Source organism: Elgaria multicarinata, chromosome 19 (genome assembly GCF_023053635.1).
Source record: "Elgaria multicarinata webbii isolate HBS135686 ecotype San Diego chromosome 19, rElgMul1.1.pri, whole genome shotgun sequence".
Taxonomy (NCBI): Eukaryota; Metazoa; Chordata; class Lepidosauria; order Squamata; family Anguidae; genus Elgaria; species Elgaria multicarinata.
In genome coordinates this window covers 13,307,264-13,429,159 of record NC_086189.1, presented here as the reverse complement: position 1 = coordinate 13,429,159, position 121,896 = coordinate 13,307,264, and the positions used below count along the sequence as shown (strand labels likewise).

Here is a 121,896-nt window from a genome sequence, read left to right as displayed (position 1 = left end):
TTAATTTTTTATTATTTTAAATGCTTGAAGAACTTTGGGATTGGGTGCAATAAAGAAAAAAATGAACGAAAGTAAAATAAAACACAACTAAAATACAAATGGAAATTAAAAAAACAGTGACCTCAGTTGTTTTAGACTACAACCCCCATCAGCTCCAGCCAGCGTCACTGATGGCAGGGGATCATGGAAGTTTTAGGCCAAAACAACTGCAGCTGTTCCTCCCTGGCCTAAGCTGATAGAAAGCTACTCTGAGCCACGGAGGGAGCCTGTGCCTCTACGGGCAACGACGGATCCATGACCATCCCCAAACTACAAACGTCACCGAATGGGAAGTCTGTAACCCCCCGCCAGAACAGGGTGAATGTCACTAAACTGGAATGATGAACCACCCGCAAACAGTATGTCTGTCTTGGCTGGATTGAATCTCAGTTTATTGGGTCCTCATCCAGTCCATTCTCCTGCCCGCACGCTGGTTCAGAGCTCCAACTGCCCCACCTCTGTTAGCTGAGAAGGAGAGGTGAAGCTGGGTGTCATGGGTGATGCCTCAGCCCACACCCCTAGTAAATGTCTCCCAGCGGTTTCGTGTAGATGTTGAAAAGCTTGGGGGTCAAATCAAGCCCTGAGACACTCCATAGTAAGACTGCCATAGGACAGACCCATCATCCCCGAACACCACCACCTTCAGGATTCTTGGCAGGAGCGGGACCATCGCAATAATGGCTTCACATCCCAACTCAAGGCAGCCTTCCCAGAAGGGTGGCATGAGAGGTCCAAGGGAGCCCATGGGGTTGTAGGTCCTCTGTCCTCCTCCTGGCACAGGTCGACCCAAGTGTGACCCACCCTTCTCTCAGGCATTTTCAAACGCCTGGACCCAGCCGTACATCCCCTTGTTAGATGTACGCTTCCTGGCAAGGGATGTGGGTTATCAGGAAATCCAGTCCTTTAAGGGCTTGTGGGACTTCCAATAGGACGCCAGTAGAGTTACACTAAGAATTTAGGAATCGGGCGCCCCTGAGCACATCCTCAGTAGAGGAATCAAGAGTGATCAAGACCACAACTGTGCTCACATGTAGTTTTACGCAAGAATACCATTCTTAGTATTCTTCACAGTGAGCCATCATTTAAAACCCTCATAATGCATGAAGGAAGAGCTGGCCATGTTTGCTAGGGCACCTCCACTGACCTGAGGCATTCCCATAAAGGGGACGCTGGCTCTGTGTAACACAGCCCTCTAAGTCAGCCATACTCATGAAGAGGGGGAAAAGACGTCCGCTAACTTCCTCCACTTAGAGCGGAACATTCTCCATAAAGGAGGGGCTGGCCGGGCTTGGAAGGGCACCGGGCTGACCTGTGCCACCCCACACAACCCAATAAAGCATGACTAGATATTGAAACAATTACTAGTAAAGAAGCAAGAGAACTAACCATGTCTTACCTGGTCAGGAGTGATGGGAGTGGGCCTGGTCCTCAAAATCTGCAAGCCAGGAAGCTAGGAAGGAATCTTGTTAAGCAGTGGTTAACCCTATCACTGCCAACTGTTGCTCCTCTAAACCACCCTTCCCCAACCTGGTGCCCTTCCATTTCACCGTTAAACACACTGGGATTTACTTCTAATTAAACACACATAGGGTTGTGTGAAAAACCCTAAAAAAGGGCACAAACCAACTCTTTACAGGGAAGCACTTTGGGCAATTCTTAACCGTTAAAACCACAAAATGCATGAAAGCGGAGCTGGCCATGCTTTCTAGGGCAACTTCGATGACCTGAGGCATTCCTATAAAGGGGACGCTGGCTGTGTGAAACACAGACCTCTAAGTCAGACAACCCATTGAATGGGAGGCAAGCAGTCAGCTAAGTCCTTGCACTTGGAAGGGCACCATGGCTAACCTCAGACATCCCATGAAGGGAATCCTGGCTGTGTGTAACACAGTTCTAAGTCCAGGTCTGGCCCGAGGTATTTTGCTGCCAGAAGCAATCCCCAAAATTGTGCCACCTGGCACAACCCAATAAAACATGACTAGGCTATGAAACAATTAGGTTGACCTGTGCCAGGTGAGGGATATGCAAGTCTGCTTGTTGCTTGCGTCCTTTGCTGGGAGAAGGACCTGCAACCCCGTGGACTCTCTTGGACCTCTTAGGCTATCCTTCTGGGAAGGCTGCCTTGGGTTGGGATGTGAAGTTGCGTATTGCAACCGTTCCACTCCGGCCTAGAATGCCCCTTAGAGAAGGTGGTGGCAGGGGATAATGGGTCTGTCCTATGGCGGTCTTGCTACAGGGTGCCTCAGGGCTGTAGTTGACCCCCAAGCTTCTCAACATCTGCATGAAACCGCCGAGAGATGTTAACCAGGAGCGCGGGCTGAGGCATGACCCATGGCACCTAGCTCCACCTCTCCTTCTCAGCTAAACAGAGGTGGGGCAGTGGGAGCTCTGAACCAGTGCAGGGGCAGAGGAGTGGGCTGGATGAGGGCCCAATAAACTGAGATTCAATCGAGACAAGACAGAAGTACTGTTTGTGGGTGGCTCATCTATCCGGTTAAGTGTCAGTCACCCTGTTCTGGAAGGGGGTTACAGACTTCCTAAAGGGTGAGGTCTGCAGGTTGGGGATGATGACAGATCCATCATCGTCCGTAGAGGCGCAGGCTCCCTCAGGAGCTGAGAGCACCTCCTGTTTAAAGGGATGTTTTTAGTTATTTTAAATATTATTAGACAGTAATTTTAGTACTTTTCTATCCCGCTGGTTTTAAGTTTAGTATAATTATTTCTATGGTTTGAATCTCGGCTAGTTTTATTCTGTTTTAATTTTTTTATTATTTTAAATGCTTGAAGAACTTTGGGATTGGGTGCAATAAAGAAAAAAAATGAACGAAAGTAAAATAAAACACAACTAAAATACAAATGGAAATTAAAAAAACAGTGACCTCAGTTGTTTTAGACTACAACCCCCATCAGCTCCAGCCAGCGTCACTGATGGCAGGGGATCATGGAAGTTTTAGGCCAAAACAACTGCAGCTGTTCCTCCCTGGCCTAAGCTGATAGAAAGCTACTCTGAGCCACGGAGGGAGCCTGTGCCTCTACGGGCAACGACGGATCCATGACCATCCCCAAACGTCACCGAATGGGAAGTCTGTAACCCCCCGCCAGAACAGGGTGAATGTCACTAAACTGGAATGATGAACCACTCGCAAACAGTATGTCTGTCTTGGCTGGATTGAATCTCAGTTTATTGGGTCCTCATCCAGTCCATTCTCCTGCCCGCACGCTGGTTCAGAGCTCCAACTGCCCCACCTCTGTTAGCTAAGAAGGAGAGGTGAAGCTGGGTGTCATGGGTGATGCCTCAGCCCACACCCCTAGTAAACGTCTCCCAGCGGTTTCGTGTAGATGTTGAAAAGCTTGGGGGTCAAATCAAGCCCTGAGACACTCCATAGTAAGACTGCCATAGGACAGACCCATCATCCCCGAACACCACCACCTTCAGGATTCTTGGCAGGAGCGGGACCATCGCAATAATGGCTTCACATCCCGACTCAAGGCAGCCTTCCCAGAAGGGTGGCATGAGAGGTCCAAGGGAGCCCATGGGGTTGTAGGTCCTCTGTCCTCCTCCTGGCACAGGTCGACCCAAGTGTGACCCACCCTTCTCTCAGGCATTTTCAAATGCCTGGACCCAGCCGTACATCCCCTTGTTAGATGTACGCTTCCTGGCAAGGGATGTGGGTTATCAGGAAATCCAGTCCTTTAAGGGCTTGTGGGACTTCCAATAGGACGCCAGTAGAGTTACACTAAGAATTTAGGAATCGAGCGCCCCTGAGCACATCCTCAGTAGAGGAATCAAGAGTGATCAAGACCACAACTGTGCTCACATGTAGTTTTACGCAAGAATACCATTCTTAGTATTCTTCACAGTGAGCCATCATTTAAAACCCTCATAATGCATGAAGGAAGAGCTGGCCATGTTTGCTAGGGCACCTCCACTGACCTGAGGCATTCCCATAAAGGGGACGCTGGCTCTGTGTAACACAGCCCTCTAAGTCAGCCATACTCATGAAGAGGGGGAAAAGACGTCCGCTAACTTCCTCCACTTAGAGCGGAACATTCTCCATAAAGGAGGGGCTGGCCGAGCTTGGAAGGGCACCGGGCTGACCTGTGCCACCCCACACAACCCAATAAAGCATGACTAGATATTGAAACAATTACTAGTAAAGAAGCAAGAGAACTAACCATGTCTTACCTGGTCAGGAGTGATGGGAGTGGGCCTGGTCCTCAAAATCTGCAAGCCAGGAAGCTAGGAAGGAATCTTGTTAAGCAGTGGTTAACCCTATCACTGCCAACTGTTGCTCCTCTAAACCACCCTTCCCCAACCTGGTGCCCTTCCATTTCACCGTTAAACACACTGGGATTTACTTCTAATTAAACACACATAGGGTTGTGTGAAAAACCCTAAAAAAGGGCACAAACCAACTCTTTACAGGGAAGCACTTTGGGCAATTCTTAACCGTTAAAACCACAAAATGCATGAAAGCGGAGCTGGCCATGCTTTCTAGGGCAACTTCGATGACCTGAGGCATTCCTATAAAGGGGACGCTGGCTGTGTGAAACACAGACCTCTAAGTCAGACAACCCATTGAATGGGAGGCAAGCAGTCAGCTAAGTCCTTGCACTTGGAAGGGCACCATGGCTAACCTCAGACATCCCATGAAGGGAATCCTGGCTGTGTGTAACACAGTTCTAAGTCCAGGTCTGGCCCGAGGTATTTTGCTGCCAGAAGCAATCCCCAAAATTGTGCCACCTGGCACAACCCAATAAAACATGACTAGGCTATGAAACAATTAGGTTGACCTGTGCCAGGTGAGGGATATGCAAGTCTGCTTGTTGCTTGCGTCCTTTGCTGGGAGAAGGATCTGCAACCCCGTGGACTCTCTTGGACCTCTTAGGCTATCCTTCTGGGAAGGCTGCCTTGGGTTGGGATGTGAAGTTGCGTATTGCAACCGTTCCGCTCCGGCCTAGAATGCCCCTTAGAGAAGGTGGTGGCAGGGGATAATGGGTCTGTCCTATGGTGGTCTTGCTACAGGGTGCCTCAGGGCTGTAGTTGACCCCCAAGCTTCTCAACATCTGCATGAAACCGCCGAGAGATGTTAACCAGGAGCGCGGGCTGAGGCATGACCCATGGCACCTAGCTCCACCTCTCCTTCTCAGCTAAACAGAGGTGGGGCAGTGGGAGCTCTGAACCAGTGCAGGGGCAGAGGAGTGGGCTGGATGAGGGCCCAATAAACTGAGATTCAATCGAGACAAGACAGAAGTACTGTTTGTGGGTGGCTCATCTATCTGGTTAAGTGTCAGTCACCCTGTTCTGGAAGGGGGTTACAGACTTCCTAAAGGGTGAGGTCTGCAGGTTGGGGATGATGACAGATCCATCATCGTCCGTAGAGGCGCAGGCTCCCTCAGGAGCTGAGAGCACCTCCTGTTTAAAGGGATGTTTTTAGTTCTTTTTAGTTATTTTAAATATTATTAGACAGTAATTTTAGTACTTTTCTATCCCGCTGGTTTTAAGTTTAGTATAATTATTTCTATGGTTTGAATCTCGGCTAGTTTTATTCTGTTTTAATTTTTTATTATTTTAAATGCTTGAAGAACTTTGGGATTGGGTGCAATAAAGAAAAAAATGAACGAAAGTAAAGTAAAACACAACTAAAATACAAATGGAAATTAAAAAAACAGTGACCTCAGTTGTTTTGGACTACAACCCCCATCAGCTCCAGCCAGCGTCACTGATGGCAGGGGATCATGGAAGTTTTAGGCCAAAACAACTGCAGCTGTTCCTCCCTGGCCTAAGCTGATGGAAAGCTACTCTGAGCCACGGAGGGAGCCTGTGCCTCTACGGGCAACGACGGATCCATGACCATCCCCAAACTACAAACGTCACCGAATGGGAAGTCTGTAACCCCCCGCCAGAACAGGGTGAATGTCACTAAACTGGAATGATGAACCACCCGCAAACAGTATGTCTGTCTTGGCTGGATTGAATCTCAGTTTATTGGGTCCTCATCCAGTCCATTCTCCTGCCCGCACGCTGGTTCAGAGCTCCAACTGCCCCACCTCTGTTAGCTGAGAAGGAGAGGTGAAGCTGGGTGTCATGGGTGATGCCTCAGCCCACACCCCTAGTAAATGTCTCCCAGCGGTTTCGTGTAGATGTTGAAAAGCTTGGGGGTCAAATCAAGCCCTGAGACACTCCATAGTAAGACTGCCATAGGACAGACCCATCATCCCCGAACACCACCACCTTCAGGATTCTTGGCAGGAGCGGGACCATCGCAATAATGGCTTCACATCCCAACTCAAGGCAGCCTTCCCAGAAGGGTGGCATGAGAGGTCCAAGGGAGCCCATGGGGTTGTAGGTCCTCTGTCCTCCTCCTGGCACAGGTCGACCCAAGTGTGACCCACCCTTCTCTCAGGCATTTTCAAACGCCTGGACCCAGCCGTACATCCCCTTGTTAGATGTACGCTTCCTGGCAAGGGATGTGGGTTATCAGGAAATCCAGTCCTTTAAGGGCTTGTGGGACTTCCAATAGGACGCCAGTAGAGTTACACTAAGAATTTAGGAATCGGGCGCCCCTGAGCACATCCTCAGTAGAGGAATCAAGAGTGATCAAGACCACAACTGTGCTCACATGTAGTTTTACGCAAGAATACCATTCTTAGTATTCTTCACAGTGAGCCATCATTTAAAACCCTCATAATGCATGAAGGAAGAGCTGGCCATGTTTGCTAGGGCACCTCCACTGACCTGAGGCATTCCCATAAAGGGGACGCTGGCTCTGTGTAACACAGCCCTCTAAGTCAGCCATACTCATGAAGAGGGGGAAAAGACGTCCGCTAACTTCCTCCACTTAGAGCGGAACATTCTCCATAAAGGAGGGGCTGGCCGGGCTTGGAAGGGCACCGGGCTGACCTGTGCCACCCCACACAACCCAATAAAGCATGACTAGATATTGAAACAATTACTAGTAAAGAAGCAAGAGAACTAACCATGTCTTACCTGGTCAGGAGTGATGGGAGTGGGCCTGGTCCTCAAAATCTGCAAGCCAGGAAGCTAGGAAGGAATCTTGTTAAGCAGTGGTTAACCCTATCACTGCCAACTGTTGCTCCTCTAAACCACCCTTCCCCAACCTGGTGCCCTTCCATTTCACCGTTAAACACACTGGGATTTACTTCTAATTAAACACACATAGGGTTGTGTGAAAAACCCTAAAAAAGGGCACAAACCAACTCTTTACAGGGAAGCACTTTGGGCAATTCTTAACCGTTAAAACCACAAAATGCATGAAAGCGGAGCTGGCCATGCTTTCTAGGGCAACTTCGATGACCTGAGGCATTCCTATAAAGGGGACGCTGGCTGTGTGAAACACAGACCTCTAAGTCAGACAACCCATTGAATGGGAGGCAAGCAGTCAGCTAAGTCCTTGCACTTGGAAGGGCACCATGGCTAACCTCAGACATCCCATGAAGGGAATCCTGGCTGTGTGTAACACAGTTCTAAGTCCAGGTCTGGCCCGAGGTATTTTGCTGCCAGAAGCAATCCCCAAAATTGTGCCACCTGGCACAACCCAATAAAACATGACTAGGCTATGAAACAATTAGGTTGACCTGTGCCAGGTGAGGGATATGCAAGTCTGCTTGTTGCTTGCGTCCTTTGCTGGGAGAAGGATCTGCAACCCCGTGGACTCTCTTGGACCTCTTAGGCTATCCTTCTGGGAAGGCTGCCTTGGGTTGGGATGTGAAGTTGCGTATTGCAACCGTTCCGCTCCGGCCTAGAATGCCCCTTAGAGAAGGTGGTGGCAGGGGATAATGGGTCTGTCCTATGGTGGTCTTGCTACAGGGTGCCTCAGGGCTGTAGTTGACCCCCAAGCTTCTCAACATCTGCATGAAACCGCCGAGAGATGTTAACCAGGAGCGCGGGCTGAGGCATGACCCATGGCACCTAGCTCCACCTCTCCTTCTCAGCTAAACAGAGGTGGGGCAGTGGGAGCTCTGAACCAGTGCAGGGGCAGAGGAGTGGGCTGGATGAGGGCCCAATAAACTGAGATTCAATCGAGACAAGACAGAAGTACTGTTTGTGGGTGGCTCATCTATCCGGTTAAGTGTCAGTCACCCTGTTCTGGAAGGGGGTTACAGACTTCCTAAAGGGTGAGGTCTGCAGGTTGGGGATGATGACAGATCCATCATCGTCCGTAGAGGCGCAGGCTCCCTCAGGAGCTGAGAGCACCTCCTGTTTAAAGGGATGTTTTTAGTTCTTTTTAGTTATTTTAAATATTATTAGACAGTAATTTTAGTACTTTTCTATCCCGCTGGTTTTAAGTTTAGTATAATTATTTCTATGGTTTGAATCTCGGCTAGTTTTATTCTGTTTTAATTTTTTATTATTTTAAATGCTTGAAGAACTTTGGGATTGGGTGCAATAAAGAAAAAAATGAACGAAAGTAAAATAAAACACAACTAAAATACAAATGGAAATTAAAAAAACAGTGACCTCAGTTGTTTTGGACTACAACCCCCATCAGCTCCAGCCAGCGTCACTGATGGCAGGGGATCATGGAAGTTTTAGGCCAAAACAACTGCAGCTGTTCCTCCCTGGCCTAAGCTGATGGAAAGCTACTCTGAGCCACGGAGGGAGCCTGTGCCTCTACGGGCAACGACGGATCCATGACCATCCCCAAACTACAAACGTCACCGAATGGGAAGTCTGTAACCCCCCGCCAGAACAGGGTGAATGTCACTAAACTGGAATGATGAACCACTCGCAAACAGTATGTCTGTCTTGGCTGGATTGAATCTCAGTTTATTGGGTCCTCATCCAGTCCATTCTCCTGCCCGCACGCTGGTTCAGAGCTCCAACTGCCCCACCTCTGTTAGCTGAGAAGGAGAGGTGAAGCTGGGTGTCATGGGTGATGCCTCAGCCCACACCCCTAGTAAACGTCTCCCAGCGGTTTCGTGTAGATGTTGAAAAGCTTGGGGGTCAAATCAAGCCCTGAGACACTCCATAGTAAGACTGCCATAGGACAGACCCATCATCCCCGAACACCACCACCTTCAGGATTCTTGGCAGGAGCGGGACCATCGCAATAATGGCTTCACATCCCGACTCAAGGCAGCCTTCCCAGAAGGGTGGCATGAGAGGTCCAAGGGAGCCCATGGGGTTGTAGGTCCTCTGTCCTCCTCCTGGCACAGGTCGACCCAAGTGTGACCCACCCTTCTCTCAGGCATTTTCAAACGCCTGGACCCAGCCGTACATCCCCTTGTTAGATGTACGCTTCCTGGCAAGGGATGTGGGTTATCAGGAAATCCAGTCCTTTAAGGGCTTGTGGGACTTCCAATAGGACGCCAGTAGAGTTACACTAAGAATTTAGGAATCGGGCGCCCCTGAGCACATCCTCAGTAGAGGAATCAAGAGTGATCAAGACCACAACTGTGCTCACATGTAGTTTTACGCAAGAATACCATTCTTAGTATTCTTCACAGTGAGCCATCATTTAAAACCCTCATAATGCATGAAGGAAGAGCTGGCCATGTTTGCTAGGGCACCTCCACTGACCTGAGGCATTCCCATAAAGGGGACGCTGGCTCTGTGTAACACAGCCCTCTAAGTCAGCCATACTCATGAAGAGGGGGAAAAGACGTCCGCTAACTTCCTCCACTTAGAGCGGAACATTCTCCATAAAGGAGGGGCTGGCCGGGCTTGGAAGGGCACCGGGCTGACCTGTGCCACCCCACACAACCCAATAAAGCATGACTAGATATTGAAACAATTACTAGTAAAGAAGCAAGAGAACTAACCATGTCTTACCTGGTCAGGAGTGATGGGAGTGGGCCTGGTCCTCAAAATCTGCAAGCCAGGAAGCTAGGAAGGAATCTTGTTAAGCAGTGGTTAACCCTATCACTGCCAACTGTTGCTCCTCTAAACCACCCTTCCCCAACCTGGTGCCCTTCCATTTCACCGTTAAACACACTGGGATTTACTTCTAATTAAACACACATAGGGTTGTGTGAAAAACCCTAAAAAAGGGCACAAACCAACTCTTTACAGGGAAGCACTTTGGGCAATTCTTAACCGTTAAAACCACAAAATGCATGAAAGCGGAGCTGGCCATGCTTTCTAGGGCAACTTCGATGACCTGAGGCATTCCTATAAAGGGGACGCTGGCTGTGTGAAACACAGACCTCTAAGTCAGACAACCCATTGAATGGGAGGCAAGCAGTCAGCTAAGTCCTTGCACTTGGAAGGGCACCATGGCTAACCTCAGACATCCCATGAAGGGAATCCTGGCTGTGTGTAACACAGTTCTAAGTCCAGGTCTGGCCCGAGGTATTTTGCTGCCAGAAGCAATCCCCAAAATTGTGCCACCTGGCACAACCCAATAAAACATGACTAGGCTATGAAACAATTAGGTTGACCTGTGCCAGGTGAGGGATATGCAAGTCTGCTTGTTGCTTGCGTCCTTTGCTGGGAGAAGGATCTGCAACCCCGTGGACTCTCTTGGACCTCTTAGGCTATCCTTCTGGGAAGGCTGCCTTGGGTTGGGATGTGAAGTTGCGTATTGCAACCGTTCCGCTCCGGCCTAGAATGCCCCTTAGAGAAGGTGGTGGCAGGGGATAATGGGTCTGTCCTATGGTGGTCTTGCTACAGGGTGCCTCAGGGCTGTAGTTGACCCCCAAGCTTCTCAACATCTGCATGAAACCGCCGAGAGATGTTAACCAGGAGCGCGGGCTGAGGCATGACCCATGGCACCTAGCTCCACCTCTCCTTCTCAGCTAAACAGAGGTGGGGCAGTGGGAGCTCTGAACCAGTGCAGGGGCAGAGGAGTGGGCTGGATGAGGGCCCAATAAACTGAGATTCAATCGAGACAAGACAGAAGTACTGTTTGTGGGTGGCTCATCTATCCGGTTAAGTGTCAGTCACCCTGTTCTGGAAGGGGGTTACAGACTTCCTAAAGGGTGAGGTCTGCAGGTTGGGGATGATGACAGATCCATCATCGTCCGTAGAGGCGCAGGCTCCCTCAGGAGCTGAGAGCACCTCCTGTTTAAAGGGATGTTTTTAGTTCTTTTTAGTTATTTTAAATATTATTAGACAGTAATTTTAGTACTTTTCTATCCCGCTGGTTTTAAGTTTAGTATAATTATTTCTATGGTTTGAATCTCGGCTAGTTTTATTCTGTTTTAATTTTTTATTATTTTAAATGCTTGAAGAACTTTGGGATTGGGTGCAATAAAGAAAAAAATGAACGAAAGTAAAATAAAACACAACTAAAATACAAATGGAAATTAAAAAAACAGTGACCTCAGTTGTTTTGGACTACAACCCCCATCAGCTCCAGCCAGCGTCACTGATGGCAGGGGATCATGGAAGTTTTAGGCCAAAACAACTGCAGCTGTTCCTCCCTGGCCTAAGCTGATGGAAAGCTACTCTGAGCCACGGAGGGAGCCTGTGCCTCTACGGGCAACGACGGATCCATGACCATCCCCAAACTACAAACGTCACCGAATGGGAAGTCTGTAACCCCCCGCCAGAACAGGGTGAATGTCACTAAACTGGAATGATGAACCACTCGCAAACAGTATGTCTGTCTTGGCTGGATTGAATCTCAGTTTATTGGGTCCTCATCCAGTCCATTCTCCTGCCCGCACGCTGGTTCAGAGCTCCAACTGCCCCACCTCTGTTAGCTGAGAAGGAGAGGTGAAGCTGGGTGTCATGGGTGATGCCTCAGCCCACACCCCTAGTAAACGTCTCCCAGCGGTTTCGTGTAGATGTTGAAAAGCTTGGGGGTCAAATCAAGCCCTGAGACACTCCATAGTAAGACTGCCATAGGACAGACCCATCATCCCCGAACACCACCACCTTCAGGATTCTTGGCAGGAGCGGGACCATCGCAATAATGGCTTCACATCCCGACTCAAGGCAGCCTTCCCAGAAGGGTGGCATGAGAGGTCCAAGGGAGCCCATGGGGTTGTAGGTCCTCTGTCCTCCTCCTGGCACAGGTCGACCCAAGTGTGACCCACCCTTCTCTCAGGCATTTTCAAACGCCTGGACCCAGCCGTACATCCCCTTGTTAGATGTACGCTTCCTGGCAAGGGATGTGGGTTATCAGGAAATCCAGTCCTTTAAGGGCTTGTGGGACTTCCAATAGGACGCCAGTAGAGTTACACTAAGAATTTAGGAATCGGGCGCCCCTGAGCACATCCTCAGTAGAGGAATCAAGAGTGATCAAGACCACAACTGTGCTCACATGTAGTTTTACGCAAGAATACCATTCTTAGTATTCTTCACAGTGAGCCATCATTTAAAACCCTCATAATGCATGAAGGAAGAGCTGGCCATGTTTGCTAGGGCACCTCCACTGACCTGAGGCATTCCCATAAAGGGGACGCTGGCTCTGTGTAACACAGCCCTCTAAGTCAGCCATACTCATGAAGCACATCCTGAGCACATCCTCAGTAGAGGAATCAAGCGTGATCAAGATCACAACTGTGCTCACATGTAGTTTCACGCAATACCACCACTCTTAGTATTCCTCACAGTGAGCCATGATATAAAACACAATACACAACTAAAACCCTCAAAACGCACAAAGGAGGGTCTTGCTCTGCTTCATAGGGCACCTTCACTGACCTGGGATATCCCGTGTAGGGGATGCAGGCTGTGTGTAACACAGTTCTAAGTCCAGGTCTGGCCCAAGGTATTTTGCTGCCTGAAGCAACCCAATTAAACATGACTAGGCAATATAACTATTATGAGTTAAGAAGCAACAAAACAAAGTTGAGTTTTTGTAATTCTGCTCTCACACTTGTCCACATTATACACTTACCTTGTCAGAAGACATGGGAGCGGGAATGGTCCTCAAAGTCTTCAAATGATGTTAATGATACTGTTGGGATGCGTCATTCCTATGCACAATTACCTTGCAGAAAGCCTGATTGTGAACTTAACGCTATTAAAATTTATCACAAAATTGACACAAACAAAATCTTACAACCAAGTTCTGAGACCTCTATGTCTCATAACTTCAAGCATAACTTCCTCCATGGAGGAAGGTCAGCCATGCTTGCAAGTCAGGATTGCTAACCTGAGATATCCCATGTAGGGGAAGCAGGCTGTGTGTAACCCAGTTCTAAATCCAGGTCTGACCCAAGGTATTTTGCTGCCTGAAGCAATCCCAAAAACTGTGCCACCCCACACAACCCAATAAAACATGACTAGGTAATGAAACAATTACCAGTAAAGCAGCAAGAGAACTAACAATGTCTCTGAGAAAAGATATACATAGGACTGAGTTTTTTTAAATAATTCTGTTCTCACACATGTACAAATTATACACTAACCTTGACAGAAGTAATGGGATGTGTCATTCCATTGCATATTTAACTTGCAGAAAACCTGATTGGGAACTGAACACTGTAAGGATTTATCAGAAAGTGGGCACAAACTCTACGATCAAGCTCTTTGGTCTACTGACAACAATTAAAAGCACAAAATGCATTTTGAAATAAAATGCAGATAGCCAAATGTTGGAAGGGTGCAAAAGGTTTAAACTAAGGACGACGGTACAAAACAGTATGAGAAATAGCATTTGCCAACTGTTGGAAGGATGCAAAAGGGTTTAAACCTAAGACGACGGTACAATACAGTATGGGAAATAGCACTTACAGAGAAACATACTCAATATTTTAGACTATTAAGAAAGCAAAAGGAGGAGACGCTTTTGCAACAGAATGCCGGTATTTTATTACATACACACAAACAAAATAAAAGTACCAACACAGGTTTCAGATGCCTTTATTAGGTTATGGTTTCAATAGTTTCTCAGGAGATAAAAATAAAAGTACATAATAATAAAAAACAGTCTTTCCTTTCTATTTGATACCTATGCTCCCAGGAATTCATCTTATTTTAAACCTGCCTAATAACAAATGTTAAATTCCTAGTGTGTATTTATAGTGTCGGACTCTTTCTTTTAAATATATAGCAATTTATTACTTATTCCTTGCTTTTAAGGTTTCTGTATTATGGTGATATTTAAGTTTATAATAAAATAATAAAATTCAATACACAACAATTTAAACTGCGAAATGAAAACATGCAATTAGGAAACAAGAAAGTAATCTTGGTAAGGTATATTTAACCCAATCACTGCCAACAGTTCTTCCTCTAAACCATCTTTCCCAAAGCTATCCATCCCCCCCATTTCACAGTTAAACACATTAAGATTTACTTCTGTTGACTTTGCAATAAACCCTAAAAAAATGACAAACTCTTACAACAATGTTCTTTGGGCAATTCACAACAATTAAAACCCTCAAAATACATTGCAAAATAAAATGCAATACACCAGAATTAAACCCACAAAATGTTTTGCAATATAAAATGTAAAAGCGCAGTTAGGAAGCAAGGAAGAAGTCCTGGTAAGGGGTGTGTAACCCTATCACTGACAACCATTCAAGTTCTAAACCAACCTTCACCAATCTGGAGTCCTCACATTTCACAGTTAAATGCATGGGGTTAAATAAATAAATAGTTAAATAAATACCTCTGAATAAACACAAATAGGACTTCACGATAAACCCTAAAAAAATGAAACAAATCAACTAATCTCTTTGGGCAGTACACAACAATTAAAACCACAAAATACTTTGTAAAATAAAATGCAGATAGCCAAATGCACATAAACAAATTTTGGAAGGATGCAAAACTTTCAAGATAAGATACATTATAGTATGAGAAATGACACTTTTAGAGAAACTTAATAAACTTTTTAGCGAATGACTGCACACAGACAAAATAAATACACCAACTCAAATTTCAGATGCCTTTATTAGGTTATGGTTACATCAATTTCTCAGGAGAAAAAAAAATTCATAATAAACACATTTCTTTTTATTTAATATCCTCTAATTTATTATATTTTAAATCTTCCTAATGACTAACGTTAAATGTGTACAGTAAATGCCATACACAACAATTAAAACCTCCAAAATCCATGAAAACCATTGTTAACCTGAGACATTCCCATGAAGGGAACGCTGCCTGTGTGTAACACAGTCCCTCGTGAAGAGGAGGCAAAGAAGTCTGCTAAGTTACAGCACTTAGACCATAACATTCTCCATAAAGGAGGGACCGCCCGTGCTTGGAAGGACACCATGGCTAACCTGAGGTATCCCATAAAGGGGATGCAGGCTGTGTCTAACACAGTTCTAAGTCCAGGTCTGGCCCAAAGTATTTTGCTGCCTGAAGCAATCCCAAAAACTGTGCCACCCCACACAACCCAATAAAACATGACTAGATATTTAAGCAATTACTAGTAAAGAAGCAACAGGACTAAAAGTGTCTCTGAGAAAAGATGTACATAGGACTAAGCTAAGCTGAGTTTTTATAATTCTGCTCTCACACATGTACAAATCTTGCACTCACCTTGTCAGAAGTCCTCAAAGTCTTCAACTGATGTTAATGATCCTGATGTGATGCATCATTCCTATGCACACTTACCTTGCAGAAAACCTGTGGGCACAAACTCTTACAACCAGGCTCTTTGGGCAATTCATAACAATTAACCCCATGCATAATTATGTCAAATACATCGACACCTCTGGCAATTAAGCCAATTAACACCAGCTGTCTGATTGTATCCTGGTGTCAGGGCCACGGTGTTATCATTTACCTTGTTTACTGATCACTGATAAAAATGCAGTTGCAGCTTTTTGCAGTTAATTTTATTTTGACCTCACTGTTTACAATTATACCACTATCTGTATTGTTGTGTGTTGTTTCCTGCCTCGATCCAGAGGGAGAGGCGGTTAATAAATTTATTATTATTATTATTATTATTATTATTATTATTGAATAGAGCCTCTGAACCGCCCAGAGAGCCCCAGCTATGGGACAGTATAGAAATTTAAGAAATGAAATAAAATACAATGAAATGCAACACACAAAAATTAACCCACCCACCCCAATTTGCATAGTAAAATCAAACAAAATACACAACAATTAAACCCCCAAATTGCATAGTAAAATCAAACACAATACACAACAACCCCTCAAATTGCATAATAAAATCACACAGTACACAACAATTTAACCACCAAAATGCATTAAAAAACGCAATACACAACAATTAAAACCACAAAATATGTAATAAAATGCGCTTTTACATATTATATTGCAATTAGGAAGCAAGGAAGGAATCTTGAGTTTACATTTTATATTGCAATTAGGAACCAATCTTGGTAAGCGGTGTCCAGCCCTGTCACTGCCAAGGAAGCCCTTTGAGGAATTCACAACAATCAAAACCACACAACAATTCAACCTCCAAAATGCATGATCAAATAACACGCAATACACAGTTAAAACCACAAAAGCCATAACAAAAAATGCAACAATACAAACCACAAAATGCTTTAAGAAATAAAATGTGCTTTTACATTTTATATTGTAATTAGGAAGTTAGGAAGGAATCTTGGTAAGGGGTGTTTAACCCTATCACTGCCAACCATTGCTCCTCTAAACCACCCTTCCCCAACCTGGTGCCCTCCCGTGTTAAACACATTGGGATTTACTTCCAATTAAACACATGTAGGATTGTGTGATAAATCCTAAAAATGACACTAACCAACTCTTACAGTTGAGCTCTGTGGACAATTCACAACAATTCAAATCACAAAATGCATCATCAAATAAAATACAATATAAAATGTGAAAGCACATTTAGGAAGCCAGGAAGAAATCTTGGTAAGGGGTTTAAGTTTAACCCTATTACTACCAATCAGTCTTCCTCTAAACCACCCTTCCCCAACCTGGTGCCCTTCATTTCACAGACCTTGGCCCTGTTCAGAAGGCTCCTTAAACCACAGTGGTTCAACCTTTTCCGTTAACAAAAAAGCCTGAACCACCATAGTTTAAGGCGCCTCCTGAACAGGGTCATTGGGGTTTACTTCTGATTAAACACACATAGGATTGTGTGATAAACGCTAAAAAAGTTACACAACCCAACTCTCACAATAATAACCAACCCCAAATGCATCAGAAAATAAAATGCAACCCACAACAATTCCAATCCCAAATGCATCAGAAAAAATAAAATGCAACCCACAACAATGCAAAACACAAGAAACATTATAAAATTAAATCCCAGGCACTTAACTGTCTTTGACGCACGTAGATCAAGCAGACAGACAAGCTGAGAAGAGAAGTGAAAACGTACAATTACACACAAGAACAAATAAAACATTTAAGACTAATACAAACTAAACTTACTAATTGCAATATCCAAAGAGACACCTTTAGTTTTCAGATGTCCCTCAAACAGAAGCTGCATTTCAATAGGGTTTGTTGGCTCATTTGTTGTTCAGTACAACCAAAAGGAGAAGGGAAGCAAAGCCAGTGGCTCAAGTAACTCTTTGACCACCCCGGCCATAACTACAGCAGACTAGCCAAGAGAGCAGAACCCTATTTTATTCATTTATTACATATTTATACTACCCAAACCCCAAGGCTCTCTGGGTAGCTCACAATTAAAATCATAATACACAAAAATCAAGAATAACAATTTAAAAATGTCATATAAAACCAAAGTAAGTCATAGTCCAGGGAAAGCTTGTCTAAAACAGGTATGTCTTCAGGAGGCGTTTGAAGGATGTTACATTTCCCACCTCCCAAACAGCACAAGGGAGAGTTTTCCAGAGGGTGGGTGCTGCTACAGAGAAGGCCCCGCCATCAAGGATCTTTGTGACGACAGTTTGTTCATCTTGGAAGGACAAGCAGGGGCCTCCTCTGATGATCGTAAATGTCGCCTGTGTGTTGAGGCTTGCCCCCAAGTGGCAGCTTGCCCCAAGGCAAGGCTAGTTGTTGTTTTTTTTGAATGAGCCTCTTCCAGGTGAGGCTCCGGCCCAATCCCCCCATCACACAGTCCCCAGAGGCAAACCCTTACCAGCAAAGCTGCAGATCAGCAGGCAGGCCAAGCGAGAAGGCACTCTTGCTAGCAGGTAAAATGCAGCTGAAGAAGAGGGAGTCCCCAACAGCTGCAGGTTGAAACAGTCCTGGTAAGCAGGCAGGCCAAGCGAGAAGGCGCTATGCCCCCATGTGGTGGCTGTGCCCGGCTATGCCCCCCCACAAGGCGGCTATGCCCCCCCACGAGGCGGCTATGCCCCCCCACGAGGCGGCTATGCCCCCCCACGAGGCGGCTATGCCCGGCTGTGGCCCCTCATGGCGGCTATGCCCGGCTGTGGCCCCTCATGGCGGCTGTGCCCAGCTATGCCCCCCCCCACAAGGCAGCTATGCCCAGCTGTGCCCCACAAGGCAGCTCTGCTCACAACACAGGGATAGGTGTGTGTGTGTTTTTAAAAAAGTGCCACTCCCAGGTGAGGCTCTGGCCCAATCCAGCCACCACACAGTCCCTAACAGAAAAACTTTACTTGCAAAGTTGCAGATTGAAACAGTCCAGGTCAACAGGCAGGCTGAGCGAGAAGGCAGGTAAAATGCAGGTGAGGCCCAGGGCTGGGCGTTTCCTGTGGCCCAGTCAGCCCCACAGGGCCAGCTGGGCCTCTACGCTGCTCCTGGGAAGGCAGGCAGGCCACGGCAGGGCTGGTTCTTCGTTTGAGTCTCTCCCCTGCGCAAACTCTCCTCCTAACTGAGGTCCTGGGGAAGACGGAGAGATTATGCCCACTCTGGCTCTGTTGCTGCAGCTGAACGGAGCCTGGCTCGTTCGCATTCACAGCTGGTCCTTCCTTCTCTTGAGTAGACCCCTCCAGTCTCCTCCCGTTCCACGCTTTGCAGCACTGAAAGCAGCTATTAAAAAAAGAAGGGGAAAAGAAACTTTAAAAGGACTGGTACTTTCTCCTCGTGAGCAGGCGTTTGCTCCTGAGTAGAAATTTTCAGCCTTGAGTCTTTGTGTGGTCTGTAATGCTACAAAGTGGCACATATATATATATATATATATATATATATATATATATATTGGAACTGGTTTTTCCAAAGCTGATTTTCTCACACAAACTAGGTGCTTTTACTACTGAAGCAATGCCCCTGGTCCTTAAAACCCCTTTACTTCTGTGTTTGGGAAGGGGGTGGGAATTGGGCCCTTTCTGTAGCTGTAAGCCTATGCGGCAGGGTCTTGCTATTTACTGTGTAATCTGTACAGCACCATGTACATTGATGGTGCTATATTAATAATAATAATAATAATAATAATAGACTGAGGGAACCCAGGACTTGTGCTTCTTTTCTGTTAACTTTATTATTTCATTTCATTTCTATACTGCCCCATAGCCAAAGCTCTCTGGGTGGCTTACAAAAGTTAAGCACAATGAACATTAAAAACAGATATACAAAATTTAAAACCACCAAAAGTTTAAAAACAACAACACCTTTACTCTGGAGTGTGTGGTGATTTGTCTTAAAAGGGGACATGGAAGTTTTGGGGGTCCCTGAGAGAGATTAGGGACTGAAGAGTGGAGTGGGAGGGAGACAGCAAGGCCTCCAGACCTGAGGGGACCCTAACATTTACTTTGGGGTTTTCAAACAGGGTGGATAAAAATCAATGATTTTTTAAAAAAATAATTTAAAATTTGGATTTTTTTTGTGGATAAAATGCTTTTTGAGGAAAAATCTTTCTAAAGATAGTTTTCTATTTAAGATACATTAAAACCCAAAGGTTATTCCCAAAAGTTATTCATCATGAAATAAGGATTAGTTTTTAACTATGTAGCATGAGGCTGTTTAATTTTTTTGGTAAATAAATCCCATTAATCCATTCACAATGTCATGCTCCTCCAGAGGTTTCTGTAAGATTCTTTTTCTCCTTCCAATAAAGTACACCACTGTCCAAATATGAACGATTAACTTACTAAACCGGAGATAGTTCACCTCACAATAATTTCATAATTATCTATGATGTGTTTCTAATAGTATAACCAAATCAATATTATTATTATTTTGATAGAACTAAAACTAATCTGAAAAGTTGCTATTCTAAAACTGAAACTTCATCTGGTTGCAAATATTAAGCTTATTAGCAAGAATGAGTCTTTGGTAACTCTTGAGTTGTGTAAAATTTAGCAAGGAAGAGTGCACTTTTTTGGGGGGGTCACCTCAAAGTCTTTCTGAGTAGTGATTTAAATCATGATTTAAATCAAATCCACCCTACAAGCCTCTTAATAATTGCTTTCTTGCTTTTTTTTACCTCAGGCCATATTCCCTCAACCTTCACCCTCACACATGTCCACCTCGTCTGGCTCCCAGCATTTGTGAGACTGCAGCCAGCTGTTATTAATTGCATTCTGAGCTATTTACAAACTGCTCTGCTGGGAGTTGTTCCTTCTGAGGGGATTTTTCTCTCTCCTCAGCGCTGGGGTTTCTTATTCGTGGCAAATGCCTCTTATTTAGGGTGACCCTATGAAAAGGAGGACAGGGCTCCTGCATCTTTAACAGTTGCATAGAAAAGGGAATTTCAGCAGGTGTCCTTTGTATATATGGAGAACCTGGTGAAATTCCCTCTTCATCACCACAGTGAAAGCTGCAGGAGCTATACCAGAGTGAGCAGATTTAAAAGAGGGCAGGGCACCTGCAGCTTTAACTGGTGTGATGAAGAGGGAATTTCACCAGGTTCCCTATGAAAAGGAGGACAGGGCTTCCGTATCTTTAACAGTTGTATTGAAAAGGGAATTTCTGCAGGTGTCATTTGTATATATGGGGAACCTGGTGAAATTTCCTCTTCATCACAACATTTAAAGCTGCAGGTGCCCTGCCCTCTTCAAATCTGGTCACTCTTGTATAGCTCCTGCAGCTTTAACTGGTGTGATGAAGAGGGAATTTCACCAGGTTCCCTATGAAAAGGAGGACAGGGCTTCTGTATCTTTAACAGTTGTATTGAAAAGGGAATTTCTGCAGGTGTCATTTGTATATATGGGGAACCTGGTGAAATTCCCTCTTCATCACCACAGTGAAAGCTGCAGGAGCTATACTAGAGTGACCAGATTTAAAAGAGGGCAGCTTTAACTGTTGTGACGAAGAGGGAATTTCACCAGGTTCTCCATATATACAAATGACAAGTGCTAAAATTTCCTTTTCAGTGCAACTGTTAAAGCTACAGGAGCCCTGTCCTCCTTTTCCTATGGTCACCCTACTCTTATGTCAGGGCTTAAGGAGCTCTCTTGTTCCAAAGCAGCTCTTTTGCGAGTGAGAAGTAGCGGCTCCATTTTGAGGCAGCCCAAAAGCCAAGGCCTCGCCGTCCCCCCTTGGGAGAAAAGGCCAGGGAACAGGGCTGAGAGGACTCAGCAAAGGCTGGACCAAGCAATTCAGTCCCTAACAGACCTCTTAAAAATGTATTCTCTAAAGGCAAAAGTGTGTTGTTTTATTTAAAACCTGAGCAGAATATGAAATACTGGATATGAAATACTGGATAGCCAGAGTGATCGTTAGTGACACACCTGGTCAGTCTGCACACCTGTCTTTTAAGGCAGCCATTAGCATGTAAAGCCATCTTTTGTTAAAAGCAGGTTTCTGGCAACTACAGCAATTATTATTCCCTTTGGTTAGACAGAATGGAAAGGCAACCCAGTCTTTCTCCCATATCAAGTAGCATCTTTTCCAGAGCTTAGGACCCATGGCACTGCACTTCTCTGAACTGTGTAAGTACCCTCGCATTTGGGAGAGTCCAGATTCCCCTTCTTCCCAGAAGCGTTTTATTTATTTATTAAAACATTTACATCCCACCCTATATCACAAGGATCTCAGGGTGGCGTACAGATAAAACCATACATATCAAATAGAATAAATATACAATCCTAAAACAAATTAAAACATTGACATGTTAAAACCAATATGAAATTTTAAAACAGTAAAATTCAATTAAAACAAGACAGTGTGCCTTACCCCCCCCCCCCACTCCCCAGGGCAAGGTGCAACACCGCTGCTGAAGTCACTGAGACTCTCTTCCCAGAGGAAAGGCTCCTGCTGAAAGCACTAGACTTCTTGCTTTCCAAAGCAAAGTGCCATTAGTGGGTGTCTCGCCTCTTCTAGTCAGGCCACACACAGAGAGACATGTTTTCCTTCCCCTTCACTGGCCTGGCTCAGACCACATGCTAAACCATGCTGCTTAACCACAAAATGCATGCATTCCCTTAACCATTTTGTGATAAAGCAGCATGGTTTAGCGTGACCAGGCCAGAGACACACAGTATCTCACACTTTAACATTTGATTTAGCAGTCCTGTGTTGTTAGCAGTCTTAGTTATAGGGCTGACGGAAGGGACAAGTTATAACCTGGGCCAATGTCCCAGAAGACAAGTTTCAGAAGCTCTGGCAAATGCAGGAGGGATCCAGATAACAGGCTCAGGGTCAAGACACAGGCAAGCAAGCCAAGATAATGGCCCTGTTCAGAAGACACGTTAAACCATGGCTTTAACCACGGTGCTTAAGCCTGTGGTTTAAGGTATCTTCTGCACAGGGCCATAAGAGTCAGGGAAAGCAGAAGTGGTCAAACAGAGTTAGGTAGCCCAATACATACACAATCCAGTAGCAGAGTCAAGCCGTAGTCCAAGTTCATAGCAGATGGGCAAAGAAACCAGGAGAAGTTGGGGAGGGATTATTTCCAGCAGCCAACAAATGCTGACTGCTGGGCTCTTCCTAATAAAGGTTGCTGAGCCGCACCCAGACTCAGCTGCTGCCTATTAGAGCTGTTAGGTAGGGTGACCATATGAAAAGGAGGCCAGGGCTCCTGTACCTTTAACAGTTGCACTGAAAAGCAGGTGTCATTTGTATATATAGAGCAACTGGTGAAATTTCCTCTTCATCACAACAGTTAAAGCTGCAGGTGCCCTGCCCTCTTTTAAATCTGGTCACTCTAGCATAGCTCCTGCAGCTTTAACTGTTGTGATGAAGAGGGAATTTCACCAGGTTCTCCATATATACAAAGGACACCTGCTGAAATTCCCTTTTCAATGCAACTCTTAAAGATACAGGAGCCCTGTCCTCCTTTTCATATGGTCACCCTATTTTAATGGGAATAGTGGATGCATTAATTTTTTAAACCATGCTTTAGACCTCCTTGTAGCAAACCAGGGTGCCCAATAGCACACAGTTTGAAGACCACTGGTCTGGTTTTACTGAAAAGGAGACCACAGGTTCAATATGTAAAGATTTGATTGATTGAAACCCTCTGTTACTACATTACTCAAAGAAGCTTCCACAGTATTAAACACTTAAAAGGGCACAACATCATAGAAGAGGGGTGTTGCTAGACTGAAATATTTTCCAGGGCCCAGGATGTTTTGTTTAGAGCTCTAAGTATCTATCAGTGCCAATGAAAGTTTCCTCCCCACTTATTGTAATTGTCATGCAGGGGTGATTTTCAAGGGGGATTGCAGTGGGGAATGGAAGGCTTAATCTTCCCCTCTCCACATGCTGCTTCCACTACATGGGAATTAGTTTTATTTGTGGGTGAACTTCCACTTGTGCCAATGGAAGCTGTTTATTCTAAACATAATGGTGTAGGTTGGGGGCATCAAAAGGATTCCTTGAGGATCAAAAGGGAGAGAAGCAGGGACAGGCAGTGGATGGGGAAGTGATAGAGAAAGTCTACAAATGAATGAACATTGAAGAGATTCTGGCTGGACATCAGGAAAAACTTCCTGACTGTTGGAGCGGTACGACAGTGGAACCAATGACCTAGGGAGGGTGTGGGCTCTCCCACACCAGTGGACAGTCACTTGTCAGGTATGCTTCAAGGTGGATTCCTGCATTGAGCAGGGGGTTGTACTCGATAGCCTTATAGGCCCCTTCCAACTCAACTATTCTATGATTCTAGGAACTACTGATTTGGAATGATCAAGGAGGAGCATACAAATTAATTGAAAAGATCATCTGATTTGTGGCAATTTGGATGAGCAATTAATTGGCTTGCTTTGCGTTCTGTGAAATTTAAATAAATCCTAGTAAATTATTTCTAAAATTGCATATATAGATATGAATTAGCAATATGCAAATGTTATGCAGATTGGGCCTGGGCATAGAAATCCGTGTGTGTGTGTGTATAAAATAACATTTCAAAATCAGGTTAGTAGAAATCTTGGCAGGTTTTGTTTTTGTTTTTAAAGAGGAAGATCTTGCATTACTTCCCCAAAAGTTTGCATATTCAAGTAGGGGAGGTGCGTCTTTCTTGGCAATATTTTCTATTGTGGACACAGATTAAAGAAACGCGGAAACCGAAACTCTTAAATCGAGTTCAGCCAGGAATAGAGAAAGGGATTTCCTGAAAATCCCCTTCAGAGATTTGATGATCTGATGAATGATTAACATTTAGGTAAATTGGTTACATTCCCTTACTGGACCTGTACAGGGAGCAGAACATCAAAGGCTGGTTTCCCCAGTGACACTGGTCAAACATGAATCTTCTAGGCGTTTTCTTATTTCTGACGTTTTGTGGAAGAGGTTTGACTCAGGAGCAAACGTAAGTAAAGGCTGTAATGTCTGTTGCAGTGCTAAAGGTGCAAATGTAGACGCCACCCAGAGCATCCTGGTTATTAATTGGAACAGGGCCGCAGAAAACTTGATGGGCTGAATCCAGATTTAGAAGTACTTAGCGTAGACTCAATGAAATCAGCAAGACTTAAGCTATGAGTAATATAAACCCCCTTGATTTCAGTAGGTCTACTCTAAGCATGACTAAGCCTGGATTCAACCTGTTATAGCATCCCACCATGAGCTTAGCTAGATCCTAGTTACTTTCCTGGTGCAATTTAAAGTGCTGGTCTTGATTTTTTAAGCCCTAGGTAGCGTGGGCCTGGGTTCTTAACGGAGCCTCTTCACCCACAGGATCCTCATCCTCCCACATGCTGAGGACACCACCTGGGTCCTGATTCACATGGCGCTGCCCAGGGAGGCTAGAAAGGTGGCAACAAGAAGCAGGGCCTGTTAGGTGGTAGCACTTTAATTCTGGGTCCCCTTGACCAAAGATTCCCACCACAAAGCCTCTTGTGTTGTTGTTTTTTATTTCATTTACTTATTATATTTTTTATACTGCCCAATAGCTGAGGTTCTTTAGGCAATTCACAGTTTAAACCATAATTGTGCCATAAAACCATTATAATACCATAAAAGATGGTTGGTTAGATTAATTTTGTGTTAGAAGGCATTTGCATGTGCTGCAAAGTCCTGTGCAATTTCTCTCTGCACAATGTTTTTGTCTTATCAAATTGCAACTTTTGTAGGGGAGGTACTGTGCATGCAAGCTTGTTAACCCTTTCTCCTCTTGGTGTTTTCCGCAATAGCTTTATCATTTCCAGGGTGGCGGGGTGAGAGGGAACACCAGAAAGGTGGCAAAGCTAAAAAAAAAAAAAAATCACTGTAGAGAAAAGTTTAAGACACCCTCCCTCTCTTAAGCATTTTCTGTTTCAGATTACGGCCTCCATAACTATATATATATTTTTAAAAAAAAACAACACCTTGGTGAAAACACAAATTCTGGGTCACAAGGATTTTCAATGCAGCTTGAATGCTCTTTTAATCCCTGGGTAATATTATTTGTTCAACTGGTTTGGTCTATCTTATTTGTTTAAATGGTTCTATGCTAACTTTGTTTATGCAATTTGTAATTCGCCTTGAGGACTCCTTTATTTATTTTTATTTATTTATTACATTTTTATACTGCCCAATAGCCGAAGCTCTCTGGGCGGTTCACCCAGTTCTCTGGGCGGTTCACTCCTTTCATACCAAGAGCCTGGTAAGACATGAATAGGTAAATATTAAAAAGGATAAGATGAGTTATAGGGTGGCAAGCAGATTAATCTGCTATTCAGGCACAAGCAGTGGAAGTAGGTCGCTCTGACGTCAGTGGGGTTCTGAATCTACTCCAGGGGTTCAGTCAGAACCAGACAGAACTCTAATGGCCCTATCCAAGGTTGGATAGCGCCTTTAGAGTTCGAACTGAAACCCAGAGCAGATTCACCACCCCACTGATGTTGGAGTTACCAGCCTCCACTGGACACATGCAAGCTGCTGGCTGATTAGACAACTCTCATGGAAGCAAAGGTCTTGCTGATTTTGGCAGGACTTCGGCCCTGTTGTGGCTACAGTTATGAAGCTATTTTCTCTGCAAATTTCTCTCCACCCCCCATTTACTTTATTTAACGCAAGGTATATCTTTAACAGTGGGCAACATCAGTGAGTGCATTCCATGAATTAATATCAATATTAAAAAAAGATTAGCTGTAAATGGAGTCCATGTTTTTCAAAGGTGCACAGGCTTTGAGCGGACAGAGGATTGGAATTGACCAATTCTTGGCAATTAAACTCTTTGTGTTGGACTACAATTCTGATTATCCCCTCCTATGGTTGAGGATGATGGGGTTGTAATCCAACCCTTCTGGAGGGCATTGGGTTGGGAAAGGCTGACACAAATGGTTGTACCTGTGTTTCAAATACTTGTACAGTTTATTTATTTATTTATTATTTATTTATTTTGAATATTTATATATTAAATATTAAATTAATTGCACATAATATGTGTAATCCAATGCAGCTGAACATACATAAGTAAGGCCTCCATGACTGTGCCTTTAATAGCATCCGATAGGTAGGAATTAGTGGATGAATCGTTCCAAAGGATAAAAGATGAATGATCAAGCGTCTGTTAAGTCACAGCTATAGAGCCTGGTGGAAAAACAGCCATCTCTGAAGGATTATGCCTAAACTGTAGTTCCTCTGTTGGCAGGTCATTGTGTTTTTGCGATGTGATTTATTCCATGTTATTTCTCTGTACTGTGGTTGTACATATGTGCTTCTTCTGCTTGCCATTATGGATGAGGCCTTTCCCCCCTTTTAAATATGTGCAGGCAACACCTGTGAATCTTTGCACACATCATTGACTTTTCATGCAGTTTGGAAAAGAAGGAGGAACTTGCAGTGAAAAAGTCAGAATTTCACAAGATTAAGAAAACACTTCCTGCACTTGAATGCTTTGCACCCACACCTAATGTAGGGGGAAAGTGTGTGTGTGGGGGGACACACAGCTCTAAGGCTTTTTTTAGAACAAGATCTGCAGCGCCATGTTAATGGATGGAACCTTCTTGCTCTGGCAAGTGATTGAGGTGATAATAAGGCTTTCAAGTTTTGCTGTTGGTTGAGACAGATTAGCATAGAGGCAGTCAGACAATGAGGAAAAAGCAGACAATGAGGAAAAAGGCTGCATATTTCTTTCCATTTCTTTTGATGGAGTTCCTACTTCACACTAGCCGTTTAAACGGTAATACTTCTTTGCAAAATTGTTTCAGTTTCATATTGAAAGCCCAAAGGTTCCATTTTAATGGCTGAATCTTTGACTAAAGCTCAGTGTGTGTGTGTTTGCAAGTTGAACCTATGCAGTCAGAAGTTAGTACCACTGAGTTTGATGCATAGGATTGCAGTCATGCCCTGCAAACATGGTGGTTTATACAAAAGATATCAGCAGGCATGGAAGAGACCTGTGATGATCCTCGCAAGGCCTGCCATGAGGGAGACAGGGCAGCCCTGTAACGAAAACATGAACAAAAGCGATTATCACCTGGCTGTATAAGTGGTAGTGCCAAAGCCTCCACAAATAAACCACATTGCCCGGAGAGCTCCTTAATAAGGGATAAAAGAGCATTTGTTGTGCTTTTCCATTACAGATACGTCATTTCAGCACCCAAACTTCTCCGTGTTGCGTCATCTGAGAAGGTGGTGATCCAAGCCTTTGGATATGAACAGGAGTTTCCGGTGACGATATCTGTTAAAAGCTTCCCGGATAAACAGATTATTTACGCCCAGGGTCTCACTCAGCTAACTCCTGCCAATCAGTTCCAAGGTTCTGTAACTGTAACGGTATGTAGTTAAAACTCGTTTCTGGTCTCTTTACTTGGGCAGTTCTACTGAAGTTGAAGCGTGTTCAGAGGAGGGCAACCAGGATGATCAGGGGTCTGGAAACAAAGCCCTATGAAGAGAGACTGAAAGAACTGGGCATGTTTAGCCTGGAGAAGAGAAGATTGAGGGGATGCATGATAGCACTTTTCAAATACTTGAAAGGTTGTCGCACAGAGGAGGGCCAGGATCTCTTCTCGATCCTCCCAGAGTGCAGGACACGGAATAACGGGCTCAAGTTACAGGAAGCCAAAAACTTCCTGACTGTTAGAGCAGTACGACAATGGAACCAGTGACGTAGGGAGGTTGTGGGCTCTCCCACACTAGAGGCCTTCAAGAGGCAGCTGGACAACCATCTGTCAGGGATGCTTTAAGGTGGATTCCTGCATTGAGCAGGGGGATGGACTTGATGGCCTTATAGGCCCCTTCCAACTCTACTATTCTATGATTCTATGATAACTCAGTGGGACTCACTTCCTAATAAACATGACTGAGGATCAGGCCACACAGTCATGCACCCTGTACTGATGTGGGCTGGCAGTTGCCCCCAAGACCTCTTCTTGTGTTTAGGTCTATGCTGCAGTGGTCTCCTTTGCAATTTGTAATCACTGATTTCCTTCAGGACTGATGCCTGGCTTGGGAAGGCCTAGGCAAGGTGCTTCCCAGCAGGCCCCTACTCAGCACCTCTCTGGTGTCCTCCTAAGTTTCCTAGTGGGTGTAGGTGAGGCACCACGTCAAGCAGGCTGATGGCAGCACTAAACCGAGCCCGGCTCCTCCTGCCTGCTACTCCCTGAACCTGGTGCTGTGAGACTGCGGCAGCCACCGCCATCTTATAGGCTCTTCTTCATACTTAGTCCCACTACGCAGAAGTTTTTTTTTATCGTAAGGCAAGCTTCTCCAACCATGGCTAGCTGGGGGATGCTGAGAGTTACAGTCCAACAGGTCTGGAGGACACCAGCTTGTGGAAGGATGCAGTAATAAGAAGCTAGTGAGGGCCAGTGAGTATTCATCACTGATATGCATTTTGAAAGATTTTTTTTAAGCAATCAGTAATACGGATCTTGGCATGATTCCTCCCAAACCCCAAATCATGGTATCAGATTTGTTATTCAGCAATTTTTGGGGTCACTCTTACTTAACAAGGGGAAATTATTCTGTTCTATTATTAGTTCGCTGCTGATTTGTTAAAATATTTCCCTCCATTTCCAGATTCAACCTAAAGATTTATCAAGCAGAGATCCCAAGAATCCAGTACAATATGTGTATCTGGAAGCAACTTGTCCACACTTTACAAAAGAGAAGAAAATGCCCATTACTTATGAGAATGGATTTCTCTTTATTCAGACCGACAAACCTATTTATACTCCCGATCAGTCAGGTAAAGTCACTCTTTCTGTTACTAAAGATTGGGTCATAATTCTGCATTATACTGATTTTTAAGGCAGTTTTTCATATTTTTAAAAGGGCTGTAAAGTTTAATTAGCTAAATTGGTTGGAGTGATTGATCAAAAACGTTTTGGCTAAGAAGACTGCTGCTAAGTTTTATTTCCTCTGTTTCTTGTTTTAACATGGTGTGTGATTTTTGTCATGGTGTTGTTTCGGCTGTATTGTTGTTGTTTCATTATCGCTGCAGTGAAGATTCGGGTCTATTCCTTGAACGAAGAACTGAGGCCAGCACGAAGATCCGTCACCTTAACTATTGTGGTGAGTGTTGCTTAAATGTGTACATAAACTATTTTTAAAAATGTAAACTTAAGAAATATAGAAACAAGAACAAGACAAAACAAGAACAAACTGGGTTTCAGTACTTAACTTTAAAATAGTTGTGTGGAAATCTACCATTACAATTCTGAAAGTCAGGACTTTTCTACATGAGGCTTTTAATCCACTGTAACTACTTTCAGTTTTGTCGCAGAATTGAGATCCAAACATTACATCCAGAGTGTTTCCTTTCTTGCTTTCCCACTATTCAGCTCTTAGTGGCACTGCGCTATACCAGAATAGTACAATTGCACAAGTGGAAAAAAATGTTTTCTTTTGCATTTTTTCCACTCTAAAAAAACTCACCAAAGTCTTTTTTAAAATCAGAAGTAAAACTGGAGGGTCAGACATCATCTAAAGAACCCATAAATGCTGACTTTATTCCGGTGCCAAGTAAAAACATGGCTTTTTATCAAAGCCTTTGATGGTTAAATTCACCAAGCTCATACACTGTTTTAATTGTTATTATTATTATTATTATTATTATTATTATTATTATTTATATAGCACCATCAATGTACATGGTGCTGTACAGATTGTTTTTACTGCTTTTAATTATATACTGGTTTTAACTTGATTAATGGTTTAATTTGTTTTTAGCTGTGTGTATTTATTGTTTTATATTGTATAATTTTATCTGTACGCTGCCCTGAGATCCTAGTGATATAGGGCGGGATACAAATGTTTTAAATAAATAATAAACAATTCAAACGTCAAGGAGGTGATTTAGGCAAAAGTTATTATGAAAAACACGCAATGTAATTACCCCATGGAGGCTCCAGATGTTTTTTGGACTCTAAAACTCCTAGCAGCCCTCACCAGCATGGCCAAGGGTCAGGGATGGTCAAGGATGATGGGATTTCTCATCCAGCAACATCTGGGCATGGCGGATTTCCCATCCGTGCACTAAATGGAGTTTGGCGTAATGGATATTGGACTGGCTTTCCCCCTCCAGGCTCACACACTGCTGCATCCCCTCTCCTCATCCGGCACAGCTATCAGGGAGAGTTCAGAAGCATTCACTTCCATTTTAATTTCTTCTAGGCCTTACAAACTGTGGTTAAGCTTAACTGTGGTTTGTTTGAAACGAGCAAACTGCTGGGAACAGTTGCTCAAGCTTTTAATGAAATATATATATATATATAGTGCGTTGCTGAATTATGCTGTTTTGGTGCTGATTTCAAGATCCTGCAGTTGGTTTGTATTTCATTCTAGTGCTGGTTTAAATCTGTTGTAAGCTGCCTTGGAAATAATTTTATCAAAAGCCTGATATAAATCTTTCTAGCAAACATCTCTGTTGCATTTAGTCAACTCTGATTATCCAGAGACTTACACACACACACACACAATGTAATTTGGACTATTTATTCATTTTTTAATTATGCATTTATTTCAAAGAATTAAAAGCCAGCTTTCAGGGACAAACACTCCCAAGGCAGCTTCCATCAAAACAATATGCAAGTTGATAAAAACAATAGAAGTTTGTATCATCTCCGTAAAAATTTGTAAGTTTATCTTTATTTCTTATAAAGGATCCCGATGAAGTAGAAGTGGATATTATAAATGAAGACGATGTCACCGGAATTGTATCTTTCCCTGACTTCAAAATTCCTCCGCACCCTAAGTAGATCAATTAATATTTTAAATATTACCAACTAAAACCTTGTCTTTGTTTGCAACTGAAATGTGTCAACACTGGTATTTTCCAATCAGAGTGTCATCAGACGAGTGTTTATTGCACGCTCGCTACTGCCTACTTACAGTTTTTCGCTTGTCCTTTAGACAACACTGTCCACCTCCTGCACAGGGACCCCTTTTAATCGGACTTTTTTTAAAAATGGAATGTGCAGCCATTTCCTGCTCTGTGCAGGAAAGCAGTGCAATAAAAACAGCCCTTGAATGGGCCACGTGGTCTTTGTTTACTTCCTCTTTCTTCTCCGGGCAGAAAGAGGAAGTATCATGGGACAGAAGTGGGGACAGAGAAGTGACGATAGGGAACCACAACTTTTCCCCCGTCTGATGACTCTCTCAGTCAGAATCCGAATGAGTAGGTTCAAACCAGCCTTCCCTAACCTACATGCGATATAGTACAGCTTCCATCTTCTATAGGCAACAGACAATTCAATGCATCAGGAGAGAGCCAAGTTGGGGAAAGAATGATTTAAGCATTGGCCCCATAATTGCAATTCATATTTGTGGGTGCAATCAAGCCAATTGTTTTAGAGTCCTGAAAATGAAGACAGTATTTGGCACATCATCATCATCATCATCATTATTATTATTATTACATTGGTTGGATAAATATTCTTGGATTTAGAAACTGAAATCTGATCTCAATGGGATTAGATTTTTCTGTGGGGAGATGGAGAAGGAATTCTGTAGTCCTAGTTGAATTACCTATTTATTTTTATTTATTTATTTATTACATTTTTATACCGCCCAATAGCCGAAGCTCTCTGGGCGGTTCACAAAAATTAAAACCACAATAAAACAACCAACAGGTTAAAAGCACAATTACAAAATACAGTATAAAAAGCACAACCAGGATAAAACCACGCAGCAAAATTGATATAAGATTAAAACACAGCACTGTTCTTTGAAGAGCCAAACTAAATGAGCCACCGTTCAAGAAAGTAATGGCTTTTTAACAGCAAATAGCAGGTGTGATCCAGTTTGGGATGGGGTGTGTGTGTGTGTGTGAATCCTTCTTCCCTGATCTGTATCCCCTGTTCTCCTTTTCATATGGTCACCCTAGTTTGCCCTTAAAAATGCCCTAAGGCTGCATTAAAGATGACTTGCAGCAGCCTGGATATATTTGATCAAAGACGGTGCCAAACATTTTCCCATTTAGCCCCCTAGGGGATGCTGGAAGTCCACTTGGTCTTTGAAAGCAGGGAGAGTTTAGTACCTTAATGAGTTTCTAGCTGAAGGAAACGAGAGAGAGAGAGAGAGAGAGAGAGAGAGAGAGAGAGAGAGAGAGAGAGAGAGATCTGTTTTTGGAAGCTGGATTCTCCAAGGTCCCACCCATCCAATGCACACTATTTCAGTCAGATGCTTCAGACTTGACTGAATACAGTCAACACATTTTTACGCATATCATTTCTGAAAGAGCGATGTTTAAACCTGCATGATGGTGCAAACAAACAAAGGGAAAATAGGAGCATAGGAAGCCGCTTTATATAAGTCGGATCCTTGGTTCATCTAGCCAGCTATTGTCGGCACTGACTGGCAGCTTCTCTCCAGCACGGTTTCAACCAGGAGTTTTTCCAGTCTTACCTGGAGATATCAGGGATCGAACTTGGGGCCATCTGCATGGAAAGCATGTGCTCTACCATCACAACAGTTAAAGCTACAGGAGCTATGCTAGAGTGACCAGATACAAAAGAGGGCAAGGCTTCTGCAGCTTTAACTGTTGTGATGAAGAGGGACTTTCACCAGGTGCTGCATGCATACAAATGACACCTGCTGTAGTTCCCTTTTCTATACAACTGTTAAAGATACAGGAGCCCTGTCCACCCTGTCACGCTACCCTGCAATGGTGCCATCAAGGTAGGACTTTGGGACAGAGGTGCAGGGTCCCACTCAGCAGGAGGGTCCCCAAATTCACCACGTCCTATCATTAAGTCCAGAGTCTAAAGGTACCGCGCTCAACAATGAAATTCTCTATGTGGCTTTGGGAATCCCCTTTCTCCCACTTCTAAAAATAATGCTATCATCAACTTTTTTCTTAGGTATGGTATTTGGAAAATTAAAGCCAAGTATCAAGTGGATTTTGCAACCTCTGCTGATGCATTTTTTCAAGTTAAAGAATACGGTAATGTGGAAAGCTTCCTGAAATGTTAATACTTATGAATATGGTTAAAACAATACACCAGTTCTTTCGGGGGTGGGATAACACATTTTACGAACCAGCAATGAATTAGAATAATGAATCACTGCACCTTTAACAGAAGCTAGAGCACCAAACTGCGTGGTAGCATGCAAACAACTTTCGTTTAAACTAGTGCTGAGCTGAAGGTGCTTTGGAGTCATTTTTCTTCAAATTCGTGGGAGGAGTGGGTAAAAGAGGCATGTGAAAACTGCAGCCTGGTTTTTTGGGGGAAGGGACAATAAAAAAAAAATAAAAAAAATTTGGAGCAATAGGGGACAGGTCTGGGTGGGTCCTTTCCCCTCGCTTTTTCTTGAACTAATGCTGTGCGCTGTGGCATATGTTCCCCCTTATTGCCTGTGCAGATTAGCACTAGTGAAAGGCTGCCATTTCCCCTCCTGCCGCAATGCCTTTGGGGGAATAGTGAACACAAATTGCAGCTCTAGTACTGCTTGCAGTGGTGGAGTAATTAGTTTAAGAAAGAGACGGGGGCGGGAGAGGTGGGCCGTGATTACTTTAAAAGTTTCCCCATATCCCCTGAAAAATAGCTAAAGGTACCTCCCCAATTCTGTGGCCTGTGAAAGGGGCCTTAACTGAGAAGGCATTTTTTCCTTAACACTCATTTAAATCCCATTCTACCAGCAAAATATAGGAGATCTGATCAAGGTCCTCCCACAGATGAACGGTGCCAGAAAGTCTGATGGGTTATGGCAGGAAGGACATTTTATGGCAGCTTTTAAATTGGCTAACCAATGGGGAAAATTGAAATTCATGACTTTCTGGAATGACAAAACGCTCAGGAAAAGTAAGCATAGGGTGTTTCCAGATGAGACTTTTGTCATGCAATCATCCTGCCTCATTCACGGGACTTTATGGAGGGTCCAGATATCAACATCTAAGCTTTCCAAACACTTCTTCCATCCTTTTTCTTTCCACAAAAAATATGTTAAGCAAGAAAAGACAGAACAGCTACACAATCTGTCTTTGGAGGAGTAGCACTAAGGCTTTGTCAGGCTGCTATTAAATGTGGTCCAGGAGCAGAACTAATCAAAATGGATGCCAACCGCTAACGGTGCATTTTCTGGAGAAATCCATTTATATTTTGTATTGATAATTAAAGGTTTCAAATGAACTTCCTTCTTCTTAACATTTCAGCAATGCCAAGCTTTTCTGTCACTATAGAACCGGAAAGCAACTTCATCAGCTCTCAAAAATTTGAAATGTTCAGGATTACTATCAAAGCCAGGTAAGACAGGCTTGTCAACTTTACCTCTTGTCTTTTGTGGTCTTCTTTATTTTTGCAGGGATGGCTCTAGTAGCAATCTGAGAGCTCTGTCTCAGCTAGCATCCTCTGCAAGGTTGCCGTGTATTCTGGGATGTACTTCTTAGGTTGTACAGTGTAGTTTCTTGGATTGGCAGCATGTCTTGGGTCAGATCTACACCAAGCAGGATATAACACTTTGTAAACGTTTTGAAAACTGTACCTGGGGGGATTCCACACGTCGTACTGAGGGCGCTTCCATGTGCCCCCAGTGCGCCCCCAAAGCGATCGTGTAGCTTGCCTGGAAGAGACGAGGAAGAGGCGTCCTTGCCACCGCCCACCCACCTACCTCCTCGCCGGCCGGGTCGGAGAGCTCGGCGGAAGAAGGCGGGGTGGAGAGCCTTCTTCCGCTGAGCTCTCCGACCCGGCCGGCGAGGAGGTAGGTGGGCGGCGGCAGCGGCGGCAAGGATGCCTCTTCCTCGTCTCTTCGAACAGGCAAGCTACACGATCGCTTTGGCGGCGCACTGGGGGCGCATGGAAGCACCCTCAGTACGACGTGTGGAATCCCCCATGGAGTGTGTCCTGAGCCTCAACTGTTGTCACTAGTGTTATAAAGTGTTTTAAAGCAGTTGTGTAGATCCTGCTTTAGAGTGACCCATCTTACTGCTGCTGCTTTATCCGTCTCTCATAACCGTTCCCTCTATTAATGAACTTCAGAAGTGAGTGTGGGTCTTAGGTAACCAAAATAACACCACCCGTGCACGAGGGCGGTACCAGCAGGCTGGGGGCGAGGGAGGGAGGAAGTACCAAAGAATCTTGAGGTAACAAAAATAAGCAGTAGGGGGGGGGTGGAGTGAGAGACCCAATAACAGCCCAAAGGGGAACAAGCATGTCCTGTGACCAAAGAATACTGACTGATCATTGTGGGGCAGGGATCAGAAATCTAGGTGGGAGGGAAGGAGAATGGATGATTTCTTGGAGAAGGTTATGGCTGACTGACAGGAATAGTTGATGGGAGCACTCCAGACTGCATCCAGTTGCCCTCCAGATGTTTTGGACTACGGAAGCATTCCTGACCATTGGTCATGATGGTTGGGGCTGATGGGAATTGAAATATAAAACGTCTGAAGGGCATCAGGTTCAGGAAGGTTGCCTTAGAATAGAATCATAGAACAGTAGAGTTGGAAAGGGCCTGTAAGGCTGTCGAGTCCAACCCTCTGCTCAAGAGGCTACACTGTGCAGCCTAAGAACCCCCTGCTCAATGCGGAAATCTGCCTTAAAGCATCTCTAACAGGTGCATCTTGAATGTCTCTAGTGTGGGAGAGCCCACGACCTCCCTAGGTCATCGGTTCCATTGTTGTACTGCTCTAACAATCAGGAAGTTTTTCCTGATGTCCAGCTAGAATCTGGCTTCCTGTAACTTGAACCCATTATTCCCTGTCCTGCTGTCTGGGATGATGGAAAAGAGATCCTGGCCTTCTTCTGTGTGACAACTTTTCAAATCCTTGAAGATTGCTGTTATGTCTCCCCTCAGTCTTCTCTTCCCAAGGCTAAACATGCCCAGTTTCTTCAGTCTCTCCTCTAGGGTCTTAACCCGTTCCTCTTTGCCCTGGCGATGGTTCTCCCCAATCTGAAATAACTTTATTTATTACATTGATATACCGCCCCGTAGCCTAAGCTCTCTGGGTGGTTTACAAATCAATTCTTATTGTATGTCCAGCTTCTCGTTATCAGCATAGCAGTGACCATAACTGAGTTAACTCATGGGATGGTGTGTGATTCCTCCCCTCTCCTCTTTTTGGTCTTATTTTCAAGATATTTTTACAACAAGGCATTGGCAAGTGCACAAGTTTATGTCCGCTTTGGAATACTTCAAGGGAACCAGAAAACCATGATGCCCAAAGCCTTGCAACACCGTGAGGTAAGTTTGGATGAAATAGAATTGGATCAGGCCTGCTCCAGTTCCCAGAGGTTTAGATTTGGCTCTGCGTTTACTGTAACAGTTATTCAACGTCAGCGTTTCCATTTTAAACTAGTATTATCAGGGGCATGAGGGAAAAAGTCTAACTCTTTGGACTGAGATTTAGCAGACGGTACCTCATCCAGAGAGCAGTTTCAGTTTGGCTCGAATGGCCAGGCCACATCAATAGATGCCTTGTTGATTTTCCAACAAGGATTGTAAGCTGTTCTTTAGTAGGACCATACTATACCCCCCCTCCCAAAGCAATTTATTATGGAGTTGTCATTTTTTGGTAAAAGGAGCAAAGCAAGGACCTGGAGAGGTACGCTGGAGAATTCTCATTGGAAGGATTCAGCACGAGTAGATGGTAAATCTTAAAGGGGAAAAAGGGTTTTTTCCTTTAAAAACGTTGAACCAATAAGTCATTTATCTAAATTTAAAGACACAAAAGAAATTGGAGTCTTACCATATGTCAGATATGCTTTAAGGTGGACTCCTGCATTGAGCAGGGGGTTGGACTCAATGGCCTTAGAGGCCCCTTCCAACTCTACTGTTCTATGATTCTGTGAAAAAGATGAGGGGGCTAAGTTAAACATAAGAACCAAAGGTCCATCTGGTCCAGCACTTGGTTCACACAGTGGCCAACCAGCTGTCGGCCAGGGACCAACAAAGCAGGACATGGTGCAATAGAACCCTCTCACCCATGTTCCCCAGCAACTGGTGCATACAGGCTTATTGCCTCAGTTACTGGAGGTAGCACATAGCCATCAGGGCTAGTAGCCATTGATAGCTGTCTCCTTCAGGAATTTATCCAACCCCCTTTTTAAAGCCATCCAAATTGTTGGCCATCACCGCAGCTTGTGGTAGTGAATTCCATAGTTTAACTTTGTACTGTGTGAAGAAATATTCCCTTTTATTTGTCTTCAATCTCCCACCAGTCAGCTCCATGGGATGACTCCAGGTTCTAGTATTTTGAGAGAGGGGAAAAATGTCCCTCTATCCACATTCTCCACACCATGCATAGTTTTGTACACCTCTATCACGCCTCCCCTTAGCCTCCATTTTTCCAAGCTAAATAATCCCAGCTGTTGTAGCCTTCCCTCATAGGGAAGATATGACATTCCCTTGATCATTTTAATTGCCCTTTTCTGCACTTTTTCCAGCTCTATAATATCTTTTTTAGGTGTGCTGACCAGAACTGTACATAGTATTCTAAGTGGGGTCACACCCAGCAATTTTGGCACTCCTTAGACATGGATAATTTCTCTATAAATATTAAGGTTATTAAAGACCAATTAATGCACATTTCCTTTTTTAAACTTGGGTTCAGAAAGTGCCTGTTTAAATCTCAGAGTTGACACCAGCTGCTTTCAGTGTACTGATGGTCACCAAAATGGATGGTGTTAAAAGAGGAGTAGACAAATTCATGGTGGATAAGGCTACGTGTTATTATCATTGAAAACAAATAATGGAGCTGAGCACCAGATGAGGAAAAATTACATAAAGCGCCTAGAATTGTAGACAGGGAGGACTATGTTGGATCCATTCCTTAATCCTAGCCAGGATTCTAGATGATTCTTAAAGTTGCTATCTTCTGCCTACTTATTTATTTTATTTATTTATTAAAGCATTTGTATACCACACTATATCACTGGGATCTTAGGGTGGCATACAGATAAAATTGTCCACTGTAAGATCTAGAATGGAATAGCCTGCAATTAATCAATACCTTCTGGAATCCTTCCTAAGATCATGGAGTCATCATTTCCAAGGATCTTGATCTGTGCTCTTCAAACAAACAAACTGAGAACTTAATCTCATTCATATAAATGGTTCTGCTTGGAAGTTAGTGGTTTTCATATTTTATCCTAACGGCCCATTCCACAAACCACTTAACGGCCGTTTATTTGGATTTAAGCCGGTTTAGTCTCGACTTCCAGCAAATCCCTCCCTTGAGTGGGAGAGAGTACAGCGTCTTTGAAGCGCTCCCAGCTCTTGCTGTTTCAGGGAACTTGGCTTGAAATCTTTGCTATTATTTGGTCAGGTGCCAATATATTTTCCAGAGAAGGAAAATGTTGGTGTTCTTTAGAATTTTTCATTCGTCGAGGCTAAAAGTATACTGCATAATTGCCAGGATTTGTAATATCGTAAATATCTGCCAGCTATTTTGGCCCACTTTCTCAGAATTCAAAAGCATTTCGTCCTCCAAACTAGGTCAACGAATGAAAGGTGTTTTTTGAGTGGCCTGATTCTGAATGATGAATCAAGGAACACTGTAGAACTAGTGACGGGTGTTTCAGCAATGGTGGAAAAAATAGCTTGCGTTGATATATCCCGATGCAGAATCCTGGACAAGTCTTCCAGTGGGTTAAATCCATACTGCTGTGTTGCTTTATACCAGTGGTTCCCAAAGTGGGTACTGCCCCTTGGGGGCGGTGGGATTACATAGGGGGGTGTTAAGAGGCAAGGGGGCAGCAGGGGGGCGCTCAAGGTGGCCTTTTCCGAGAAGCGCCTCTCCAAAAAGTCTTAAAACCCACGGGCGTTTTTATGGGAGAAGGTAGTTTGGTCCCAAGCCAATTGAAAAAGTTGTGTATTGTACTTATAATAATCAATAAGAAATCAGTAAGACACAATATGTATGAGAATTACGCCTGGATTCAGATGACATGACAAGCTATTCCTAGGTGGGTAATTAGGGAAATGGCGCGTGGCACAAGCCGGGAATTAAAATAAACCCCCATGGCTTGTTGTGATTGTGCGAACCGGCCTTGCTTGGTCTGCTGACCACGTGTGAAATGGTCAACATCAAGGACCAGAACTTCCTTCTGACATTTCTTTACCTTTATATGGGACTTCTGGGCAGTCTAGATGCCTTGCAAATGTAATGAATAAAGCTGCCTTTATTCATTATGGGTCTGATGCTTTTATGTGGTATAATTTCTTCGTTTTGGTCTTTGTCATCAGATGGACCAAGGAGTTGTGCAGCTTAATTTTAACAGCAAATTGGCTGCCCGTGAAATAGGCTATAACGGTCTTCAAGAGCTTGACGGTGCAAGACTGTACATTGCTGCTTCAGTGCTGGAAATCAGTGGTAATTCTGTCCCCCTCCCCCACATCCATTTAAAAGGGTTTATGGATTCCCAAAATAATGGTCAGGTTTACTCCTTCCTCAGCCTCGGCAAGACTAAACCCTGGCAGCATAGAGGGAAGTCGAGCAGCAGAGTTGAATTGGGGGGAAAGCGGTTGTGACATCTGGGAGAAGTTCGAATGTAAAAATAAAAAAATCAGGCTGTGAGCCACCTGGGCACAGGTTATAATGCACTACCACTGAAACTGTAAGGAGTGCCTTCTCTCATACGAAGCTGCATGTGCTGCTAGGTCATTTGCCAAGGTCATTCTCTGAATGTCCCCCATGTCCAAAGAGAAGCGGGTGGCATTGTGTGTGTGTGTGTGTGGGTGTGGGTGTGTATGGAACACCCTCCCCAAGGAGGCCTGCCTGGCATCCACATTACTTTCTTCTGGTCACCCAGACTTTTTAACTTGTTGAAATATTCCTATCTGCCCTGCTGGCTGGGAATGGTACGAGTTGTAGTCTAGTAACCAAAAACAAGAGTTAAGGTAAGTAACTATATTTACAAGATTGTAAGCCTATGCGGCAGAGTCTTGCTATTTACTGTTTTACTCTGTACAGCACCATGTACATTGATGGTGCTATATAAATAAATAAATAATAATAATAATAATAATAATAATAATAATAATAATAAGATCATATCACTAACAGTTAACGTCTGGAAAAGACATTAAACTTGCATATAAACTAGTAACCGCCATAGAATATACACATAGAATTTTTTATAAAAACAAAATGATAAAAACAGGTCAAACGCGTTTCGACAGAGGTGTCTTCTTCAGTGACCCCTAAATAAACAGAACTTCTGTATATGTATTAGACCAGGCTGACTTCAAGTTAGAGGCCCAAAAATTAGATAGCCATTGTCACTCCCGTACAACTAATTACATCAGGCTCAGTTTCGCTGTTGCTGGCTACAATTCACTCTTTCTACAGCTATTTAGGGGTCACTGAAGAAGACACCTCTGTCGAAACGTGTTTGATTCATTTTTATTTTGTTTTTATAAAAATGTCTATGTGTATATGGGGGTTATTAGTTTATATGCAAGTTTAATGTCTTTTCTACACGTTAACTGTTAGTGATATGATCTTGTAAATATAGTTACTTACCTTAAGTCTTGTTTTTGGTTACTAGCTTGTTTTGGTTAAGGTTTATATCCTTTTCGTATATAGCAGCGGTTCTCAACCTGTGGGTCAGGACCCCTTTGGGGGTCGAATGACCCTTTCACAGGGGTCGCCTAAGACCATCGGAAAACACATATTTCCGATGGTCTTAGGAAACTGTACTGACTGAATCATGTATCATCTTTTGTATTATTAAAGCTATTGTTATGTATTATTTTCATTAGCAAACCATCCCATGACAATGGATCGTGTAGAGAAGAACGAAAATAATTTTATGGTTGGGGGTCACCACAACATGAGGAACTGTATTAAAGGGAGGAAGGCATTAGGAAGGTTGAGAACCACTGGTATATAGTAATAGTAATTTCGTATATAGTAATCTCGAGGACACAGATTGGGGAAGGCTGGGCCAGAGCATTGATGATGCAGAAGACCGTATCTCAAAGGTTGGCTGCCAGAGGCTGGGTTCAAGATGACTGTCCTCCTGCCCAGTGACCTAGACAGACGCTTTCCATGGGGGCCTTTGGCGTTTCTGAGACATGTGACCATTTTTCGAAAGCTCTTCTCACCGGGAGCCCTCTTATTTTGTCAGGTGGCCATAGCGAAGAGAGCGAATTGTCCAGCACCATGTACGCCCTGTCTCCTTACAAACTGAATTTGGTCGCTACTCCTCTTTTTGTGAAACCTGGACTTCCCTATTTCATTAAGGTTGGTTGACAAAACCAAGGTAAATGTAGACTCGATTCTATTGTTATATAATTATAATCATGCTGCTGCTGCTGCTACATGCTTCTCACTTCTCCAAGCAGTGAGAGTTCGGGCGTGGGGGAAGAACTTACTTGAACTGGGTTTCTTTTGGAAGGAAGAGATGACTGGAGACTTGAAGTATTCCTGTAACGTTGTGTTTATTTATGAATATACCTCTTGAGCACAGGTGGAGACACAGCTTAGCTTCTAGTTCTGCTGCTCCACATATCATTGATTGTCCTGCTTCAACCACTCCTGTACTTTTGCTTCTTTTTCTTTTTTTGGTGACCTGTGATCCAAGCAGGTAGAAGAAATGTCATATGGCACTAATTACCTGGTACGAACCTAGTGTGTTGCCCTCTGCTTCTCACTGATGTTGTCTCAGGTTAGAGTGACATGTGCCTGAACACTTTTTCCATCACGTCTTCCCTGTAAATGGGAGGACCATTCTGCACATTGGCCCTGTTCAGACAACACGCTAAACCAGCATGGTTTAGCGTGTTGTCTGAACGGGGCCACTGTATCCCTTTTTCTTAGCTGTCGCGATTCCAAGCCCTCCCACCGAAATGTGAGACAACAAAAAGATCTGCTGTGTGATTCACAAAGCCCTGTCCAGCTTCTGGGTCTCTCACGGCCAGCTGATTGGCCACTGCCGGAACCGAATGCTGGACTAGATAGACCCTTGGTCTGATCCAGCAGGGCTCTTCTTACGTTCTTAGAAAGTCCTGATGGTGGGGTGAAGTGCCAGGACAGTACCCAGGGGTTTCCCTCTGTTCATTTCACTCCCTCCCTCTTGGGAATGGCCTTGTGCCTGATCTCTTCTCAGCACCGATCCCTATCTTGGAAGCATGAACTTGGCAATATAAAACGAAGAGAAGAAGGGTTTGTGTTGTTGCTGTGAATTGCTGCTACGTGTTGCTGTCTGCCTGGGATTGAAGGCGTGGAGTTGATATTGAAGGCAGATTCCCCACCCCAGAAAAAGCTCAAATTGTGCAAATACTGATCATTCTTCCTCTCCTGCTTTGTGCCAGTGTTTTCCCTGGTTGCCTCTCCTTTGGCAGCCTGCCCCTCCTCCACCGTCTGCTGTTTCTTCCCGAATTAGTCACTAAGGTGGCCACTTGCACGTTGCCCAAAAAAGAGGGAGTGCATCATCCAAATAAGGAGGGCAAAAGAGGACAAAGGTCTGCATAAAATAGGCACGTGGTAATTTATAGCGAGAGATGCACATTTAGAAAGAATGACTACAATTTAAATAGAAATACAATACATCTCCTAGGGTGGGAAAGACTGTGACCAGGGCCCAATCTACATGGGAGATTTAGTGCAGAGCAAGAGCCCACTGGACTCCGTTGCTTTCCCCACCCCATTTTTATTTATTTACTTTTAGCGTGTAGATGCAAACCTTCGCATCTACAGATTTAAAACAACAACAAACGTCTCTTCTACCCGAAGAGAGTCTAACCTCTTGGAAACGCCCCCCTAGGCAAAAGTATGCAAACTAAGCAAGACAGTTGTCCATTCAAGAAGAATAGGAAGCCGTTCCCAAAACGCCTGTAACTTCAGAGCATCTGGTGCGGAGGCAGGTTCTGGCATAATCTAACCAACTTTCTCACGCCTTCCTTCCGTGCCATGTGTTTTAGCTTCCGGCAGACTCTAGCATCAGCTAGCTTGTTGGGATGCTCACCTCCGAAAGAAACCTCACTTCCCATCGAGTGTGTAGGATTTGGCCTTGAGGAGATAAGCTCTGGAGAGGGCTCACTCCCAGCTGGGGAATCGCCCGTGAGAGCTTCCTCCCCCACTGGTACAGGCTGGCTGGCGTCTGGTGCTGTGTCTTCTAGTTCTGAATCTGATTCTGATTGATTACCTGAAACATCTTCTCCCAAAACAGGGGCAGTAGGGTTAGACATGACACCACTCCGCATTGGTGCTCTTTCCTGTGCAGATGCTGGCAAGGAGAGCTAATACGGGAGCCTGAGGCCTTGTACCGCCCCTGTCAAGACGGGACCCATGACAACAGTCACTTGCCTCTAATTCCTGACAATAACGGAATCCATATATTTTGTACTTGGATAATAGTTTAAAGAAAGGCAGTATGACAATAAGCTGAATTGTTTCTGTGCGAAACAGGTGCAGGTGAAAGATACAGTGGATGCGCCTGTTGGACATCTACCCGTAGTATTCACGGCTGCTGCCTTCAATGAGGAACTACAAAAGACTGTGTTAGTTGAAAAAGGCACAGAGTCCGGGAGACGGCAAACCAGCCAGGTTGATGGAATGGCTTTATTTGTGGTTAATATTCCTCTTGGCACCAAAATACTGGAATTTGGAGTAAGTTGAATTCTTTGGCATTTCAGTTCTTGAACAGTGTGTACTTTAAGATTTGTATACTTTGGCCAATGTGCAAAGCAGCAGTTGGGAAAGTTTTTTTTAAAAAAAAAACACATTTGGAATAGTGAACGTAAAAGCTGTTTTGTAAAAAAAAATAATTTAGCACAACAACAACAAAATACTATTAGAAAGTATGCTGGCTGCAAGAAGAAGAAGTAGTTGCTCTCTGCCTTGTTTAAATCTTTCAGATATGTTGGATTACAAGTACCATCATCCCCAGCAGGATGCCAGCAGGGCTAGGGATTATGAGAGTTGTAGTCCATGTCTGGACAGTACTGGATTGGGAAAGTCTGACATTTTGCAGCAAGAGTCCCAGGAAGAAGAAAGGGCGTACATCGTGTTAGGATAGGGCTACAACGTTTAGTTGATTTAGGCTCCCTGGCCTGGGAGTAAGTCTCATTGCAGTGCTATGACGTAGCATCCTTCAGCAGAGATGTTTCAGGGCAAACTGGCCAGGATCTGAGGAGGAGTGATGCTGACATTTTCCCATGATGGCTTCCATAAGCCAGTCTCTGCCCCCAAAGTTATGAGTATTTCCCCAGCCCATGGGTTTCCTTTCTCTCAGTGGATGGTAGCTTTTTATTTAGAATGCATTATTATTATTATTATTATTATTATTATTATTATTATTATTATTAATAATTTTACATTTATATACTGCCCCAAAGCCGAAGCTCTCTGGGCGGTTTACAAAGATTAAAACACTGAACATTAAAAACAAGTATACAACATATAAAACCCATATAAACGGACAATATCCAGTTAAAACAACTATTCTGGGTCAGTTAGAAAGCTCAACATATGCTGTTAAATGCCTGGGAGAAGAGAAAAGTCTTGACCTGGCGCCGAAAAGATAACAACGCTGGCGCCAGGCGAGCCTCATCGGGGAGATCATTCCACAGTCGGGGGGCCACCACTGAGAAGGCCCTCTCCCTTGTTGCCATCCTCCGAGCTTCCCTCGGAGTAGGCACTTGGAGGAGGACCTTAGATGTAGAGTGCAGTGAGCGGGTAGGTTCATTTGGGAGAGGCGTTCCGTCAGGTGTCGTGATCCCAAGCCGTGCAAGGCTTTATAGGTTAAAACCAGCACCTTGAATCAGGCTCAGAAATGTACAGGCAGCCAATGCAAACAGGCCAGAGTTGTAAAAGGTACCTTCCACTGAGCAAGACCCTTGGTCTATCTAACTCAGTACTGTTGACACCGACTGGCAGCATCTCTCGGGGTGGGGGTGGGGGTCAGGCGGGAGTTTTCCCAGCTCCACCTGGAGATGCTGGGGATTGAATCTGGGACTTCTTGCACGCAGAGCTAGAGCTCTGCCGGGAGTGGAGGGTCTGATGTCATTGGAATGGTAAATCCGCTCCGTGTTCTAGTCAGAACTCTGAAGGGGCTATTCAAGCTTGGACAGCTCCTATAGAGTTCTGACTGGTTCTGAAGAAAACCTGGAGCAGATTCACCACCACACTGACATTGGAGCAACCGGCCCCCACTGTCTACCAATGAGCTACCATCCCTTCCCTCGGCCCACGAATGTGACGAAAATCTTCCTTTTGGAATTTTTAGCACAAAGCTGCTTTCTATTTATTTATTTATTGCATTTTTATACCGCCTAATAGCCGAAGCTCCCTGGGCGGTTCACAAAAATTAAAACCATTATCATCATCATCACCATAAATTAATTTCTTACCCGCCTCTCCATTTTGATCGAGGCAGGGAACAACAATAAATGATAAAATACATAAAACTGAATTAAAACATAATATACATTGTTAAAAACATCCTAAAACATTCTAAAAACATCTTAAAATCCCACTGGATAGGCCTGCTGGAAGAAATCAGTCTTTATAGCTTTATTGAATGCTAGTAGACTGTCAAGCTGACGAGTCTCCTCCAGCAGGCCATTCCACAGTCTGGGAGCAGCAGAAGAGAAAGTCCTCTGGGTAACAGTTGTCAATCTAGTTTTTGCTAGCTGAAGTAGATTTTTCCCAGAGGGCCTGAGTGTGCGGGGTGGATTGTACGGGAGAAGGCGATCCCACAGGTAGCCTGGACCCAAACCATGTAGGGCTTTAACGGTAATAACCAACACTTTATACTTTGCTCAGAAGTATTAAACAAACAGTATAAAAACATGATATAAAATACAATATAAAAGCACAACCAGGTATAGCCAGGTATATACTGGTGCTCCCATTCTGCTTATTGAATTGTACCTTTTCATGACTCTAACTGCTTTTGGCTTTATTTTGTACACCCTCGTTTTTAGATAGCAACCGCAGATACCAGGTTACCAGAAGAAAACCAGGCCACTAAAGTTTATGAGGCAAAATCATACATTTCCCTCAGTGGAAGCTATCTGTATATTGACTGGGCTTCAAACCATAAAACACTCCTTGTGGGAGAAACTGTGCACATGAACGTATATCCATTAAGCCATTACATCGATAAAATACATCACTACAGCTATTTGGTATGTACTTGAATAATATTTATGTCTCAATCTTCCAGGTTTCCGCCTCCCATTAGGCAGAGTGAAATGGTCGCCTCAGATTGTAAATTTTGGATGACACTCAAGAGTAGCCAATTGACAAATATCTGAATGTGTATTTATTTTCGCTTGCTTAGATAGCACATAGAGAGCGTCATCAGACGAGCATTTTTAGCATGCTCGTTACTGGGCACTCACGGATTTTCGTGGGTCCTTTTCATGACACGTCCCACTCCTATGCATTTCCCACTCCTTCGGATTGTTTTCCTGTCTCAAAAAATGACCCAGGAAAATCCGATTTTCCCCCCTGTAGCAAAACATGCCGCCGTTTGTTGACAGGATTTTGCAATAAACTTCCCGTTTTTGCTGCTCAAGCTTCCTTGGAACAAACGCCATATCAGGTTAAACCGTCAATTATAGGATATTCATCCTCAAAAAACTTTCTTGCGGGGGAGAAAACCCCTCCAATTGAAGGTGGCCGGTCTGTTTATGATCTGAAGAAAAACGTGGAAAGCAGCTGCAAAATCCTGTCAACAACTTACAACACTGGAAAGAATAAAATATAATAAGAACAAACCTTATTTATAATATATCCGTGAACATATGTTTATGTACTGATGTATTGCCAAATGTGTCTAATAGACTAAAATGTGTTAGTGTGTCTTTATTGGGCTATATTATAGTCTTGTATTGTCTTATAGTAGGAATAGCATTCCAATTATTGGTTTATTGTATTATAGTACTCAACACCACTATTGTCTAACAACTATGGGATACATCAGCTTTTTTGTAATTTTTGTATAATAATAAATGGGTTTCTTGTTAATCATCCTTCTCCACTAGTGGTTCGAGTAGTTGTGTGCGTTCTGGAACCTTATATATATTAAACATGGCTTGTGTGTCATGGGTGGACTGAATCAACGGGTTGAGCCATAAGAAGTAATCCAGTCCACATTGTGTGTTGGGCCACAATGCCCTTTCTGTTTGATCCTCCGATGAATTACATGCTATTAGTTTTTAAACCAAGATCCTTTCCTCCTTTTGTTTAGATCTTATCCAAAGGGAAAATTATAAACTACGGGACTCAAAGTAGGGTCAAAGACACCAATTATCAAGGTCTGCAGTTTCAGCTAACTAAGGAAATGGTTCCTTCCGCCCGCGTCCTTGTCTACTACATAGTCACAGGAGAGGGAGCTGCTGAGCTGGTAGCAGATTCAATCTGGTTAAACGTAGAACAGAAATGTGGGAACAGCCTTGAGGTGAGTAATGCCCTTTCTCCATCCATTAGAAAAGAATATGGACACAAGGCTCGGCACATGCTTGAATCCCGCTGAAACGAGTGGATTTCCTGGATTAATTTTTCCCTTTCCCCCTATTCAGGTTCAACTGGTGAGAAGAAGAAGCACTTATAAACCAGGAGATGTCATTTCACTTTCCATGGAAACCCAGTTTGACTCTCTTGTTGCGTTGTCTTCTATGGACAAGGCCATTTATGGAGTTACAGAAACCAAGAAGAAACCCATGGAAAAAGTTACGTTGAGTCCAAAAGGAAAACAAACCAACAAAAAATATTGGCGTGCTGTTATGTAGTCACAGCATACTTATTCAGACTAACCATCATGATATCTTTGAGTAACTTCATTTGGTCCGGTACACAAAATAGAATACAGGCAAAAGCCATCTATGACAAATTAGGACCTTTGGCTTGTGCTGTTATTTCCAATAAAGGTGTAGGAAAACCTTTACAGCCATCTCCAGGTTTGAACTGGTGGCACTGGGTAAAGTTCCTTCTGGTAGGAGCCTATGTGGGCTTGCCCCAGAGGTGGGCATCGTCTGGGGATTGGGTGCTGCACTGCCCTCCACGGAACCCATTAGGAATTGCACCCCACTGTTGAATTTGCTGTAGCGGCGGCCAAAATTGAAACGAGGTGAGTGGGATGCATTCACCTTGTTTACAAGTGGAACCGTGCATCTGGGAGGCTTCTGGAAGCACAATTCCACTTACTAATGATGGGTACTCTCCACGCACCTTGTTTCTATCCAAAATCGCCACCGTTTTGGCTGGAAGAGTATGATAATAAAATTACAATCTATAAACATTGATGGGAGGGGAAGAATAATACAACAGAGATATTTCAGTACAATTCGTCTTCATTCAAATTCTAGATTAGCTCACAACGTGAATTCTTAAGATCGTAGGAATCATAAAAGATGACATGTCGGATCTCGGATTCTTGGCTTTATTAAAGCTGGAGGTGTTAAGCTGAATGTACTGTGTCTCACACTAAAATTAGTTTTTTCCCTTGCATTTTTGCTTCCTCCTACCCCGTGCACAACAGGCTCTTCTGAAATTGGAAAATAATGACCTTGGGTGTGGCGCCGGTGGAGGACAAAACAACGTGGATGTGTTCCGAATGGCCGGGCTCACCTTTCTGACCAATGCCAATGTTGACGACTCAAAAGAAGCAGGTGCCTCGCTCTTAACTTTTAGCCATGAACGGGAGAACGGGCGCCCTCCGAAAGGTGGCACTGCTAAATTTTGACCGTTGACTCAGAAGCAGCAGGTGCCTTTCTCTCTCTCACCTTTTAAGTGCAAAAGCATCAGTGTTGCCCCCAAAGTCAGTATCACCCTAAATCGTGGCTGTTGGGTTGGGATTTAATTTGTATAGGTATCATAAAGAGGCTGAGCTGAAGCATTGCCCAGTCAATATTTTGGGGCAAGTTTGGGGGATTCTATGGAGTAACCTCCTACCTACAAAAAAATCCTACTCCCCCTTCCCACATAAGCTATCTTTAGGTTATTTTTTTCAGAAGCTGTTCTCCGAAAAACGTAGAAGACACAGGCCCCATTCAGAAGACACCTTAAACCATGGCTTTAACCATGGTGAATAAAGCAAAAAGCCTTATTCACCATGGTTAAAGCCATGGTTTAAGGAGTCTTCTGAACGGGCCCACAGAAAAAGTACGCCTGAAATGCAGTTCAGGGGTAATCCAGGCAATGCAGGGTTCCGTCTCTCTCCTCCTCCTCCTCTTCCTCCTTTCCCCTCCTCCTCATTGTTATTGTTAATATTAATATTATTTCTCTAAGGCTTTCAGTGAGTGATTGCTCTTTTTATTGTATCTTTCCTGCGAATTTATATGATTTAAGACTGCTTTTGCTGCTATAATTTTTAATTACATTGTATTATTGTGTTTTGATGGTTTTATCTTGTATCTTATAGCCCAATTTGGATATTATTTTATAGTTGAAAAGCAGTGTGTCAATCTTTTGTAAACCGCCCAAAGAGCTTTGGCTATGGGGCGGTATATAAATTTAATAAATAAATAAGTCTGTTTCTGAAAATCAGCATGTGATGAAACAGATAGAGGAAGGCGTTTCATTTCACCGACAGAAAGTTAAAATCTTGTCGTTGTCACCAGTTTGTTTTACTTTATTTGTTTCAACAGATGAAGCTTGTCATGCTATCTTAAGATCATCACGGTCCACCATCAGCAGTCAAATTGAAAACCTAGGTAGACCTCATGCCGTTTTCTTGTTGTTTTTTGATAGCATTCATATGTGCCGAAAAAGGGAAAATGCAAGAGATCTATGGGAGGTATATTAAGACTTCAGGGTGTTCTTTTTACAGCATAACCCTATACATGTCTATTCAGAAGTAAGTCCCATTGAGTTCAGTGGGGATTTCTCCTTGGTAAGAAGTATATGATTACAGCCTCAATGTTTTATTCGTGGGATATTTATTTATTCAGTGTATGTCCTGTTCATCCTCTGCAGGAGTGGGAAAAATGTCATCAGCCCTTCCCTCTTTTGTATCTGGCTATACTAGCGTGACCAGATACACAAGAGGGCAGGGCTCCTGCAGCTTTATCTGTTGTGATGAAGAGGGAATTTCCCCAGGTGCTGCAGGCATGCAAATGGCACCTGCTGTAATTCCCTTTTTAGTACAACTGTTAAAGATACAGGAGCCCTGTCCTCCTTTTCAATATGGTCACCCTAGGAGTAGCTAGTTCTGGGGTCATTAAAGGCTTGGTGTTATGCAGCTTCATACATTCCTATGTAAGTTTAATAAAATGCCCAGTGCCTGTTTACCCTACCCTGTGCCTGTTTGCATTCTCTTCCCCTCCTTATTGTTTTATTATGATTTTATTAGAATGTAAGCCTATGCGGCAGGGCCTTGCTATTTACTGTTTTACTCTGTACAGCACCATGTACATTGATGGTGCTATATAAATACATAAATAATAATAATAATAATAATAATAATAATAATAATAATAATAGCACAGCACAGGGCTGGCCTAGTCTCTTTCTTGCCTCTCCAATGAGCCAGGGCCTTTAAGGCAAATTTGCTCATTACGTACTATCTCCAGTATTCGAGGCAGTAACCCTGTGTGCACCAGTTGCTGGGGAACATGGGTGGGAGGATGCTGTTGCACCTTGTCGTGCTTGTTCGTCCCTGGCTGATAGCTAGTTGGCCACTGTGCGAACAGAGTGCTGGACTAGATGGACCCTTGGTCTGATCCAGCATGGCTCTTCTGATGTTCTTATGCTTTCTCGGCCACCTATCTATTATGATAAAAGTTCTGTCTTTCTCCCATCTGGTTTGTCCTCCTACTGTGGACACAATTTCCTTCCGTGGTTGGTTCAGCTATATCTAATGGGGTTACCGCAGGAGTCGCCATCGTTGGGTACTGGCTAAGGTCCACGCCCTGCAGAGGCCCACTGCCACTCCCTAGAACCTCCTGGCCCTCCTCCTCCTCGCTCTTGCTCCTGTTCACCTCCCCCTCTCTGAGCAAGCAAGCCGTGTCAAGAGCGAGGTGATGGAGCAGCACCTTCCACTCACCTTAAATTCCCCTTCTGGGCAATCGCATGGGTTCGCCCCAGAGGAAAAGGGCAAGCAAATGGGCAGCAGTAGCAGCGGTGAGTCCACTCGTAAAAGGGGGTCCACCGACGTCACCTCCCCCAAAATGTAGAGCTGGCCCTAATTGCTATCGTGCCCTAAGAAAACAACGGCTCTAACATTACGGTCATTTCAGCGTCCAAGTTTCAACATCCAGAGGTTCAGAAGTGCTGTAGGTCCGGAGCAGCACTGTATCCCATCACGGAGACCTGCGCTCAAAGACTCAGTCGCGTGAAGGCGGGCGAAAGGTGCAAGCGGGCCTTTGTCATGTGTTGTAACTATGCGACGGACCTGCGCCGTAATGAGACGCACAAAGTTTTATTGCTGGCAAGACAAGGTAAGTTAAAGTAAAATAGAAGGCTGTGGTTGAAATTGACAATAGTACAATATGAGTGATAACACTCAACCACAAAGGTACTAAGAAAGTTTTATAGACGAATAATTCAAAAGGTATCACAAATGTACAAAAGACAGGCATATAGAAAACATTTACAAGACGTTCATCAAACATTCATAATGAAGCCTGCAATAAGTTGGCATCCATTAAACATTCATGACAAGAATCAATGATCTCATAAATATGCGTCTAATAGATAATTTCATAAAGCGTCTAATATAATAAACAGTAGTCCGGTACAAGTTCTGTTTCGATAGTTCTTTGTCAGTAGGACGCAAAGTGGTTCACAAAAGGAGCCACGGCTATACATTTAGAGTGGAACCCTCCAAGGTTTATCACCATATCATTTTCACGTCTTCAAGCTGTCAGGTAATGCTCTCAAGGTAAGTTGACATATAGTACCGGTTGGAATGTGTCGCTGTTTTTGGGTGGGCAATCCTAACTGCAAAATCCCCCTGCAAGAGAAGAGTTCAGAGCTCCAGCAAGAGCCATCAGCCCCTCTTCAGATAGTCTGTTGGGTGGGGGGAGTAGAGAAAGGAGAGAAAGACGGGGTGGGGAGCCCACCGACTTTTGACTTCAACCCTGCTCACTGCAGGCTTTGGTCACTGCAGCCATCAATGGGGGGGAAAAAGGTTCCTCACCCTTGATGTCGGATTTTAAAGCACGTATTATTTATTTATTTATTTATTTCTATACCGCCCAATAGCCGGAGCTCTCTGGGCGGTTCACAAAAATTAAAAACATTCAAAGTATAAAACAACAGTATAAAACCATAATATAAAATACAATATAAAAGCTCAACCAGATAAAAACAGCAGCAATGCAAAATTACGAATTTAAAACACCAAGTTAAAATTTATTTATAGACTGTTAAAATGCTGGGAGAATAAAAAGGTCTTCACCTGGCGTCTGAAAGCATATAATGTCGGTGCCAAGCGAACCTCCTTAGGGAGCTCATTCCACAGCTGGGGTGCCACAGCAGAGAAGGTCCTGCTCCTGGTAGCCACCTGCCTCACTTCCTTTGGCAGGGGCTCACGGAGAAGGACCCCTGAGGATGACCTTAGGGTCCGGGCAGGTACATATGGGAGGAGGATTACATAGATGTAAATAATAAACGATTTGAGTCTGCCAGTACAAGCTGAACAATTGCACTTGAAAAGTGTGTAGTGGCTAAAGTGTTGGACTGGGAGTCGGGAGATCCAGGTTCTAGTCCCCACTCGGCCATGGAAACCCACTGGGTGACTTTGGGCCAGTCACAGACTCTCAGCCCAACCCACCTCACAGGGTTGTTGTTGTGAGGATAGAATGCAGGGGAGGAGGAGGATTATGTATGCTGCCTTGGGTTCCTTTGGTGCAGATGGCATTCTTGACAACTGTGCTGACTGTCCTGCGAATGGGCAAAAACTTTCAAAGTTCTGCAGGAGGCTGCTAGCCACATAGCGCCTGTGCCAGTCTCCACACAAAAACAGCAGGCTGTTGCGCCACTGCACTCATGCCCAGCTTGTGGGTTTTCCACTGTGCTATTGGGTTGGCCACTTAGAAAACAGAATACTGGACTATTTATTTAGTAAAACATTTGTATCCCGCCCTATATCACTGGGATCTCAGATAAAATCATACAAACAGCATAAAACAATCAATATACACAGCTAAAAACAAATTAAACCATGAATCAAGCTAAAACAATTAAAACAGCTAAACAATGTGCAAATCTGGTGAATTTAGCCATCAAAGGCTTTGTTAAAAAGCCATGTCTTAATTTGGCACTGAAATGGGACCAGTGTCAGCATCAGTCGATCCTCCAAGGGGAGGGCATTCCACAGCCAGGGTGCCACAACAGGGAAGGCCCTCCCATGTCCCACCATGGCGTATGTCTCGCATTGGTGGGACATGGAGGAGGGCTCCTCCAACAGATCTCAAGTCTCGGGCAGGTATATATAGGAAGAGACCGTTGGCCTACTTCAGCATGGCTCTCCATCTTCTCTTTTGTTTCTATAGCATTGTACTTGAAGTTTTGAATGGTTATGACTGCACAACATCCTAGAATCCATTTTAGATGAAAATTAATCTTTGAGTTCCCAGGACTAACCTTAGCACCTCCGGTCTGGCTGACGTGCCTAATCTCTTGGGATTCCGCCTTAAAAAATCTTTTTCAGCTTTTGCTGCTGTTTTGGATTTGGAGCCAGAAGTCCGAAGCTATTTTCCCGAAAGTTGGCTTTGGGAGGTCCACCCAGTTCCCAGGTATAGTACTCTGTACAACACTCTATAATGTTGACTTCAAATGTGTCTTAGGATCTAAGAGGTCTAACACACCAGGGCTGGATCTACACTACTGCTTTAAAGTGCTTTATAACAGTTATAAAGCGCTTTAAAGCGCTATAAAACTGTTATAAAGCGCTTTAAAGCAGTAGTGTAGATCCGGCCCAGCAAGATACCAGCATTATTGTGCTTGCGAGCAATGGCTGTTTAGAATACCTTCTATGGGCTTCCTTTGAATATTTGGAATTATACTGTATATTGTGGGAAGTGACATCTGATTACCTATATTGTTTGGAACTTTTAAGTCAGTCCTGAGAAAAATTAGCCCATGGTACTAATCAGCTTGGCACACTGGCCATTGAGGAAGACCAAGAGTCAAAACGCATCTGGCCAAATTGATTAAGTCTACTGAGCATTTTCTGTCTTGCATTTTGATTGTTTTGTTGTATTATTGTACATGTGAAATGCTCTGTGTATGTTACTTTAACATTATATTTTAGTTTATAAAATTGCCTTTTTTTAAACCTGTTTCCTTAACTTCTTTGCTTTCATTTATATTGTGTTAGGTTAAGGTTATCACCTTTTTGTTGCATTTGTCCTGTTGTACGCATTCAGCACCTGGTGAAAGTCCCTCTTCATCACAACGGTTAAAGCTGCAGGAGCCCTGCTCTCTTTCATATCTGGTCCCTCTAATATAGCTCCTGCAGCTTTAACTGTTGTGATGAAGAGGGACTTTCACCAGGTGCTGCATGCATACAAATGACACCTGCTGAAATCCCCTTTTCTGTGCAACTGTTAAAGATGCAGGATCCCTGTCCTCCTTTTCATAGGGTCAGCCTAGGTAATGTTGCTTTAATGATGTTTATTATTTTGTTCTCTCCCTCCTCTCCCCCCCCCCATATAAACAAGGAATCACAGTTTCAATAAAGCCCAATTATATGAGAGAAAGAAGTGATAAGCTACGAAGAGGCAACCCTAACAGTTCTGAGAGAGATAACATTTAAACTTTCTGCCACCTGCTCAGTAGTAACGATGTTGGTTCCCTTGAGAAAAACATTCAAGAGGATATCTAACCATCAATCTGGAAACAATCTCATATGAGGGTTGGAATGGAAGAGAGAGTATTTGGTTTGCATTTTAATTCACACTCCTTGTCTAATACATGATCTGGAATGCAAACCTTTGGGTTTTTACACTTCTCTGAATTTTGCAGAGCAACTCGATCAAAAAGGTGCTTACAGAAAGGAGACTATTAGAGGAAAATAACATGTACAATGGCATTTATTTATTTATTTTATTTATTTATTTATTACACTTATATACCGCTCCCATAGCCAGGGCTCTCTGGGCGGTTTACAGAAATTCTAAAATTGAGGTAAAAACAAGTATACAAAATTTAAAACTCTAAAACACAGAACATACATACATAAAGCATTAAAAACCGATTAAAAACTAAACATGTGGGTAATTAGGATGTGCCGCCATATGCCTGGGCAAAGAGGAAAGTCTTAACCTGGCGCCCGAAAGATAGCAGCGTTGGCGCCAGGCGAGCCTCATCAGGAAGATCATTCCACAGTCTGGGGCCACCACCGAAAAGGCCCTGTCCCTCGTTGCCACACTCCGAGCCTCTCTCGGAGTAGGCACCCGGAGGAGGACCTTAGATGTTGAACGTAGTGACCGGGTATATCAGACATTTTTTGCAAGCAATTTCCCCTACACTGGGCTTTTCAACAGCTGTGGGTCCTGAGGACTGTACCTCCCCTTTGGGGTCAGAGGAGGAAGCCAAACGTCCATTCAGTCCTAGTGCCTGCCAGCTCCAGAAGCTAAAGGCACAGGGCACTACTTGGAGACTTGGCTACCACCAGACTCATCAAAAATAAAAATCTACTCTATAGTCAAGATCTCAGAAGTAGGAAGACTCTACAGCCAGTACTATCAGCTTTCAGCTCTATCTAGGTATGGGCTGGGAGACTTGACTATATAAACCCTCAGTTGAGGCCTGATAGTTGCTGGAACAACACCGTTATCTCAGTCCCCAGTACCTTGCTTCCTCGAACCTGGGACCTCCTGCATGCAAATCGCGTTGTCAATCACACTGAGCAATAGCCCCCACTATTTGATCCAGTTCTTTTTGAGGCTCAGTTTAAATGTCACCTTCAGCAGCATGGTTTGTCTCCTCCTCTTCGCCCTTGTTTCTCCCATTGCATTCTGGGTAAGAGTATTTCTCTGCTCCTTGATTAGGGTGAATTATATGGTTATGGGCCACGCTTTGCTCTGTCCCCTGATGGTGTATATGTCACCCAATCCACCCTGACCACATGATGGAGGAAATCAAAAGTGGTATGAAAGCAGCCACAGTATTGAAGATATCTAAATCACCTCTCTTATGTTTAAACTTTGTGTTGAAAACCCACTGGTAATGACAGTGAAACTAGTAAATCAGCTGTTTCATTATTATTTTTTAAATGAGTTCAGGTTAAAGACTCTTCCTGTGACCCTGCCTGATTCTCTCTCCAGTTGGGAAATACAAGGTGTTAGCATTTCAGATGAAGGTATGTAACAATGTCTTGATCCATATTGTTGCTTTAGTTTGCAAGTAGAACTCTGTATAAAAATTGAGACAGCTGGGGTTTACGGCTGCGTCATGTGTCCTGAAACGTGAATATGCGCATTTCAGTCGGGGTAAACAAGCCATATAGACAAGTTCCAAGAGGTGCAGATCAGGATAACTCATACAGAAATTTGCAACAGTCAAATTCCTGAAGCATTCTTTGGCTGGAGCCCATAAGAAGTGGACACTACATACACTCTGCCCCCTGCCCTCACCACAGGCCAAGAGGGAATCTACACGTCGTTGTGAGGGCGCTTACATGCTCCCCCAGTGCGCCCCCAGAACGACTGTGTAGACCAAGAAAGAAGAGACGGAGGAAGAGGCGGAGGAGGCGGTGGCTGGGGAACCGGCCGCGTCCTTGCCGCCGCCGCCGCCAACCCGCCGGCCTCCTGCTGCCAAGCTAAGAGCCATCCAGATCGGAGAGCTCGGCGGAAGCGGAAGCCGAGCTCTCTGACCCAGGTGGCTCTTAGCCCGGCAGCAGGAGGCCGGCGGAGAGGCGGCGGCGGCGGCGGCAAGGATGCGGCCGGTTCCCTAGCCGCCTCCTCCTCCGCCTCTTCCTCCGTCTCTTCTTTCTCGGTCTACACGGTCGTTCTGGGGGCGCATGTAAGCGCCCTCACAACGACGTGTAGATTCCCTACAAGTCTGAGCTCAGAATTTGCCAGTGTTTCCTTTCTGTGCCCTGTGTTTCCAAAAAGCGCCGTTAGTTTAAAGAACGTCATTAGCAAATGCTATTTCCTTGTGATGCTAATTGCTTGTTTCTTCGCTTGTTTTCACGCAGGTATCTGTGTTGCTGATGCGCTTCAAGTGGAGGTTGTAAAAGAGGTCTTCATAAACGTGCATATTCCTTACTCTGTAGTCCGCGGAGAAGAAATTGAATTGCGAGGAACGGTTTACAATTACAAAGCCTCTATGATCAGGGTACATCTCTTTGGCTGTAAATATGACTAAGGGAAAACCAATTCTTTCAACCCCAGTGCAAGCTCTCCTACCGCCTGAGGCAAGAGAGCACATGCGTTGTCACGTGGTGCCCCTCCACCTGCTTTCCTTTCCCTTTAATGCATTGTGCCTCCTCCCCTTTATCGTGTTGCATCCCCTTCCCCTATTGCACCCCCCCTTCTTGCCACACCATTCTCCCCACCCCTTAACTCTCTTAAGTTTTTATTGTTTATAGCCAGTGGCCATCACAATACAAACACAAAGCACACATGTATAAAACAGGAAAACACTTGATACAATAAAGAATACAATAAAATGATCAGGATTTAAAACATTCCTTCTAGGACTCTGCAGTGATATGGTTTAGAAAGACTGCTCTTGCTTATCTTTCTTGCGGCTAGCGCAAATAAAGTTCTATCCTATGGCTGATGAATTTGTCCACATCAGCCAACAGCCGTCTAATTTTAAAATCATCTGAATAAATTTAGCCCTCGGCAAATTATATAACAGACAGCAGAAGATATAATGTACAAGATCTTCAATATGTCCTGATTCACGTATGCAAACGTGTTCTTTTACACCCCTTAACTTCTCCACCGAGTTGTACAGCCAAAGGAATCAGCCGGCATAACTCAACCGAAAGCTCGCCAGACCAAAATGCCTGGCTCTGAGTGGGTCCTTGGGGATTTTAGTCTTAGGGAATTTTCTGCATAGTGCTGCCACTCATACTTGGACCACATTGATTAAAATCGATGGGACTTAAGTTACTTATGACTAACAAATCCAATTGATTTCACTGAGTCTATAAATCATTTTGACTGGTCGCGTCAGACAGAAATTGCAGGCAATGTCAAATGTTTTTATTGATGCTTGTCACATGTTATTGAGCCAGCTGACGAAACAGTCTCTTAATCCTTTCTGGTGCACCTTTAGTTTTGTGCGACCGTCAGTGTGAGCAAAGGAATCTGCCTGTTTGGTGATGCCACCACCAACCAGCACGGCGTACAAAACACCAGATGTGTCCGTCCCAAAGAACTCCAAGGCTTTTCCACTGCCTTAGTAAAATTTAAGATTCTTCCTCTGGAAATAGATGTCCACACCATCAACTTCACGCTGAAAACTGGTTTCGTCCCTGAAATCCTCGTGAAAACCTTAAGAGTTGTGGTAAGACTGAGCCCCCGCTCTTAAAAGCCCTTTCCCCAAGCCAAAGTCAATAAGGATGTTTAAAATTATGTTGTTTTCTCTTGAATAATGTTAGAACTTGAGTGGGCGGGTTGGGTGGTCATCCAAAGGAACTGACGGATAGTAGATTCAGGACAGACGAAAGAAAGAACTCCTTTGCACAACACATAAGAACATAAGAAGTGCCATGCTGGATCAGACCAAAGGTCCATCTAGTCCAGCACTCTGTTCACACAGTGGCCAAGCAGCCATCAGCCAGGGATGGACAAGCAGGACATGCTGCAACAGCACCTTCCCGCCCATGTTCCCCAGCAACTGGTGCACACAGGCTTACTGCCTCGAATACTGGAGGTAGCATATAGCCATAAAGACTAGTAGCCATGGCCTTGTAGAGGTCACCACCAGAGGATGCAGTGATGGGCACTAGCTTACGCAGCTTGAAAATGGGGGATAGGTAAATTCATGCAGGAGGTTTGCTTTGCCTGTGGCTATAAACCATGATGGCTAAATGGACCTTCCATGTTGAGAGGCACTATATCTCTGATTGTCGTTTATTGGGCAGCAATAGGGCTATTGCCATCATGTTCAGGCATTTATGTGGGAAGCAGCAACACTGGACAAAATGGGCCCTTAGCTTGTTCTAGCACAGCTGTGCTTATTTATAATAATAAAAAGGGTTTCTGTCTGTCCATGACACCTAGGGCCCTTCCACATGCCGTACTGAAGGCGCATGCATGCGCCCCAAGTACGACCCCAAAACGATAGTGTGCACTACAGCCAGAAGAGACGGAGGCAGCGGCGGCTGGGGAATCTGGGCGCGTCCTTGCCGCCGCCGCCTCCCCGCCGGCCTCCTGCTGCCGGGGTAAGAGTGACCCGGGTCAGAGAGCTCGGCGGAGGCAGAAGCCGACCCGGGTCGCTCTTACCCAGGCAGCAGGAGGCCGGCGGGGAGGCGGCGGTGGCGGCAAGGACGCGCCCAGATTCCCCAGCCGCCGCCTCCTCCGTCTCTTCTGGCTGTAGTGCACACTATCGTTTTGGGGTCGTACTTGGGGCGCATGCATGCGCCTTCAGTACGGCATGTGGAAGGGCCCCTAGACTCCTGAAACTTAGCATGCATACTAAGGGAACCCTAGGGATGTTCACCTTGGGGTTATTTTGTTTCTAAAGCACATTAATTGATTTTAATTAATGTAAATGTGTTCATGCGGTTAAAGCCTGCAATGACACATTCCATCACTAAAGGCAAACTTCATTAATTCCGGGCACTTGGCTTGCACATAACGTTGTTTGTTATAATTTTGTGTTTTGTTCTGTTGGTTCAGTTAAAAGTAAGTGGTTGCCAGCAGGGCCTATAATCCCCAAATAAAGTGGATGGTGTGAGTGTGTGCGTGTACAATGATGAAACTTTTTGATTATCATTGCATATTTAGAAAAATAATCAATATGCAAGAGTTTTATCTCCCCGTTCCTTCGTTTTAGCCTGAAGGCATTCGAGAGGAAATCCATGAAGGTCACACTCTGGATCCACAAGGTGTTTATGGTACGGCAAGTTGTTTTTTTTTTAAAGGGGGTGCAGGGAATACTTATCAAATTTGCAGATGTCACAAAATTGGGTGGGATAGCTAATAGACCTTGATAGGCTGGAGTGCTGGGCTGAAAACAACAGAATGAAATTTAATAGGGATAAATGCCAAGTTCAACATCTAGGAAAAAGAAACCAAATGGGGGATCTAAAAACGCTGAAAGTCTACATTATCTCAGTTAGAACTTATCATGGCCCATATTCCAGAAGTAGGTAGGGGGAGCAGAGCCCAAAGGAGTTGGACTTGCAAATGTGACTCTTACCTTTGTTCAGGGACAGAGATGAGATGTGCATAAATAGAGGAAAAATATACCTTACTACTAAAGGTGCCGGGGCCCTGTTTTGCATCTGGCCACCAGTACATCTAGGGGTGACCACATTACACCAGTTTTAAAATAGGCTAGTCACCGGTACACCTAGGGGTGACCACATTACACCACTTTTAAAATCTCTTCACTGGCTGCCAATTAGTTTCTGGGCAAAGTATAAAGTGTTGGTTATCACCTTTAAAGCCCTACATGGTTTGGGTCCAGGCTACCTGCGGGATCGCCTTCTTCCGTACAATCCGCCCCGCACACTCAGGTCCTCTGGGAAGAATTTCTTTTAGCCAGCCAAAACTAGGCTGACAGGTATTACCCAGAGGACCTTCTCCTCTGCCGCTCCCAGATTATGGAATGACCTGCCGGGAGAGATTCATCAATTTATCAGTCTTCTGGATTTTAAGAAAGCCATAAAGACTGATCTCTTCCGGCAGGCCTACCCAGTTGAATTTTAAGATGCCTTTTAATAATGTGCTGCTTTTAATAATGTATTAGTTTTAAATGTTTTAATTATATGTATTTTATGGTGTTTGCATTTATGTTGTACCCCGCCTCGATCCAGAGAGAGAGGCAGGTAACAAATAAATAAATATATTGTTGTTGTTGTTGTTAGGCTTACAGCACAATCCTATATCTACTCAGAAGTAGTTCCCATTGAGGTTCAGCGAGCCTTACTCCCTGGTAAAACAGTATATTAGTTCAGCCTTAATTTCAGTACAGCTGAGATGGGGAAGGTCTGGTCCTCTAGATGTTGGTGGACTTCAGATCCCATCAGCCCCAGCCAGCATGGCCAATGATCTGGGATGCTGGTGGCTGTAACTCCAGCAACATCTGGAAGGCCGCGTGTTCCTTACAGCTCCAGTCGGGGATGAACTCTAAAATCTTCTCAAGGTGGCATCAGTATAACTAGAATGAAAGATCTATTCCTGCAGGCCTACCCACTGAAATTTTAGAATGTTTTTAGGATGTTTTAAGGATGGTTTTAATCATGTATGTTATGTTTTTAATCAGTTTTTAATGTGTTTTATATTCATTGTTGTTCCCTGCCTCGATCCAAGTGGAGAGGCGGGTAAGAAATAAATTATTATTATTATTATTATTATTATTATTATTATTATTATTATTGATGTTCTGACCTGACTCGCATGATTGTCTTTCACATGTATTGTCAATGACAGGCACCGTAAAACGACAACACGACTTCCGTCACAGGACGCCAACAAATATTGTCCCGAAGACAAAACTGTACAGGGCTGTGAGTGTAAAAGGTAAAAAATGGAGCATGCTGGGTTTTTTAAATTTTTTTCCTGAGTTTTACCTCTAAATATGATGGGAAAATCAGCTTTCACACCATTTATTAATTTAGAATCATAGAATCATAGAATAGCAGAGTTGGAAGGGGCCTACAAGGCCATCTAGTCCAACCCCCTGCTCAATGTGTATATATCATTTAATGTGTATAGAATTTAATCCCTCTTCTCTATCAGCAGAAATCAAAGCACTTACAAGTTGCAATAAAACAGATAAAAATATCAAAGAGGACATTCACAGCACATTCCTTTACATGTGTGCTCAGAAGAAAACCAGATTCAGTTCAATGTGCGCTGAACTCTCTTAGTTCTGGTGCTCCCTCCCCCTATGACAAAGGCTGAGTTCCCACGGGAAGGGAGGAAGATGACCTCTGAACCTGGGCTTCCTGTTCAATAAACCCCTGGGACATTTCCTCCCTGACTCCTGGATAGTGGTGGGGAATTTCCACCCCCGTTCCCTGTCTTGGCTGGGCTTCGTCAAGCTCTGCCTCCGAATCTGAATCAGAGTCCAAAATCAAACCAAGGAGCTTTGGCCCAATCCTGACAAATGCTGCCGCGGCACAGGAATCAGCAGAAAGCTTTGCGAGAGTGCTGGGGCATATCCAGCTGCCAAGGATGCCAGGTGTTGGCAAAGGCCTTGAGCTCATGATTTAGTCCAACGAATCTCCCCCAGGAAGGCCTTCCACATTCTTGAGTGCCACTACCAAAAAGGCCCTGTCTCTCATCCCTACCTGCCCAACAGCAGAAGTTAACGGATGGCAAAGGTGGGATTTAACGGTATGCTGTTGTTGTTGTTTTAACAGGATTCCTTCTGGGTGAAGTGATTGAAGCAGCTGTCAGTCCTGAGGGGCTCACACTTCTTGCTAATCTCCCGAGGGGGAGTGCGGAAACTGAACTTATGAACATCGTGCCAATGTTTTATGTCTATGACTTCCTGGAAAGGACTGACAGTTGGGACATACTTGGCCCGGGAAGTATAACTCCAAGACTTACCATGAGGAGGAGGATCAAAGAAGGTAAGTTAGCATGCCTTGAGCTGTTCCAAGGTTCTGTGGACCAGCACACCTTGTAGAATAGGGAAATCAGTCTGATATTCACTGGCAAAAGTACTCCTCCTGATGATGAATGGGGGGAGGAATGGGTGTTATGGGAAGGCATGTATGTTACAGGTATCCCTGGGGAAGGGGAGTCAATATCCAGGGGCCATTTTGCTGCCTGAGGCAAAGGACAAGATGTCCTCAACAATACCATGTACAGACTGTCGGCGAGACCACATTACACCAGTCCTTTTACAACTTCATTGGCTGCCAGTCCAGGTCCAGACCCGATTCAAAGTGTTGGTACTAACATTCAAAACCCTAAACGGCTTGGGGCCAGGCTATCTGAAGGAACGCCTCCTCCCATATGTACCTGCCCGGACCTTAAGATCATCTACAGGGGCCCTTCTCTGTGAGCCCCTGCCAAAGGAAGGGAGGCAGGTGGCTACTAGGAGCAGGGCTTTCTCCGCTGTGGCACCCCGGCTGTGGAACGAGCTCCCCAGAGAGGTCTGCCTGGCGCCTACACCATACTCCTTCCGTCGCTAGCTGAAGACCTTTTTATTCTCTCAGTATTTTAACACTTAATTTTAACTTGAATTTAAATTTTACTGTTCTAATTCTGTATTTTAATCTTATATCAATTTCTGCTGCGTGGTTTTATCCCGGTTGTGCTTTTTATATTGTATTTTGTATTTGTGTCTTTAGACTGTTGGTTGTTTTATTATGGTTTTAATTTTTGTGAACCACCGAGAGAGCTTCAGCTATTGGGCGGTATAAAAATGTTTTAAAAAAAAGGGGGGGGGGAGAAGATAATGTCCAGACTGGTAACTTGGATCTTGTTTCAGCACTGGCAGTAGGGACACCATCCTCCACCACACCTAAGGGGTGCGTGCTAATTTAGGCACACAATACAGCTCTTTCTTCCAATACTCACCAGCCAGCAGCATTTGCTGCCTATGGCAGCTGCCTCACCCTGCCCAGTGGTAGGGCCGGCCCTGCCTATAAGTCTCCGGACTTGTGCATATAGGCACCCACACGAGAGGCTGCTCTCGGGGCCGGAAAGCGACGGCATGGTCTAAGGTAGCACACTGCTGGAACGGCGTTATGAGTAATTTATTTATTTATTTATTACATTTCTATACCACCCAATAGCTGGAGCTCTCTGGGCGGTTCACAAAAATTAAAAACATTCAACGTATAAAACAACAATATAAAATACAATATGAAAGCTCAACCAGATAAAAACAGCAGCAATGCAAATTACGAATTTAAAACACCAAGTTAAAATTTATTTATAGACTGTTAAAAATGCTGGGAGAATAAAAAGGTCTTCACCTGGCATCTAAAAGCATATAATGTAGGTGCCAAGCGAACCTCCTTAGGGAGCTCATTCCACAGCCGGGGTGCCACAGCAGAGAAGGCCCTGCTCCTAGTAGCCACCTGCCTCGCTTCCTTTGGCAGGGGCTTGCGGAGAAGGACCCTGAGGATGACCTTAGGGTCCGGGCAGGTACATATGGGAGGAGGCGTTCCTTCAGATAGCCTGGCCCCAAGCCGTTTAGGGCTTTAAATGTCAATACCAGTACTTTGAATCGGGCCCAGAACTGGACTGGCAGCTAATGAAGCTGGAAAAGGACTGGCGTGATGTGGTCTCATCGGAAAAGAAAAGAGTAAGGTTATGTGAGAGAACCCCTGGAATCATGGCTTTCTGCGTTTGCTAGGGATCATCAGCGTCCTGTCTTACCAGCAGAAAGATCACTCTTTCAGCATGTGGAAGAACGGAGAGCCCAGCACCTGGTGAGTTGAAGTCACTGGAGAACCAGGCACTTTCAGAAACGTTCAGATAAGATGCTACGTGGAAGACTGATCTCTTACGGCAGGCCTACCCAGATATTTTTTTAACATGTCCACTTGTTATTTTAATATTGTATCAATTTTGTATGTTTTTAATCAGTTTTACGCATTTTATGGTGATTTTGTTTTTAATGTTGTTCCTTGATCCAGAGGGAGAGGCAGGTAAGAAATAAACATTCTATTCTATTCCTGATCGAAACATAGTTTAGCAATTATACACACTAATTTTACACTCAAAGCTGACTTCAGTAAGGTGCTAACTGGATTAACTTAACTACTATTATTTGCCAAGGGCTTCTTATTCATGTATTTATTTATTTGCTTTATTTATTATATTTTTAATACACCCAGCAACAATGGGCCAAAAGGCTACAATGCAATACAAAATAAATAACACAGGATATATAAGAACAGTCATAAAATGTGGAAACTAAGTCTCTAATGCCTAGGAGAGAGAAAAAAAAGATGCTGAAATGATAAGTGTAGGCACCAGGCAAGCCTCCTTAGGTAGAGCGTTCCATAAATAGGGAGCCACTCCTGAGAAGGCCCTCTTTCTGGTAGCCACCTGCCTAATTTCCTTTGGCAATGTGACCCGGAGGAGGGCCTCTGAAGGTGACCTCAAGGCAGAAATGCTCCTTTAGATACTCTGGTCCCAAGCCATTGAGGGCTTTAAAGGTGGGCACCAAGACTTTGAATGGAAATAGAAGGGAAATAGGCATACCTGACAAAGCATTGACATCATGTGATTGTATCGACCAATCCCAGCATTGACATGTGATTGTATCAACCAATCCCAGTTAGTCACCTCACAGCTTTATTTTGAACTACTCTGAACTAGTCCAAGCATCGAGAAGTCCCAGGGGCACAGGGCTTACTCAGGTTTGGCTTCCTTTTGGAAGGAGGCCACTGGAGGCTTACTGGTGATTTGCAGTATTTCTGCTTGTTTGCAAATATACAGGTTGAGCACAGGAAATGGAGGCTCCGTTTCAGCACTCCTACAGAAGCTGAAGTTCGCCTGCTCCCCGCACCAGAATTTCAAGGGAGAGGCAGATGACATCCTAAAATGCTGTTAGTGTACAGGAGCATTTACCGATCTGGTGCCCTCCAACATATGTTGGACTGCAGCTCCCGTCATTTCCAGCCAGCATGACCAACGGTCAGGAATGCTGGGAGCTGTAGGCTATAATGTCTTGAGAAGTCTAGCTTACAGTGTCTACAGTGTCTTCATGAGTCTGTCACACACTGCTGTTTTATATATTTGTCTCCCGCCTTTTGCCCAATGCTGGGCCTCAAGGCAGCATTACAAGATTTAAAACACATACATTTAAAACCTATAAATACAAACATACAAAAATTAAAAATAAATAAGTTCCAATATTAAAACATTTAAAATGACAATTATTAAAAGTCCTTGGCACAGAAGGAGGTCCAGATTATTCGCCAAAGGCCTTCTGGAACAAAAAAGTTTTTGCCTCCTTTAAAAAAGTTTTTAAATCATCTTATGAGTCTTATGACAAAGGTGAAAGAAGAAAGTGCAAAAGCTGGGTTGCAGTTAAACCGCAAAAAAACCAAGTTTATGGCAACCAGCATCCCCAGAATTATCCTGTATCAAGAAGCAAATGGCTTCCCCCAGTCTTTTAGAATCTAAGATCCCAAATGATTTTTTTTTAAAAAAACCTAGCCATAAAGAAGATGAATAGTTTTTTGGGGAAAAAACAGATTCTAAAACTAGCCATCCCTTAATTTTTTACTCTGTTTGACATGGCAGGCTGACAGCTTTCGTCTTAAGGATTTTTGGACAAGTTCACCAGTATGTGCCCATCAATAAGGATTCTGTGTGTGATACCTTGACATGGATGATTGACATTTGTCAAATGGGGGATGGATCTTTCAGGGAGATTGCAACTTATCGGCCAGTAAAACTGCAGGTAAGAAATGGGCCCTTAAATAATAATAATAATAATTATCTAACCTTACTAAATACCTTACTAAAAATACGACAGAGATTGCAAGATCCACTTCGTCTCACAAACAGCCTCTTCGCCTCATTGTAGGCCCGGCCCTATCATTAGGCAAAGTGAGGCATCTGCTTCAGGCAGCAGATACTGGGAAGCAGGGAGTGGTAGTGAGGTATTGGAAGACAACTGTGTGCCAGAGGACTTGCCTTCTGCCCTGTAAGCTAGGGGTTACACACTCCCCTGTAGTGGCTGCACAGTGGTGCTGCATTGTTTATATGACGCAGCCTTGAACTCGCAGCCACGTCGGGCTCTTGCCCCGGAAACTGTGCTTTTTTGTGGTGTCATTTTACCAATAATAATAATAATAATAATAATAATAATAATAATAATAATACATTTATTTCTTACCTGCCTCTCCATTTTGATTGAGGCGGGGAACGACAGTAAATATAAAATACATAATACTGAATCAAAACATAATATACATTGTTAAAACATGAGGGGAGACATGATAGCACTCTTCAAATACTTAAAAGGTCGTCACACAGAGGAGGGCTAGGATCTCTTCTCGATCATCCCAGAATGCAGGAGACAGAATAATGGGCTCAAGTGACAGGAAGCCAGATTCCGGCTGGACATCAGGAAAAACTTCCTGACTGTTAGAGGCAATGGAACCAGTTACCTAGGGAGGTGGTGGCCTCTCCCACGCTAGAGGCCTTCAAGAGGCAGCTGGACAGCCATCTGTCAGGGATGCTTTAGGGTGGATTCCTGCATTGAGCAGGGGGTTGGAATCGATGGCCTTAGAGGCCCCTTCCAACTCTACTATTCTATGATTCTAAAACATCTTAAAATTCCACTGGATAGGCCTGCAATGCCACCACATTGTTTCTTTCGTCTGTCTGTGGTGGCTTCGGTTTCGGGGCGTTCCTAGGGGTGGATCCCAGTGCTGGCGAAGCCCAGGAATGCAGGTGGGGCAGGGCGGGGGATGTCTTGGCAAGCCAAATGGCCACTGACTCTGAGGTGTTTCCCGGTTGGAGAGCCCACGCTCCATCCTGCCGCCTAGCTTTCTCAATTCCACCTTTCAGCAGCCACGCTGTGGGGCTTTGAGTGAATCAGTGTACAAAGCGGTGTACAAACCGCCCCCCCCCCCAAAGTCTGTTTCCTTCAGGTGTTCTGGATCAGAGTGTGATAGATATTTTTACCTATTCTTAATTACTATATATATATATATATATATATATATATATATATATGCTGACTTTCACAGGGGACGTTGCCGAACGAAAAGAAAGAAAATACGTTGTACCTCACGGCCTTTGCTCTGATTGGATTTGAAAAAGCAATTCATTTATGCCCATTGCTGGTGAGTGGGATCGCTCTCTTCTGTTTGCTGGGATCCCTAGCTGGGGTTTTTGTATTGGTCTGTACAGTGGCTCAAAGCCGGTGCCCTGCTTGGGTTGACATTTAGAGTCCAGCGACACTGGTGATCAGCAGGATTTAAAAGTGCTTTCAACTGGAAAATTATTTCCACCACAAGGACCAAATGGAGCCAGAAGCCATATAGCAACAGCGTGGGCCACTGCCCAGAACGGACAAAGCCACTATTAGCATGTGGTCTTCTTCACACACACTTTCCTCTCTCTCTCTCTCTCTCTCTCATATTTTCCCTCTCTCATATTCTTCCTCTCTCTGTCTCTGAGCTGTCTTCACTTAGCCCATGCCTTTCCCATCAGGAGAGGGAAGCAGAGCAACCTATATCTTCAACAGTTGCCTAGAAAAGGGAATTCCACCATGTGAACTTCAGTGCTTCAGGGCCACAGAGGATGGAGACGCAATCAAGGCTTTTGCAAAATTCTTTTTAAATGCTATGAGAATAACGTCTCTCCAGAATTGGTTCTGCTGCAGACTTTTCAAATCTGTATGTAATTTTGCCCGACTCGATTGTATGTGTAAAGTCTGGTTGGTGACCGTAATAAAGTTGATGATGGGTGAAATTCCCTCTTCATTACAACAGTTGAAGCTGCAGGAGCCCTGTCCTCTTGACGAGATACAAAAGAGGGCAGGGCTCCTGCAGCTTTCACTGTTGTGATGAAGAGGGAATGTCACCAGGTGCTGCAGGCTTACAAAGGACACCTGCTGAAATTCCCTTTCCTATGCAGCTGTTAAAGGTACAGGAGCCCCTGTCCTCCTTTGCATAGGGTCACCCTAACCTGAACTGTTTGCTCAAGGACAACTCAGTTAGGAGCTGCTCTCCTGACCCCTCTCCATTATCGGAGGCATCAGGTCTTCAGGGCTGGGTGTGGGCCTGAGTGACAGCTTCCTGGGCTTGATGGAGAGCCCCGGCAGGCTGAATTCATCCTGCCGACGCTAGGTTCCCCAGCTGTGAATTAGCCTAAACTACTTCGCAGGGTTGTTGTGATAATGTGTGGCGTGGGGACGGGAGAGAACCAAGAAGCATGTGTGCTTCCACCTTAATTTCCTTAGAGGATGGGTAGGATTAAAAAACACACACCTTTAATTATAATCTGAACAAATTATTCCTTGTTTGCCTTTCCTTCACAGAGAATTGAAAACGCTAAAAATAAAGCTGCCAATTATTTGCTGCAGAATTTCAAATCTGCACAAAGCACATTCTCCTTGGCCATAGTTACTTATGCGCTAACTCTGGCAGAGGACAACCAGCACGCTGCACGTGCAGCCTACAATTTGCTGAAGAACGAAGCCTTCGTGAAAGGTAAGGCTCCATCAGTGATCTTTTCCCCACCTGAAGCTGCTAGGGAACGGACAAACCTGTGAGCTTCATTTCCTCCCATATTCGAATTGTTTAAGTCTCAAGTTCTATCCGTCACATTTATGAAGACATTTGCAAATGTTGTTAAGTCCTTATCAGAAAATTTTTATTTATTTTATTTTATTTTATTTTATTTATTACACTTATATACTGCTCCCATAGCCAGGGCTCTCTTGGCGGTTTACAGAAATTCTAAAATTGAGGTAAAAACAAGTATACAAAATTTAAAACTCTAAAACACAGAACATACACACATAAAGCATTAAAAACCAATTAAAAACTAAACATGTGGGTAATTAGGATGTGCCGCCATATGCCTGGGCAAAGAGGAAAGTCTTAACCTGGCGCCAGAAAGATAGCAGCGTTGGTGCCAGGCGAGCCTCATCAGAGAGATCATTCCACAGTCTGGGGGCCACCGCCGAAAAGACCCTCTCCCTTGTAGCCACACTCCGAGCCTCTCTCGGAGTAGGCACCCGGAGGAGGACCTTAGACGTTGAACGGAGTGACCGGGTATATTCACGTCGGGAGAGGCATTCCGTCAGGTATTGTGGTCCCAAGCCGTGTAAGGCTTTATAGGTCAAAACCAGCACCTTGAATTGGGCTCGGAAACATACAGGCAGCCAGTGCGAGTGGACCAGAGCAGGTGTTATATGGTCAAACCTTCTGGTTCCCGAAATCAATCTGGCCATGCATTTTGCACGAGCTGCAGCTCCCGAACCGTCTTCAAAGGCAGCCCTACGTAGAGCGCATTGCAGTAATCTAACTTGGAGGTTACCAGAGCATAGACAACTGAAGCCAGGTTATCCCTGTCTAGATAGGGGTATAGCTGGGCCACCAACCGGAGTTTGTAGAAGGCACTCCGTGCCACTGAGGTCACCTGAGCCTCAAGTGACAATGATGGGTCTAAAAGAACCCCCAAGCTACGAATGAACTGGATGAAGTTTCCGTACATCTGTATCAGCTGAATTTGATAGGTACAGCTGTTCCCACCACAAAGAGGATCATGTTGCCGTATATGACGAGGCCCTGCCAGAAAAATAGTGATGGTAACCCTAATGCAGCTCCACAGACCATGAAGAGCCGTGATGGTCTTCAAGGGAGGCCGATGGCCCAGCCCCCTAGAGGCTGTCTAAATGTCGTCTTTGCCCCGGGGTGGCTCCAGATCCGTGCTGCGTTGGTTATATGACGCAGCCGCCGATTTGGACCCACCTCGGAGCAAAGAGCTGAAGATCCGCAGCAGAAAAGTCGGGGATTTACCCCAACGTTTCCTGCCCGAGCGAAGTCAGTGCAGCTGTTCTGCCATCTGTCCTCGCTTGGATGCTGTGCCAGGGGTGTTCCCGGGTGGAAGGCGACCTCTCTTTGGTCACCGGAAGCTGGGGGAGGGGCCAGCGAGCCTAACAGTCGCCAGAAAGCCAGTGCTGCCTTTCCCAGTGGGGAATATCCACCGCCACCCTGCACCAGCGATACCACGGGGTTTGGCGGCAGAGCAACGCCAACTCAGTGCCGTGAAGGCAGGCCTCCCGGTGGCCTTTGCTCCTCTGGCTGATGGCAGAGGCCAGTGTGTGCGCATCCCTTCATTTCTGAAGTCTCAAGGCGATTCAGATGAGGCAATATTACGTGCAGGAAGGATTAGAAGGATGCTGTCTTGTATTATTGCATGTCATCTGCTTTGGCGATCCTTCTAGATCAAAAGGGGAGATAAAAGTCAATCAGTAAAACCAATGGCTTGGCCCAGGCTGGCCTCCTCCTTGCCTTGAAGTTCCTTCTGGGAGGCAAGGGGGCAGGCAGCCTCCCAGAGTCTCTTGGTCCCCTAGCCGATAGGTGGGCCGGAGTGTGCTGCCCTTCAGCCCCAGGGCAGCTCCTTGACTTGTCCTGACTATCCGTTCCCATTCTATTTGCAGTGGGCCCACCTATGTACCGCTTTTGGAAAGAAACGTCCAAGAAAATAGATCCAACCACTCCCTCTGAGGACAACGCCAGGATGGTGGAAACCACTGCCTACGCTTTGCTCACCACTCTGCTGCAAGGAAATAAAGTCTACGCCAATCCGATCGTGCGGTGGTTGTCAGAACAACAGAGATACGGAGGTGGCTTTTATTCCACACAGGTACTTCTCTTCCATGACCTCCCAATCACAGAGGGTCATTACTTGAAGGACTCTTCTCGATCATCCCAGAGTGCAGGACAGGGAATCACGGGCTCAAGTTACAGGAAGCCAGATTCCGGCTGAACATCAGGAAAAACTTCCTGACTGTTAGAGACAATGGAACCAGTTACCTACAGGGAATCTACACGTCGTACTGAAGGCGCACGCAAGTGCCTTCTGTGCGACCCGAAAGCATGTGTGTAGATCCTACCCTGGAAGAGGCGGAGAAGGAGGCGGCTGGGGAATCCGGCCGCGTCCTTGCCGCCGCTGCCCACCACCTCCCCACCGGCCTCCTGCTGCCAGCGAAAGAGCCTCTGCTGACCCCGGCTACTCACGGTGAGGAGGGAAGAAGCCGAGATGGGTGCCGGCAGCAGGAGGCCGGCGGGACGGTGGTGGGCGGCGGCGGCAAGGATGCGGCCGGATTCCCCAGCTGCCTCCTTCTCCGCCTCTTCCTGCGCCTCTTCCAGCAGGTTCTACACACGCGCTTTTGGGTCGCACTGAAGGCGCTTGCGTGCGCCTTCAGTATGATGTGTAGATTCCCTCCTAGAGAGGTTGTGGGCTCTCCCACACTAGAGGCCTTCAAGAGGCAGCTGGACAGCCATCTGTCAGGGATGCTTTAGGGTGGATTCCTGCATTGAACAGGGGGTTGGACTTGAGGGCCTTATAGGCCCCTTCCAACTCTACTATTCTATGATTCTATGATTACATTTTCTTCTCCCTCATGAGACTACCAATCATTTACGGCCATTGGCTGAGGCCTTTTTGGGGGGTCCCTTTGCCTTTAGAGGCATGGCTGGTTGGGCCCTCAGATAGGGCCTTCTCAGCATTGGCACCAAAGCTGTGGAAAACTCCTCAGGAAGCTCCGTTGGCTCCCACTCTTCCATTATGTATTTATAGTTGTATTCAGCCCTTCATCCTTTGTAGGATTTCAGTGTACAACCATATTAAATCACAAATAACCAAAATCCACGACAATAAAAATTCGCAACTCATTAACATCCCTGGGTGGATTAAAACATTTTTTTCTTCCTGGTGTAGGGGCAGATGAGCCTCTTTAGGGAGAACATTCCATAAGCAGGGTGGTACTGCCGAAAAGGACCTCTCCTTCACTGTCGAACAACGTGCCTTCAGGAGGAACTGGGAAAAGGGCCTGGGCAGGCGATCTGAAAGCACAGGGTTGATATGGGATGTTAGGCGAATAAGCAAGAGATTTCAGTTTTCCAGGCTCTGGCATCGTTTTACCTTCTCACTGCTACAAACTGTTTAGCGTTGATCTAGTTATTACCTCTCAATTCTTTTGTATTTTACGGTGATGCTAGTAAGCTGTTTGGGCAGCTTCCTGAGCTGTTACTATTTGGTATTCATAGAATCATGGAATAGTAGAGTTGGAAGGGGCCTATAAGGCCATCGAGTCCAACCCCCTTGCAGGAATCCCTGACGGATGCCGAGTTTCAGAGGTTTCACAGTATTGGAGCTATGGCAATGACAGGCAGACACCCGTGCTCTTTTATTGTTATAGACGAGTGAATGCGGCTTCGCACATGGGGGAATAGCCCTTATTGATACGATGGAGGCTGCAAGCAGCTGTCAGAGTTGGGCGCATTCTGCTGCTCCGTCTGAGTGAAACGGTTTTGAAAGAACTTATGTAAAATCAGCTTGAGTTTTAAAATGCTTTAAAAAAGGGGAAATTGTTAGAAAGAGAAAGCTATGTCAGCCAAAGTGAAGTCATTTTAGAAAGGAAATAGAATTGCAGCCATTTCACAGCAAGAGAGAAGTCACGTCTATCCATAGGTGTCAGCTTTTTCCCCCCTTTATCTAACAAAAACAGTTACTTCTAGCTCCGGCCTAGAAGGTCATTGTTGATGTGGAACAAAGGAACAGTGTTGGTTGTTGTAAGACGAAAGGAATACAGAGCAAGATAACTGTTATGCTAAACTTTATGTTCTGGTTGTATACTCTGGTGGTTCTTCTGGTAACTTCACTTGGGGCACAAGGGCCAACAGTGCCCGCTGGCATCCCAGGGCACAGCCTCTACCATGGTGCATCCCTAGCGACCTCTAAGCGAAGGGTCTGTCAACCCCATTCCCCTGGGAGGGGTCAATTCTGTAACTCTGACCTTCAGACAGGGTGGAATAGCGCATAGGTCAATGCAGCAAAGCCTTCACAAAAACTGCACCTCTGAAGGCAACACACACAATCCCCTCCCCCAACCCCACAGGTTGCTCTCACCTGCTTCCCCCACCCTCAGCTGCCCTTCCTAGCTTCCCACTCGTCTCCCTCCCCACCCCAATTCTCTCTTTAGCACCCCCCAGCTCACCAGACAGAGGTGACAGGGGTCCCGTTTCCATTTCTTTTCCTTGGGAACCCTGCAGATGGAACCGCTGGCTTCCAGCTGCCTGCTGTCTTCATTTCCTAAGAATGTCCCTCCCCTCTGTGGCCCAGGGGCACCCACGGGAATGAAGATAGTGGGAGATGTTGCTTCGAAATGATCCCAGCCACCAGTGAGAAATTGTGTTTCGTTTTCCTTTCATTGGGAGGGGCGGGGGCACCTTGACACTCTCCAGGACCTGTGCCCAGGGCATGAGGTTGCCTGCCCCCACACTAGACCACCTTCAAGGGCAGCCCCATGTATAATGCATTACAGCAATCTAGTTGGGAGGTGACCAAGGACACAGGTACCTCTGTGGCCAGACTACCCCTTCAAAGAGAGACGAGAGCTGGGAGACCAAGCAAAGCTGGCGGAAGGCACCCTCTCTAGGAATCCCCCCCCCAATTATAAACTGAAAGACTGAGTATAAACAACTTAAATAAAGTAAACTCGGCTCTGGTGCCATTTGTAATTTGTTTATTTATTTATTTATTTATTACATTTCTATACCGCCCAATAGCCGGAGCTCTCTGGGCAGTTCACAAAAATTAAAACCATTCATAATATAAAACAACAGTATAAAACCATAATATAAAATACAATAAAAAAGCTCAACCAGATAAAAACAGCAGCAATGCAAAATTACAAATTTAAAACACCATGTTAAAATGTATTTGTAGATTATTAAAATGTTGGGAGAATAAAAAGGTCTTCACCTGGCGTCTAAAAGCATATAATGTAGGTGCCAAGCGAACCTCCTTAGGGAGCTCATTCCACAGCTGGGGTGCCACAGCAGAGAAGGCCCTCCTCCTGGTAGCCACCTGCCTCACTTCCTTTGGCAGGGGCTCACGGAGAAGGACCCCTGAAGATGACCTTAGGGTCCGGGCAGGTACATATGGGAGGAGGCGTTCCTTCAGATAACCTGGTCCCAAGCCGTTTAAGGGCTTTAAATGTTAACACAAGCACTTTGAATCGGGCCCGGACCTGGACTGAATATCAGACCTGGACCTGGAATATCGGGCCCGGACCTGGACTGAATATACCTGTTTGTTGTTGTTGTTTGTCTTTACTGACTTTGACAGGATACGATCAACGCCCTAGAAGCCCTGACTGACTATTCCATCCTCGTTAAACGGCTGGACCTGGACATGAATATCAGAGTGGCCTACAGGCGTTATGGCGACTTCCATCACTACAGGCTTACCAGAAACAATTACATTGGCAAGTCTGTGGAAGTGAGTGGATTAATTATAACGAATAACAACCTTTCTAAAATGGGGTGAGGTGGTGAGACGTAAGAAAGGCCCTTTCCTTTCAAGATATTGGCCTTTGACACGGTTGATCACGATCTTCTCTTAGATTCCCTCCATGACCTTGGACTCTGTGGCTCTGTCTATAACTGGTTCGCCTCCTATCTAGAGGGTCGCTCTTTCAGCGTGTCGGCTAACGGCAGCTCGTCCTCCTCCTTTCTCCTTTCAGTAGGGGTTCCGCAAGGCTCGGTGCTTGGCCCGCTGCTGTTTTCTCTATACATGTTGCCCTTGGGTAAACTTATTCAATCTCATGGCCTCCAATATCACCTGTATGCCGATGACACACAACTATACCTCTCATCTCCGGAACTTTCTCCTGATGTCCACGATCGTATCTCAGCATGTCTTTCAGATATCTCAGCCTGGCTGCTTCATCGCCGTTTGAAACTCAATATGGCAAAAACTGAACTGCTTGTTTTTCCTCCTAAACCTTCTCCTCATCTCTCATTCTCTCTTACTGTCAACGATGTCACGCTTACTCCGGTCAAGGAAACTCGTAGCCTTGGCTTTATATTTGATTCCTCGCTCTCCTTTATTCCTCATATCGAGGCAGTAGCTAAATCTTGTCGTTTCTTCCTGTATAATATTGCCAGGATTCGACCATTTTTGTCTGTCTCTTCTGCCAAGACTCTCGTTCACGCACTGGTTATCTCTCGGTTGGACTACTGCAACCTCCTCCTCTCTGGCCTCCCCTCATCTCACATCAGTCCGCTGGTCTCTGTCCACCACTCTGCTGCTAAGATCATCTTCCTGGCCCGCCGCTCTGACCATGTCACTCCGCTTCTGAAATCTCTTCATTGGCTCCCAATTCATTCCAGAATCCAATATAAACTTCTCCTGTTGACCTTCAAAGCTTTTCACGGTCTAGCTCCTGCCTATCTCTCCTCTCTCATCTCACGCTATTGCCCCGCTCGTGCTCTTCGCTCCTCTGATGCCATGCTTCTTGCCTGCCCAAGGGTCTCTACTTCCCTTGCTCGGCTTCGTCCATTTTCCTCTGCTGCCCCTCATGCCTGGAATGCTCTTCCAGAACACCTGAGAACTACCAACTCAATCACAGCTTTTAAAACACAGCTAAAAACTTTTCTTTTCCCTATAGCTTTTAAACTTTGAGTTTGTTCTGACTCTATACTGTTAGCTTCACCCTTCCCGGTGCCTGTTTACACTTCCCTGTGCCTGTTTGCATTCTCCTTCCCTTCTTATTGTTTACTACAACTTTATTAGATTGTAAGCCTTTGCGGCAGGGTCTTGCTATTTACTGTGTTATCTGTACAGCACCATGTACATCGATGGTGCTATATAAATAAATAATAATAATAATAATAATAATAATCTATCAGAGCTGGTATTGTCTTCTCTGAGCGGCAGCTGCTCTTTAGGGTCTTGGGTAGGGTTGGCCCAAAATGTAGCTGAGTTCCAGAGGTTTTGAGTCAAACCCTCTCCCCTGACATCAGGGGAGTGAAAGATTTGGGTGAGAAGGTGAACATTTAGAATGGCTTATACAGCCTTCCTCAACCTGGGGCGCTCCAGATGTGTTGGACTACAACTCCCAGAATGCCCCAGCCAGCTCGCTGGGGCATTCTGGGAGATGCAGTCCAACACATCTGGAGTGCCCCAGGTTGAGGAAGGCTGGCTTATCACATGATATAAGGAAGGGATACCCAGATGGGTCCAGGAGGGAAGCCCCCACACCCCTCCTGGCTTTCTATTGATTGACTGATTAATTGATTGCATTTCTATACCACCCAATAGCCAAAGCTCTCTGGGCAGTTTACAGAATTAAGACAATTCAAAGCAAAACAACAGTATAAAACCATAATATAAAATACAATATAAAAGCACAACCAAGATAAAAACAACAGCAATGCAAAAATACAAATTTAAAATACAAATTTAAAACAGCAAAGTTAAAATTAATTTATAGACTGTTAAAATACTGAGAGAATAAAAAGGTCTTCAGCCGGCGTCTAAAAGAATATAATGTAGGTGCCAAGCGAACCTCCTTTCTATCGTCATATCTGGTTTTTATGGAGTTTGTTACCAGGAGAAGGTAGGAAGTATATTTAGAGCTTAGAGTTTGTTTGTTGGTTGGTTTTAATTTAAAGTTACTTACTGTGAGTAGGGAAGGGAAGAGTTCTAATGTATTATATCTATGAATGCAAAGCAGTTAGAATGAGAAAAAACAACAACTGCTGTTTGCAACAGCGTAATGAGGATCTCACATCACAGGGACTTGTATTAATGTTAATATCCCCTATTTCTTTTCATATCCAGGCTCCTTTGGAGGATGACATACAAGTGCGCACGGGCAGTAACTCTGGATTAGCAATAGTGAACGTAAGTAAATGAAGCATCTTGATCTGCTTCTTGCATTGCATTGGATCACGCACAATATCTGAAGGTATTTAGTCTGTTTTCTTCTTGTTATCCCGGGCTCTCAAGGTTGATGCCTCCCTTTCCCCCTTATGTATAATTGAGTGCTTAAATTTGAAGCAATATTAAAAGCCCTACTTTACCAAATAGACAACAAAATTGGGGATTCTTACCATTTCTGTTCCAAATATGTAACAAAAGGAACCCATCTGTGCAACATTTTGTGTCGTTCCAACTTCCCCTTCCCTTTTGAAATTGTATTTAATCCCGTTTAACTTGTGGTCTGTGGTGTAGTGGCTAGAGTGTCTGACTGGGAGTCGGGAGATCCGGGTTCTAGTCCCCACTCGGCCATGGAAACCCACCGGGTGACTTTGGGCCAGTCACAGACTCTCAGCCCAGCCCACCTCACAGGGTTGTCGTGAGGATAAAGTGAAGAGGAGGAGGATTATGTATGCTGCCTTGGGTTCCTTGGAGGAAAAAAGATGGGATATAAATGCAATAATAAATAAAACAACAACAACAACTGGACAATAATTCTGGTCGGCCTCTAGACTCAAGAACTGCTACAGTTCATTCTCAAGGTGGACGAACAGTATACCATTAGTGAATACATTCTCCAAGTGCCGATCCTTATGTAGCCAAAATGGCACCGTCCACACTTCAGCAGGCTTGGCAGGACCCCAAAGTTTGTGGAAGTAGAAAAAAAATACTGAGAAAAACTAATAATTGAAGTTTTTTTTTTAAAAAAAGACACCAAAACAGGCAAATGAAGACTGAGATTGGGTTCAGACAACACGATAGCCAAGGGTGGTTTAAATAGCCAACGATTGGTTATTTATTTTACCATGGGTTATCATGTTTGGTTGAAAGAGTTTTTTTAACTAACATCTGGTTATTTGGCTCAAATAACCAATGCAAATAACCAACGCTGTGCAGAGTCGGCTATTTGAATCACCATTGGTTATTGTGTTGCCTAGAGGGCACCGTTGGTTATTTCCTCAGCTACTGTTGGTTATTTTGTCAGCCACAGAGTTGCAAGGCAAGAGTGGTCAAAGCGGTGGTTGCCGCTCTAGTCTAGCTGACAGGATAGATTTTTGGCAGCAATGGCCGATGGGATACTGGTGGGGGAGAGAGGGCAGGGGATGAGTGAGTCAACTCAGCATGGAATAATAGTCAACTCAACGCTGATCCTAAATCCACACCACGGTTGAGTATGTTGTGTGGGGAACACCTCCTAGATAAACAACTGTTGAGTTGATTATTAACCCTCCGTCTTGTCTGAACGCAGCCACAAGAAACTGACTGACCGGTGAGGTGGAGGTGAGAACTGAAAACAGTGTGCAGCGGAAGGAGAATGAATGGAGCATCTTGGAAAAGGGCCTGGCTGGCTGACACTGTGACAAGGAGCTCTCCACACAGTAAAAATTTGTGAAACGGGTCCAAGTGCAAACAGGGAAATGGGGACCTGGGTTCAGGGACTCTGGTGACCAGGTGGGGAGAGGTTTTGTGTACCAGGGATACAGGATTGGCACAGAGAGCAAAGCCAGCAATCACAATGTCACAAGAGCTGTAAAGACTGATCTCTTCCAGAAGACCTACCCAGATGAATTTTAAGATGTTTGACTGTTATTTTAATATTGTATCAGTTTTATATGTTTTAATCAGGTTTATGTATTTTATGGTATTTCTATCTAATGTTGCTCCCCACCTCAATCCAGAGGGAGAGGCAGGTAAGAAATAAATTATTATTATTATTATTATTATTATTATTATTATTATTATTATTCAGCTTTCTTGAGCTTAGCTGTTTGAACGCTTGTTACTGGATGGTAATAAATAATAATAATAATAATAATAATAATAATAATAATAATAATAGTTACCCGCCTCTCCCTCTGGATTGAGGCGGGGTACAACACAAATAAAATCACCATAAAATACATACAACTAATTCAAATGTTTAAAACCAGTGCATCATTAAAAGCAGCACACCATTAAAAAAAGGCATCTTAAAATTCAACTGGGTAGGATAGAAAGCTAAAATTAAACACATACGGTTATCTGCACAAGTTCACACCTCATCGGATATGATTTATGTATATCTTTAACACAGATTATAATAGCAACTGGTTAGTTCAAATGCTCTTAACATTGAGTTTTCTTAATTTATACACACAGATGAGGAGCGTGTATTATAAGAGCAGTACCTCTGAAGACTCCTGCAACTTTGAGCTGAAGATTGATGTAAAGGCACCTGGTGTGTTCACTGAAGAAGAGAGGGTTCAGGGGACTGAGCAGGAGGTTGGACTCAATAGTTAGATGGACTCTTCCAACTTCTGTGAGGTCATAAGGGAGCCATCTTCAAGTATCTGAAGGGTTGTAACAGAGATGATGGAGAAATTTCTCCCCTATTGCTCTTGGGTCAAACATCGCCTCTTAAGCCCCAAAGTGACCTTTTGTCAGCTTTGTCACCTTCCCTGCACAGGAATACTCTGGCTAAAATGATCCATGCTCTGGATTACTGATATGGGGTGAAGTAGGGTGGCCGTATGGAAAGGAGGACCGGGCTCCTGTTTCTTTAACATTTGAACAGAGAAGGGAAATTCAGCAGGTGTCATTTGTATGCATGCAGCACCTGCTTAAATTCCTTCTTTATCACAACAGTTAAAGCTGCAGGAGCACTGCCCTCCTGGCCAGATACAAAAGAGGGCAGGGGTCGTGCATCAACTGTTGTGATGAAGAGGGAATTTCACCAGGGCCGGATCTACACTACTGCTTTAAAGTGCTTTATAACAGTTATAAAGCGCTTTAACTGCTTTAAAGCACTATAAAGCTGTTATAAAGCGCTTTAAAGCAATAGTGTAGATCTGGCCCAGGTGCTGCATGCATACAAATGACACCTGCTGAAATTCTCTTTTCAATGCAACTGTTAAAGAGACAGGAGCCCCGTCCTCCTTTCCATAGGGTCACCCTAATTTACCACTGAGCCCAATCAAGGAGTTGGTGCTTACCTTAAAAGCCCAAAATTGTTTTGAACCTAAATGTCTGAAGGAGAACCTCCTCTTATATCAACCTATCTGTGCATCAAGATATCTGTGGAGGCCCTTCTCTGTATTTCTTCCATAAGAGGGGTATATTTGACATCTGCAAAAGACAGGGCCTTCTCTGTGGTGTTGCCCCGACTGGAAGGCACTCCCCTGGGAAATCAACATGGCACCAATGTTGTACTCTTTTGGGCACCAGATGAAAACCTTTTTATTTGCCCAGGTGTTTTAAAACTCTGCCCTCTGAGGGCAGAGTCCTTGTCTTCCAGAGGTGACGCTCTCATGTAGTTGCCCCTGAGGGTAATGCTCTCATGTAGTCTCCTCCTGGTTTAGTGGCAGAGCCTGGGCATTACTGGTGGCAGGTGGTGCCTGGCCCTCCAGCTCTTCCTCGGAGGAGGAGTCTTTCAGCATGGCAGGTTGAATACATGGAAGGAGGACTTATTGTTGCGAGAGCTGAGTTATCTACTGGCCAAGAGGTCCTGAACACCCGCATAAAGAACTCCTTCTGTTGCATACGCAGAAATGTATGGCGAACTCGTGGAAGCTTCCTTCGGGTCCCGCAACGAAGTCAGACAGTTGACGGCCTGCGCAAGGTAAGTCCAGATAAATAGAAGCTGTCACAACGTGCCAGTTATCAGAAAATCAGAACGAAAACATAGCAGTGCCTTAGTTTGGATGCGTCTGTACTTAATAGCGTTACTCCGCTTTTGTTCATTCTTGCCTCTCCCGTTGTAACTCCTCCCACCCAGCTTCCACATTCTATGATTGCAGCCAAGATCTGTCGTGATGCAATCCTAGCTGCCTGCTGTTGCCAACGGGAGGCATCCTGTTTTCCCTAGCATAATACACCCTGGAAATTGCAGAGAGAATCATAGAATCGTAGAGTTGGAAGGGGCCTCTAAAGCCATCGAGTCCAACCCCCTGCTCCATGCAGGAATCCACCTTAAAGCATCCCAGACAGATGGTTGTCCAGCTGCCTCTTGAAGGCCTCTAGGGTGAGAGAGCCCACCACCTCCCTAGGTAACTGGTTCCGTTGTTGTACTGCTCTAACAGTCAGGAAGTTTTTCCTGATGTCCAGCCAGAGGTGTTTCAGACAAGCTGGCCATATGCCCTACTTTGCCAAGGACAGTCCTCTGTTTGGAGGACTGTCCGTTCCAATTCCAGTTTAAAGATAAAGAACCCTAAGGCGGGAGAGCAGCCAGGGCCCTCGGAGTTGCCCATTCATGGTTGGCACCTGGACAAGCAGACTGAGCAGCAGGTGCATAGCTCACCTGTCCAGAGTCCTCCCCGCTATGATGCGATGTATTGTAGTGAGGATACGTTGTATTTCTTTTTAAATAGGAGGCAGGCAACCAAAATACGTTCTGCACTACAGTCCCTATCGTCCCTGTCCATTAACCATGCTGGGTGGGGCTGATGGGACCTGCAGTCCAAGTGATATGGAGGGTACTAGGGTGGGGAAGGCTGAATGATAGCGATTCTTTCTAAGTTTGCAGTTAGACATATGAACGCGCAAATACACATTCTATGCCAATGTGTTTATTCTTTCTTTATTCTTTATTTATCTATTTAATTCATTTATATACCACCCCATAGCCGAAGCTCTCTGGGTGGTTTACAAAAGATTCACCAGACTGCAAAGGACCAGCAAGGGATATGTGTATGTGTACCCTGGGGCTTATCTCATGGGACTTGCACAGATGAAGGAGGCCTAGGAAGCGAAGCGGCCTCCCCTTTGGCTTCACTTCGATGATGGTCTTCCACTTAGCTTTTTCCCAAACTTTCAGCAAAGTTTGTAGAGGAGTGTTTGGGCCAACCTATTGCTCTTTGCTCTGGGCTAATAGGGCAACATTTATATAACCAGCAAAACCAATTTGGTTATAGGGCCCTGCATGTAGAAAAGCAGCACACTAGGGGGAAAGGTTAGGCTGTACCCTTCCCCCCAACATGCTACTTTTTTACATGCAGGGTTTTATTTATGTATTGTTAAAGGGGAGCATGCTTTTTTTTTTTCAAGCAGAGGAGTCTCAAAAAAGTTTAACCACTGGATTCTGCTGGTTTTATAAACTGGCCTGAATGACTTGAATATAACAAGATGACAACCATGAAACAGTTTCTCAGCTTCTACTATTGCACAAGTTTCATTTCTTTCAATCCTGCTAAACAAAAAGTTTCTAGAACTTTGGTCCTTTTCCCTCCAGGCCCCGCTGCTAGAATCTCCCGGTCCCTTCCTCACAGGTCTCCAGCCAGGCCCATGGGGCTTAGATTATTACCGTGCATGAATTGAGGGGTTGCATCCTACTAATTTTGCATTTCGGAAGAAGACTGACCATGGCAGACAAATGCTTTTTCCAGGCAGCTTTTTCTTCCCTGACCCAAGATAACCCCTAAGACACGTTGGGATTCCTAGGAAGAGTTTGAAACCAACTGCACTGGAGATAATCCAGCACTCTGTGCAGAGTTGGGGTACAGAGAGTGCCGTTCAGTTTGTTTTTTGATACGACTCCAGATAGGTATAACACTTAAGTGTAGAGCTCTTTAAGTGCTTAGCTCTTAAAAGTCTGGCTTTGCAACCTTGTGTATTTAGCCATGTTCACGGTGCTCAATTAAGTTCTGCTGCCCTTCTCCCTTCTACTCCTGTACAAACTTTATTGGTCTCCCTGCTGCAAACTCAAATCAAAGCTGAAGTCGGATTTTTAGGGCTGTAAATGGTAGCTGATGCGCGTCAGACTCTCTTGGGAGGAGGCTGTCCTCTTGCACGGGCTCGGACAACTCTTGCCATCATTCTGTCTATTACCCTACGTAGGTACAGGCCAAGTCGGTTGGAACCATGGACTGCCTCCTCCCACGCGGTGATGGACATTGCCCTAGTCACTGGATTGGAAGCAACGGCGGAAGATCTATCTGTTGTAAGTAAATTTGTCACTGGGGAGCAGGCAAAGTCTGTTTGGTCTGCATTTCTAAGCAAATTGTTGTAGATCACAAGCTGGATAGGAGCCGGCAGCGTGATGTGGCTGCAAAAAAACGTAAATGCTATTTTGGGCTGCATTAATAGACGTATAACTTCCAAATTGCACGAGGTACTGGTTCCCTTCTATTCGGCCCTGGTTAGGCCTCATCTTTATTTATTTGTTTGTTACATTTATATACCGCCCCATAGCCGAAGCTCTCTGGGCGGTTTACAAAAGTTAAAAACAGTAAACATTAAAAGTATACAAAGTAGATCCTGTAAGTCTGAAAGCTGCCCACCACTGGATTAACATGGCTGCTCTACTGGAATGTATCATGTCCCACAGTAAATAATTCTTCTTCTCTTCCTCCTCAGCTTGCAAATAATGTCGACCAGCTGATTGCAGATTATGAGATAAACGACGGACACGTTCTGGTGCATTTAGATTCGGTAGGTTCCTTTGACTTCACCATGTGTTTTTTTAGACCCACGATCTCCACCGCATGCAATATTTTATATACATCTGTAATTCCGCCCCCCATGACTTGCCTTATTCTAAGCTAATCCCCCCTTGAAGTTGTAGCCTTTCTTCATAGGAGAGTTGCTTCAGCCCCCTGATGGTTTTGGCTGCCCAAGGGGGGGATCTACACTACTGCTTTTAAAGCGCTTTAAAGCACTTTGAAAACGTTTTGAAACCTGTATATGCAGTGTGTCCTGGGCCCCAACAGTTGTCAAAACTGTTATAAAGCGCTTTAAAGCAGTAGTGTAGATCCCCCCTAAGCTTGTTCCTTTGATCCGTATCCTGCCTTTCAATCCCAAATAGTCCCCCAAGGTAGCTTACATTAAAAACAAATAAAACACAATCGCATTGGGGCTGCTTATACCACACAACCTCCCATCACCTTACCTGCTCTTGGGTGGCATATCTTTCCTCCACCTCCAAACACCAGCACTCGTTTGGTTGTTGTAACTGTTCCCGGGGGGATCTACACTACAGCTTTAAAGTGCTTTAAAGTGTAGATCCCCCCCCCCAAAGTCAACGCTCAGCCCATCACACTTCTCCAAGTGCTGGCAACTGGATGGACCACGGTTTGGCTTCCACCCAGCTCCATCCACAGCCCAAAGGCAGAGAGGGAGGGGTCAGGCACAGCGGCTGGGCTTCAGGTGAACTAAGGAGGGATAGACGTTGATCAGGAGCTGCCGGGACTTGAAGTGATCATTTTGGGATCTGTATGTGGCAAACTGTGGGTTGCAGCATCACCTAGGCCAAGGGCAGGTAAGGCGTGGCTCACCAGAATTTCTTGGACTACAACTCCCATGATCTCTCACTATTGGCTATGCTGATGAGGGTTGTAGGCCAAAACATCCAGAAGGCTACAAGTTGCCCATCCCTGACTTAGGCAGTGAAGTCGCCGCAGGTCCTGGACTGACTCTGCCCACCCAGGCTAGCCATTGGACCGCTCTGGACAGGAAAAAGTAAAAGGAGACTTCCTGTTCCTGCAGAGCCCTGCTTGAGCAGTACAGTCTTCCTGAGTGTTGTTATTATTTATTAGAATATTTTTATCCAGCATCTCAGCCAAAAAGGCTCCCGGAGCGGCTTACAATTGATCAGTAAAGAAGACAGCCGCTGCCCTCAGGCTTACATTCTTAAAAAGACACGGCACACAAGGAAAAGGGAATGGGGAGGGAAGAGGGGGAAAAGGAATTAAGGAGACTGTTCAGGCTGGTGGGGAGGCCCTGCTCCGTCCTCTCATCTCCCAGCTCCTTCTTCTTCCCCACAGGGTGAAGATGACAGTTAGCCCTGGGGGTGGGGGATTGTATTAGGTTAGGTTGCTCCCTTGGTCCTGCCTCCTGGTTCGTCTGTCATTCCTGATTTTCTCTTTCTTCCTGAGTTTTTCTTTTGTCCCTTGGCTACAATCTCCTGGATCAGACCACTGCCTACAGCTCATCCCTAATATATTTAAATGTTTTGTGACCTGCATGTTCTGCCTTCATATAACTTCCACATTTTACGGTATGTTTTGAGTAAAAGAAAAAAAAATGGCCCTGGATCCCTGGTGACCTTCTGTCGTTTCGGGTGCTGGATTTTGCACTCCTCATCAAATTCTTTTGTGGGGGGGCGGCTGTGAAGAATCAGTGATCACTATCAGCTCTGCAGCACCAAATCTTGGCCATGCAGCATAGCTGGATTCATACACCCCACAAATTCAGCAGGCCTTATTTTTTGGAGTGAGTTTAATTCGTGTTGACCCCCAACCGCCGCTGATGCATTCGAGACCTATGGACCTTCAGTGCAAGGAGAATGCAGAAAAAGACTCCTTGCAGTGAGGACGCGTCTCATGTAAATCAGTCCTAACTTGTATTATTTCTATAGGTTCCAGGAAGCAATTTCCTGTGTATTGGTTTCCGAGTAATCGAACTATTCCGTGTTGGGATGGCAAGCCCAGGCATCTTCACTGTGTACGAATATCACACCCCTGGTAAGGAGTCCATTCCTGCTCATTTTCCCCAGTTACGTCCATAAGAATCAAAGAAGAGCTCTGTTGAATCAGACCAAGGGTCCATCTAGTTCAGCATTTTGTTCACACAGTGGCCAAACAGCTGCCCACGTAGCCATACTGCCTTATACTGGAAATAGCATTTAGTGTTATGTCTATATACAAGAGCCTCATGTGGCACAGAGCGGTAAAGCAGCAGTTTCTGCAGCTGAAACTCTCCCCACGGCCTGAATTCGATCCCAGCGGAAGCTGGTTTCAGGCAGCCGACTCAGGTCGACTCAGCCTTCCATCCTCCCGAGGTTGGTAAAATGAGGACCCAGCTTGCTGGGTGAAAGGTAATCACGGCCAGGGAAGGCAACAGCAAACCACCCCGCTATAAGGCCTGCCAAGAAAACGTCAGCGAAAGCTGGCGTCCCTCCAAGAGTCAGCAATGACTCAGGGCTTGCACGAGAGGTTCCTTTCCTTTCCCTTTCCTATATACAAGGAAAGCCCCTCAGCGGCTCTAGATCTGCGCCACTCAGTTAAACGATGCAAGCGCAGCTTCGCCACCACCGTGGGCCTTCCCAGCGATGCTGCAATCTGAAAAAGCCGAGATTTACCCGACTTTTTCAAATGGAGTGTCGTCAATATGGTGCTTCCACTGTCTGATGTCACACCGGGGGCGCGGGCAGTGCCTGGTGGAAGGCAACCGGCAATTGGTCACCTTCCACCAGGAAGAGGGCGATACCCGGATGGCCACCCAGAAACAGCACGTTCCCTCGGCATCGGGATTACCCAACAGTGACATGGGAGAAGGACGATGTGGTGGTGTTTGAGAGGGAGGCGGTGCCAACCCAACACCGTGAAGACAGCCCATAGTAGTCATTGATAGCCTTACCCTCCATGAATGTTTTTCATCTCTAATCTCTGCTTTGTTTGAGACTGCTACACTGTTGTAGCCCAAGAGAATATGCTTGTGACAAATTCCACCTGTCCCCCCTGCAAGATAGGCTCTGGACCAACTGTCCAATTACCCAGGCTCCCACCTCCCTGACCCAGCCAGCCTTCAGAGAATAACTACACACAGACTAAGGACTGAAGCAATTTATTTCAAACTCTAAAATTAACACGTAAGGCCTCAGTCAAGAGATACACTTAACACAGACGCAGGAAGGCATGAGGTAATTAGCAACACCAAAAACATTAACCCACACCCCAAAGTATGCCTCAGAATTTCTCCAATCTCCCTTAAAATCTGTCCACATTGAGAGCCATCACCGCATTTTGTGGTAGCGAATTCCACCGTTTAACTATATGTTCGTTAGAGAAGTCCTGGTTTCTCAATAAAATATTGAACTTGCCTTGTATTCTCTTGTACATCCTGGTTTAGATGACCTGAACAATCGCCATGCGCTCAACTTTCTAAAATTGTACGTTTACTTTCCCATCCGCAGAAAAACGGTGCACCAAATTTTACAACGCTTACGGAGAAGAATCCCTTGTAAGACTGTGTGAAGGCACTGAATGCCAGTGCCTGGAAGGTAAACCATGTCTACACAGATGTAAATCCCCACTGAGTTCAATGGGACTTCCTGCCTAAGAATCATAGAATAGTAGAGTTGGAAGGGGCCTATAAGGCCATCGAGTCCAACCCCCTGCTCAAGGCAGGAATCCACCCTAAGGCATCCCTGACAGAAGTTTGTTTAGAATCACAACCGTTGATTAGAATGTTAATGTACAGTACAGGATCGTACAGTTCCAAAATCCATATTAGAATAGAATAGAATAATTTTTTACGGTCCCAAGACCAACAAAACAGAACTGCACACTGTAAACACAATAATATTCCCAGGGCCAGCAAAGTAAAATGGGGCTATAAATATAATAATATATAAAAAGGCAATAATTAATTAAAAGTACAAATAAATAAGCAATTAATTAAATTGTACATTGTACATATTAGGATAATACCTTTTTAGGACATTGCGTCTTTTAAAATCTATTTTAAAGTGTTTTATTCTGTTTTTATTTCATTTTATCTTGCGCACCGCTCCAAAATTTTGAATCTGGATTGGTATATAAATATTGCAAATAAATAAATAAAATAAATCTTGGGTATCACAAAATAGCGTGTGTGCAAGCCTGCAGTTCTCCAGATCAGGCCAGGTTTTACCAGCATCGCCTTCATCAGGCCAGTTCTCTCAGAACTATCCTCCCCACATACACACACACACACTCTTTTCTTTTTTATGCTTAAACCACATTTGATTTGCCCCCATTGGGCTTCATGGCAGCATGAGGCTTTGAACCCTGGTCGTTCTAGTCACAGCACTGCGTTGGACCCATGAACTCTGCTGACACTGATTCTGTTTCCCCCCAAATGCAGCGGAATGTGGGCGCATGCAGGCCAGACTAAGCCCATCCATAAGCAGCGACATACGGAGGGAAGAGGCTTGCAAGAAAAACATCGCATATGGTAAGATGTGGACAGTCGGTACATGCCAAATGCCGCCCGAAAGGTCATTGCACGGCAACTTCGGAGCTAGAACCAAACCAAGCGAAGGCTCCAGAAGAGGGCTGCTGGCTGGTTTAGGTTCTCAGGGGCTGATGATGAACTGTGTGTACTTCTGGCCCCCTACGAGGCATAGCACATCCCGGCCAAGCCCACGGCTTTATTCACTGTGGTTAAACCCATGGTTTAAGGTGTCTTCTGAACATGGCCCAGCTTTCTGGCTTAACCACCATGGTTAAAGCCATGGTTTAAGGTGTCTTCTGAACACGGCCCGGCTTTCTGGCTCAACCACCATGGTTAAAGGCGTGGTTTAAAGTGTCTTCTGAATGGGGCCTGGCTTTCTGTCTTAACCACCATGGTTAAAGCCGTGGTTTAAGATGTCTTCTGAATGGGGCCTGGCTTTCTGTCTTAACCACCATGGTTAAAGCCGTGGTTTAAGGTGTCTTCTGAACACGGCCCGGCTTTCTGGCTTAACCACCATAGTTAAAGCCATGGTTTAAGGTGTCTTCTGAATGGGGCCTGGCTTTCTATCTTAACCACCATGGTTAAAGCCGTGGTTTAAGGTGTCTCCTGAACGGGGCCACTAACAGTGGGAGGTGGGGGGTGGTTATTGGCAGCACTGCAGGATCCCTCAGTCTTCTTGACTATCTGATTTTAAGTGAATACACCCCAAAACAAAAGCTTGCCCCAAAATGGGTGTAGTAGTAGTAATAGCAATAGAAACGATCATTTCTCCTTCCTCTAGTCTATAAAGTGAACATCCTGGCCTCCAGGGAAGAAGGAAGCTTCATCAAATACTCTGCAATTCTTCTGGATCTCTACAAAAGAGGTGAGAGCACTTGCTATCCTGACCTGAAAAGCTACTGCGTTGGATCCGATTTGAGAGCCAGTGTGGTGTAGTGGCTGAGGAGTTGGACTGGGAGTCGGGAGACCCAGGGGGATTCCACACATCGTACTGAGGGCGCTTCCATAAGCCCCCAGTGCGACCCCAAAGCGATCGTGTAGCTTGCCTGGAGAAGAGACGAGGAAGAGGCGTCCTTGCCGCCGCCACCCACCCTCGCCGGCTGGCTCGGAGAGCTCGGCAGAAGAAGGCGGGGTGGAAAGCTCCACCCCGCCTTCTTCCACCGAGCTCTCCGTCCCGGCCGGCGAGGGTGGGTGGCGGCGGCAAGGACACCTCTTCCTCGTCTCTTCTCCAGGCAAGCTACACGATCGCTTTGGGGTCGCACTGGGGGCGCATGGAAGCGCCCTCAGTACGACGTGTGGATTCCCCCCTATTCTAACCTTTTTTGGGGGGAAATATCAAAGCTAAAATGCCTGTTATATAAGGCGATCCTGATGAGAATGTTCAAAAACCTTAACAAGAACGGTGCTTTCTGCTGCTCTGTGTGCCATTCTTATATTATTATATTATTTAGTACAATGATATTCAAGTAGTTCCGAGCCGTGTAGAAGGCCTTTCCATCCTGCCATTTTATCTCTCAGACATCCTTTGAGAGAAGGAGGTCATCTTAGGAGATTCATGACTGGAGGAAGGATTTGAACCTGGGGTTTCCCCATCTTTAGTCCGACATTCTGATCCAGCCTTCTCTAACTTGATGTACTCCAGAGTGTTTGGACTACAACTCCCAGCATTCCTGATCATGCTGACTGGGGCTAATCGGAGTTCAAATCATCTGGACGCTGTTCTAAGGTCATCAAGTGAACTTCATGGCTGAGGAAAGAATTTGAACCTGGGTCTTCCTAGTCCCAGTCTGACCCTCTAGCCACTACCCCCACACTGTTTAACGTAATATTTTATATCTTATATTTAATACCATGTGTGTATTATTTTGCATTACCAGGCCATCTTTCGTTATCTCTCAAAGTGGTTTGCAATGAACGCACACAATTCACTGAAAATAAATTTAAAATCAATTGAGTAATTAATTGGTGGCAGCAGGTGGGTGTGTTGCTGCTGCTGCATGCCTTCCAGATGTGTTCCAGCTGCTGGTTCACGCCATTTGTACCTTGTCAGTCCTCCCATGCCCCAAGAACAGCTGTTAGGCTTCACTCTAACACATATAAATGCATGCAGCTGCGGGCTCATGCTTTTGTAGGTGGATTTATCAAGGTTGTCTTGCTGGGAGAGGAAAGAGGGATAGATGCCTGGTCCTGCCTTGCAGAGGTGGAGAGATGTGCGTGCTTTTGGGCTCCTTCTAACGTCATTCTGTTAGATCAGTGGTTCTCAACCTTCCTAATGCCTCGACCCTTTAATACAGTTCCTCATGTTGTGGTGACCCCCAACCATAAAATTATTTTCGTTGCTACTTCATAACTGTAATTTTGCTATTGTTATGAATCGTAATGTAAATATCTGATATGCAGGATGTATTTTCATTGTTACAAATTGAACATAATTAAAGCATAGTGATTAATCACAAAAAATATGTAATTATATATTGTGAAATATTTATTTCTAATTACAAATAAATGACCATCGGAAATATGTGTTTTCCGATGGTCTTAGGCGACCCCTGTGAAAGGGTCATTCGACCCCCAAAGGGGTCGCGACCCACAGGTTGAGAACCGCTGTGTTAGATAAATGTTCTTCACCCAGGGACGAGATCCAATCAGCCCCTAAACACGACTCCACACTTCCATCGACAGAGGGTTCAAAAGCGCTTTATTGATTAGTAATCAAGGTCTGGTCTCTGAAGGCGAGCAGTCAGACAACCGAAACAGGGGATTCAGCACAGCATTTCAAGCTTGAAAGGGGCAGTGCCCAGTAGCAACATTAACCAATCAGAACGTAACACTGGAGCATAGCTAATCTTTGCTAAACAATCCCTTTGCTCTACAGTAAGTTACAGTAAGCTAACTTTTGCCTGGAGCTGAGGCTATTGTTTTCATTAGGTAAGACAGATACAAAGAGACACCCAAGGAGACATCCTCGTGTACGTGACACTTCACTTGCTGTATAATGGCTACTTCATAGTTTCCTTTAGAAAATGGAGTCACCTATGCTAACAATTCCATTCTCCTCCAGGGGAGGCTTTTGCCGAGAAGAATGCAGAAATCATCTTTATTAAAAAGAATTCGTGCCGTGATGTTCAGCTTAACCCAAGAGAGGATTACCTGATCATGGGCAAAGAGGCTTTGAAGTTGGGAGAAGGCATCAACGCCAAGTAAGCAAGTGACCATTTGGATGGGTGCTAGTTCTTCCAGTGCCTGGACAGGATGCAGATGTGCAAAAAGCTTCTTCTTTGAACAGAATGGGCATTGTGCAAGAATGCCTTTACACTCCTGTGCAAGCCCTGCCCATGGCTGTTGCGTGGGAGGTGTTCCTAGTAGATTGTACTGTTTAACGTGTACAATTGGTGTCAGTTGTACTGTGTTGATCATTCCCTCTATTTCCAATGTTAAAGTGAGCCCTGACGTTTATGTAGCCGGAATGACCTCTCCGTGCACAAGAGGAGAGCATGAGCAGCCTGAGGGCAAACATGCGCGGCCCCTGACCTGTGGGCTGCATGTGGCTCTCAGTTGCTCTCTGTGCGGCCCCCAGGAAGCCCCACCCACTATTGCGCATAGTTCAGCTAATCAAGTCGGCGTTTCCCTGCTGCTATAAATGAACTTCATCAGGGTCAGTAGGGGGAGGAGGAGGTTAAAGCCTCTTCTGACCCCTACTCTCTTCCGATCTTCATCAGTGCAGCTGCTGTGTGTGTGTAGACAGGGATCTTCCCTGCATCAGGATTCCTGTGGGTGGGGAGAAGAGGCTTTAATCTCACCCTCAGTGATCCTAAATGTGTGCATGTGTATATGAGAGAGAGAGAGAGAGAGCCAGAGGCTGCGTTCAGACAACACAACAGTCAATGGTGGGATAATAGTAAACTCCACGGTTGATTAGGGAGTACTCCCCACACGACATGATTATAGTCAACTATGGTGTGGATTAAGGCCAGCATGGACTTGACTATTAGTCTACGGTGTGTTTCATTGACACATCCCCCACCCTCAGTCCTCCTGCAATTTCCGTTTCAGTTCTTCCTAAGATTATATCTTTTTTTCAGACTGAGGGTAAGAGGCAGCAGAGAGACAGAAAAAAAAATGCTTCTGCCCTCCTCATGGCAGAACTACACTTCATAATAAACACAGGGCTGCCATTGAAAAAGGCAGCCCTGGTTTTAATTCCCCATCCCCTCTGTAATGTGTAGTACAGTTTGCTCTGATGCGGTTCTGTGCCACCTTTCCCCACTCTCCTCCTTGTATTCCATCATTGGCAGGGGTGGAGAAAACCCTGGCATAACGAGATCAGGATTCGGCAGTACGTTGTATCACGCATGACTGAGCTGCCATTTTCATCAGCAGTCCTGTGTTTATTATATCATATAGTTCCACTCCTAAATGTCTCAGTTCTCTCTCTGGGCCTTTCATGACGACTACCGCCCACAGCAGAAACAGACACACAAGTTTTCCTTCGTGCCATCAGTGTTTCCTCTAGCAGCCCACGTCATCTTTGTCCTTTTAAAAATGTTCTCCTTTTCCCTTTGAAGATTCCAGTATCCTTTAGATGCCATGACTTGGATTGAATGGTGGCCTTCTCAGAGTTCATCTTGCAGTTCTTGCCAAGATTTTATCGATTCAATGGAAGAGTTTGCAGAAGATCTTTTTATCAATGGCTGTTAAGCTACTGGAGAACTCCTGTGGACAACTGACTTTCAAAATTTGCCTTCCTAGAACCTACATTTCTATGAATCTTCCTGACCTTCCATGGAATTCATAGCTGGATCTGCCTACATATTGGGGGTGGGGGGGTGGAAGCACTTTTGGAGGAGCAGAAAATACCTTTGTTTGTATATATTAGAGAGTTACATGTAGGATTAACAAAGATCCTTGAAACCACATGCCATGAAATGGAAAATACCAAAAGAGAAAGGATAGAGAGAAAAGGTGTTGTACACCTCAGATAATATTGCGAATGTTTGGAATGTAGGTGTTTCATATCAGACACATAATATATTGACCAACAGTCATCAGCAGTCAATAGTAATCCATCAAGAACCCAGCAGTTATTACATCTGTCTACCCTTTGCACTCGAATAAAAGTTAGCACTTTTCATTCTTTGCATTTTGTTTTTGCTGGGAATAAACATTGACCCAGTTCACATGACCACCACAAATCAACGTGGCATCCTGGTGTAGGACTGAGCTGCACCTGCCAGGTTTAGCATCTGTTGTCCTCTTTAGAGAGGACTTTTAAGAAGGGAAAGCATTGTGGCTTACTGACAGAAGCACAAACTTAGTGATAGAAGCAAGTATACGTGAGTAGTGAAAGACAGAGGAAAGAAATGGTGGTTCAACTGCTTAATGAGGATGGCAAATTGATAACAAATTGATTCCTACTTTGCCTAAGTCTTCTCCCAAAAGTGGGTCTATGATCCCCCTGGAAAAAGTGAAGCAGAAGTTGAGGGGGCAGGATTGCAGTTTGAGATTGATAAAGAAATGGTCAAAGAACACCTAATTTCCTTGAATGAGTTCAAATCCCCAGGCCCCGATGAACTGCATCCAAGAGTAATGAAGGAGCTAGCGGAAGAACTCTCAGAACCTTTGTCTATTATCTTTGCAAAATCATGGAAGACGGGCGAGGTGCCGAACGACTGGAGGAGGGCTAACGTTGTCCCTATCTTCAAAAAGGAGGAACCTGGGAACTACAGACCAGTCAGTAGTTCCATCCCTGTAAAAATTCTGGAGCAGATTATAAAGAAGTCAATCTGTAAACACCTTGAAATCAATGCAGTGATTACTAGAAGCCAACATGGATTTGTCAGGAACAAATCCTGTCAGACTAATTTGATCTCATTTTTTGATAGGATAACCTCCCTTGTGGACTGTGGGAATGCTGTGGACATCATATATCTTGACTTCAGCAAAGCTTTTGACAAAGTGCCCCATGATATTCTGATTAACAAACTAGCTAAAAGTGGGCTAGATGGAACAACTATTAGGTGGATTCACAGTTGGCTACAGAATCGGACTCAAAGAGTACTTATCAATGGAACCTTCTCAAACTGGGGAGAGGCAACGAGTGGGGTACCGCAGGGCTCAGTCCTGGGCCCAGTGCTCTTCAACATTTTTATTAATGATTTGGACGAGGAGGTGCAGGGAATGCGTATCAAATTTGCAGATGACACAAAATTGGGTGGGATAGCTAATACCCTGGAGGACAGAAACAAACTTCAAAGTGATCTTGATAGGCTGGCGTGCCGGGCTGAAAACAATAGAATGAAATTTAATAGGGATAAATGTCAAGTTCTACATTTAGGAAATAGAAACCAAATGCACAGTTACAAGATGGGGGATACTTGGTTCAGCAATACTACAAATGAGAAGGATCTTGGAATTGTTGTAGATCACAAGCTGAATATGAGCCAACAGTGTGATATGGCTGCAAGAAAGGCCAATGCTATTTTGGGCTGCATTAGTAGAAGTAGAGCTTCCAAATCACGTGGTTCCTCTCTATTTGGCCGTGGTTAGGCCTCATCTAGAGTATTGCGTCCAGTTCTGGGCTCCACAATTCAAGAAGGACGCAGACAAGCTGGAGTGTGTTCAGAAGAGGGCAACCTGGATGATCAGGGGTCTGGAAACAAAGCCCTATGAAGAGAGACTGAAAGAACTGGGCATGTTTAGCTTGGAGAAGAGAAGGTTGAGGGGAGACATGATAGCACTCAAATACTTAAAAAGTTGTCACACAGAGGAGGGCCAGGATCTCTTCTCGATCCTCCCAGAGTGCAGGACACGGAATAACGGGCTCAAGTTAAAGGAAGCCAGATTCCGGCTGGAGATCAGGAAAAACTTCCTGTTACAGCAGTACGACAATGGAATCAGTTACCTAGGAAGGTTGTGGGCTCTCCCACACTAGAATCCTTCAAGAGGCCGCTGGACAACCATATGTCAGGGATGCTTTAGGGTGGATTCCTGCATTGAGCAGGGGGTTGGACACGATGGCCTTGTAGGCCCCTTCCAACTCTGCTATTCTATGATTCTATGCTTTAGGGTGGATTCCTCCATGGGGGGAGGGGGGTTTGGACTTAATGGCCTTATAGGCCCCTTCTAACTCTACTATTTTATAATTCTATGATACTTAGCATGCAGAAGGCCCTGTTGTCAATCCCTGGCGTTTCCATGTAGGGCAGGAAAAATTTCTGCCCGAGACTTTGGATAGCCATTGCTGCCAGTCAGAGTCGGTAATACTGGACTTCAATGGACCAATGGTTTGACTCAGTATAAGGCAAAGTCCTTTGCCAAGAACTCTGAGCCCACATTATATTTATATACCGCCCCATAGTCAAAGTTCTCTGGGCGGTTTACAGAAGTTAAAAACTGAACGTTAAAAACAAATATACACAAATTTAAAAGCATAAAAACAGCAATATCCATTTAAAACAGCTATTCTGGGGTCAGTTGAAAAACTCATCATATGTTGTTAACTGCCTGGGAGAAAAGAAAAGTCTTGACCTGGCGCTTGAAAGATAACAATGTTGGCGCCAGGCGAGCCTTGTTGGGGAGATAATTCCATAATTGGGGGCCACCACTGAAAAGGCCCTCTCCCTTGTTGCCGTCCTCCAAGCTTCCCTCGGAGTAGGCACTCGGAGGAGGACCTTAGATGTGGAGCACAGTGAGCGAATAGGTTCATGTTGGATTTCGGTAGGCCATTTGTACACAGCACACTTTTTTCTTGCTACAACCTCCTTTATTTTAAGAAAATATAAAAAGATGTGAATGGAAGTGCAAGCCTCTACATGTTTACTCTAAAGTAAGTCCCAGTGAGCTGAATAGGATTTACTCCCAGCTAAATGTGTGCAGGATTGCAGTCTGAATGGTACACCGAAACTAAAGCGAAGTTTTTGGTACTTTCCAGAGCTGACCTATTTCCTCTGGTAAGTCCCCTCAGCCTAGTCTCCAAATGAGCTCAGACAATAACTTAAAAACAACACCAACAGGATGTGGGTGGCACAGAAATAGAGGCTCAACGCAGATGATTTTCATGACAAAAACAGCACATTCCTCACCAGTTAGAGATATGCTTTGCAACTCAGGAGCATCTGCAATGCAATGATGGAGACGGAAGAGCCCACATTGTTGCAGTGATGCCCAGGCAACTTGTGTAGCCTATCAAGTTTTGGGTTAGCTGTGGAAATTGGCCTGCCAGGTGCTTGGCATATCACACTGGTAAAAATGGTTCCCACCCACTGGTCCCAGCCAATATCCTGGCAGCTCTGTTTTGCATGAAACTGAAATTTCCAAATGATCTCCAGAGGCAGTCCCAGGTACAACACATAACAGTAATCAAACCTGGATGTTACCAGAGCATGAATGTTTGTAGCCACTGGCCAGGCTATCCAGCATCGGTTCAGCTTTGGTGAGCCAAGGTTCAGTCATGACACATTAGCCTGGAGAAGAGAAGATTGAGGGGAGACATGATAGCACTCTTCAAATACTTAAAAGGTTGTCACACACAGGAGGGCCAGGATCTCTTCTCGATCCTCCCAGAGTGCAGGACATGGAATAACGGGCTCAAGTTACAGGAAGCCAGATTCCGGCTTGACATCAGGAAAAACTTCCTGACTGTTAGAGCAGTACGACAATGGAACCAGTGACCTTGGGAGGTTGAGGGCTCTCCCACCCTAGAGGCCTTCAAGAGGCAGCTGGACAACCATCTGTCAGGGATGTTTTAGGGTGGATTCCTGCATTGAGCAGGGGGTTGGACTCAATGGCCTTATAGGCCCCTTCCAACTCTACTATTCTATGATTCCAAGGCACAGGATGCCAGATTCCAGCTGGACGTCAGGAAAAACTTCCTAACTGTTAGAGCAGTACAACAATGGAACCAGTGACCTAGGGAGGTGGTGGGCTCTCCCACACTAGAGGCCTTCAAGAGGCAGCTGGACAACCATCTGTCAGGGATGCTTTAGGGTGGATTCCTGCATTGAGCAGGGGGTTGGACTCAATGGCCTTATAGGCCCCTTCCAACTCTACTATTCTATGATTCTGTGAAATTGGCCTTTGGTCGGTCTCTCTTCCTAGCTCTCCCATTCTTGTGCTTCCATACAGATATATTTTTTAATTAACGGGCTGCAAGCTCATCATAAGAACACCTGCTCAACATCCTAGAAGAATCTGATCTTCTGAGCATTAACTCTGAAATCCCAGCAGCCAGAAAATGAAATGAAACGAAACACTTGAGACCCACCTCCTGCTTCTTTGGGTAGATTATCTGGCAGCTGCACTTCGAAGGCCGCCTCAGGCCAATCAAAATAAACAAGCAGAAATGTTTTCTGTTCTAGATAAGAGAAAACTCGAAATAATCAAGAAAAACGGAGCAGATGGTCAGTCAACAGAAGACCATATAAGCAGACAGGTATCGATCGATCACTGTACCTCGCCTATTTTAATTCTTGTTGTTTTAGTGCCGGTTCTTTGCAGGTACCATAATCTCCATTTGGATCTCGAAAATATGAATACTTCTGTCTAACAACCGAGGCAGATGTCGTGGTGCCGTTAGGGCAGGAGTTTGGGGCAGAAAGATCCAGTTATTGAACAGTATAGAAATAAGTACAGACATAAATGTCCAGGGCTCCATTCTGCAGAATGTGGAGGGGGTCCAAAACCACGTTTTGAACTAAGCAAAGCAATACACGTTATCATCTAAAGTGGGGAGGGGGCATAACGCCACTAAGTCCAGGGTCTAGCTTTGGGTGTGCAAAAGAAGCCAAACAGCAAGAGGTGGAACCAGAAAATGAGTTCTTAAAGAATGTAATTTTGATAAGCCTTTCTTGAAATTATGTTTATTCAGACAAGCCAACGCGTTTCGCGCTCCAAAAAACTGGGTCCTTCCTCAGGGCAGTCTAAAAACATGGTGAAGACATATACATTTTAGAAAGAGAGAATAAGTACTGAAAAAGATATATTCCTATACAAAATGTTTGTAAAAGTACTTACAAAACTCAAGATATTTAAAATGTCATATAAAATACTCTTAAAAGACATACAATTGAAAACTATATAAAACGTTTTTAAACCCTATTATATTCAGACTGAAATTTAAAAACTGGAAATTGACACATCAGAGATACAACAATTTGTCTGCCCCATAGCCGAAGCTCTCTGGGTGGTTTACAAAGACTCAAAAGTCTAGGTTAAAAAGACTTGAACGTTAACAATCAGTCTACAAAATTTTAAAACAAAACCAGCTAACATTTAAAACAGTTTTTAAACGCTCAGCCAGGCCAAAGCTAGTTCTGGAGACAGTTAAAACTCAACATATGCTGTTAAATGCCTGGGAGAAAAGGAAGTCTTCACCTGGCGCAGAAAAGATGACAATGTTGGTGCCAGGCAGGCCTCATCTAGGAGATGGTTCCAGAATTGGGGGGCCACCACAGAAAAGGCCCTCTCCCTTGTTGCCATCCTCGGAGTAGGCACCAGGAGGAGGACGACCTTAGAGGTTGAATCTGACCTCTATTTGGAGGTCAAATCCCAAAGAATGACAAGAGCTACCCTATTTCTTCGATTCTAAGACACACTTTTTTCCCCATATAAACATCTCTAAAAATGGGGTGCGTCTTAGAATCGCGGGTGTGTCTTAGGTTTTTCCCCCCCCCTGTTAGTGGTACTGAAATTAGTGTGCATCTTACAACCGATGGCGTCTTACAATCGAAGAAATAATTCACACTGCTAGCATTTGAACGACCCGTCCCCACTTCCTTGCCCTTAGCAAAGGGAAACAAACAGGCAGTGTGGTTTACCAAGGATGGGGAATGCAGTGAGCAAATTGCATGACTGAAGAAAACACATGCAAGTTTATTTATTTTATTGCATTTATATCCCGCCTTTCTTCCTCCAAGGAACCCAAGGCGGCATATATAATCCTCCTCTCCGTTTTATCCTCACAACAACCCTGTGAGGTAGGTTGGGCTGAGAGCATGTGACTGGCCCAAAGTCACCCAGTGGGTTTCCATGGCTGAGTGGAACCCGGATCTCCCAACTCCCAGTCCAACACTTTAGCCACTACACCACACTGCCGTGTGTGTACTCATGGAAGTGGTTGCTGCTGCGGTCTTTCCTCGTGCCTCCCACCACCTCCTCTGCATTCTGACGTTCGTTTACACCCGGGGAAAACCACCGGGAAATCATTCAGACGCAGCCTTTCCCTTCGCTTTAATTCCACGCGCTCTGCCCGCGTGCGCGCGTTTTCAGGGGGGAATTTGAAGCCCGCTCGGTGATTTCCTGTTGCCACCTCCTCGAAACGGCGAGCGTGCTCGCTTCGTCCCCCGCCGCACACCCGTCGTCCCATTGAGGGCAAGCGGGTGGCAGCCAGCTGGTGACACAAGGAGGCCGGGAAGAGCCGTGGGGCTGGCGGCCGAGGGGGCGCGGCGCGTTGCTGCGATGGCCGAGAGCAGCAGCGCCGGGGATGCCCAGGCCAGCTCGGCAACGGGTCCCCTCCTGCCCGACTGCAAGGATGCGCCTGCTGCGCCCAAGTACCTCTGCAGCCACTGCAAGCGCCTGCTGCGGGGAGCCGTGCAGAACCGCTGCGGCCATCGCTATTGCTCCGCCTGCCTGGCCTGGATTGTGCGGTGAGTCCCCCTTCGGCAGTCATGTGAGAGGGGAGGGGAGCGGAGGGGAGGGGAGAGGCTGGAAGGACGGATGCTGAAGCCGCGACTGCAGGAGCAGTCCCGGCAAGAGGCGCAGAGGAACCACCTGGGCTTCCAGACGCGCACGCCGGGTCGTTCACAGCAAGCAAGGCTGCCTCATCTAAAACCAGAAGGAGGAAAGTCTCCAAGGCCTGAGTGATCGCCACCATGCAGGATACAGCGCTATGAAAGCAGTCTGTATAAAAGGCAGGAGCCACACCAAGCAGGATAGAGCACTATGAAAGCAGTCTATATAAAAGGCAGGAGCTGCATGTCGCTCCCAGAGCGCTTCTATGCGATCCCAGTGCACCCCGAAAACGATAGTCTGACTTCCCTGTAAAAGAAACGAGGAAGAGCCGTCCATGCCGACGACGCCGACGACAAGGAGAGCTCTGCAAAAGAAGACGGGGTAGAGAGCTTCTTCCGCTCTTCACCCCTCCTTCTTTTGCCGAGCTCTCCTCGTCGTCGGTGTCGTCGGCATGGACGGCTCTTCCTCGTTTCTTTTACAGGGAAGTCAGACTATCGTTTTCGGGGTGCACTGGAGTCGCATAGAAGCGCTCTGAGCGCGACGTGCGGATCCCCTCCAAGCAGGATAGAGCACTGTGAAAGTGGTCTATATAAAAGGCAGGAGCCACACCAAGCAGGATAGAGCTGTATGAAAGCGGTCTGTATAAAAGGCAGGACTCAGGAGCCACACCAAGGGAGTACAGCACTACGAAAGCGGTCTCTATAAAAGGCAGGACTCAGGAGCCACACCAAGCAGGATATAGCGCTACGAAAGTGGTGTATGGTATGTGTCAATGGGCCCCTACAGTTGTCAGTGCACTTCAATACCGCTATAAAGCAGTCGTGTGGCTCCTGCCTTTTATATACAGCCTTCATACCGCTTTCATAGTGCATTTATCCTGCTTGGTGGAGATTAGGCCCAAGTCAAATCAAAAGAAGAGAGAAACGGGAACTTGGGATGCAAAAGGATGTATTTGTATGAAGCCCAACACGTTTCAGCCGGTATCCTATTAAAGTGGGGCGACCCTGTGGAAAGGAGGACCGGGCTCCTCTATCTTTAATGGTTGTATAGCAAAAGGGGTTTCAGCAGGGGTCCTTTGTATGCATGCAGCACCTGCTGAAATTCCCTCTTCATTGCAACAGTAAGCTGCAAGAACCCTGCCCTAGAATTTGAACCTTGCCTCACATGGCTCCCCTACTTCCAAGGGATGTGCATTGACGTCATAGTCAGGGAGGGGCGGAAGGAAGCACCTGCTCTAAGAGCTATAGCCGACAGAGCTGGGGCAAACCCAGAAATGTCTCCATGGCCAGGAAGTACCATCCCTCCCTGAACTCTGACAGACTAGACAGGCAACATGAACTGGGCTTTTCTGAGAAACAGTCTGCACATTGTTCTGGGGGCTGACTGAGAAAATACATATACATCTTTTGCCGGGTGCCTCCTGTTCTAAACCCTGGATGTGTACTTAAACGGCTGCTACGCTCACTCTCTGCTGAGAATGTCCATCTCAGCTTTTTCCAACCTGGTGACCTCTAAATGCTATACACAACAGCTCCCAATGTACATTTGTGTGTCTGTGTATACTGTAGTCCTCCAGATTTTGTTGGACTACAACTCCCATCATCCCTGACCATTGGCCTTGTTTAGGCTGACCCTATGAAAAGGAGGACAGGGCTCCTGTATCTTTAACAGTTGTATTGAAAAGGGGATTCCAGCAGGTATCATTTGTATATATGGAGAACCTGGTGAGATTCCCTCTTCATTACAACAGTTAAAGCTGCAGGAGCTATACTAGAGTGACCAGATTTAAAAGAGGGCAGGGCTCTTGCAGCTTTAACTGTTGTGATGAAGAGGGAATTTCGCCAGGTTCTCCATATATACAAATGACCCCTGCTGAAATTCCCTTTTCTATGTGACTGTTAAAGATACAGGAGCCCTGTCCTCCTTTTCATAGGGTCAGCCTAGCCTTGCTGTAGGCGAACTACAGGCTAACTTGGCCTTGAAAGGGGCAAATGAAAAGCCATCCTGGACCATTTAATGTTTCTTCCTTTCCCCCCCTCACACCTAGACACAACAACAATCCAATTTGTCAGAGTTGTAAGGAAGAGGAGCCTGGTACCATCAATGAAGAAGGTTTATTATCAGTTGAAAAGGTATGTCCCCCCTTCTCCCTGGCCTTAATGCCTTTTGTATTACATGTTCTGCAGAAGAGATATCAGAGTTTGTTAATATAATTTGATAGAGATTCTCAGTTTCTACACACACAGGCACACACAGTGGTGGAGTAATACATTTTGAAGTGCAACAGCTCATCATGACAGTATGCACGAATCTGTGCGTTTGTGCACAGACAGCCATAGGATTGCTCTCTTGGTTTTCTTAATATTGACCCTGTTCAGAGGACACGCTAAACCATGCTGCTTAACCACTAAATGGTTAAGGGAATGCATTAACCTTCATGCATTCCCTTAACCATTTTGTGGTTAAACAGCGTGGTTTAGTGTGTTGTCTGAACCAGGCCATTATGGCTTAGCATGTTGTGTGAACCATTCCTAACCATGGTGGCTACATAACTATGGTTTAAACATAGTTTAATGGTGAAGGACTGTGGACAGGTGATGGTCGTCATATAAGTATATAAAACATTATTTTTTGCCACAGTACAATCTGCACATTCAGAAAAAAACACGTGATATGGTTCTCCTGGGAAAATAAGTGTGTATATGAGGATTTTATGATTTGTGGCTTTCTCAAATCAAACACTCTCTTCTTGTGGAAACCCATCATCTCAGGAAAGGGTTTTCCTGGTAACCTCTTCCCTAGTCCATATCATACCTTTACAGGTATGTAAACACATGGTATTGCAGGCTCTGTTCAGCATGTCAGCTGAATGTGCGGCGGTCAGAAAGAGGACCAGTAGCAGGACTCCACCCCTCACTTTCATGCACTCAGGAAACACAGATGTTATTTGAAAAGGACTGCTGACACCCTAGTTTTCTAGGGGCGGGGAGCTTTTTGACACAGGAAGCCATTCTGTGGCTTCCTTCAGAAATCTTTTCATCTCATATTACCCAAATGTAATTAGTCAGAGTGGAGAACGCTGATGACAGAGTCTTGCTTAGATGTCTTTCGCCTCGCTAAAGGAGTTTGGATGTAGTTCTGCATTAACTGTTGTTTTCCTCTAAAAATATAAACAGGCTTCTAAGCGGACTAGAAAATTAACAATAATCACCTTGCATTTACAACCTACAGAGAAACGTACACGTGTCATGGTTAGAACACTCCTATCCTTTTCTGGCTGGACTGTATGTGTGTGTGTTTTCTCCCCTTTTTAATAGAGTGGATTTGGCATGTCTTTTCATTTTTGTTTCCAAGCAATAGTTAAGTTCTATACCTTTCCAGGGCATCGAAAACATATCCAAACGAAATGCCATTTTAGCTTAAAAGCCACATACATGTAAGAACATCCAGTCAACAATTAAGGTCATCATAAACAGCCTGCATTGTGCATTAAATTGGATTGCGTAGGTGTGGGAGGAATCCAGCTGTATGGTCTGAGTTCAGATGAGTTTTGCTTACTGGAAGTCATTAATGTTTCAAAGAACGATGCTATATGTTGCCTGTCAAAAGCCAGTTTCTTAGAGGTTGTTTTGGACTGAAGAGAAATGAATGAGGGCAAAGGCGGATGGAACTGTTGTAAAATAGCAGGTACAGTTGCAGACCTACAAGGATCAGAACAAAGGTCCATTTATTCTAGTGCTGTGCAACTTGTGGCCTGCCAGATGTTGTTGGACTACAACTCCCATCAGCCCTAGCCAACAAAGCCAGTGGTAAGGGATGATGGGAGTTGCAATCCCACAACAGCTGGTGGTAGGGTGACCATATGGAAAGGAGGACAAGGTTCCTGTGTCTTTAACAGTTGTATTGAAAGGGGAATTTCAGCAGGTGTCATTTGTATGCATGCAGCACCTGGTGAAATTCCCTCTTCATCACAACAGTTAAAGCTGCAGGAGCCCTGCCCTCTTAAAAAATGGTGTTTGCATGAAAATCCATATGTACTTTTGGGGCACATTTCTCCTAATACATGCATTTGGTACGCACTGTTGCCTAACACACATGTCTTTTTTTAAAAAATATGCATTTTAACATTATTTTCACTTTTGTGTGCACTTCCCCAAATATTGCACATTTTTGTGCATGGTTTTTGATTGAAGAACTCTGTTGCAAAATTTGGAGAAATGCAAATTCTGAAGGCTAATCGGCAGCTCCTTATCTACCATGTTCACTTCCAGGCTTTTAGTGATGCTGCCATTAACAAGGAGATTTCAGAACTCCCCGTGCATTGTGGGATCCCTGGATGCAACTGGACAGGTGTTATGAAGAGTTTGGAAGTAAGAGAGGAGGCGTGCTTGCTGTGGGCTGGCTAACTGGATGGTGGGAGTGGAATGGGCAAGAGAATTGGTGCAGCACCAACTGTAGGGTGACCACATGAAAAAGAGGACCGGGCTCCTGCATCTTTCACAGTTGTATAGAAAAGGGAATTTCAGCAGGTGTCATTTGTACGCATGCAGCACCTAGTGAAATCCCCTCTTCATCACAACAATTCTTTGCTATGCTAGAGTGGCCAGATACAAAAGAGGGCAGGGCTCCTGCAACTTTAACTGTTGTGACAAAGAGGGAATTTCACCAGGTACTGGATGCATACAAACATGGTATCATAAACACTCAAAATGTGTCTTACCTTTTTTATTATTATTAAATATTTTATTACAAGACGAAAATAAATTTACAGTTATTTCTACAAAGCATGATTACAGTCTTTAAAAATACTAAAAGGTTTTAACAGTAAAGCATTATCTTATCTATTTTATATATCTATCTTACCTGATCCAGTTTCAACCTCACTGGATAGTAGCAATGGTAAAGGAGAAATTAGTTATGTAGAGGTTTAATTCGGTCAATGGAATCTTTAACATCGTTTACGAAAGGGGACCATATTGTTTCAAAAGGATCGTGTCTCAGTTGCCCAACAAGACCCTGTGGTGGTATGTTAACTTTTCAGAACAGGCTATGCCCCATCTTCCAGGACTGCAACCTTTTACAAGACTTCTGGAAGACTGTCTTCAAGACAATTTCAGATGCTACTGGTCAGACAATTCTACCAGAACCGAGTCTGGCTCTGCTGTCCCTGCCAAATGTTTTAAACCCGTCCCTCATCCATAAAGAACTTGTAACTATCTTGCTAACGGCAGCACACCTAGAAATTGCTGAGCGTTGGAAAGATTCGAAGAGCGTCTTATCGAAGAATGCAAAGATTTGTTCTCTGCTGGCCCACAGGGCAGGACTAGATCTGAAAGGTTTAAGTTCCAGGAGAGGAGATTTTGGTTGAGCATCAGGAGAAACGTCTTGATGATAAGGGTAGTCTGAGAATGGATCCAATCACCTAGTGGGGTGGTGGGCTCTCCTCACTGGAGGTCTTCAAGCAGAGGCTTGGCTGGCACCTACTGCTCTGGATTCCATGCACTGAGTAGGAAGTTAGAGTAGATGTCCTCCAAGGCCCCTTCCAACTCTAGGATCCTTTGTCTGGCTGACTTGATGAAGTTTTCACCCATTCACGAAATTCAACTTCCAGGATCATCAGAGCACATGTGAATACGCCCCGATCCCCTGCCACGTTGGGTGCGGCGAGGTGGTGATGAGAAAAAAGCTTGCAGAACACCTGCAGAATGACTGCCCAAATGCCATCCCGTCCTCCGACTGTAACCAGAAGGTCTCTGGTAGCAAGCACCAAGTATGCCAACTTCATTGATTTGCCTTTGACTTGTGTGTATGAATTTATTAGCACCTGGGGTTGATGGGAAATCTTACGATTTCAGGCCTGTTATGGGAGCAATGTTTCCATCTTGTTCTTTGAAAGTGTTCTTCAGATGAATAAAGTTATCTCTTCCTGTATATTAGGGTGACCGTATGAAAAGGAGGACAGGGCTCCTGTATCTTTAACAGTTGCATAGAAAAGAGAATTTCAGCAGGTGTCATTTGTATATATGGAGAACCTGGTGAAATTCCCTCTTCTTCACAACAGTTAAAGGTGCAGGAGCTATACTAGAGTGACCAGATTTAAAAGAGGGCAGCTTTAACTGTTGTGATGAAGAGGGAATTTCACCAGGTTCTCCATATATACAAATGACACCTGCTGAAATCCCCTTTTCAATACAGCTGTTAAAGATACAGGAGCCCTGTCCTCCTTTTCATAGGGTCAGCCTATGTATATAGAAAATAAGTCCTGAGAGGAAAGTTTGAAGGAACTGAAAAGGCACTGCCTGGAGAAGAGAAGATGGAGAGATCTTATGATAGCACCCTTCTCTACTTGGAGCTATCAGGTGGTAAGGATGCTGGTTGCTCCCTGCTCCAGGATCTTTTTTAAAAACTGAAGGCAGCTAGCCTAAGGAACTGGTCTGGTAGTTACCTCCCACTTTCTCTCCAAGGCAATGTGTTGGGGGGAGAGTTTCCCTTGAGATCCGGCAACCCTAAGACATCAGTTTCAGAAAGAGTGTCTATACAGGGACCAAGAAAAGGAGGAGTTCTACCGCAAAGGCACCTGGGATCCAGCAGGGGGATGGAAGGGAGACGCAAGCCCACAGAGCAGCCAATCACATGTTGGGTTAGTGATCAACCAACCAGCCCATGGTGTTGATTCTCAGGTTGGCTTAGTGTGACGTCCAAACCCACCCCCTGTAACAATTAAGAAGAACCCCAAACTGGTAACTTCAGGGCTCGACTTCTGCAATGCGCTCTACATAGGGCTACCATTGTACTTAGTCCGGAAACTTCAACTAGTTCAAAATATGGCAGCCAGGTTGGTCAACGGTACACCTGGGGGTGACCACATTACACCAGTCTTAAAATCACTCTGCCGGCTGCCAGTTAATTTCCAGGCGAAGTACAAAGTGTTGGACATAACTGTTACTCTCAGCGGACTTCTAGGATAGACTTGCCGCCAGATTAAAGAAATCTGAGATGCCTGATTAATCAGGGATGGCTTTTGAGTCTATTACAAAGGTTTTAATCAAGGAATCTAACCGATTTATCAGTTGAAGGTTACAGCCCACTTCTAGAATAGTTGCAACTCAAATGTACAGCAACATTTTCTCTGCAAATGACGAGCTAGAGGTGGGGATGGAGAGCTTAAAATAGGACAAAGAAGTGTGTGTGTGTGCTTTGAAAAGCTTTTAAAAGGGGACCTAAACAATCTCCCCAAAGGTGAAGTCTACTAGAGACAAGCAACAAGCATAGGCAAACAGATGTGACGTTATCCGCCCACAGTTGTGAAAATCTATTGTTTAACATAATAGGTTAACACCCATATTTTAAAAACCCTTTTGCCAATCCTATCCTGAACAGAATCGTTCCATGGTTTCCGTCAGCGAGAAAAGTTGTCGCTTTTCCAGGATCGGGTGTCCGTTCAAGGTAATGCTGCTGTCTGAACCCTTTGTGAATCCTTCAGGGGAGGGAGAACGAAGCTCGGGGGGAGGAATAAATAACACTATTTATTTATTTGTAATACCTGCAGGCTGCTATAATAACCTTGCATTCAGAAATTAAACATCGCAGTTAAAATGCATATATAATACAGCACTAAAACATTTCAATTTGCAACAAATTTTAGATCAAGAGAAACAATAACCAATTATAAGGTAGGAAAAGCTTGCATGAACAAGGGTGTTAACCAGGAGGCATTTAAAAGACATGACCTTTTCTGCCTCCTAAACCATACCGTAAGTGTGGGTGTTCCAGACCGTGGGAGCCACTACTGAGAAGGCCACTTTTGAGAAGTTATGTGGCAACATTCAGTTGGTCATGAAACAGCCAACACGGCCTCCTCTGAGGACCTTAAGGTTCGGCTGGGTGTATATAGGGGAAAATTTCCATATGTTGCTGCAGTCATTCTGAGATGGGGAATCCGTTGTGGGGTTCTGTTAGGCTTCTTTAGAAGTGAAGGTAGTGGCAGCACTCAAAGGGAAGGTAGGAGCCGCCATTGTGGTTTCCCACAATGCCCCAGGATGCCTGTCATTGCAGCGTCAGCCCAGAGCATTGTGGGTAAATTGAAAGGGTTGCTTGTAGACCCAGCTGGCTGGTACAGGGGCTGGCTTGTAGATGCAGGGAGATTTCCGGGTCTTGGCAGCTGCCCTAGGATATCAGACGGTGGCGCTGGGCTTGACTAAATCGTGAGTTTCGTCATATCAACGGCATCTTGCCTCTTCCCAACAGGGCGATACAGAAGACAGAAACAGTCATGAGAAAAATGCAGCAGCGCTACACTTAGCGCTCTTGCTTCAACACATAAAGCAACTGAGGGAAAGCTTGTGCCCTGCAGACGGCAGAGGTAACGCACACTTAACCGACTCCAACGTTTTGACGGGGATCTTCAGCGTGCAGCTTCAGGGGGCCTTGGAAGTGGACCGGTACTCCAGGCTGCCTTTATACGAGGAAGGAACGAGCTGGCGAACCCACTCACAGGGAGAGAATGGCGTCTCCTTGCTGGAGAGGAAGCTGCGGGTGTGCCAAGACATTGCATCTGTGTTGAGCAAGGAGATGGCTACTTCCCGCCAGACCATCATGGCCTTCCGGGGCCTGAACCTGGATATGATTCATGGCCTGGAACTGAAGGTAAAAGTCCACCTGGGTCGAGTGTCAGGGAAGGGCTAGGGTTAAGTGGCAGAGCATATGCACTGGATGCTGGAGGTTGTGGGTTTGATCCCGCAACTTGGGTGCCACCGCTGAGAAGGCTTTCTCTCCCTTGTAATCCCCTGCTTCACCTCAGATGGCACCCCCCTCAACAGGATGATCTCCGATGAAGAATCAAATGCATGCAACATAGATAGCTTCATCCCACATACCTGTTTCCCTCGAATTATCCCCTACAGCACTAAGCTGATGGCGTTGTTGTTGCTAGCTAAATCACACCCCGGGCGGCAGCGCTCCTAAGATCCCTTGCATACCAGGAAAAGGGTTTAGGGGGGGAAATGTAAAATAATAATAATAATAATAAATCAATGGATGACCCAATCCGATTCAAATTTGGTATGCTTAAAGCTCTCCTTAATATCTATTACTGTGCCAATTTAGATGTCTTTATCTTTAAAACTTATGCAGATGTAAGCATTTGTCTAATTTGAATACCTAAAAGTATCAAATCCTGCTCCTGTGCCCCCAGTGGCCACTCGGAAAACAACAAATGATTCGCTCCAAAACTAGTAGCAAAATAGGTCGGGTCTTTTGGCTTTATAGCACAATTAAGGCAGGATGCATGGGAGTATTTCACAGTCAAAGCAGATCATAAGATGGAAAACTTCAGAGTCCTTTGCACGCAATTCGCAGTGATTGCACAGTATAACACTGGTGTGATAAAGGTCACAGACAGACAGTCTGTCTCCTGACTGATATGCCACGAAGGGCACTGAAGGTCAGAACCAGCATTTTGAGTTGAACCAGAAACAAACTGGGAGCCAGCCCGGTTGGCACAGCGCAGGTGTAACGTGATCACATCACACCCTGCCTCAGTTAGCCACGTTCTGCCCTGCCTGCAATTTCTAGACAGCCTCCCAAAGCCATCCTCATATGTAGAGTTGCCTTTGGAAAGGACAGGCACCAAAATGTCAAGCCAACGGGAGGATCTGACTGGCACTTCCCGTGTGCGGAGGGCGTTGTCAGTAGGCCTCCAGCCGGCGTGTCCTTCTCAGTGGTGGCACCTCTGCTGCTCACGCAACCTCTATAAGCAGGCCCTCTGGCAGCCATAAAGAACAAACTCTTCCTCTCTCCAAGGCTGCAGATCTCCAGCAATGCCTTGCGCAGAAGGAGGCGGCCCTTGGCCGGCTCGAGGAGAGACTCCGCTTGTGTGAGCAGGCTTCCTACGACGGCATCTTTCAGTGGAAGATCACAGACGTGCACCGGAAGTGGTATGAAGCCGTGTGTGGGAAGACGTGCAGCTTCCAGTCTCCTGGTAAGCGTCCTCTGCCTAGGTCAGCCTTAGCCACGCCAAGTAGCTCCAGGCATTTGGGCCTACTGCCAGGGCCGGTGCTACCATAGAGGCCACTCAGGCGGCCGCCTAGAGCGCCAAGGTAAGAGGGGGCATCGAACACCGCACCTGGAAGCTGCTCTCCCACAGCGGCTCTGAGAGGGCTGCTTCCGGGTGCGCCAGTCCGAAGCCGCCTGCCCGCCCCAGCATCCTGTCTTCACTTCGGCTGGGTGCCCACCCAGCTGAAGTGAAGCCACACCCACCCCACCCCAGCATCCTGGCTTTGCTTTGGCTGTGCCCAGCCGAAGTGAAGCCAGGACACTGGGGCGGGCAGCTTCGGAACGGTGCGCCTGGAAGTCACTCTCCCAGAGCAGCTTCCAGCCGGGCGCGCCGTTCCAAAGCCGCCTCCCTCCAGCATCCTGGCTTCTCTTCGACTGGGCGGGTGCGATGGCGCCTTGCGCCCAGGTACGCTGGGGTGGGTGAAAGCAGCTCACCTGCCTAGGGCGCAAAATAGTCTGGTACTGGCCCTGCCTACCGCTCCCTCCAGACGGCATCAGGTTGTGTAGTCAAACATTTGGAGGGGCACCAGGTTGGGGGAGGATGGACTTGGTTATGTGCATGGCGTCGTTTTTAAGAAAGAGGATTGATGCCTTTAAAACAGGGGTGGGGAGCATGTGCCCCACAGGATGCAACTCCGCATCATCCATCCCTCACCACTGGGCATGCCAGCCAGGGCTGATGGCTGCTGCAGTCCGACACTGTCTGGAAGCAGGGCCGGCGCTACCATTAGGCCAATGAGGCAGCCGCCTAGGGCACAGACCTCAGAGGGGGCAGTACAGAGGGGGTCACAGTTTTATACAAATCAGCTGTTTTAAGAAATAAAAACATAGTAAGTTCAAGTTTTGCGCTTTTTATTTTTTCTACAAAACATCTGTTCTTAAAAATCGAAGTTGGATTTTTTTGGGGGGGCTGGGGGCTGCAAGTACCTTGCCTAGGCTAGGGTGCAAAATAGTCCGGCACCGGCCCTGTCTGGAAGGCCTCTTGTCCTCTCATTTGACACGTGTGTGTGTGTGAAATTTGGGGGCAAATGAAATAGCTGTAAACTTCCCCCGGCAGCCCAAAAAGCAGCTACAGCTTAAAAATAATTTAGAATAAACGATTGCAGGTCTGGTAACCCTCCTCTCCAGCCTCATTCAGAACCAGCCCTGTCCCCTCTCGTCCCCATCCATCACCGTTGTCTTGTCCATCTTGACCATGATAAACTGTGTGATAAGCGACCGGGCAGAGGACTGTACCATGTAGGCCTCGACTGCAGAGCTGAAGGGAAGCCCACTCGGCCTCGTCCATCAGCCAGGCAATCAAAAGCCCATGGGAGGCCACATGGCAAGGAGAAGACCAGCCGGTTTCAATCAATCAGCCAGAAAAGGAGCTGGTTTTGTATCTGGTCAAGAGAACAGGGCTCCTGCAGCATTAATTGTTGTGATGGAATTTCACCAGATGCTGCGTGCAGAAAAATGACACCTGCTGAAATTCCCTTTCCTGTACAACTGTTAAATATTCAGGAGCCCAGCCTTCCTTTCCATAAGGTCACCCTAATACTGAATGAAACAACAGAATGAAATTTAATAGAGATAAATGCTAAGTTCTTCATCTAGGAAATAGAAACCAAATGCACAGTTACAAGATGAGGGGTACTTGGCTCAGCAATACTACAAAAGATAAGGATCTTGGAATTGTTGTAGATCACAAGCTGAATATGAGCCAACAGTGTGATATGGCTGCAAGAAAGGCAAATGCTATTTTGGGCTGTATTAATAGAAGTATAGCTTCCAAATCGCGTGAGGTACTGTTCCTCGCTATTCAGCCCTGGTTAGGCCTCATCTAGAGTATTGCATCAAGTTCTGGGCACCACACTTCAAGAAGGACACAGACAAGCTGGAGTGTGTTCAGAGGAGGGCAACCAGGACAGGGGTCTGGAAACAAAGCCCTATGAAGAGAGACTGAAAGAACTGAGCATGTTTAGCCTGGAGAAGAGAAGATTGCGGGGAGACAGGATAGCACTCTTCAAAGACTTGAAAGGTTGTCACACAGAGGAGGGTCAGGATCTCTTCTCGATCATCCCAGAGTGCAGCACACGGAATAACGGGCTCAAGTTACAGGAAGCCAGATTCCGGCTGGACATGAGGAAAAACTTCCTGATTGTTAGAGCAGTACGACAATGGAACCAGTTACCTAGGGAGGTTGTGGGCTCTCCCACACTAGAGGCCTTCAAGAGGCAGCTGGACAACCATCTGTCGGGGATGCTTTAGGGTGGATTCCTGCATTGAACAGGGGGTTGGACTCGATGGTCTTTAGGCCCCTTCCAACTCTACTATTCTATGATTCTATGATCCTTAACTTGCACCTTTTTTGTGTGATCCCTGCCATCATTACTCCAACATTTCTAAGTTGGCACATGCCATTAATACAAGTGTTAAAAATAAGGTTAAAATCTAAACATCTGATGCCAACATAATCTGGTGAGGGGGAAATACCTTTTTTAGTTGATCGGGACTGTTTTAATATATTAAATTAACTGACTCGCAGTGCAATTTTTTATGTCAGTACGTGGAAGAAAGTCCCACTTAGCTCAATGGCACTCATTGCCAGGTAGGAGGGTAAAAGCTTTTACAAATGGGGACAGGATGGACACTCTTATCTCCTGCTCCACACCCTGGAGATAAGATCTTTAGTATGGGACACAATGGCATCATCTACCCTTTCTTTTTCTCCCCGTAGGAAATGTCTTGAATTCTGACTGGTCCTTAACTTCCTAGTTCTCCTTGTTTTCAGCCTTCTACACTTCGCGATACGGTTACAAACTCTGCATGAGGATTTACCTGAACGGTGAAGGGAGGGAAAAGGGGACGCACGTCTCGCTCTTCATTGTGCTCCTCAGAGGTGACTATGATGCTCTGCTCCAGTGGCCTTTCACGCACAAGGTAAAGGAGACACGCTTCTCGCTCTGTGATCTTATTGCAAAGGCTTCTCATGGCGCTCTGCCTCCACGTCCCCACACCCTGCAGCTTGAACCAATGGCAAGGCCAGTGCTAGTATCGCCAGAGCCCATTGATATGCCCTAGAGCTGCCTGGCTCAGGGTGGCCATGCGTCCTACTCCTTTGCAAGAGGACAGCTCTCTCTTTGAAGATCTGTGAGAGGACAGTTAAAGGTGCAGGAGCTATACTAGAGTGACCAGATTTTAACTGCTGTGATGAAGAGGGAATTCCACCAGGTTCTCCATATATACAAATGACACCTGCTGAAATTCCCTTCTCTATGCAACTGTTAAAGATAAAGGATCCCGGTCCTCCTTTTCATATGGTCACCCTAGATTTGGTTTAGTTTTCAAACATTTTCCTGTGGAAAAGCCAGCTCCATCTCTCTTGTTTTCCCATCTGGGGACCTTGAGCTATGGGAAAGGCTGCTTACACTTGAATGACCACCTGCCATTGCAACACATTTGCTTATTAAAGATAAGTGAGCACCAAAACAGACTTGGCTTGTTTATCAGATTGAGTTCCTTTCCCTATGAAACGTAACCTGTTCTCCTTCTCTCCGCTCCGCTACCCCACAGATCACCTTTATGTTGCTCAGTCAAAACGACGGAGACCATCTTCTAAATGCGATCCAACCAGATCCAGCATCCACTTCGTTTCAGAGGCCTGTGACTGACATGAACGATGCCAGTGGCTGTCCCCGGTTCATTTCTTTGGCCAAATTACGGTCACCCAAATATGCCTATATAAGAGACGGTTCCCTTTTCCTCAAGTGTGTCGCAGAAGACAGGTCATGAACCCTCTTATCGGAGCTGCGGGGAAATTGAGGGCTGCATTGGACAATCTTATGTGCAGGAGGGCTGATTTGCCCCTGCGGCAGGGCGCATTTGCGCATTGCAGTTCTTGGTCGTGATAACAGGGCACAGCTACAGTGGGAAGCAATCATCTTCGGGCTGAAAATTACAGATGAGGGTGCCCCCAAATTTCTGTCTCCAACCTCCCATTTCTGTGTTGTGAATTCATGTCCAGTGTGGGCACGTATGCGCAGGGTGTGTGTGTGTGCGCGTGCGCGCATTGTGTTTGTGTCATTTTGGTGACACTGCAAGAGCTGTCAAGGGCCAACAGGGCAAGGCGATGAATGTTTATTTTATTTTTTTCATGGATGTGCCGTTTTTGTGAACGCAGTGTCAAGCTGTGTGTAGGGGAAGCACGGGTGAGAAAGGTCATGTGACATCAGCCTTCCTGAACCTGGTGCCCTCCAGTTATCTTGGGCTAAAATCCAGAGAAGAGGTGCAGAACCTCCATCCTTTTGCAGTTCACACGTCAGAGATAGCAGGAGGGGTGGGTGGGGTCTGTGTTGATTTATTACATTTTATTAATCGTGTGAAGTACTGGTTCCTCTCTATTCGGCCCTGGTTAGGCCTCATCTTAAGTATTGCATCCAGTTCTGGGCACCACAATTCAAGAAGGATGCAGACAAGCTGGAGCGTGTTCAGAGGAGGGCAACCAGGAGGATCAGGGGTCTGGAAACAAAGCCCTATGAGGAGAGGCTGAAAGAACTGGGCCTGTTTAGCCTGGAGAAGAGAAGATTGAGGGGAGACATGAGAGCACTCTTTAAATACTTCAAAGGTTGTCACAGAGAGGAGGGCCAGGATCTCTTCTCAATCCTCCCAGAGTACAGGACACGGAATAATGGGCTCAAGCTACAGGAAGCCAGATTCCAGCTGGACATCAGGAAAAACTTCCTGTTAGAGCAGTACAACAATGGAATCAGTTACCTAGGGAGGTTGTGGGCTCTCCCACACTAGAGGCCTTCAAGAGGCAGCTGGACAACCATCTGTCAGGGATGCTTTAGGGTGGATTCCTGCATTGAGCAGGGGGTTGGACTCGATGGCCTTATAGGCCCTTTCCAACTCTACTATTCTATGATTACATTTATATCCTACCTTTTTCCCTCCAAGGAACCCAAGGCGGCATACATAATCCTCCTTCTCCTCTCCACTTTATCCTCACAACAACAACCCTGTGAGGTGGGCTGGACTGAGAGTCTGTGACGGGCCCAAAGTCACCCAGTGGGTTTCCATGGCCGAGTGGGGACTAGAACCCGGATCTCCCAACTCCCAGTCCGACAGCTTAGCCACTACACCACACTGGCTCTATACACCACACTGGCTTTATAAAGATGTCCTGACCTGGTTATAATCTTCTCATTGGTCCCCACTGCTTTTCACATCTTTTAGGGGATCCGCTTCCAAAGGGATGAGGAGATCCTGGGGTGCTTCTAGATGGACCGCTCCCGGCGCTAGCTATCCAAATGCATTGTGAAGTTATTCTGTGTTTCCTTAACAGGGTTTTAGTAATAATAACAACAAAAGCAGTGGTGGGAAATGAAGGGAGGGATAGAAACTGAAGACAACCACATCTGCCCACCGCCCTGCAAAATTCTGTGAATGGATCAGAGCGATTGCACAATAAAAGCCTCATCTGGCAGCAGCACAATCTGGGGTGTTCTCTCTCCAATTAAGGGGGACCGACCTTGTTCACAGCTGAGCCTCCTCCAGTTTTTCCGAGTTTTGCAATTGCAGAAAAAGCACACAAGCAAGTTTCTTAACAGCCGCAAGAAAAGAAAACGAACTTGGGATGGATTGCGTTCGCATTAAATAAACCCTGGGAAAAGGTCACGTCGAAGCTGTCTCTTTTTAACCGAGTTCTGGCTGGCAGCAGCCGTGGCGGGCACTCGTTCATGAGCCTGGAGGTAATGGGAGCCCTCATTTGAGGGCATCGTCTGTGCTGCTGAAGACTCAGCTCTGAAAGAGAAAGTCATTTCCCCCAATCTGGAACGATTGGTGTTTATATTTTTTTGTTCTACAAGGCTTCTGCGGGGTGGGGGGGGGAAGGGAGGGACACACCATCTGGAATGCATTGTACAGTGGGAAATTCCACGCTCTTGCTTTTGTTCTTAGCTCTTGTTGGTGGAAAACGGCGGAGCTCTGGTTTCACAACCAGGCTGCGTCAGATTGCGGCCCCTGTGGCTCTGCTGTTTGGGTTGGCCCAGTTTTGCAGAGGTCCCCCTGTGCAGAGGTTCAGGGGGAGGAGTCTGGGCATTGAAATGGTGGTGCCTGGAAGGTCAGGGGCGGAGCTTGGTGAAGGTGACCCTATGGAAAGGAGGTCAGGGCTCCTGTATCTTTCACAGTTGAACAGAAAAGGGAATTTCAGCAGGTGTCATCTGTATGCATGCAGCACCTGGTGAAACACCCTCTTCATCACAACAGTTAAAGCTGCAGGAGCCCTGCCCAGAGTGACCAGATACAAAAGGGCTTCCAAAACAAACAAAAAACCCACTAATAAAATCCCACAATTACCTTTGTAGGTATGACTGCAATCCTGCGCATAGTTACCTGGGAGTTAGCACCACTGAACACCTGACTGCCTTGGTTCAGCATGTAAAACACATTGAGCTTTTCTTCATCCAGCTGAAATGGAACCTTTCACTATTCATTTGGAACGCACATAATCTCGCCAAGAATATTTAAACTGTTACTGTGATGAAGTAGGAACTCCATCAAAGAAATGGAAAGAGACGTTCTGTGCCCGCTTCATTGCTTTCCTCATTCTCTGAGTTCCTCAATGCTAATCTGTCACGAACAAAAGTAAAGCTTGAAAGCCTTGTCACCTCATTCACTTGACATCTCACAGGATAGTGGGGAAGACTGAGCAGGTGAGCTGTGTGCCTACTTCCCAGTCTGCTTGTCCAGATGCCAACTTGAGATGGGCAACTCCAGGGGCCCTGGTTGCTCTCTCTTCTTAGGGTTCATTTTTAAACCAGATTTGGATGGTAGAGGACTGCCCGCCCTCTCTAAGGTAGGACATATGGCCACCCTAGGTAATGTCAGCCATCTGACAGCATTAAGGCAGAGAATAACCCAGTGAAAGTCTTTTGATTTTCAACCATTTCATTTCCAAGGGGACCTTGGGTTTTAACCATGTAACCCCAAAGAGCACTGAGATGGGCCCTTATTCTGTGTTAGGCTGACCCAGGCACCGCAAATAGGCAATAAAAAGAAGATTTTGATGCATAGAGAAATGAGCGGTGTGAGTTTTATTTATAAACCTGGTCATGTCATGACTCACAGATGCTCACTTGTGAGTCACTGCAGATTTCAGGCCTTTGAGTGCTCACTCGTAAACTTTTATTGAAATACATCTTTGGCTTGCAGAAGCAGGAAGCATCCAATTCTCTGGAAAAGCAGTTTTCCCTTAGATGAACTTTCTGGGTTGGGCGCTGGGGACAGAAAAGGGTGCATCACTATGGCAGGGGTAGGCAAAAAGTAGGCCTGGATCTACTGGTAGATCTTTGGGTGATTTGCAGCAGATGGCAAGGGTTTCTGACTCTCACTCATTTAACAATTTAACAAAATGACTCCCTCCTCCTGAATCTGGGTGGGCAACTTGGTTCCTCCTGGATGTTTTGAACTTTTATAAGCTCTAGCCAGCATGATGAGGGATTCTGGGAGTTGTAGTCCAAAGAGTCTGGAGGACTCTGCGTTGCCTATCCCTGCCCTAAACTGTACTGATGAATTTTTAAAAAAGGTTGGGGTAAACAGGAGTGTATTTTTGTGTGGAAGGGATTGTGAGAGCTGTTGAGTTCTAGTACTCCAAAAGAAATTCCTGGGCTTGGAATAATTTCATTCAAAGTGTGTTTCTTTTGCACCAGGCTCTGATTGGTGGATCTCAGGTTTCTAGTAAAAATAACTCAAAAGATCCTGCAAGCCTGAAGTCCGCTCATCCCTGTTTGACGTAACCTGTTCATACCATGCTTTCGAGGAACAAAGGCTGATATAAGCAAAAGGTGGGTCCTTCCAGGAAGTGCTCAGCCGAAATGAGGTTTGCTAACTCTAGAACATGAGAAGCCTGTCTGTACATTTCAGGAGTTACATGGGGGAATCATAGAATAGTAGAGTTAGAAGGGGCCTATAAGGCCATCAAGTCCAACCCCCTGCTCAGTGCAGGAATCCACCCTAAAGCATCCCTGACGGATGGTTGTCCAGCTGCCTCTTGAATGCCTCTAGTGTGGGAGAGCCCACAACCTTATCTTATGCTAAGGCCAGCGATGCCATAAAATATATGTTATGATATACTCAAGACAGCTGTACTGAGTTTGTGCATCCTATGTGCGTGTGTTTTGTTGTTGTTCACGATGCTTCTTTTTATTTATGTTATTTTTTTTAATATTGTGAATATCAACAAACAAAACAGAATACATCGTGAAAACCAGGGGGGGATAAATTGTGTATATAGAAATATCATCATTTCAATTGTTGGACTTCCTGATGCTTCTTGAATATAACGCTGCCTTGAATGCTTCTTGAATATAACGCTGCCTTGGTGCTGTCCAATTCCTAGGAACTTCTACTTTGTGTAGGCTTCTAAATGTCATATAATGTGGTGCTAAGCAACAAAGAGAACACACAAGGAAAGTGAACAGATGTGTTGTCGCAGGGCACGCTACGTGCACAAATTACAACCACAAGCTGTTGTGAAGCCTTGCCCCCTGTCTCAGAAATATTCCTCTGGGCGCCCAAAAAGTACCATCTCTATATTGCAGCAGTCCTGGTCAGGTGTGATTAAAAGGGGTGAAAGTCACCTTGCAAGCAGGACCATGGCCCCTTCTCTCCCATAGGTATCCAGGCATATAGCGTGAACAACACCTGCAGTGAGGAGGCCTACAGCTGGCTTCCTTGCAATCTGGAACCCTGATCGCACAGGGTGCCAAATTACGTGGAGGCTTATGCATGTACAGCTGCACATGCAATGGTGTTTGTGCTGTATGTGTAGACTCCTATGGGAGGAGCATCATTCTGATGTGAGACTGGGGCAGGGCTACTTGGCATGGCAGTTCCTGCTCACGGGGTGAATTTCACCACTTTTAATCATGCCTGAATAGGGCTAGAGGCAGAGAGAACAATGGCTTGCTTTAGACGGAACGTCAGTAGCATATCTCCATGCTAGGAAATGCTTCCCCTTGCTAGGTTCATATGTGCTGAGCTGCTTTTAATAGTGTGTTAAAAAAAGGGACAGAGCTCCTGTCTCTTTAACAGTTGCATAGAAAAGGGAATTTCAGCAGCTGTCATTTGTATGCCTGCAGCACCTGGTGAAATTCTCTCTGTATTACAACAGTTAAAGCTGTGTCTGGTCACTCTAGTATAGCTCCTACAGCTTTAATTGTTGTGATGAAGAGGGAATTTCACCAGGTGCTGCATGCCTAGAAATGACACCTGCTGAAATTCCCTTTTCGTTACAACTGTTAAAGATACAGGAGCCCTGTCCTCCTTTCCATAGGGTCACCCTAAATAATGTTATAAATAAATCAAGTCACACTGACCATACTGGGACTTACATCTGAGTTAAACGTGAATAGGATTACACGGTTAGTCTTTAAGGGAGACATTTTGCCAGTTTTGCTGCAACAGACTAACAGAGCTGCCTTCTGGAATCATGAACCCTGGCAAAAGGTCACATTTGTGTGGTTGGTTGTTTGCTTCTTTGTTATATTCATTGAACTTACACTCTGCATTTCAGTGCCAAAGTGGTTTACAATTAAAAAGACATGCAACAATAATTGTATATATTACCTCTTATATGCATATGGGTATATATGGTGTTATATGGATATACTGCATTTAGGCGAGCACGTCTTGTGTACAGCTCTGTGTCCGTTTAACCATTTTCTATGATTGGAAGGCAGATAATTTCTGAATGTGAACACAAATAAAGTCTCTGTACACCTGTACGATGGTATGCCAGCAATATACAGCCTGCAAACAAATCATGAAAGGATTAAGAGACACCTATAGTTAAGAGTAACGCAAGTCAAAGTTTAGTTAAATGTTACCTGCAATCTGATTTTTCTCTGTGAACTGTGTTCTGGGTAACCAACTGTTTTTGTTAGTTTGTTTTATAGAGGACAATTCAAATGAGAAACACATGCATTAGTGTGTTTGGACGACACACTAATCAACTGGGGAGGGGAGAGGTAATAGGAGCAAAATGGAAATCAACGGTTGATTAGCGTGTTGTCCGAACTCAGCCAATGTCAAGCCATACTATAAAAGAAAAGTGGAAACAGCATTTAAGTAACAGCCAAACCAATCAGGGAGGTCAAGCAGGGCTGGAAAGCAACTGCCCACCCGTGTCCAGTTGCTTGTCCCCCGCAATTGAGCTTTTGGAGGTATACTAGGGTGACCCTACGGAAAGGAGGACAGGGCTCCTGTATCTTTAACAGTTGCGTAGAAAAGGGAATTTCAGCAGGGGCCATTTGTATGCTTGCAGCACCTGGTGAAATTCCCTATTCATCACATTAGTTAAAGCTGCAGGAGCCCTGCCTAGCATGACCAGATACAAAACAGGGCAGGGCTCCTGCAGCTTCAACTGTTGTGATGCAGAGAGAATTTCACCAGGTGCTGCACACATACAAACGGCACTTGCTGAAATTCCCTTTTCTACACAGCTGTTAAAGTTACAGGAGCCCTGTCCTTCTTTTCATAGAATCATAGAATAGTAGAGTTGGAAGGGGCCTATAAGGCCATCAAGTCCTACCCCCAGCTCAATACAGGAATCCACCCTAAAGCATCCCTGACAGATGGTTGTCCAGCTGCCTCTTGTGTGGGACAGCCCACAACCTCCTTAGGTAACTGGTTCTATTGTCGTACTGCTCTAACAGTCAGGAAGTTTTTCCTGATGTCCAGCTGGAATCTGGCTTTCTTTAACTTGAGCCTGTTATTCCGTGTCCTGCACTCTGGGAGGATCGAGAAGAGATCCCGGCCCTAATCTATGTGACAACCTTTCAAGTATTTGAAAAGTGCTATCATGTCTCCCCTCCATCTTCTCTTCTCCAGGCTAAACATACCCAGTTCTTTCAGTCTCTCTTCATAGGGCTTTGTTTCCAGACCCCTGGTTGCCCTCCTCTCTGAACACGCTTTTAATATGGTCACCCTAGGTATACTGCCCCTGAACATGGAGGTTCGGCCACTGACTGCGCGTTCCCACCACTCCCCTGCCTACTCCTTATTCTCTCTCCCCCCCCCCCCCCCCGAAGTTTTCTCTCACCCTCTTTAGCTCGGAGGTTCTTCCGCGCGGGTCTTGGGAGGCGGATCCAGCCCGATCCTTGGTAGTGCAACCCAGGCGAGGGCGGGCTGTGCGCCGCCAGCAGGATGAAGCCCAGAGGAGGAGTCAGGCA

The 121,896-nt window shown here is 45.2% G+C and overlaps 2 protein-coding genes across 2 annotated transcripts; both read left to right on the top strand.

The window, feature by feature from the left end:
* The first annotated feature begins 24,348 nt into the window (after positions 1 to 24,348).
* C5 (complement C5) lies at positions 24,349 to 94,032 on the top strand. Its single transcript, XM_063144843.1, has 41 exons — positions 24,349 to 24,482; positions 27,679 to 27,871; positions 29,117 to 29,285; positions 29,541 to 29,611; positions 31,201 to 31,292; positions 33,400 to 33,482; positions 34,692 to 34,782; positions 36,613 to 36,718; positions 39,722 to 39,848; positions 41,608 to 41,723; positions 43,890 to 44,094; positions 46,413 to 46,612; positions 47,680 to 47,889; positions 48,011 to 48,160; positions 48,970 to 49,099; positions 50,078 to 50,143; positions 51,668 to 51,868; positions 54,085 to 54,169; positions 56,663 to 56,739; positions 57,577 to 57,716; positions 58,668 to 58,898; positions 60,393 to 60,453; positions 61,994 to 62,083; positions 62,929 to 63,141; positions 64,881 to 64,956; positions 66,782 to 66,941; positions 68,239 to 68,334; positions 69,534 to 69,705; positions 71,664 to 71,869; positions 75,359 to 75,511; positions 77,858 to 77,920; positions 80,135 to 80,213; positions 81,521 to 81,593; positions 83,807 to 83,909; positions 84,326 to 84,400; positions 86,325 to 86,430; positions 87,882 to 87,968; positions 88,814 to 88,903; positions 89,685 to 89,768; positions 91,965 to 92,103; positions 93,469 to 94,032. The coding sequence occupies exons 1-41, from the start codon at positions 24,418 to 24,420 to the stop codon at positions 93,599 to 93,601; spliced, it is 5,067 nt and encodes a 1,688-aa protein (XP_063000913.1). The 5' UTR covers positions 24,349 to 24,417; the 3' UTR covers positions 93,602 to 94,032.
* Positions 94,033 to 102,596: 8,564 nt separating this feature from the next.
* TRAF1 (TNF receptor associated factor 1) lies at positions 102,597 to 114,674 on the top strand. The gene is made up of 8 exons (XM_063144783.1): positions 102,597 to 102,762; positions 104,902 to 105,000; positions 106,242 to 106,400; positions 108,011 to 108,076; positions 108,878 to 109,276; positions 110,432 to 110,609; positions 113,457 to 113,605; positions 114,239 to 114,674. Exons 1-8 carry the CDS (start codon positions 102,622 to 102,624, stop codon positions 114,455 to 114,457), a joined length of 1,410 nt encoding a protein of 469 aa, XP_063000853.1. The 5' UTR covers positions 102,597 to 102,621; the 3' UTR covers positions 114,458 to 114,674.
* Positions 114,675 to 121,896: the final 7,222 nt, after the last annotated feature.

Coding starts and splice junctions, on each gene's coding strand:
- TRAF1 (XM_063144783.1), top strand. CDS start 102,622: ATGAAAAGCCATCCTGGACCATTTAATGTTTCTTCCTTTCCCCCCCTC. Junction 102,763..104,901: donor GTTTATTATCAGTTGAAAAG/GTATGTCCCCCC, acceptor GTTCACTTCCAG/GCTTTTAGTGATGCTGCCAT. Junction 113,606..114,238: donor AGTGGCCTTTCACGCACAAG/GTAAAGGAGACA, acceptor GCTACCCCACAG/ATCACCTTTATGTTGCTCAG.
- C5 (XM_063144843.1), top strand. CDS start 24,418: ATGAATCTTCTAGGCGTTTTCTTATTTCTGACGTTTTGTGGAAGAGGT. Junction 47,890..48,010: donor AATGTGGGAACAGCCTTGAG/GTGAGTAATGCC, acceptor CCCCCTATTCAG/GTTCAACTGGTGAGAAGAAG. Junction 57,717..58,667: donor ACAAAGCCTCTATGATCAGG/GTACATCTCTTT, acceptor GTGCACCTTTAG/TTTTGTGCGACCGTCAGTGT.